Source organism: Henckelia pumila, chromosome 1 (assembly GCF_033568475.1).
Source record: "Henckelia pumila isolate YLH828 chromosome 1, ASM3356847v2, whole genome shotgun sequence".
In the NCBI taxonomy this organism is placed as follows: Eukaryota; Viridiplantae; Streptophyta; class Magnoliopsida; order Lamiales; family Gesneriaceae; genus Henckelia; species Henckelia pumila.
Window position 1 is genome coordinate 45,999,009 of NC_133120.1, and position 144,179 is coordinate 46,143,187.

General features: G+C 36.9%; 4 protein-coding genes and 1 long non-coding RNA gene across 6 annotated transcripts; 2 read left to right on the top strand and 3 right to left on the bottom strand.

Moving 5' to 3' along the window:
• The first annotated feature begins 18,697 nt into the window (after positions 1 to 18,697).
• On the top strand, positions 18,698 to 39,567 carry LOC140893026 (auxin-induced protein PCNT115-like). Of its 2 annotated transcripts, none has more exons than XM_073302106.1 (5): positions 18,698 to 19,120; positions 21,665 to 21,856; positions 22,478 to 22,650; positions 36,072 to 36,174; positions 38,934 to 39,567. In XM_073302106.1, the coding sequence occupies exons 1-5, from the start codon at positions 18,896 to 18,898 to the stop codon at positions 39,273 to 39,275; spliced, it is 1,035 nt and encodes a 344-aa protein (XP_073158207.1). In that variant the 5' UTR covers positions 18,698 to 18,895; the 3' UTR covers positions 39,276 to 39,567. The 2 variants fall into 2 exon arrangements, with proteins under 2 accessions (XP_073158207.1, XP_073158202.1); XM_073302101.1 differs by having other exon boundaries at positions 18,703 to 19,120; positions 21,665 to 21,862; positions 38,934 to 39,562.
• A 271-nt stretch (positions 39,568 to 39,838) lies between these two features.
• LOC140879158 (oil body-associated protein 1A-like) lies at positions 39,839 to 45,523 on the bottom strand. Its single transcript, XM_073282823.1, has 3 exons — positions 45,361 to 45,523; positions 44,161 to 44,564; positions 39,839 to 40,440 (listed from the first exon to the last, which is right to left on the bottom strand). Exons 1-3 carry the CDS (start codon positions 45,495 to 45,497, stop codon positions 40,259 to 40,261), a joined length of 723 nt encoding a protein of 240 aa, XP_073138924.1. The 5' UTR covers positions 45,498 to 45,523; the 3' UTR covers positions 39,839 to 40,258.
• Positions 45,524 to 46,424: 901 nt separating this feature from the next.
• On the bottom strand, positions 46,425 to 50,681 carry LOC140877815 (5-oxoprolinase 1). Its single transcript, XM_073281398.1, has one exon. It carries the CDS (start codon positions 50,480 to 50,482, stop codon positions 46,664 to 46,666), a length of 3,819 nt encoding a protein of 1,272 aa, XP_073137499.1. The 5' UTR covers positions 50,483 to 50,681; the 3' UTR covers positions 46,425 to 46,663.
• A 4,229-nt stretch (positions 50,682 to 54,910) lies between these two features.
• LOC140892419 (MACPF domain-containing protein At4g24290-like) lies at positions 54,911 to 59,232 on the top strand. The gene is made up of 7 exons (XM_073301300.1): positions 54,911 to 55,261; positions 56,277 to 56,515; positions 56,945 to 57,143; positions 57,261 to 57,338; positions 57,438 to 57,621; positions 57,754 to 57,920; positions 58,414 to 59,232. Exons 1-7 carry the CDS (start codon positions 54,986 to 54,988, stop codon positions 59,125 to 59,127), a joined length of 1,857 nt encoding a protein of 618 aa, XP_073157401.1. The 5' UTR covers positions 54,911 to 54,985; the 3' UTR covers positions 59,128 to 59,232.
• A 15,903-nt stretch (positions 59,233 to 75,135) lies between these two features.
• Positions 75,136 to 77,395, bottom strand: LOC140875911 (uncharacterized). Its single transcript, XR_012148609.1, has 5 exons — positions 77,029 to 77,395; positions 76,801 to 76,852; positions 76,344 to 76,417; positions 75,420 to 76,252; positions 75,136 to 75,305 (listed from the first exon to the last, which is right to left on the bottom strand). It is a non-coding gene; the product is annotated as an uncharacterized lncRNA (long non-coding RNA).
• Between the last annotated feature and the right edge of the window lie 66,784 nt (positions 77,396 to 144,179).

A 144,179-nucleotide genomic window follows, 5' to 3' on the forward strand; every position in this document is an offset into this window, starting at 1 on the left:
CCTGTGACCCCAGGTTTACTTCTAGATTCTGGGGGAGTGTTCAGCGTGCGATGGGTACTACTCTCAGTTTGAGTACTGCCTATCATCCGGAGACTGATGGTCAGTCAGAGCGCACTATCCGTACCTTGGAGGATATGCTTAGAGCGTGCATCATGGATTTTGGTTTAGCCTGGCAGGATCATTTGCCATTGATCGAGTTTGCGTACAACAACAGCTATCATAGTCGTATTGGGATGGCACCTTTTGAGGCGTTGTACGGGCGACGTTGTCGTACTCCACTCTTCTGGGAAGAATTGGGGGAGATACAGGCTGAGGGACCAGAGTTTATCCAACAGGCGATAGACATTGTTGATCAGATCAAAAAATGGATTAAGACTGCACAGGATCGTCAGGCCAGCTATGCTAATACCAAGCGTAGGCCTTTGCAGTTCGATATCGGGGAGAAAGTGTTTCTGAGAGTGTCACCTTTCCGCAAGATTCTCAGATTTGTCCTTAAGGGCAAGTTGTCTCCCAGGTTTATCGGTCCGTTTGAGATCTTGGAGAGCATTGGCGATTTGGCTTATCGACTAGCTTTTCCACCGCATCTTTCCAGTATTCACGACGTGTTCCACGTATCACTGTTGCGACGGTATGTGGCGGATGAGTCTCATATTCTGCAGCGGTCTAAGGTTCAAGTGAGCAAGGATTTGACTTATGTTAAGAAACCTATTCGTATCCTAGATTATAAGGATAAGGTTTTGCGGAACAAAGTCATTCCTCTGGTTTTAGTTCAGTGGCAGCGCCGAGGCACTGAGGAAGCTACTTGGGAACTTGAGGACAGGATGCGTGAAGACCATCATGAGTTATTTTGATTTCATTCCTAAGTTGTATTCAGTTGCAAACTCTGTAAACGTTTGATTTGAATAAAGAATGTTTTTGATTTCTGTATTATATTCAGTACTTAAGATCTGATTTTGAGGACGAAATATCTTAAGTGGGGGAGAATGTAGTTGCCCGTAACCAAAATCAGTGATTAAGGAATTAATTATAATTTCTTGAGAAGAGATCGGAAGCTCCGAAGGTGAGTTCGGAAGCTCCGAACAAGATCGGAAGCTCCGAAGGAATGATCGGAAGCTCCGATGGAATTACGTCATCCATGACGTGTGGTTGGATCGGAAGCTCCGATCAGGATCGGAAGCTCCGATCACCCCTATCCGAAGTCAACAAGTGATATTTTGACATGTGGCAGATCAGGATCTTCGGAAGCTCCGATGGCAGGATCGGACGTTCCGATTGAGGTTCGGACGTTCCGATCAAGGATCGGAGGCTCCGATCGTTGTCTATAAATAGAAGGCCGAGAATTCACTTTCAATTGCCAATTCCGGATTTCCTCTCTACTCTAGTTGTATTCGAGTTGTTCTAGCCTTCCTAGGCTTGACCCGGGTGTCATCGAGGCGTTTGATAGTCGTAGCGGAGTTGTGCCCAAGTTCTGGAGGCATCGACATCAAAGGGCTAACGACGGACGAAGGTATAGCTTTTGCTTCCTATAAATATTTAGGAGTATGCAATAGCTTAGTTAAGGCTTTTAGAGCACTTTAATGATAGTAGTATCATTTGGCAGTGTAGAGTAGACTATAGGCGTGGACCTAGAGTTGGTATAGCTTGCACTGATTTGAGGTACAGAAGTACTGTTCGAGATATCCTGACTGAGTATGCATGTATTATGTGACTGCATGGTTTATATGTCATTGATTTATGCTGCATTCATTTGCATACTGAGCTATCTCCTTCGAGATGTCTGTTAGTAGGGTTTTTTCCTATCCTGTTAGTGGTTGGACTTCCATCGATTTGGGTCCGGCATATCCACTGGTATTATGGTATGGGAGCCAACTCCTGAAGCGACGGCACAGCGTGCTACATACCAGGGCCCTGTCTGTCTCTGTTATCTGATCCTTAACCTCGAGTTTATAGGGAGTTCACTTTGCATGCATGTATACTCATACTCTCGTGCTGAGCATTTTATGCTCACGTCTCGTACTCTGTGTTTCTGGACACCCTATTCCATGGGACAGGTTTGCGATTGGACGAGGCGGATGGTTCCAAGAGGGGCTAGGCAGTGGTTGGCCAGCTGGAGCTTCGTCTAGGTTTATTTCTGTTGTTTTGGGTTGATACAGCATTCGATTTGGTTTTATAATCTATTTTAGATATTTACAGATTCCTTGCCTTGGGATTGTAATTTTTGTAATGTTTTCGCAGTTTATTCTGATATCTGTTTATTAAGTTAATTGCATGCCTAAGTTCTGTTTAGTAGGTGATCCGGGTAAGGGTCACTACACGTAGACCGTGTCTTCTAGATGCCAGTGCCGGCTAACCCATTGGTCGCGGGGCGCTCGACATCAACCGTCTGAACAGGGCTGAGCGGCCCTACATGGCTCATCTCAAAAGATGGAAAGACACAATATGATATGCACATGCTGCATAATAATATGACACACAAATGCAACATATAAGCATGCAAAACCCGTTGGCTATCTCAGTCAGTACTTACGTACCTTTCTACAGGAAGTTCCTAGCAGTCCCACTCTAGGTTCCAAGTCTATCATCAACTCTACAATGCAATTATCCATGCATCATTAATTAAGCTCTAAAAGCCTTAACTAAGCTATTTCATACTCCTAAATAATTTAAGGAGACCATAGCTATACCTGCGTCCGTCGTCAGCTCGCTGATGGCAATTGCCTCAAAACTAGGCCACAGCTCCGCTACGACGCCTGGATCGCTATGCCACTTCCGGATTCCCCATAGGATGCCTAGAACTCCATAGATCTGAGTTAGAAGGCCTAGGAATCGAGAGTTAAGAGAGGAAAGAGGTGCGAGAAATGAGTTCTCGGACCCTATATTTATAGACATGGAACGGAACGTCCGTTCTCCATCGTTGCGTCCATTCTGCCAAACGTTGCGTCCGTTCCTCTTCGTTGCTTCCGATGTCCCATCACGTGCATAATCAATGACGTTATCTTGTTGACGTCACGGATGACATCAGTAGGCCAGAACGTTGCTTTCGATCATGAACGTTGCTTCACTTTTCGGGTTATTTCTGATCATTCTGAATTCATTCCTGAAGTCCGTTAACCCATTTGAAATTTCCTTAAATCATGTTTTACTTAATCTAAACATAAATATACAATTAATATAGTCATTAATCGTTAATTACGGATACGGGTCACTACAACTCTGCTGTTGGAGGTACCATCTTTTCTAAGGACCCTGTACAGGCCTACGATATGCTGGAACAGATGACCATCAACAGTTTTCAATGACCATCGGAACGTATGGGAGTCAATAAGTGGTGTATGCAGTGGATCCTCTCACTTCTATAACTGCACAATTATCTGCACTGACTACACAAGTGGCCTCGTTGAATAAAGGAGGTGTAGCGGAACAAGAAGGTGTGTCAGGTGCTATGAAAGAATTTCACCATCCTGAACAAGTGTAGTACATAAATCAAAGAGGTTATGGAGGCTACAGAGGTAATCCTGTTCCCAATACTTATCACCCAGGTTTGAGAAATCATGAAAAATTTTCATATGCTAACAATAAAAATAAGGGTGAAGGTAAGCCTTCTTTGGAGGATGTTGTTAGTACTTTTGTGCAGGAATCAATTAAGAGGATAGCGAGGACTGAGTCTCGTCTTGACAGCTTGGAGATGCATGTGGCCAATATGGGCGTTGTGCTGCATTCTATGGAGACTAGTATTGGGCAGCTGGCGAATGCTTTGAAAGATAACAACAGAGGCCAGTTTTCAAGCAATACAGAGGTAAATCCGAAGGAGCAATGCAATGCTATCACTTTAAGGAGTGGGAAACAAGTAGGTAATGAAGAAGGCAACCGTGAGAGCAAGACATCTGATAGGACCGAAAAAACTGCTGTTGAAGAGAAGCAAGTTGAGGAGAAGGAGATTGAACCTGAGCCAAAACCGATGTACAAGCCTCCACTTCCATATCCCCAAAGGTTCAAGAAAAACACTCTTGATGAGCAGTTCTCAAAATTCTTGAAGATTTTTAAGAAGATTCATATCAACATTCCTTTTGCTGATGCTTTGGAGCAAATGCCGAACTACGCAAATTTTATCAAAGAGGTGATGTCCAAGAAAAGGAGTCTGCAAGAGAACGACGTGGTGAACTTAACTGAAGAGTGTTGTGCAGTGCTTCAAAAGAAGATGCCACAAAAGCTTAAGGATCCAGGGAGTTTTATTATCCCTTGTTCTATTGGTGGATCTTATTTTACTACTGTGTTATGTGATTTAGGGGCCAGTATTAATTTAATGTCATTTTCTGTTTATAGGGCCTTGGATCTAGGAGAGTTGAAACCGACATCAATCACACTGCAGTTGGCAGATAGAAGTATCAAATATCCACGTGGTGTTGTAGAAGATGTACTCATCAAGGTGGATAAGTTCATATTTTTGGCTGATTTTGTGATCCTGGATATGGAAGAAGATCATGTCACCCCATTGATTTTTGGAAGACCTTTTTTGGTCACTGCTGATGTCAAGATTGAGGTGAAGAGGGGTGAATTGTCGATGGGTGTGGAAGGCGAAAGAGTGCTCTTTAAAATACTTATGAAGGCACAAAACCCACCCATTGAGGAATTATGCATGATTGAGCGGGTAGTGAAGTTGGAGAGCTGTCAAAAAGCTGTTATTGCGGTTGAATCGCCAAAGGAGAAAGTGCCAAGTTTACCAAAGAAGAAAAATACAAAAAATAAGGAAAAATTTAAAAAGCGGTTTGTGGAATATATTTGGCGTGTGAAAGAGAAGGGAAAGACTCAAACTAATGCGAAAACCGCCTAATACCGGTGAAAGTCAAGCTAACGACTCTAAACCAAGCGTTTTTTGGGAGGCAACCCAAAATTTTTGTGTTATTTTATTTTTATTTCATTTTTATTTTTATTTTTATCTAATTTATGCTTTATTTTTCGTTCATTTTTGTTAATGAGGCTATTGGGAATTTTGAAGGCCTAATATTACAAATTTTTGAATTTTTTTCAGGTGTCCGAAGCATGTGCGATCCCGCACAAGTGTTAGAGCGCGCCTGCGCTAGATTTTGATATCAATTTCGTCACTCATGTGCACTCGCTCCTCACCTATTCCGCGCCCGCGCCCCCTCTACGCTTCACTGATACAAGTTAGTGCCTCACTTATGCGCAATTGCGCTTCCTAACTACGCTACACCATGCGCTAATGCGCTACTGAAGGGAGCCAAGTATTGCGCAATCGCGCGTCTGAACCACGCTACTGAACAGCGCAACACCGCAGCCCTCTAAGCCAGCACAACACTTTGAGCCATCTCCTCCACATTCGAAAGATCCTATGTCACTACCATTGCGTCCCGCCGTTGAACATTATGTACCTGAGGATTCAAGGGCTGTACTGTCTGAGATAAAGAAGCAGTGCAAGATGATGCGAGCACATATGGCATATATGCATGACTTCACTGCCACTCTCGCTCAAAATTATCCTCCCACGGTTGTGTCTTATCCACCTCCTTCACAATGGTCGCCTGATGATATTGTTGATGCTCAGTGTCTAAGGTATGAGTCTCTTGTTCTTTTTCTTGAATTCAATCATCGGGGACAATTATCGTATCTAAGTTTGGGGGTGAATAATCATTTCATATGTTTCTTGCATGCCTAAAGTTGAAGTTTTTGATGTTAGAAAGTGAATTTTTTTATGTTGAGGTGCACTTGATATGATATTTATGCACTGCTTGTGTTTTTCTTTTTGTTTCGTGTTTATGTTTTGTGTTCTTTTTAGAAAAAAAAAATTGAAAAATTAGAAAACAAAAAGAAAAATGGCCAATGATGATGAATGAGGAAGAAAAGAGATTTTTAAATCTAGTGTTGGTAAAATTTTTCTTGAGTTCTCACAAAATATGCACTATACCTTGATTGTCTAGACCCTAGTGATTAGAAAAGTTTTATGATTTTGTGAGTGAATTGGATGATTCAATTGTTAAATTTGGTGATTTATACTTGAAATCGGGGTAGACTTCTATGAGCTTAGAAATGATTTAGGCAATAAATTAGTAATAGATCCATCCGGGTCATTGACGAGAAATTGAAATCCTAATTTCCTTGTCTTTGGCTAAGTAAGCGAAAAAATGGGGTTGCAAATTTATGAAAAGTAAACATTTTAAATTTTTGAAAAAATTTTACAACTCCATCCGGGTTTGGAAAGGGATTGAAATCCTAATCATCAATCCATGGCTAAGTTTGCGGACAAAATGGGGTTGATGCTCCATCCGGACTATAGACTAGGGGATTGAAATTCGAATCCTATCTTTAGTTATAGCTAAGTTTGCGGGTAATTTATGAGGCTTAAAAATAAAAACTGGATGCAAAATCCGGTGATATTATAAAAAAAATGTGATATAATTTGAAAAATCCTTTTGATCTTAGTGAGTTGAAGTTGAATTTGGTGAAGAGTGTTTTGAAACTAGAGAGCGGAGTTGTTGATTCTATGCAACAAAACTTGTTGCATTAGTGTATCGAAAGCTAGTTGGATAGACAAGAGTGGTAATTCACACACGCACGAGAACTCTTGAAAAATTTAACTACACATAGATTAATTGTTGGATATCTGAGGCCGGTTGGTTTGCATAATTTATTTTATCTTTGCTTATGTATTGTTTAGTTGGTTGTTTGTTGTTTTATTTAGTTTGGCTCGAGACTAGAAAACATTTAAGTTTGGGAGAATTTGATAAGTGCATTTTAAGCTCTTAATTTGTTTATGATTTTAATTGCAAATTGCTTTGTTTCGAGCAGATTTATGCGTTGTTGTTGTTGTTTGTATTCATGTAGGAAAATCATTGAGTTGGTGAGAAAAAAGACAGAAGAAGCAGAAAAGAAGAAAAAGAAGTGAGTAGAGCCCCTCAGTAGAGCTGCTGATGAAGGGCTCTATCCAAGGGCTCTACTAAGAAAGAATAAAAGGAAAGAAATTATAGCGCTATTGTGGAGCGCTAAAGAAGAGATTGAAGCGCTATTGCGCTGTTTATTGCGAGCTTGGGAAATTAAGTAAGATAATAATGCGCGTCCGCCTATGGAGTATTGAGCGCCCACGCGATAGAGTTTTTAAATTCTCGGGAAGGAAACTTTCAGATTTTAATGTGCTTGTTATTGGGATTTGCGTGCAACATATAAAAGGAATGAGAGAGTCAGATTTGGGAGAGGCCGCTGCAATACATCAGAGAGCTAAACGTGATATTGGATCGTGAGATATCTGGGTGATTTCATCTGAAGAACTTGAAGAGCAGAGTTTGAAGATTGCGTTTTTCGGACACGGCATCGCATAATCGGCTTTGTTTTCTTTCTTTTATATTTATTAAATTCTGAATTGATATTTATTTTTCCGAATATGTTTTGGTTTTATCAGAATTTTATTATGAACTAAATTTTTAGAGTCTAGAGGTCGGATGGAGCCTGGTGTAGACACTTTTATGAATTTTTAATTTTATTGAATTGAATTCCCGTAGATTAATTATTTTTCTAGTATTGATTGTATTTTAAATTACTTGATCAATAATTGATTTGTCATATTTATTTCAAATCTGGCACTCGGCAGAAGGAATTTTGAATAGGACCAATAGAAATAACACTATTAATTGTTTATATAACTCGGAAGAGTATATAACTTTAATAGAGACTTAAGAAGAACATTGGTTTACATAGATCACTACAATTAGATTCTTAATAGGGATATTGGAATTGAACTGTAGTTAATACACTCTATTTAGCACTCGAGAGATGGAAATAGAATAATCTAAGTGTTCTTGGCTATTAATTAAATGATTTCATGAAAATAAATTAATTAGGAGTGATTGTTGTTGAAACCAGGTAAAATCTAAACCTCTAGACTATTTTTCATCTGATTGATATTTCTCTGAAAATTGTGTGCGTGCTATAAAAATTCATTTCTTATTTTTATTTTTCTGCAAATCTTCTAAATATTAATTTTTCTAGATAAAATTAGGACTATTTTAATTACAAGTACTGAATATTTTTAGTTTTCTCCTCGTGGGATCGACACTCTATTTATCACTATATTAAAACTTGACAATCGTACGCTTGCGAGCGTAAATTTTGCAACAAAGTCATCATTATCATCTTACTATATTATTATAGTAGAGACCATCAAATTAACTAACTTTCAATTTAATTGATGAAGTTTGATTTAAAATTATCAAACCTAACTTCATTTTCAATAAAACCAAAATTATTAGGCAAATTAGTCATTTGATGTGGCTTTCTATTTTTTAGGGGTTTTTTATATTTAATTTTAAAAAAAAATTAGTATTGAGGTTTTATCAGAATTTTATTAATAACTAAATTTTTAGAGTCTGGAGGTCGGATGGAGCCTGGTATAGACACTTTTATGAATTTTTAATTTTATTGAATTGAATTCCCGTAGATTAATTTTTTTTCTAGTATTGATTGTCTTTTCAATTACTTGATCAATAATTGATTTGTCATATTTATTTCAAATCTGGAACTCGGGAGAATGGATTTTGAATAGGACCAATAGAAATAACACTATTAATTGTTTATATAACTCGAAAGAGTATATAACTTTAATAGAGCCTTAAGAAGAACATTGTTTTACATAGATCACTGCAATTAGATTCTTAATAGGGATATTGGAATTGAACTGTAGTTGATACACTCTATTTAGCACTCGAGAGAGGAAAATAGAATAATCTAAGTGTTCTTGGTTATTAATTGAAAGGAATTCATGAAAATAAATTAATTAGGAGTGATTGTTGTTGAAACCAGGTGAAATCTAAACCTCTAGACTATTTTTTATCTGATTGATATTTTTCTGAAAATTGTGTGTGTGCTATAAAAATCCATTGCTTATTTTTATTTTTTTGGAAATCTTTTGAATATTAATTTTTCTAGATAAAATTAGGACTATTTTAATTACAAGTACTGAATATTTTTATTTTTTTCCTTCGTGGGATCGACACTCAATTTAACACTATATTAAGACTTGACAATCGTGCGCTTGCGAGCGTAAATTTCGCAACAAAGTCATCATCATCTTACTATATTATTATAGTAGAGACCCCCAAATTAACTAACTTTCAATTTAATTGATGAAGTTTGATTTAAAATTATAAATTTTAACTTTATTTTTAATAAAACCAAAATTATTAGGCAAATTAGTCATTTGATGTGGCTTTCTATTTTTTAGGGGTTTTTTTATATTTAATTTTAAAAGCATTTATTACAAAACTGCAAAACGCCTCTGCCAAGAGCGAACACTGGAATTTTAGTGTCCGCTCCTTTGAGCACCGGACGCTGCCACATAAGCAGTGTCTGCTGCTCACAGCAGCGGCCGCTGCTCATGATATGGGGAGTTGCAAGTCCCCATGTGCAATCCTTTTCTTTTTTTTAATTAATTAAGTAATTAATAATATTTTATAAAAATATTATTTATTTAGTATTAGTATCATAATTTTTTTCTCAAAAATCTAAATTTTGATTTTAATTTTCGAATTTGATGACCACGTTGAAAATTTAAAAAAAAAACAAAACAAAAAAATTACTGTTAAAAAAATTAGATTGATTAAATAAATTTATTTTAATCATATATATTTATAAAAATATTAGTTAACCTAAATAAAATATTTTAATTAAATTTATTTTATATTATATTTTTTAAATATAAATTTTATTTTTAACTTAATTTTAGTTAGCATAGTCATATATTTATTTTAATTTGTTTTGATTTGTGGAGGTTCCTCGGTTCTTTAGATAAACCTAAAAAAGTTAATTCAGATCTATTCGAACCGAAATGATGCAAAAAAACTATTAGAAAATTTATCAATCGAACTCGAGCCGAAACGATTTTATTTAATATCCGAATTAAAATATATCACTCTTAATAAAATAATGGTTTCAATTTATAATATATTCTTTTTTTCCTTCAAAAAATTTAACAAGTTTAATGTCTAAGTTTCGATTAACGTGAGAAGTAATATGAGAACCCTTGTGCCATCCATGACTAGTGTTATCAATTCGAATATATCACTGAAACGAGTACATTGCTACCATGCACTTGCTCTTGATAGCAAGAGTTCTTATTTGATTTAATCTATTCGAATATATATGAGAGTCGATTCGAGTTCACAATTTTTGAGATGATTTCGTTTCGGCTCGAGTTCAGTTGATAAATTTTTTTAAGCATTTTTGCATCAATTCAGCCCGAATAGATCTGAATTAACTCTTTTAGATTTATCCATAGAGCCGAGGAACCTCCAAAAATCCAAACGAATTAAAATAAATATATGACTCTGTTAACTAAAATTGAAGTTAAAAATAGAATTTATATTTAAAAAAATATAATATAAAATAAATTTAATGAAAATATGTTATTTAGGTTAAGTAATATTTTTATAAATATATCTGATCAAAATAAATTTATTGAATCAATCTAATTTTTTTAACTGTAAATTTTTTGTTTTGTTTTTAAAAAAAAAAAAATTCAACCTGATCATCAAATTTGAAAATTAAAATTAAAATTTAGATTTTTGAAAAAAAAAATTATCATACTAATACTAAATAAATAATACTTTTATAAAATATTATTAATTACATAATTAATTTTAAAAAAATAAAACAAAAGGATTGCACACAAGTCCCCATGTCATGAGCAGCGGCCGCTGCTCTTATGTGGCACCGTCCGCTGCTCAAAGGAGCGGACGCTGGAATTTTAAATTCCATCGTTCGCTCTTTGCAGGGGCGTTTTACATTATATTTGCAAGTGCCCCTTGTGAGGACCTCGTTTCTAATCATCTAATCTCGATTACAACAATCTAAAACTAAACAAGAGCCAAGAAGAAATAAATTTTTTTTTATAAAGATGGTGCGCTCGGGCGGTATATTCTACCGCCCGGGCGCGCGCAGTGCCAAAGCACACTGCCTCGCCCAAACGGCCAGCGCTCGGGCTGCAAAAATTGCAGCTCGGTTTCTGCGCCATTTTTCGCCTAATGCTCTTAAAAACAGGGACTGCGCTCGGGCTGCTCACCCCTGCAACTGAAAAAGTCCAGAAATCATCTCTAGTCATCCAAAACCAATTCAAATCAAATCACATGCATTAGTCCATACAACATGATAACAACAGTACTAGAGAATTCTAGAGTTATACATTTATTCCAAATTAGTAGTGCATGCTTCAGTTCTAGTTACACTCCAAAACAAGAGTTTGAAATATAATCAACTCCTAAAACCAACTCCAAGTCATCACTCTATCAACTCAACCACCTAGCCATGCGATCTCTGACTTGGTCCTGCCCCACCTGTCGCCAAGCACACATACAAAGACAAGACAACAGTCGGATAAACCGATGAGAATAATATTCCCAGTATAAACAACCAACATGATATATCAAATAATATATCAACACATGATATACATATCAACAATGCAATTCAAAGAAGAAACTAAAATGAAATGCATGTCTTTAAAATCCGGGATTATCAAGTCGGATAATCAAAAGGTAAATCGGTTCTTCTCTTCCTCTGTTGGGATCCCGAGAATGAAATATCACACCCATCACACCGAATCTCCCCTCGATGTGGACAATGCATATTTCAATACTCTAAACTCTGAAGCAACTATAGAGAGTTGATCGGCCATTGTAGTAATTCGCCTACTAATGTCACTCGACTATAATTCCCAGAACATCTAATTCAAAATGAAACGAATCATTTGGATCAATATGAATGCAATGCAAATCATAACTCATTCAACTAAATTCAAGTAAATCAATTAACATGCAAGTATGTGATTTTTTCGGAACACTCGAATCAAGTCGGATTCGAGTAACTCGTTCCATTCAAGTCTAAATTGTCTTATACCTTCTCGATGCTTCACAATCTTTGTAACGCCCTGTTTTTATATTAAATGAATTTATTTGAGTTAATCGGAGATTACAGAGTTCAAGAGCCGACTTGATTTTGATCATGGTCTATTTTGAAAAATTTGGATTTTTCAGGGACTAAAATGCAAATGTTGGATTTGTTATATTATTGGCTTGACTAAGTCTTCTCCCACTATTCCTCCTCCTCCTCCAAAATGTGTTCTCTCCATTAAAGCTTGGGAACGCCTCTTCCAAGCTTTGTGATTCCGGTTTCCGGTCGATCCGTCCGTTAGAAATTAATTATGAAGACAGATTAGCGATCACGGCAACGAGAGCTCCGTTATACCGTAAGTATTTCTCCGATCAGATACGTTTTGTTTTTTGGATGTTGTTAGAATCGTTTGAGATTCGATATGTTGTTCTTGGCGGAGTTCTGATGGTTTATTATCTGTCGGTTTTGAGTTTGAGCGTCGTTTGGAATTGTTATGATTTTCGGAAGCCTTGTTCGAAAATTTTGGTTTGAGATTTTTTGGGTTGAGCTTTTGTTGTGGTCATAGCAATGTTATTGAGTTGATATCGATATTGAAATGCTATCTTCGTTTTCGGTTTGTTCAGTTTATAGCCGTTATGCCGTCAGTTTGAGTTTCGAGATTTCGAACCGTTTTGAGTTGTTTAACATTGGCTTGTAAGTTTGATCGTTGTTGTTGATCATCTCTTGTATTCGTACAGATTCGTTGGAGTTTTTCGAGCCCTATGTTAGCAGCTTTTGGTCGTCGAGAGTTGGACGAAAAACGGTAAAAAGATTTCCTTGAACCGTAGTTGTTGTTTAGATTGTGTAGTATTTGATACAATCTTTTGTTGTAGCTAATCCAGAGTTGGAACTACTTCCATTGAAAGGTAAAAGTAGTCATCGTTAGCGGGAAAGCAAACTCGGGACAGTTGGTTCTCGAGTTTCCTTTAAAATCACATACTTGCATCAATACTTGTTCTAGCATGTGGAACTTGTATTTTGCTTATTGATTTAGCTTTTGTTATGTGGCTTATGTTTAATGTTTTGTTATGCATTCATCTTGAGCCAAATTTGATTTCAGCAGGCAGAACACCCCTTTTTGTTTAGACGTTTTGGGGGCTATACTGTGAGTGGCCTGGGTGTAGAGGTTCACCTAGTGTCAGCATACTCCTTATAGTTGCACCAAAGTCTAGGGGAGTGGGATACGTGGCACCACCTCGATTGGGAGAGTCGGTGAGTCGTTACGTGATCTCATCCTCGGGATCCCAAAAAGCATAGCAGCAATCCCTCATTTATCAGAATTGATATCCTGATTTAAAGACATGCATTTCATTACGTTGATATTGGTTACGTTTTTACCTTAAAAGCATGTTTGTTGTTTTATTACTTGTTATGTTACTTTTATTGGGATTATAATTCTCACCGGTTTATCTGGCTGTTGTTTTGTTTTGTATGTGTACTTGGCAACAGGTGGGGCAGGATCGAGTCAACGAAGACCTGGTTAACAGAAAGAGGGAGAGTTAGTAGTAGGACTCGGTTTAGAAGTCGAATCAGCATGTTTATCTAGTTTAAGATTGAAGCATGTTAGAACTCGAACTTGTTATGTTTGTTATTCGAATTTGTTTTGTATTCGGATTGTAATATAGAATCGAAGCATGTTGGCGTTGTATCGATTTACATCCTTGTTGATCTTAGGATTTATGAAAGCATGTTTGATTTTGAGTATTCTCTACACCCTGTTTCAGTGTATGTAATTGAATGCACGTCAGAAGCAAGCGCGGGATCTTTTTTTGTTAGCCTGAGCTTTCTGCCCAAGCCTTCCGCGCAAGAGCGAGGTGGTGGGGCCTCGGTTTTGTTGCCCCGCGCGCGCATGAGCTATGCATCTCACGCGCGCGCGAGATGGCTATCTCGCACGGGTGCGATGCGTTCCTTTAAAAAAAATACTTTTGACTTGCTTTTAATCTTGGGTTCTGGTTTGATTATTGTTGTTTAATCCAAGATTAATTGTTTAGAACCGAGGTCTCACATTAAGTGGTATCAGAGCGTTAAAATTCTTGGTTGAACTAGAGTGAGCGGGATAGTTCGAGTCCGCATGTATTGGCTCCTCGCATGTGTTTGAATTATTTAATTGTTTATTTAATTCCATGCGAGCATGCTTTATTATTTGAGAATTAATTGAATTACATTATTTTTTGATTTAATTTATAAAGCATGAACTACTTGAGATATAACTGTTTTTGTTATCGACGGGTATCCGGCATTCCAAGAGGTTGTAAGGGCACCGACGGACAGTTAGAGTGGTAGTGCTAGACTATCATCCTCAGACCGACGGACAGTTAGAGTGGACTATCCAAACGTTAGAGGATATGCTGCAAGTGGTAGTGCTAGACTTTGGCACTAGTTGGCAAGACTCTTTGACTCTCGTCGAGTTTTCTTACAACAACAGCTTCCAAGCGAGTATCGGTATGGCGCCTTTTGAGGCTTTGTACGATAAGAAATGCCGATCTTCGTTGTTTTAAGATGATTTGTCCGAGTCACCTGATTTGGGGCCGGATATGCTTCGAGATATGGCAGAACAAGTTAAAATCATTCAGACTAGAATGAAGTCAGCTCATGATAGACAGGCAAAGTATGCTAATGTCAGACGCAGACCTCTGAGTTTCGATCAGGGAGACCGCGTCTTTCTGAAAATTTCACCTTTCAGAGGCACGGTTAGATTTGGAAAGATAGGAAAGTTATCTCCGAGATTCATCGGGCCGTACGAGATTCTCGAGAAGATAGGCGATCTTGCCTACAGACTTGCACTTCCTCCTTCTTTATCTGGTATTCACGACGTTTTTCACGTCTCTATGCTACGGAAGTATCATCCAGACCTTTCTCATGTTCTTCAGCCTGACGAAGCCGAGTTAGATGAGACTCTGAGCTACTTTGAGCGACCGATTCAGATCCTTGATCGAAAGGAGAAGCAACTCAGAACCAAGTTGATTCCGTTGGTGAAAGTACAGTAGAGCCGTCACGGGGTCGAGGAAGCAAATTGGGAGACATAATCTGACATGAGACAGCAATTTTTGGAGTTATTCGGATGACGTGAGTTCTTCTTACTATCTTTAGTTCTTTATTCTATCTCATGAGTTGTGATTTCGTATTGATTTCGAGGACGAAATCTCTTCTTAGAGGGGGAGAATTGTAACGCCCTGTTTTTATCTTAAATGAGTTTATTTGAGTTAATCGGAGATTATAGAGTTCAAGAGCTGACTTGATTTTGATCAGGGTCTATTTTGCAAAATTTGGATTTTTCAGGGACTAAAACGCAAATTTTGGATTTGTTATATTATTGGCTTGACTAAGTCTTCTCCCACTATTCCTCCTCCTCCTCCAAAACGTGTTCTCTCCATTAAAGCTTAGGAACGCCTCTTCCAAGCTTTGTGATTCCGGTTTCCGGTCGATCCGTCCGTTAGAAATTAATTCTGAAGACAGATTAGCGATCACGGCAACGAGAGCTCCGTTATACCGTAAGTATTTCTCCAATCAGATACGTTTTGTTTTTTGGATGTTGTTAGAATCGTTTGACATTCGAGTATGTTGTTCTTGGCGGAGTTCTGATCGTTTATTATCTGTCGATTTTGAGTTTGAGCGTCGTTCGGAATTGTTATGATTTTCGGAAGCCTTGTTCGAAAATTTTGGTTTGAGATTTGTTGGGTTGAGCTTTTTTTGTGGTCATAGCAATGTTATTAAGTTGATATTGATATTGAAATGCTGTCTGCGTTTTCGGTTTGTTCAGTTTATAGCCGTTATGCCGTCAGTTTGAGTTTCGAGATTTCGAACCATTTTGAGTTGTTGAACTTTGGCTTGTAAGTTTGATCGTTGTTGTTGATCATCTCTTGTCTTCGTACAGATTCGTTGGAGTTTGTTGAGCCCTGTGTTAGCAAATTTTGGTCGTCGAGAGTTGGACAAAGAGCGGTAAAGAGATTTTCTTGAACCGTAGTTGTTGTTTAGATTGTGTAGTCTTTGATACAATCTTTTGTTGTAGCTTATCCAGAGTTTGAACTACTTGCATTGAAAGGTAAAAGCAATCATCGTTAGCGGGATAGCATAATCGGGACAGTTGGTTCTCGAGTTTCCCTTAAAATCACATACTTGCATCAATACTTGTTCTAGCATGTGGAACTTGTATTTTGCTTATTGATTGAGCTTTTGTTATGTGGCTTATGTTTTATGTTTTGTTATGCATTCATCTTGAGCCAACTTTGATTTCAGCGGGTAGAACAGCCCTTTTTGTTTAGATGTTTTGGGGGCTATACTGTGAGTGGCCTGGGTGTAGAGGTTCACCTAGTGTCAGCATACTCCTTATAGTTGCACCAAAGTCTAGGGGAGTGGGATACGTGGCACCACCTCGATTGGGAGAGTCGGTGAGTCGTTACGTGGTCTCATCCTCGGGATCCCAAAAATCACAGCAGCAATCCCTCGTTTATCAGAATTGATATCCCGATTTAAAGACATGCATTTCATTACGTTGATATTGGTTATGTTTTTACCTTGAAAGCATGTTTGTTGTTGTATTACTTGTTATGTTGCTTTTACTAGGATTATCATTCTCATCAGTTTATGTGTACTTGGTAACAGGTGGGGCAGGATCGAGTCAGCGAAGACCTGGTTAACAGCAAGAGGGAGAGTTAGTAGTGGGACTCGGTTTAAAAGTCGAATCAGCATGTTTATCTAGTTTAAGATTGAAGCATGTTAGAACTCGAACTTGTTATGTTTGTTATTCGAATTTGTTTTGTATTCGGATTGTAATCTAGAATCGAAGCATGTTGGCATTGTATCGATTTAGATCCTTGTTGATCTTAGGTTTTATGAAAGCATGTTTGATTTTGAGTATTCTTTACACTCTGTTTTAGTGTATGTAATTGAATGCACGTCAGAAGCAAGCGCGGGATCTTTTTTTTGTTAGCCTGAGCTTTCTGCCCAGGCCTTCCGCGCGCGAGCGAGGTGGTGCGAGGCATTCCAGGGGCCTCGATGGCTGTCTCGCGCGGGCGCGAGGCGTTCCTTTAAAAAAAAAAAAACTTTTTACTTGCTTATAATCTTGGGTTCTGGTTTGATTATTATTGTTTAATCCGAGATTAGTTGTTTAGAACCGAGTTCTCACAATCTTCAAATCTGTAAAGCAACAAATTCTCTTTCAAAACTCATTCAACTTCCTAAATCGCAAATAAAAAAATCGATACTATATCGGCTTCGATCTTCAAACGATACGAATTCTGTCAACTGCGAACTCCACGGCCTTCAAAACAATCTAAAACAAGTAACAAAGGCCCGGAATTAACAATCAAACCCAACTAAAAATGGTTCAACAATTCAATGAATCAAATTTCCAAAACTCAAAACGGCGGCATAATGGCTATATTCTGATCAAAGCGGAAACACAGACAGCAGTATAACATCGAAACCAACTCAAATCAATACCAAATCATCAATAAAGACTCAAACCCAACAAATCTCAAAACTCCAATTTTTGAATTATGCCTCAAAATCATAACATTTCTGAATGACGTTCTTTTTCTGATCTGACTGAGAATAAACGATAAGAACTAGTTCAAGAACATTATACCCAAAAGAAATCGAATTCCAACTACATCCGAAAAATAAAATATATCTGATCGAAGAAATACTTACGATAGAACGAAGCTCTCGCAACCGTGATCGCTAATCTGTCTTCAGATTTAAATTCTACCGGATGGGTCGAACAGAAACCGAAATCTAAAAGCTTGAAGCCACGTTTGGGGAAGCTTTAATGGAGGAGGCGGCATAGAGATGATGAAGGAGAAGGGAAAAAATGAGACTAAGTCAACCATCCAATCCAAGATGATATAAAAAAAATCCCAAATTTGTCCTTTAGTCCCTGAAAATTTCAAAAATTGCAAAATAGCCCCTGATCAAAATCAAATCGATCCTCGACTTCTAAAATATCTGATTATCTCAAATAAACTCAATTAAGATAAATTCGAGGTGTTACATCCTGATTCAAATTATTTTTGTAATTAAAATTTTTTTAAAAATTAAATATAAAAAAACCCATTTTTTATTCATTAGATGTTCTATTATTTATCAAAATAACACTCATTTGGTCTTTGATATTTTTTTATTTACAAAAATTTCACTCACTATATATCCTGCGTTTTTTGATTATTTTTTTAGAAATGCTATATTTTTTGTATTTTAAAATTTTACAATTTAAATTTTTTTTTTTGTTTTAGATTATACGAGCATGCAACGTGTGGCGTGGAATACTATTAATAATAATAATTGACTGGCCAGTAGACTTATCTAATTCTATAGACGCATAATGGTTTGAAAATAATTGATTTTAATTTTGACTCAATCCGATTTCAAACCAATCAAGTCTTAGATTTACAGTATCTGAACCGATTCAATCCGATTCAACCAGACAATACGATTAGGAATCGGTCAGATCCAGTGTACGAACTGTCCACACAAAGCCACTGGCAGACAAAATTGAAAAAAATAATAATAATAATAATAATAATTAATGAAAACATTATTGCCAAAATAATGCAAACCCAGTCTAGCTCGTATTCAATATTAATAGCAACTCACCATATAATATATTATAATATGTACAGATATTTTTTGAGTTAATAATATGTACACATATTGAACATGCATGCAAATATGAATTTCATATATATATATATATATATATATCCTCATTAAATTTTCATTCCGCAGACTGTTTTGGCCAAGCCGCCTGGTACCATATGGCATAATTTCCGTCAAAAATGAATTATTGAAGTTCACTGCACAACGCGGTTTCGGTTTCGAGCCGATAGATTCTGGCAAGCATTATATATATATGTATATATATATATATATATATATATATATATATATTCGTAGAAGCTGGGAGATGAGTTTGGTTTGATTATATTAGGAGGGGTTGGGTTGTAATTAAGAAAGATATAATATAATGGCTTTGCCCGTGGGCGTGCCGAGGATCCAATTAGGGTCGATTAATGGATTGGAGGTTTCGAAAATCGGGCTGGGCTGCGTGGGGATGTCTGCGACATATGGTCCACCCAAACCTGAGCCCGAAATGATCAAGCTCGTCCACCATGCCATTGATTCCGGCGTCACGTCTTTCGACACATCCGATTTCTATGGCCCGTACACCAACGAGACTCTCTTAGGCAAAGTAAGCTAGCTAGCCGCCCTTTTACTATTAATTTTCAGTTTCATTTTCTATTCTTCTCCTTATTTGTTGGTGGTTTTGTTTCAGTCTTGTTTACCACAACAAAATTATATATATAAATATAAATATAAATAAATACTTTTAGTTTAATTTACAATTTTTTTTAAAAAAAAAAATCATATTTGAAATCAAGTCAGTATATATTGAAAAACCCGTGCACGTATATTTGTATAAGAGTACTACACATAATTTTAGCCTCTCGAAAGCGTCCAAATTGATGATCAAATGTCAAAATTAAAGTTCAATTTTATCTATCAATAATTTCCTATACCAGCCTGTCATATAAAGTAATTTGTCTAATTCGATTTATGTTATTAACATAGTTCGCAGACTACTATGTTATTTGAGATTTTATTCATTCAATATGCATCAAATGATAAAATCTGTGAATTCCATCATCTTAAATTAAAAGATCAAATATATTTTTTTATAGGCTTCTGTTGATTTCCCTTTTTGGCAACAAATATATAAAATATTATTCCCCAATTTATTTTTATTTTTATTTTTTTTATTTGATATTCCCCCCAATTAAATGCGTTGATAATTCATAATTGATATCGTGGCCAGTAACCCGGCCCAAGCTAACAATTTGGTGGGTTCCGTTCTGATACAATTTTTATTTGGTCTTTTTATAGTCTCTGCAATTTTTATTTTTAAATATTTGTTAAAAAATAATAATTCATGGTTTATTATAAAGATTTATGAATTTTTTATTGGTAAAAAAAAAAAACATTCATGATTTTGAATTCATGACGTAGCTTACAATGCTATCTAAAGCCCCATTTGGATGGTCAAATAAGTGATTTAAAAGCACTTTTTAAATCAAAATTAGAGTTTTTTCAAAAGCCAAAAATTATAGTTTAAAAAAGCATTTTTTTAAAAAAAAATATCTACAAAATCCAAACAGGCTCTAATATTCAACTCGGAAACGCAATCCGATCCTGTCACCCGATTCTGATGTAAAGTGTAAACAAGCGTTTTTTTATTTTTATTTTTTTGTCTTTGTGTGTTTCCACTCATTTTTCTTAGATTTTTTGAGAAGCAACACGATATTCGGGTTACATTTCTGTTTGCGTTTTAAAAAATCGCATCTTCTATCTTTTCATATTAACTTTATCACGAAAACTCTCGTGAAATACTCACGTATCAATTTTATAAAACGGGATTCAGACTCATTCAAACATATAAAAAAAATATTATTTTTTACGTTAAAAAAATTAGTTTTCAGTTTAAGTATGAATCGAGCAAGTTTTACGGATATGGATTTATGAAATTGTCTCACTAGATACATACTCTAACTTTATATATCTTCCCTTCTTTGTTTATCTAAATTACTCTTATGTGATATAAATATTACACTTTTGTTTTTTTTGTTTTTTTTTAAATTTTGAAATTTCAAATTACAGTTTAATTTCTGATAATTTTTACAACTATGATATTACTCTTATTTTAATATAAACAAAATTAATTACAAAATATTATACATGCGTGCATCAATACACTAGTGTGTATATATATATATATATGTGTGTGTGTGTGTATGTAAGATTAATTATATTATCACAAAAACTCCTGTGAGGTTGTTTAACGGGTAAATTTTTTTTCTTGATTGAGTCACCTATGATAAAATATTACTTTTTATGCCAAAATTATTACTTTTATTGTAATAATGGATACTGTTGACTCGTCTATCCCGGAGAAAAATCTGTGAGACCATCTCACAAGATACGGGATACCTACTCATTATAATATATTTGGATTGAGTCATTTGAAACAATGAATTTTTAAAAACTCCTATAAGTTTGTCTCACTGGTCACTTTTTTACACACATTTTCGACCGGACTATACTAATAAAAATTATTAATTTTTATGTTAAAAATATTAATTTTCATTGCAAATATTGAGTGAGTGATATCTCAATGATGTAGATCCGTAAGACCATTTCACTAGAAACATAATCTTTGAATAAATTTAATGAGTGTTTTTTTATTCATTTAGTATTGATCATACATAGGATTTCAAATATACTCAATTTAATTGATATCATTTAAGATTCATACTCCACTTAGAATATGTAATTTACACATTTATGTGCAAAGATAGAGCTAGAACATTTTATTAGAGGAGATGAAATTTCATTATTGTTATTTTTCAAAACACGATTAAAATAAATGCTAATATTAAAAGAATTTTTATCGAATTGGATGGGCTGGACTAATAGTTTTTAAAAAATAATATCGATTTATTAAATTAAAAGGACTGAATTAAAAAATTAGTGAGGCTCTCAGGGTTTGACGAGTGGTAAAATTAATTTCTAAAAAAATAAATATTTCTTTAACGAAATGGATGCGAGTAGAAAAGCCTATTTGGCTGATCCGTCTCTGCACTTGTGTGTATAAATAATTTGCTTCGCATTTTCATTACATTTAATTTCTTATTCTGCAATTCTTTTTGTGACCATTGAAATATTCTTGAAATTTATTTAGGCTTTTAAAGGAGTGAGACAGAAAGTAGAGATATCTACTAAATTTGGGGTACGTTTGAAGGATGATAAATTAGAAATTCAAGGCCATCCCACATATGTAAGGGAAGCATGCGAGGCGAGCTTGAAACGACTGGATACCGATTGCATTGATCTCTATTATGTTCATCGGATCGATGTTCGAGTGCCAATCGAAGTTACGGTTCGTTGTTCGCCAACTCGAATCTATTCTTGTTTTTTCAACAATAAAATAAAATGGCTCTAAATTATAGCCAATGCCAAAATATTGCCGGTTTTTATTTACACAAAATAGTCTGAAAGTTTTATTCTATTTATTATATTATAATACATAAAATAATGGAACAATAAAAGATAAATTTATTTTAAAATTAATTAATAAACATACCGGAAAAAATAAAACTAAAGATTAGTCAAAATTGGAGACTTGTCATATTTGACTTTGGGTTGATCCCCTTTGTATCCATCAAAAAAGACTTGTTATGCACCCCAAGCCAAGAGATGTCTTAGTTGGTGAAATAAGTAAATATTTGATTAAAGATTAAGAGTTTTATTTTCTCTATCAATATTTTTTTTGACTAGCCTGTTGTAGAGGGTTTGTCTATTGTGGTTGCAAAATGTTGCGTTAATTTGAGGATTTATCCAGTTGCACCGAATGATAGCTGGTTCCCACATCATTAAAAAAAAAGAAAAAAAAAACTTGTTATGAAGAATCAATTTTGGTCGCTAAATATTGTGTAATATCCTGCTGATCATGCATGCTCATGACCTCTAAAGTGCGTGCTTTTAATTTTCCAAGATGTGGGAACTCAAGAAACTTGTTGAAGAGGGGAAAATTAAACACATAGGGTTATCAGAGGCGTCGGCTTCGACGATCAGAAGGGCTCATTCCGTTCATCCATTGACGGCTATTCAGACAGAGTGGTCCATATGGTCTAGAGATTTAGAAGAACAAGTTGTTCCCACTTGCAGGTACACAACATTATAAACAATATTAATCATGTGCCTCAATATATATATATATATGTGTGTGTGTGATAAGTTCCAATTGAAATGAAAACTATCAATGCAATTTAGGAGGATTAATCAATGAAAGGACGTCAATTCAAATCGAATTGATATAGATAAAGAATTCTCTATATTTCTTATATTCATGGACCCAATTCAATTCAGTGAAGTCTTTCATTCAAAAATTTTTCATAATTTATTTTATAATATTTGAGTGTTTTGTTGGGACTCGTGATTCTCGCATCCAAGAACGCAGCATAATTTAAATTTTTTAATAAATATTTATCATACAAATATATCTTGAATGTCATATAAATCTAATAATCAAATCATTCATAGGATTTTTAAAACTAAATTACCTTTAGCGATAAACGCTTGGCACCAACTATTCCGGATTTAAAGTGGATATAGTTTTTCTTGTATATCCTTACAAACAATCAACTGGATACGCCAAACTTTCAATCAATGAAGTCCACGATTGAGTTTCAAGTTCCTCCGATCCTCTTCATCGCATGCACTATAGAAACCAAAAAGATAATTTCGTCGAGATTAAGAAATCGTGCCGCAAAAAATTTCCTACACTAGGAATCAAAGTGGCCGAAATTTTGGCTTCAAAGTGGAGTAGTTTTCGAGTTACATGCTCCCACATATTTATAGATTGAATATTATCTTAGTGCTACTAAGAATCTTTTAAACCCTAATAAGCTTCCAACAATTTATTCTAGTCTAACTAGGATTAATTTTTTTCGAGAGGCAATTAGAATTAATTATGTTCTGATGGGCTTTGACTCAACTAGGATTAATTTTTTTTGAGAGGCAATTGAATTAATTATGTTCTGATGGGCTTTGACTCAATAAACCCACATACTTTTAAATCATAAATAAAATATCATCATAATCACGATCGAAAATTCAATATCACTGATGTGACGAGTTTAACATACTGGTTATTATGACACCAAATCCAAAATTTCGAAATCACTGATCCAGATAGGCGACTTTCTAATTTGATCATTTTCACTGAAAAATTTCAAAAATGATATTTACTTATAAACTCTTTTATATGTTTATTATATTTGATCCCATCAAAGTATTTTCACCAACTTTCAACTCCTTGAATTGACTATCTCAACTAGAACAAGAAAATCAATACTTCTGTCACACTCAATGGTTCAGGGATACCACTAGTCGTGGATTCACAAATCCTTGTGATTTAGGACATCGTCCTTTATGTGGGCTTACCATTATTAGCCTCAAACTATTAATAAACTCTTTAATCACAAAATGTCATAATTCATTTCTGTTTGAACACATTGAATCATGGTAAGAGTGCCTAGTAGCATCGCCCAATGATTACATAGGTATCACTAATAGTTTCTGCAAGAACCAATCGAATATGGTTACAATACAATATCGAATGTTCATTCATTGGTACATCGAGGCTTGATCGAGATTCGATAACCATGTGAAACGTATCAGATGATACATAGTGGCATCGCTTGTTCAACTAGAGAAACTTTTTTTTCCCTAAAACACATATCTTGCTTTGATCAGAGACTTCACACACTATTATCTCTTCAGATTATTGGATCTTGGTTCTCTCATGCCCGAAAACACAGCGGAAGTTTAAAATTTTATATAAAAACCGAGCACTTGTGTAAAATTCAAAAATATTAAACATCCATAGGGTGTTTAAGAAGTTTTTACTTATCAATCTTAAAAGATTAATGATGGCTCCAACCAAGTTATAAATAATTTGGCTCTTGAAAAGGTAGACAATATCTACAAGATTCAAATAGCACACCTTACTCAAATGGACTCAAGCTTCCAAAAGCACACCTTGCACAAAAACGGCTTCTCCTTCAAATTTGGTCCACGAATAGTCAAACTAGATCCACCCTAAATATGCACTAGAATATTTACAGTATTTTTTATTGGGAATTCCTTTGCCATAACCATACAAGGAAATGACAAAAATTGGCGAATATTGGATGGGGTTGGATGTCCATATGGGGTAAAGAAAAGTTTTTTTTTGGTTCTTGAAGTGTGTTATGACAAAAGTTAAAGCATGTATAGGAAAAGTTAAAGCATGCATAGAAAATTGTGCATCTTGTCTTGTAACCCTTCACCTCCTCTCTCTCGTGTATGATATGTATTTTTAGGTCAAACATATACATACATGACCCATTAACTTAACATTTAATTAATTATCAAGCTCAAACCCATTTAAAATCAATCAATTAATTAAATTCTACTTGAATTCATTCAAGCCTACTAGTAAAATAATTATTCAACAATATTTGCATTTGGGCTCTATAAGACCCAATAGTGTTCAACACTTGAATTAATTTAATTATTTGGACTCCACAAGGTCTATTATTTTTTAATTAATTCAACTCTTGAATTAATTTAATTAAGTTCATAATAATAGTTTTGAAAAACACCATTTTCAAAAACCAATTATTTATTCAAGTTAACTTTTAATCTTGAAAAACTTTCACAAATTAAAAGTTACTTTTTCCTTTACTCTTCTTTAGAATTCATACTTCTAATTTATCTCACTTATAAACTGCTTTATAAGCCGTTCAACTCATTGAAATAATTTTATTCTCAACGAGATCTAGAACGCAAGTACTTGTGTGACCCTCAATGGTTCAATGATACAACAAGCAGTGGGTTCATATTTCCATATGACTCGGGATCAATAAGTTTCTATGTGATCTTACCATATATAGCTTCATTCTTATTTATCAACTCCTTGATAATAAAAACGTCAGAAAACTCAAGTCTGATGGTACCCAACCAGTAATGTTAAACTTCTAGCAGCATCGCTTACATGACTTCCTAGGTATCAAATGATAGTGTCTGCAAGAACTATTCAATTATGGTTAGCGTACAGTGCGGTCCCTTCAGCTTATTTATCCCGGTCAATTCGAAAACCATTGGTATATCGAAAGTTGTCAAAGAATCGATAACTATGTGTCATACCGTAGTTGTATCGAATGTGTAATTAAAGAAAATCCTTTCTTAATTACCACCTACATTGATCAGAGTTTGAAATTACAAATACATTAGATCACATAGGATATCCATACCCGAAGGTAAGCGGTGAATCCCCGACTACAATGCATCGACTCCTACATATTTTGACAAAACACCAAACCTTGCCACCTGATGATCTTAGTGGAGTCGGTAAACAAGTCAAAGTGAAATGCTAGCATATAGAGTCTCCATGTTGTCTCGGGTCATAAGGACTAATGACTAGGATCTTTCCACTCGATAAGTGAGAATCACTTGGAAAGTCTTTTAAGGAGGGTTGTTCAGTGCACCCTACAAGGAGAACCTATTTGCATGCTTGGACATCACATATCCTCTACCAATGAAACGTGGTACTCATATCGCAAATACTAGTCTCAAGCTCGAATGACCTTTATCATTTTTTTTGGCGGCTGAATCTACTAGGAACAGTTTAGAATATACAGTATTCCAAATATGAGTTTCATGATAGTCATCACATGATCATCTCATATTATTTCTACTATTTGTATATTCAAGGGTGGTTTTATCTATGCAACACGGATAAATATGTGTCAAATTAAATAATTCAAATATTATTAAAATAAATATTGTTATACAATAGTTATTACAAGGACCCTCGACCAACACTTAGCTCAACGAGCACCTACTCTAACAATCTCCTGTTTGCACTAGAGCCAACTACCCATATACTTCAAACTCATTGATTCACGATGCTATTCAAATAATGGTCCAGGTAAAGGCTTAGCTATTGGATCAGTAACATTTTTTGTGGAGGCGACTTTGTCTAACGACATCTCTCATCTTTCCACAATCTCCCGAATCATGTGGTATTTTCTCAATACACGTTTGGATTTCTGATGAGACCTGGATAAACTCCATTAGGAATAAAGTCCAACACTTGGACAAAATTCCTTACCCAAACATTCTTCTTTGCCACATCTGATGCAGCAATGTAATCGGCCTCCGTGTTGGAATCCGTACTGTTTTCTTGTTTGAAACTCTTCCAACAGACAATAGAATCATTGAGCATGAATACAAACCCATAGGTTGACTTTGAATCATCGATATCGCTTTGAAAACTAAAGTCGGTATAGCCTTTCAATTTCAGTCCTCCACCCCCATATACCAAGAACACATTCTTAGATCTTCTCAAATACTTGAGGATGTCGTTCACAGATTTCAAGTGTGGAGACCGAGGTTCTATTGATATCTATTTGCAATACTCTGCGCAAATGTCACGTCCGAACATGTAGATATCATCACATACAAGATACTACCAATTGCAGATGCATATGGAATGCGTGTCATCGCCACTATCTCTACATCAATCTTGGGAGATAGGGACTTGGATAGGGACACGCCATGACACATTGGTAGATGTCCTCTCTTAAACACTTCCATCGAGAACTTCTTTATGATGATATTAATGTATGTGGACTGGGTGAGACCAAGAAATCTTTTAGATCTATCCCAATAGATCTGTATTCCTAATACAAAAGATGTTTCACCAAATTCCTGCATCGAGAACTTACTCGCTAACCATACTTTAGTTGATTGCAACATTCATACATCATTCCCAATGAGTAAAATGACATCAACATAAAGTACCAGGAATGACACATCACTCCTACTAACCTTCTTATACATGACCGCTTAATTCGGTATCAACTAGCAAGTGCACTAGGTCAAGTAATAGTAAAGTGGACAGAGAGTCCAAGTATCGATCTCACAGGGACTGTAGTCAATTCTCAAGAATTAATTATTTAGCTTAATCTAGACAAAAATAATAAATAGGAAGCAATAAATTAAAAAAAAATTAATTATTAAAAATAATAAAAAAAAATAAAATAGCTGAAAGATAAATTTAATTACATTGAGACAACCAAGACACACGAAGATATCGAACAATTTATGCAAACAAGTGGCAAATCTAAGATCCAGATTTAATCTTAAATCACGGCAAATTCTCCTAATTTATTTAATAGTCGATTTCTAGAACAGTTAAACCTATTAAAATATTGACGGATCAATCTTTCATAATTCAAATCAAATTCAAATGCATTTGGAATTGTGAGAATTCAGTTTTCACCTAAAGCTGCATACTAAAACCGAATACTATTTTTAGTCGGTTTAACCATATGTCAATTATTGGAGTGATCAAAATCAATTCCTAACCTTTCGACTCGGAATTAATTAACAAGCAAGTAAATAATTGATCAGGTTATTCACAAGACAGAATTTAAATCCAATAATCAATAATTTAAAAATAGATCTAAAATCCCAAATCAAAATCCACAGTTTAACAAAAATCTGTTCGGCCCAATCTCGTCGTCTTAGTTGAAGAAAAACTAATCAATAATTGAAAACAATATTCAAAAAAAAGTTTAATAATCTAAAGTAGAAAGGAAGAAAAACTTCAATGGAGCGTTTTTCAATCTTCAAGCCTTCTAGCCGCTGCCTCTCTGATGCGATTCGAACCCCCATCATCTGATATTTTATCTCTTATTTATATGTCTTTGAAAGCCCATAAAATAAAGCCCGGAAAGTTAAGAATTTTAATTTCTGAAATTTTATTTTTCTGATTCTGCGACATGAACGGACCCTGGATAAGGGTCCGTGCCCACCTCCGGGTGTCCTCTGCCTCAAATTATTTTTTTCCTCGCGACATGTCCGGACCCCGTGCCACCTCCGTTCATGGGTCCATGCATACATATGTGCCAGCGCGCAGTTTTCTTGAAAAAATCATATCTTGAGTTCTAGCCGTCGGATCAAGCCAAAATTTGGACAGCAGCTTTAAAACATCTTGAACTTTATTTTGAATGGAGAAGATCGGATTTAGGTATTTCTATCATTAAAAATGAATTTTTGACCATAGCTGCTCCGTAATTCATGCTTGTGGCTCTTCTCTTGCTCCAAAAATCATGATTTCTTCAATATTTCTACAAAAATCAACCCGGAGAGTGAAATGCACACATATGCAATAAATCATGAATAAAACTTATAAACAATATGAATGCATGCAAAATAAACATAAAAATAACACAAAATAATGGACACAAAATGCACTTATCAACTCCCCCATACTTAAATATTGCTCGCCCTCGAGCAAGACAAACAATGCAACAAGCACACCCCAAAAACAAGAGTAGGAAAAATTCATGGGAAGCTGCCTCAGAGAAGTCATATGTCAACTTAAAACACGAATGCTCTCAACCTTTTATAATACACCGTCGATTTAGCGTGAACGTGCGTGTGTGCTTTGTCATTCCAGTTTCATGAAACTCAAATAAAATCCGTTTACACGACTGCTTAGTGACCTATAAACATATCAGTGCAAGTTCCTTCTCATGTAACCATTCCTTCCAGATAACACTAAAATTTACACCTCCCTCAAGATTTTGAAATAGCAAAAAAAATAAGGGTTATTTTTATTTTTAATGCACCTCTACCCTATAAATTACTCGCATACTTTAGCTACAACTAAGATAGGATTATGATTTCAATCCCCTCGTCTATAGCCCGGATAGAGCTCCAACCTCATTTCATCCGCATACTTAGCCTTTGATTTAGGGATTAGGATTTCAATCCTCTTTTTTTCATGGCCCGGAAGGAGTTGTTTTTTTTTTTTGTTTTTTTTCAAAGTGCGTATACAAATCACTTAATTTTGAAGTTACAAAAAATAAATCCAAGATCATGAATGCACTTATTAGAGTATCACCAAAATTCACAGGAATACAATCGAGTTCCCTAATCACCTAGTGTCGTGCAATGGTCAAGCAGTAAAAAAAAAAATCATCAAATCCTTCGCTACAATTCACTGGTTTAACATGTGTGAGACCTCGTTTCTAATCAACTAAAATCAGACAACAAGCGATAAGTGATCAAGAACCCAATATTTTTATTTTTTTTTTAAAAGGGAGGCTCGCGCGCCCGCGCTAACATCAGCGCGCCCGCGCCTACGCCCCGCAAATCCCAGCGCGCCCGCGCTCATACCTCACAAAGAGGCCGCGCGCCCGCGCCGTCCCCTCGCCCAGAAAGGTTAAGGCACTGAAATAAACTCAATCAAAACCTAAGCACTTGCATTAAGAGTATTTGACATTCCAATAACAATACAAGAAAGGTTTAGGGAAGAGCAACATTCAATTCAATAGCACCTACATCGTTTCTTGCTTACAAAACATATACGAGAAGTTCGAATGACTAAACATGATCGCAAAACATAACTAGGTTGACATGCTGATTCGACTTCTAAACGAGTCTCACTTCTATCTCTTGCTCTGGACGCTAACCAGGTCTATGCTGACTTGATCCTGCCCTTCCTGTTGCCAAGTACACATACAAAACAAAGTAACAGCCGGATAACCGGTGAGAATGATAATCCCAGTAAAAGCAACATATCAAGTAATGAATATACAAACATGCTATCAAACCACATATTCAAGTCGAAGTTAATGATATGCATGTCTTTAAAAACCAGGATATCGATTCTGATAAACACGGGAGTATTGCTCTGCTTTTGGGATCCCGAGGATGAGATCACGTAACGACTCACCGACTCTCCCAATCGAGGTGGTGCCACGTATCCCACTCTTCTAGACTTTGAGCAACCATAATGAGTATGCTAGCACTAGGCGAAATACTACAACCTAGGCCACTCAATCATAGTTCCAAAACGTCTAACAAAAAGGGCGGTTCTGCCCGCTGAAATCAAAGTAGACTCAAGATGAATGCATAACAGAAACATAAATATAAGCCACATAACAAAAACTCAATCAATCAACAAATACAAGTTCCACGTGCTAGAACAAGTATCAATGCAATATGTGATTTAAAAAGGGGAAACTCGAGAACCAACAGTCCCGAGTATGCTATCCCGCTACGATGACTGCTTTTACCTTTCAATGCAGTAGTTCCAACTCTGGATAAGCTACAACAAAAGGTTTAATCAACAACTAAACAATCCAACAACAAAGGCAACGGTTCAAGGTAATCTCTTTACCGTTCTTCGTCCAATTCTCGACGACCAAATGCTGCTAACACAAGGCTTGACAACTCCAAACGAATCTGTTCAGATACAATCAAAGATCAATTACCATGATCGACTTACAAGCCAAGTTCAACAACTTCAAAAACGGTTCAAATCTCCAAAACTCAAACCGACGGCATAACGGCTATAACTGAACAAACCGACAATGCAGACAGCAGTTCAATAGAGATATAACCTCATAAAAATTCTAAGACAACCAAAACAAAGCAAACCCATCAATCTCAAAATCCACATTTTCGAAAATGGCTTCCAAAAATCATAACAAATCCGAACGTCGCTCTAATTCAAAACCGACAGATAATAAACGATCAGAACTCTGTCTAGAACAACATACTCGAATCTAGAACGATTCTAACAACATCCAAAAACTAGAATGTATCTGATCGTAGAAAAACTTACGATATAACAGAGCTCTCACTGCAGTGATCGATAATCTGCCTTCTGAAATAAATTCCAACGGCCGGATCGAGCTCGAACTGAAATCTGGAAGCTTGGAAAAGGTTGGAGGCGTCTTCAATGGAGCTCTCGGTTTTGAGGAGGAAGAAAAAGACTTTTTCAACCAATTTCTAAGAGTAGATAATATATAAAATCCATAATTTGCGTTTTAGTCCCTGAAAAATCCAATTTTTGCAAAAAGGACCCTGATCAAAATCGAGTCGGCTCGTGAACTCTGTAATCTCCGATTAACTCAAATAAACTCATTTAAGACAAAAATGGGGCGTTACAACATGAGTGCTTAAAAATATTCACGGTTCAACCTACAGTTTCTCATGTCAAATCATGAGCAAAACTAAAAATTTTTCACAAAAATCATAACTTCATATCATCATTGGCTCTCATTAATCATCCTACTCAACACAAATGCAAACAATGACTAAAACAAACTATATGCAAATAAACTAAACGATTACGAATGCAACACAAACATAACAAACAATGCAATAAACTAGTCTACCCCCCCCCCCCCAATACTTATCCAAAGCATTGCCCTCAATGCTTCAGAAACAATGAACGGAATGCATGAACAAACACACAAATGCAAGATGAACAAAAACATAATGAAACACTCCCCTGGTTTATGCTTCGTCCTCTTCCTCCATCTGTAAAACTCCAACGGCATCTTCTTAGCGGGGCCACATACTGCACATATAAAGGCGACGGGTAAGGCGGTGGATTAGCAAAAGATAATAAAAAAACAATAAAAAGTAAAGAAAAGAGAACACTTGGTTGCCTCCCAGTCAGCGCTAAAATTATAGTCTATAGCCCGGCTATACAGAAGCAGTCATTAAAGAGCGGCTGCCACCCATAGTAAGAATCATACGACTCTACGTATGGGTCTTGATTTTCTATGCCCTCAAGCTTGGCGTGATATATGCAGTTTAAGCTTTTTGGTCCAACAATACTCTTCATGAACTGATTATTTTGGAAGGAGACTCCGAATATATGCTGAAGCTCATCGAAAATGTAATAGTGTGGAGTTGGCGTCAATGGCTAGAACGAATCTTCTAATGGTGTGCATGTAAAGCCCATGGACGAGGTCATATATGTCTCCTTGTATGTTTTTTCCTCCTCCACTGTCACTTCTGGCTCTTCTTCGCATAAATATTCTTCAAAAAATATTTCCTCATAATCAGGCGCAATTACTTCATTCTTTTGACAGATCTCAGAAATTGGTTCTATAAAACGCTCAATCTGTTCATCCAAGCAACTCAAAGAATTGATGCGGCTTTCTAAGAACATATTTATCTCTTTCTGTTGTCGCACAATGTTCTCCAACTGAGCCACATAATCTTCAGAACGCCCTATACACTCTTCTTGATACTCAGGTGGTTGGTTTGAAAATTTTGTAGAGTTGATATCGGAGGATATTGGTGACTCCAACCCTGCAGTGAAGGATCACAATGCCAATGGTAGTCGAAATATGTCATATCATTTAACAAGTGCATCGCACTGTCGTAATCTCTATAAAACAAGTGACTGCTAGTGGCCAAAGCTCCATAATCTATCCAATGTCTTGTTGTCGCATCCAAACCACCATAAAAAATCTGAATTAGCGTGTAGTTTGAAAAGTCATGGTACCGAAATCTGTCTGCCAAATAATTGAATCTCCCCCAAGCAACATAGAATGGCTCCGAATATTGCTGTCCAAACCTTGTGAACACCTGTCGATGATCCATCTCCAAGTGTCTCACAAGTAAGAAACAACAAAATAATTAAAAATTAAAAATAAAAAAAGCAAGAAAAAAAGGTCTAGTCTCAAGCAAATAATCTATACTAATATTAACTGAACAGTCCCCGGCAACGGCGCCAAAAAACTTGACCGCTTAATTCGGTATCAAGTAGCAAGTGCACTGGGTCAAGTAATAGTAAAGTGGACAGAGAGTCCAAGTATCGATCCCACAGGGACTGTAGTCAATTCTCAAGAATTAATTATTTAGCTTAATCTAGACAAAAATAATAAATAGGAGGCAATAAATTAAATAAAAATTTAATTATTAAAAATAATAAGAAATAAAATAGCTGAAAGATAAATTTAATTAAATTGAGACAACCAAGACACACGAAGGTACCGAACAATTTATGCAAACAAGTGGCAAATCTAAGATCCAGATTTAATCTTAAATCATGGCGAATTCTCCTAATTTATTTAACAATCTATTTCTAGAACAGTTAAACCTATTCAAATATTGACGGATCAATCTTTCATAATTCAAATCAAATTCAAATGCATTTGGAATTGTGAGAATTCAGTTTTCACCTAAAGCCGCATACTGAAACCGAATACTATTTCTAGTCGGTTTAACCATATGCCAATTATTGGAGTGATCAAAATCAATTCCTAACCTTTCGACTCGGAATTAATTAACAAACAAGTAAATAATTGATCAGGTTATTCACAAGACAAAATTTAAATCCAATAATCAATAATTTGAAAAAAAGATCTAAAAATCCCAAATCAAAATCCAAAGTTTAACAAAAATTTGTTCGACCCAATCTCGCCGTCTTGGTTGAAGAAAAACTAATCAATAATTGAAAACAATATTCAAAAAAAGTTTAATAATCTAAAGAAGAAAGGAAGAAAAACTTCAATGGAGCGTTCTTCAATCTTCAAGACTTCTAGCTGCCGCCTCTCTGATGCGATTCGAACCCCCATCATCTGATATTTTATCTCTTATTTATTTGTCTTTGAAAGCCCATAAAATAAAGCCCGAAAAGTTAAGAATTTTAATTTCCAAAATTTTATTTTTCTGATTCTGCGACATGCACGGACCCTGGATAAGGGTTCGTTCCCACCTCCAGGTGCCCTCTGCCTCAAATTTTTTTTTTTTCTCGCGACATGTCTGGACCCCGTGCCACCTCCGTGCATGGGTCCGTACATACATATGTGCCAGCGCGCAGTTTTCTTGAAAAAAATCATATCTTGAGTTCTAGCCATCGGATCGAGCCGAAATTTGGACAGCAGCTTTAAAAATCTTGAAATTGATTTTGAACGGTGGAGATCGGATTTAGGTATTTATATCATTAAAAATGAATTTTTGACCATAGATGCTCCGTAATTCATGCTTGTGGCTCTTCTCTTGCTCCAAAAATCATTATTTCTTCAATATTTCTACAAAAATCAACCCGGAGAGTGAAATGCACACACATGCAATAAATTATGAATAAAACTTATAAACAATATGAATGCATGCAAAATAAACATAAAAATAACACAAATAATGTACACAAAATGCACTTATCAATACACACAGGGTTCATCAAGATTTTTAGTAAAACCAAACTCTTTGATTGTACCGTCAAATCTGAGGTTCCAGCTCCTAGATGTCTGCTTGAGACCATAAATAGATCTCTATAGTTTGCATACCTTATGCTCACTTCTGATGCATCAGATAACGCTTTCTTGAATGTCCTTGGATCACATCCATGGTCAGGCTCATCATGGCCCTCCTCAAGAAGCAGACCATACCTCATAGGTGGTCTCGAGACCCTCTCGGATCTCTTAAGAGCTTGTATCTCCTCTCTTGGTTGTTCGAGCATGGGCTCTACAATCGTGGGTGTTTCTCGAACCTCTTCGAGTTCTATCATCTCTCCTTTTCTATCCAATAGAAATTCTTTCTCCAAGAAAGTTGCATTCCTAGAAACAAACATCTTTCTTTCTTGGAGATGATAGAAATAATATTCAATCGAATTCCTTGGATATCCCATGAAGTAGCATAAAATTGATCGACTATCCAATTTATCTTTCACTGTCTACTTCACATAAGCAGGGCACCCATAGGCCATATATTCTAAGATAAGAATACTTAAGAGGCTTTTCCATCCACATCTGGTGTCTTATCAACTATCTTTGAATGAACATTGTTCAATAACAGTGCCGCTGCTAAAAGCGCATATCCCCAAATGCATGGCGGTTGTAAGAGAGAGAAACAATGATTTTGAGATTGCTTAAGTTCATTTCTACGTGATTGTCTCTTTGATGCATCATTTATATTTATAGTGACTTTTGCATGAGATAAATCAATGCTTATCTGTAGGCTCATTAATACAAAAGCACTGTTGTTGTCATCCTTTCTTGATATAGAGTAAACTTCAATAAATGCCAAATTTGGATCTTTCCTATTATGAGAGGCAACGGTCGCAGACAACTCTTGTGTGCATATGTAACAGTGAGCATTCGGGGAAAACATTATGATTTTCTGATGCATTGTTAGTTGTACGTGTCTTGACAACCAATTTTTTTTGATGGAGTGTGTTGAACACTTTGCAAGTTGTGAAGCTTGAATCAGAAGATAGCTTATGACCATTACAAAAAATCGGCAATTGAGTAACAGGTCGAGTGAGCCATCTACTATAGGGGCGGGCGAGTAGATCATGTGACTAGTCGATATATGTATTGTTTGAGTGCTTTGCTTCTTGGAACCGGGTGAGCACTTCTTACTACATGAGATCGGGCGAGTGCTCTTGAGGTCTTCAAAGAGAGCGATCGAGTAGCTGTATTACAAAACATGCATGACAACTGAATCTACTACAATGAATTATTGTTTTTTATTATCAAAACTAAGGAATATAACAAAATTTTAAACAAAATAATAAAAAAACCATAAAGAAACCAAAATATTATTAAGTAATTGTTTTGATAGTAAAAAAAATTCTTAACTTTGTATGCGTATTTACTCTTTATTAATTTATTGATTGAATTGTTGTAATTAAAATTACATTAAAAAAAAACCTTTTGTCGTGTTTAATATGTACGGAATCTACTGAAAACCTTGATATTTATTATGGATGGTTTTATTAGGGAGCTTGGTATTGGGATTGTGGCTTACAGTCCTCTTGGACGGGGTTTTTTGGCAGCTGGTCCTAGCTTCATTCAGAATTTGGCAGACACTGATTTTCGTAAGGTCTGTGAACTGTCTGATTTGGGTTATTTTATTTTATATAATCATTTTCCTAATATTACTTTACATGCTATTGTTATTTACATTTCATTTCATTTGTGGTTATATTTACTTAGTAGGATGAAATTACATGTAGATAAATTATATTATAATTACTATTAAAATGATTTGAATGATGTGGAATAATGACGGAAACAATAACATGTTTACTTTGAGTTATTAATTTTGAAATTAAAATAATAATTGAAGGACGAATTAGATTTTTATCATTCACTTATGATAAATAATCTTATGCATATAATTTGGATTATTGTTGAATATTATAAATTATTATCGATTCACATGTGAGTGCCGTTCTTCAAATTTGGCCGCCCACCGGATGACAAGTTTTGCTTCTTCTCCGTCGTCCGTTATTTGGATGAATGTAGAATTTCGTTTTTGGTTTGGTTTCATTTGTAATGAACGATTTATGAATAAAATTACAAGTTTTTCTTAAAAAAATTATTGGGTATAAAAATATGTATTTTTTAAAAATAAATAAAATTGATAAACCGAGTTATATATATATACAATTTTACTATTCTTCTCACCCACCGTGTCCGCTCAATGTGCCCACAATGAGATGACAGTCAATTATTGGATGTGATGAATTGTGCATCAAATAGTTGAGTATCATCTTATAATGAACACATTAGATGGTGACCGGATATATATATCAGTTTTGATCTCACGCACCCTAGGGTGCGGGTTCCACGTGTACTCGTGCCCAAAATAACTCCGATTGCCTTGAAATTTTCACTGTAGGGTCGTCTCGAAAATGCAAATCCAATGATGTATCATATGATATAAATTTCAATCTCGGTGGTCGGAGATTTGAAGATGACCGAAAATTAGGTGAAATATACAATTTCTGGCTATCTTCGCATTTCCGACCATCGAAATTGAAATTTGTATCATATGATATATCATTGGATTAGCATTTTCGAGACGACCCTATCATGAAATTTTAAGGCAATCGGAGTTGTTTTTGGCACGGATGCACGTGGATCCCTCGCACCTTAGGGTGCGTGCATGAGATCAAAACTTATATATATATAGATTAGGATTTCTGTGAATTTTTTTCCACAAATATTATTCAGGATATGTTATACTTTGTGTAATTAAGGATGATAAATCTCATGAAATTATAGTTGACTGGTCGGCCTTGAGATTTTAGGAGAATTGATTTTTTTTATAAGTAAACGATAGATGAGATTGTATTAATAAGATTACCCTATGGTTATTAAGCCATGTAAACACACCATATATATATATATATATATATAATTTATTTATACTTGTTGCGATGCCTATCCCACATGGAAAGAATTGAAGAGTTAAGAATGATTTATAATGGGTTTCTATATAGTACAATGCTATGTGTACATAGAATTGTACATAGAAGGTTACACGTCAATTAAATTAAGAAAGTATCTTAAATTTTTTTTTTCTCTTCAACCTACAATTTTTTGTCTTACTCTAAAAACCTTTCTCTAAAATATTATTATTTTTATTCTATTACTTACTTTTAGAATTAATTTACCGAGTTCAACAAAAATAATTATTTTATAAAATTTTAAAAATTAATTATGAAAATATATATAACTTTTTTACTGAGTTCAACAAAAATAATAATTGTTTATTTTTTTAGTAAATATATTTTATAATTTTTAAAATTTAACTTTCAAATTTAAATCATATATAAACGAGATTTTATTATTATGTATTTAAATTAAAATATATTTATTATTATTATGTGTAATAGTTAATATTTTGTTAAAAAAAAACAAAATCATGTAGGTTTGGGTTGATCGAGTTAGTCGAGTTCGGGTCGATCGCTATTGATTTATTCGGGTTTGGTTGAGAAATTTTTAAAAATTTTTTGTACTTACTTATAGATTAATTAAGAAATATTTACTATATTTTTATATATTATATGTTTGAAAAAAATTTATTGTATATTTTATCATAGATTTTCCACATGTAATAATTATTTTTTAAAACATTGATTTTTAAAAATAAATTTTATTTTGTGTAGTAAGTATATTTTAAATTTCGTACAATTAAACTTTCAATTTAAATTATATAAAACTATATAAGTGAGATTTTGTTATTATGTATTTAAATTAAAATATATTGATTATTATTATTATTATGTGTATTTAATTATTTTGTTAAAAATAAAAAAATCAAATATTTCAGGTCAACCCGAATCCCAAAACCTCAAAACCTTAATCCGATAATTTTCTGGTCAGCTCGGGTCGGGTTCAATTTTGACACCCCTAAAACTGCACAATAAATAATAAAAGAAAAAATAATAATATTTTCGTTAAAAGTTTTTTTTGAGCAAGACAAACTATTGAAAATAAAGATATTTAAAAAAAAAATTGATATACTTTCCTAATTTATAGGACGTGTAACTCTCTATGTACAACTCTATGTACACATAGCTTTATATTTTTAAAACCCAAGTAGGATACAAAGTAGATGTTATAGAGCCCATTGTGCAAATTCTTGGACTTGGACAAGAGTCGTGACATTTGTAGAGTCTATATCTTAGGTGTGACTATCAGTATGCCAAATAGGTTGAATTGTGACAAATAAAAGCTATCTTCAAAAGATTTGAGCTCACGAACATTCTTAATTAGATGTACAATTTATGTTGAGAAACGGTGGGGATAAAAAGAAGCTCATAATATTTTTTTTTCCCCCTCGATACTCAGAGATTTCCAAGATTCAAGCAGCAAAATCTGGAACAAAACAAGCACATATACGACAGCATTTGTGAAATGGCAGCAAGAAAAGGATGCACCACTGCTCAACTAGCATTGGCATGGGTTTTCCTACAAGGAGAGGATGTATGCCCCATTCCCGGCACCACCAAGATCGACAACTTCAACCAGAACATTGGGGCATTGATGGTGAGCTTGAACTCGGAAGAGAAAGCCGAGCTCGAGTCCTACGCCACGCTCGACGTCATTCACGGTGACAGGCACGCCTTCATGTCACAAACTTGGATGAACTCGGAGACGCCTACGTTGTCGCAGTGGACATCAATGAAATAAAGGCCCTGAGTTGTTAGTCGAGTCTAATCGAAGCAAATAAACGAAATTGTGCTCTTTAAGTTTCGTGGATAAACAATATACTTGACGGCATAGATATGGATTTTTGAAGATAATATAGGCATTGAATTTCAGTCAAATGAGTGAAATTGTGGGTATATGTAGTCTCTTTTGAGAGGAATTTCCGATTTCATTGTGTCACGTTCGAAACTATCGAGTTCGGCATGTTTAATTGTATCGAAATTCTGTTGCTATTGTGTTGGGATAATATGCCCTTTGGTTTTATTGCATTTAATTTTAAATATGTTTCAAGAAGGTTTTGTTTTTTTGTTCGTTTTGATATTACAAAAAATTTAGGACACAGTTATACACCCGTGTTACTTTTTACCATTTCAAAAATTATTACGGTTTGGTTCATGGATTAGAATGAATAATATAAAGATAATAAATCAATACACTTAAATTATATAATGGTGCGATTGATTAATGCACTAATGAAACTTAAACCAAATATTAGACAAAGCAAATATAAATAATCAATGACTTATCCTTAATTCACACCGCGATTAATGCACTAATGAAACGATTTTCCATTAAAATAATTTTGGCACATATGACCCTTAAATTGCTGCACGGAACAACTTTCCGCCATATTGTCTGAGAATTAAGTTGCTTCGAAAGCAAGCTCTTATCAAAGTTGACGGTCGGGACAGGTCGAACGGAGTCGCAAACTGGTCGTCTCGACCCAGAATACAAGCCTCAAAAGCTTGGACCGGTAATTCAACCTTCACTTGCATATCTTGTTCATAAATCAAGAAAAAACAATTACTTTGACACAAGCTTCCAGCATAATCTTTATTACTGTTGCTACACGTACATTGATTGTCAATTTCCCTATCGAGCAAGATATCTATGTACTAATTTACATACCGAAACAAGAGAAAAACGATGGCACACATACGTAGGGACCAAGAACATATGTAAACTCACACAAAGACCCTGGCTCCAGACCCAACTGCCGGAGCACCGCACTCGACCTCCTTGAGCACTGTCTGAAGCCCCCGTCCCCCACCGTTGGCCATCCGATCTATTCCGCCGTCGGGGCCCTTCATGTAGGCCCTATTCTCCCTCTCCATCGCAAATGATACATTGTAACGCTTCTCAACATCTGCATCAATGGGGTATGAGTTGCCCTCGTGCAACCACTTGAATAATCGAATTGCCCGAGTCAAAATGTATAAGAAGGCCAAATGTATTCAACGTGAAACTAATTAACAAAAGGTCGAGTTCAGAAGACCAGCCATCAGACATGTATCTTGAGGTGCATCTCAGGAGTGACTCGAAGCCCATACTCTCAACTCTCAAGAGGACTCAAGTTATATATATATACACCAAAAAATCAAATACCTTAAAAATATTTAACACCTCGGGTACAAAATGATATATAAACAAAAGTATAAAGAGAATAAAAAAGATTCTCTAAGCATTGACTTAATATTAAATGACCAAAAACATTGAGAAATCAAAACATGCTATATAATTGCAATATTTAATATTTAGATATAATAATATTTAAGTTAGCATTTATAATTAACAAATAACTAAATAACTAAAATTTCCACACCGCTAATTTGTGTCATATTAATTTATTATTTTATCTTATATTTGAATTTTCAAACTATTATCTAATATATATAATATTTTTGTAATAAGTTAAAGTACTATGATTTTAAGCTTATTATATGTTATTACTTCATCGTTTTTTATAAGAATTAGCCAGAACAGTAAAATACTTAAATATATTTAATATGTCTATTTATTAATTTATCGCACAATTTATTTGCAATAAAACCTTCAAAAATTATATCAAATTGAATTTTCATTAATTTTTTACAGTTAAACAATATTTTAAAAAAATAAATGTCAATTAATCCACTATAATAGTAACATGATATATATGATAACAAACAACGTTTTCCCATAAAAACTTTTAATGAAAAAATAATGACATAATAACAAATATCACTAAACTTACTATTATTGTTGTTATTATTATACGTAAAACAAATAAACGATTTTCATGTAAAGTAATGAATTAATAACAAAAATTCTAAATCCACTAAGTCTTATTATCATTATTTATTAATTTAATCTTTTTTTTATTTTTTAAATTTTGTGTAGGTCTCTCCTATTACATTTATTCGTAAGATGGGTCGACCTGATCTGTATATAGATTGAAATCAATACTTTGATATAACAAGTCATATTTGTTATGGGTTAGAACAAGATCTGTCGGACCGAACGCTTGCATTTTACCAAAACTATAGCTTATGATAATTGTGCAACTCAAATCTTTTAAACCGCACAACAGCCCAAACGTTATGGTTCAATCCTCTACCCAAGAAGAATAATTATTGTACCCCAACAATCTCCCCCCAATAATTGTAGTCTTTGTAATAAATGAAAATCGAACTAATTACCTTCACTTTAATACCAATTGTATAACCAAGTGTTTGTCGTTTTACCAAAAGCTATAACGGATGGTAATTGTACAACTCAAATATTTTAAACTCACAACAGCCCAAAAGTCGTGGTTCGATTGCTCTACCCAGCAAAGACAATTATTGTACCCCAACTAGATCATTCTCACCAAACAATATTCTATATAATTTTTGCTATAAGTATTTATTTATTTTTTAAAAATTTAATATAATTTGTCTGTTACAATATTAATCTATTCCTTGATTTAATATTATAACAAAATTTTATATTGGAATATTGAAAATAAATTAATGAAATGAAAAAAAATCATATAATAACAAATGAAATTTATGTATAACACATTTTGTGACAATTTGACACAATTAGTAGTATGGAGTAAAGTGAAAGTTATAAAATTAAATAAACTTCATTTAAATGAAAGTCATATATGATAAATTATTACACCTAATTGTTTTGTATGTTTTTTTTCCATTTGTCCCTTTCTTTTTCTTTTTTTAATTTATAATTTTACTTATATATATAACCCTCATTATTATTTCATTTATATAGAATAAAAATGTATACCTAGATAATATTGAGATAATTTTGGTACTGAGAATTCTTTTAAAATATTAATATAGTTTTGGTACTGAGAATTAGTAAAAGAAAGAATTTATTGTTTAACAAATAAATTTTTGTTTATGAACTTTCATTAATATTCTTATGCTTTCATGGATTATGTCCAATTCTACTTTTTGTTTACTTATCAGAATGCAAAGTCTCATGTTATTTTTAAGAAAATAACATAAATAATTTATGAATTGTTTATTTTATTGTCAATTTGACTAGTTTCGCTAATAAAATGAATACCAAATTATACAAAGGAAACATGCATATTAATTTACAAATGCAGTTCAAAATTTTAAATTATATATTTTATAGTTACAATATGTAGAAATAATTCTTTTTGGGTAGATATAGTCGATGATCAACTACAATAAGATATTTTTTGTAGAAAAAATGATAAAAGAAAACAAAGAAAAGCAAGATCAACTCAGAGTTGGACTTAATATATCAATAAATATTTTCGCAATAATAGTAATAAAATAATGATGAAAAAAACGAATAGAAATTTTACAGTCGTAACAAGAAAATAAAAAAATAATGGTAAAGAATTTGATTAACTATAAACGAACGATAATAAAAAGTTATTCAAGCTCCTATTACGAACAATAAACAAATTGAATAGAGAAAATAATTTTAATACTATCGAAGCTATTTAACATGAAAAAATGAGTTAAAAAAGTCGTGCACCTCCAAATATTCATGGCCACGTAATTCAAAAAAACTGGTAAAAATATTAGGACATTCTTAATTTAAAATGATTCACGGAGAGAGAGATGTTTTTGAAAACATTTTAAAAAAATGGTGACTTGTTATTTTGAAGGACCAAATTATTACTTCCGAAATCTCAGGTACAACAGACAACATTCATTAGTGCACCTCCAAATATTCATGGCCACATAATTAAAAAAAACCGTACTCCGATCCTAATTCCTAATTCGCGGGGTACTTAAAGTTAAAATTGGCCGACATGAATTGCAACAAAATTTACAATAAGAAGCCCACCAACAAAGAAAATGTCTCTCTCTCTCTTTTGCCAGCATGTCTCCACCTAAGAATGTGGTTTAGTACGAACTGGAAGCTAACTGATAACCGATGAAAGGGGGCATTATATATAAGTTAATTTCCAAGGCCTAAACGCAGAGAGGATGTAACTTACAATCAACCTAAAAAAAATACAATCTCTCATTTGATGGGGACCGGATTTCCTCAAAATAGATCCCACATAAAACATCATATTGAACTATACATATACCGTAAGAAATATTCCATTAAACAGAGTCACATACCATTGCATGTTTGTCCACATCTACGGACTACTCCATGTAGCTAGAGACAAACCGAGTGATTTAATTACATAAATTATCTTTTCGTGAAATCCCGAGATCACTCTAAACCCTAGTAACTATTAACTTTCCGCATTTTCACATGTTTAGCACCATACCCCTAATAACACAGCACAAATACAGAATATGATGTTTGCGTTCAAGTTTTGAACACATGACAATGTGTGATTAAGCATAAGACCTGAAAACCCACCCAAAGTTGATAATAAGGTGTTTCAAATAAAAAGAAAACCCAAAGTTAATACTATCTTTTTATAATTTTTTTAGGTGGAATGGTAGATGCCATTAATTAACCCTGACCAAATGACATTCGACATCATATATATATAGATCTATTTTATTTTTCAACTAACATATGATCGATCGATCTATCTTTGAAACATTTAATTAACATGGAACACACAATCAATCAACACAAAATGAAAACTTTACAATACCTTGGGCAAGGTTGTCATTAAGCTGGCCATCTCTAGTAAGAGCCATCATAATTTGCGGGATTCCGAGAGGCAGATTGTCACCTCTATCCACTTGCCAAAAGTGCATCACCTTCCCATAAGTCTTGCACACGTTTTCCAAGTCTTGCCGCTGAACCGGACCGGGTACTGTGGGCATGAAAAGCACGCCACTCTTGACCTCGTACTCGTGGGAGTGCCACAGCCTCTTCTCATCGTCGGGCAGAGTCGAGAAAAGCTCATTCGACACCACATACTCCACACCGATCAGGCGGGCCTCGTCGCCTTCCCCGTCGTATATCAGACACTGCCTCACTTCCTCATTCAGGTGCCCGCAGAAATGGTGCGCCTCCACTTGCCGGGTCATGTCGTGCCCATAGAAATGGAATCTGCATGCACAAGATAATTAGGAGTGTAATTAAATTTTTGAGAAAAGAAATTATCTAAGCATGAAACGACAATATATATATATACCATCTCAAGAAAACGGCATGAAATAGAAATACAACCATAATTGTTAAATTGGTTAAAAGGGTTGCAGCAAAACACTTGGTATGAAACAAATTTGACCTGAAATTTCATATTTCAGCATCACTTCCATTTTACAAATCCATGGATTTCGATTCTTTTAAATTGTTAAAAACGATTTATCAAATCATAAATCTATACACTACTTATTTACACATTATTTATATAAATATAAGGAATTTCAAATGAATCCATTATTGAGTTGACTTGAAATCTATCCTAAATATAACATGAAATATTATATAAACATGAAAAGGAGCAGATTCAAAATTTATGTTGCTACTTTTATATACAAAAAAAAAAAAAAAAAAATCATTTGAAAATATTTGAAATTCATGGATTTAAAATCCTTCTATCCAATTAGAACCTAAATGATTTGGAGTTTAGTCTTATAAAAATTACCACTTGAACACACGTGATTTAGAACGGAATAATAATGTGAATATCTAAAACAAAACAAATTAAAAGGGTGGGTTGCAGAAAAACATGAAAGAAATTTGACCTGAAATTTCATATTTCAGCAACACTTCCATTTTACTAAAATTCAGTAAATGATTTGGAGTTTAGTCTTATATATAAGAATTACCACAACGTACAGAATAATAATTATTAAATATAAAACAAATTAAGGCCGGATTTGAGTGGAGTGGGACTAACGCGCAGAGGTGCTGGTGGATTTTGTTGACGGGGCCAAAGCCTTGAATGGCGGCGGTGGCCTTCTCGAGAAGGGAAGTTGAAGTCTGCGTGGGCTCGCCGGGGACTTGGGGATGTGCGGAAATCTTCTCTCCTTCCATCTTTTAATTTGTTCTGTTCTATGATTAATTATGATCATTTTTTTTTTTATATAAGAAGATGATAAAATTCACAGACCAACTGACGCGTGGGGACACATGGCGGATGGGATTCTCGTGAGGTGTTTTTGTCCTATGACGACCGACTTTCTTTGAGGGGGTATTGCATTGCATTTTGTTACCGATAAATTTTATATTGTAGTATTATTTTTACCTGAAAAACAATACTTATGGTTATACCAAAAATTATGTGTAGAAAAAGTTTAATTAGCTATTCTTATGGTTATACCAAAAATTACGTGTAGAAAAAGTTTACATGAATACGAAGCTCACAAACTATTTCATATTCATTTCACCGTGAAACATTTAACCTCCCTCCTAATTAGAAGGGTCAAAATAAGATACATTTGTCAGGTTGGCTTATCCCGTCATACCCAGCTTCAACCCATCATATAAAATAAATGGATTGTACTGGTAATTTTCAATCTTACTAAACAGTGGACCGGCTCACCCCATCCCTCCTACCTGTGGATTGTGGCGGGTTTCGGGTTACCCGTCAAAACCCGTTAAATTACGCGTCAAATTATACATAAGCCCACTCCCGCCACCTAAAATAAGTGTGTTGAATTGGTGTTTTCAAAACCAACCTAAAAGGTAGGTCAGCCCCCGTTCCACCTAATGATGGGTTACAACGAATGGTGTCACTAACTTGTTTTGACAGGCTCCCAACTCAAGACACCCCCTACACACATACATACACATATATAAGAGGGACAGCTGCAGGTACACCAGTATACCTAGCCAAGCTGCACTATAAAAGGTTCAACAGAGGATTCAAAACCAGGGATATGAATTTTAAAAAATGCAGGACACATACAGATTTTCTTTGACAATGTAGGAAACAAAATAGATGAAGAAAGAAAAGAAGTGTTGATCACTAAAGTGCATAAAATGGTGGAAGAAAAACCAAATAATATATCTGTGTGTCGGAAACTCATTAGTCTTCAGAAATAAGATTTCTATGCTAAACTCGTCTTTATTTGAAGAAATATAACATTGTGTAAAGAGTAGTAAAATTAATATATTGTTCAATCCTTGCATGAAACAGACAGGGAAAGGGTAGCTAGAAGCCCACTTATTGGTATTCTTCAACTTCCTGCAAAAAGACTTTAAGAAACTGTCTCATAACAGCCCCAACCGCCACCACCAGGAGTTAAAATCTGGAGAATTTCCCCAGCTTGGACCTCAACTGTGTTTTTCCCTCCAAGATAAACCTTCCGCTTGTCTTTCGTGACAAGATAATTTGCCCCACGAGCTCCGTCTTTCCCTCCTTTCAGTCCCCTCGGGGCATGTACACGCCTTTCTGAAAGAATGCTCACAACAACGGAGCGTCGGAATTCTATCTCCCGAACAATTCCATCACCTCCTCGATGAAATCCTGCACCACCACTACCCTCCCTCAATCCAAATCTATGAAGTAAAACTGGATATCTTTGCTCAAAAATCTCCGGATCAGTCATACGAGTGTTAGTCATGTGGCACTGGACTCCACTGGTACCGTCCCACATTGGACCAGCCCCACTTCCACCACCAATAGTCTCGTAGTAGCCAAAAGTATTGTCCCCAAAGGTTAAGTTATTCATGCAACCCTGAGAGCAAGCACAAGCTTGAAAGGCAGTAAGAATCACATCGGTTATCCTTTGAGAAGTTAATACGTTACCTCCTACAACTGCTGCCTTATCACTTGGCGATAGAAAAGAACCAAGAGGAATGTATATCTTTACAGGAGCTAAGCACCCTTGATTGAGAGGGATATCAACATCCACCAAACTGCGTAGACAGTAAATGACAGCTGCAGTTGTTACCGCCTCCGGAGCATTCCAATTTCCATAAACTTCTGGGCTTGTCCCAGAGAAATCAAAACTCGCTTCTCCTTTCTTGGGATCAATCGTTAGTTTCAAATGTATGACAGATCCGTCATCCATTAAGTCCTCTTCTTCGATGATCACTGAATCACCATCTTGAACGTTGTCCGAGTTGGAGGAAACTCTAGCTGCAACAGACTTGAGCATTTCTCTGACTGCTCCTTCTGCATTAACCTGCACGTGGTTCATGTAAGACTGGACAGTTTCCAAACCATATTGCTGGATAAGCTCCTTAATAAGAGAAATCCCTCTTTGATTTGCAGCTACTTGCGCATGGAGATCTGATAGATTATCTTGAAGCCTCCGTGTTCCTGGGATATTATGAGCCGACTCACCGAAAGATGGAGATAGGAGAAGTTTACTAATCCCTTCTTCTTGAAAGCGTCCCTTTTCAACAAGCTTGAATGCTTTTATCGCAGCTCCTTCTTCCCATATCGATTTCGAGAATGGTGGCATACTTCCTGGTGTAATCCCTCCAATTTCAGCATGGTGCCCTCTACTTGCGACAAAAAAGACGAGCTTTCCCTTGTCAAATACGGGTGTAACAACAGTTATATCTGGCAGATGGCTACCACCAGCACAAGGGTGATTGGTAACCAAAACATCTCCTTCATTTAAATTGTTGCCCCAGTACTTCAGCTGCCACTTGACTGTGCTGGACATAGCTCCTAAATGAACAGGAACATGAGGAGCATTTGCTACTAACCCACTATCAGGACCAAACAAGGCACAAGAAAAATCCAGTCTTTCTTTAATATTAGTTGATATCGATGTTCTCTGCAGGGTGCGCCCCATTTGTTCAGCTATTCCCATGAATCGGTGATTGAAGATTGAGAGTTGGACAACATCAGCTACGTCTTTGGCTACCTCCACAACATTAGAAACTGACTCAATTTCAACCTTGATGTTACCGTATTCTGTGATAACAGCTTTGCAACCTGGTTCAACAATCACAGTGCTATTACCGTTCATGATTATTGCTGGACCAGGAATGACATGGCCAAATGCCAGGTCTTCCAGTCTGAATAGTGGTGTATTGTGCCAACCATTACCCAAGTAAACCTTGTAGTAAGCTTCTATTTTTGCGGCCCCTGAAGCAGGCTCTAGGGATTGGAGTTTAAGTATGTTAGTAACTCCAATACCACGAACTCTCACATCACATATCAGGATATTTCTGTTTTCAAGTTTAAATCCATATTCTTGTTGAAATAACTTCACAAATTCAACTGCATAATCTCCTCTAGAGCCATCTTCCTTTAACGGACTTTTCACCATAATAGCAGTGTCTGTTCCCTCATATCTTAGATTTAAATATGTTTCTGTAGTAATATTTTCCTGTCTAAAGCCTTGGATTTTCAGACTCTCCTTTACATGCTTCAACAGAGTTGCTTCTCTGTCAAACACAACTGACACTGACTCGGGACCATAAACAGCAGAATATGGCTCCTGTGCCTCTTCCACAACATCTGCCATTCCCATCCCATATGCACTTAAAATCCCACAAAATCTGTGAATTAGTACTTCTTTCATGCCCAATGATCTAGCAATAGCACAGGCATGTTGAGGGCCAGCACCTCCAAAGCATGCAAGTGCATGGTTCCTTGTCTCATGGCCCTTCATTTCAGTCAATTGTCGAATAGGACGACACATGGTCTCATTGGCAACATTTATAAATCCCTGGGCGATTTCTTCTACAGTCATATCTGTCGCTCCAGGATCTTGGCTTTGTCTGTAGGCATTGATTTGCTTTGAAAGTTTCTCAAATTCACATATAGTTGCGTTGAGGTCCAGAGGCTGATCTTCATTCGGGCCAAATATTGATGGGAAGTGATCTGGAATTACATATCCCAGGACAAGATTTGCATCAGTGACCGCCAGTTCCCCTCCCTTACGATAACAAACTGGTCCTGGATGGGCACCTACTGATTCTGGTCCCACCCTGAAAGCTCCAAATTGGAATTTTAACTTTGATCCACCGCCAGCAGCAACAGTGTTTATCTCAAGCTGAGGCGCTTGAATTATTGCACCTGCCAGTTGGGTTTCTATAACTTGTTCGTAGCTTCCAGCATACCGGCTCACATCAGTAGATGTACCACCCATATCAAAACCAATAAGGGGCTTACTTGTTTCAACCCCGAAAAGGGTTTGTGAATATCCAACAACCCCACCTGCAGGACCAGATAAAACTGCCTTGTGACCTGAAAATCTACTTTCTGGGGCCAGTCCGCCGTCTGATTGCATGAACAAGACATTTATTTTTTCTTGACCTTCATCAAACTTTGAAATAAATCCAGACAAATATTCTTTAATAACTGGAGTCAGGTAAGCGTCCACACATGCTGTGAAACCCCGAGGAACAACTCGAACCATAGGAGTCAAAGCCGATGACAGCGAAACATGCCTGAACCCCAAACTCATTGCCAATTTTTCGACAAATGTTTCATGGTGTGGATATGTGTATGAATGCATCAAAACCACTGCTAAGCAGCTAACACCTCTTTCTAGCAGACCTTTAAGCAAAGGCTTGACAACTTCCTCATCAGGGGGCTTCACAACCCTGAAAAGCTCACCAGAAACACCCTGAACAATTGATCCAGAAGAATCAGATTTTACTTTCTCCTCATCAAGAACAAGTTCGACTCTTTCATCAATTTCCAATACTTCTTCATAAAGATTTGATGGTTTTGATACAGTAAGATCGAAGATACTAGGCCTGGCCTGGTTGCCAATCTGCAGAAGATCCCTGAATCCCCGAGTCACACACAGTGCAATTCTTTCCCCTTTCCTCTCTAATAACGCATTTGTCGCCACAGTGGTTCCCATCCTTATCCATTCAATCTTATCAGTGGGGACTTTAGCACTTCGAGGTATTTTTTCTCCACTAAATTCTTCAAGAATCCTCCTAATTCCTTCCACTGGAGCATCATCATAATTAGCCGGATCTACAGATAACAGTTTCATGACTCGTCCTTCAGATTGACCAGGAATTTCAGCATAGACATCAGTGAAAGTGCCTCCTCTGTCGATGCAAAATCTAAGCTTTCCTTCATCAGTGCTTCCCATTAGTATCACCTAAGCTTGCCAAATGTTGTTTGTGAAATATAGTTCAGATATATCTCGGGAAGAATTTCGAATATTGAAACCTGTCAAAATATTGTAATTAGAAACAACGACGATGAGAATCCTAAGCCCAAAATAAACACTAGAAGGCACAAGCCCATTAAGAATGCACTTGGTATGAGGGAATATTATAGGGCAAGGAGTGAATGAGTTAGTTAGGAGTGATTTTGATATCATCGTGTTTATTTTTGTACTAGCATTGCTAGGCAATATTGAGAAAGTTCTCTGGGGATTTGATAGCAATATCAAGTATATTTCTCATTTTTCTTCCTTACTATTTTATTGTGTGTTTTTGGGAAGATACAATCTGTAAGACCCGAAAAGATTAAGTTATTTAATTATGAAATTTGAGATTTAAATTCTGTAATTGGGAAAATATGAATTGGAGTATTATAAAAATTAGAGATTTAATTTTTGAGTCGAAAATATTTAATTTGAGAATTTACGGATATTTGAGAATTAAATTCCGGGATTCTTAAATTAAAAGGATTAAATATTTGAATTGAATATTTGGGAATTTAAGATGGAAATTCCATGTTCCGGGAATTGAAGAGGATTTAATTCGGAGGTGAAACTCGAGCAGGACTGTTTTGCAAATATCGAAGTTTCGAGGGCTAAAATGCAATTTTTAATTTTAATCCGAGAATATCTAATTTGATAATTTTGAAGTTTAGATTTAAATTCTAATATTCTTAAATTATTTAGGATTGAAATTGAATTAAATAATTGACCGAGGACTAAATCGCAATTAATGAAGAGTTGAGGGACTAAAGTGTAATTTTCCTTGCAAGTGGGAAATCACACGTGTGTGATATACATATAATTGTGTAATTGAAGTATGAATCATCAGATTGCTGCAGCAAAAGTCGAGACCTTCGGCTCCAAAGTCCTCTTCTTCGTTTTTAAATTGTGATATCTTTTGATTCGGTCGTCCGATTTGAATTTCGAAGATAGTTCCGAAATCCTTGCGACGAGAGTTATGAATTGATGTAAGTATTTTGATGTTTACAGCATATTTCGACATTATAATGTTTGTGACATCAAAATTGAAGCATGAATTAGTGTTCTTGAGGTTATATGTGCTACCGTATCGAAGTCGAATTGAAGAAGGATATCGGCTTGAATGTTATATTATTTTCCAGCCTATGTTCGAAAATTTATGCTTCTGATATGCTGGTTTATTGATGATATATATACATGCTGATATGTGTGGGTTTAAGTGAAGAGGATTGATATATTTTGTTATATCGAAACCAGATCGAAGAACCAATGCCGTATGAACTTGTTATGAAATTTCAGAATTATTTTCGATCCTATACCTACTGATGTAGCTGGTATATGAAGTATTTTTGCTCGTTTGAGGTATATATGAAGTTTATTTGAATGATAGAGTTGATTGAAATGAGTTACGGTTGCCGAAGTTTAACCGATATGTCGTCGAGTCAAGAATTGGCAAGTGTTTGAGTATAGATTGATTGAGCTGGATATTATTTGAGTTCTTGCTGATATTCTTGGCTATATATGCTATGTTTTCAGATTGAAAACATGAGACTTCAAGTTAAGAAGACCAATGTCTAAACCGATTGACGAAAGAACAAGGGTTGTGAATTGTTAGCCTTGACGATTGAGTTGAAGTTTTGAATAGAAGTTTGATATGAGTTTGTTGTGTTGATTGTCCAGATTGGGAGCAACTCAATCACGACTGAACGACTAAGGTATAAGACGACATCGAGAGTTAGGGGTTTGAAACTCAAGGATGAAGCTCCTTGAGTTGTCCCGATAAACCACATACTTGTTGCTCTTTATTCTTGATTTAGAATTTAATGTTGTCGATCCATCTCAAATAATATTTTGAAAACTCATATGTATATTTAATGAGTAAGAGGTATTTTTTTAAAAAAATTTCTTATCATGATTTTCATCTACCAATTAAACGACACTAACAACATAATTATTGATAAAAAATATGCTACTTTTGGAATAATTTAACGTGAAGAATTCAGTATTATTCATTTTATTACACATAACTTTGAAATGTGAGTATAAATTTTGATAGACATCGTCATCTTGATCCAAATTCATATATATATATATATATATATATATATAAACACACACACACTTAATGAGTAAGGGTAACATTCGGTTAATTCGATCAAAAACCAAATCGAATTGACCGAAATCAAATTAACCGAATTATTATAGACTAACCCAATCGAACCGAATTTGTGCTAAAATCGATTTAATCGAACCAAATTAAAATCGATTAAATCGGTCGGTGACCGAATTAACCAATTTTTTTACATAATAAAATTAAAAATACAAAAAATTATAAAATTAATGATCGAAGTATGATATGTTAATCATAATAAAACACATTAAGCTTTAAAAAAAATTTAAATAACAAAACACATTTAAAAAATATTATAAATTATATGTGAAGCCTAATAAAAAAATTCCAAATTTAATAATTTTTAATTCCAAAATTTCCAAACACTATAACCGAATTCTCGAATTAACCGAACCGAATTTCCGAATTCCTTCGGTTATTTCGGTTTGACCGAAATAATGCTCACCCCTAAGTGAGGGATATGAAACAACTTTATACCAAAATTTTAATCTACCAATTAAACGACACTAACACAAATTCATTATTATTTTTTGACAGAAACAAAATTCATTATTATTCATTTTAAATTGGTACATAACCTGGATTTGAGTAAATGATACCAACAAAATCATTATAATTTCAGTATAATGTAAATGCAAATCAGTATTATTCGTTTTAAATTATGTATATAACAAGATTGGAGTATAAATTACGATGGACATCATACTTATTTTTATATTCGATGGGTTTGATTTCGTGCTATTTCTTTTGGATTTAATAAAGAGGAATCAATTTTTAAAATAATAGGAAATAATAGAAGAGAGAATAGAAATTAGATGGAAGAAAAAAACGAGGGGTTCATGTGCAATTCACATTGGTGGTCAAGGGCATTTGGGTCTTTTGACTAGATCATGGAGTTAATAAAAATAAATGGTCTCAATCAAGGAGTGGAAACAAATGTTTCATTACATGGGTACTTAACACCAATTTCAATTTACATTTAGGGATTTTTGAGCATTTTACTCTTCTTGTTATTTAGTATATCATAATCATATCACAATTCATCACAAATAAATTCAATAATATCGTCTTCCAAGTTCCAGTGATGTGTTACAACTTATACAATGAAATATTAATAAATTAATTTTGTTAAAAATCATTTTGATATATAAATTAAAATAAAGGAGTAAAAATTAATCTGATACACGAACTATTGGTTAAATGTTAAATTGGTCCATGAACATTTTTTAATGGCTTAATTAGTACATGTCCGCCAAATTTCGATCAATTTCCCGTGATATTTATGTAAAATGTCCAATTTGCCCTTTATTACAAAAAATACACATGCTAATTTTAATGTTAAATAGATATATTTGTATATTACATTTTAGATATAAAAATTGATTTGATTAAAATTTTTATTTGTAAATAATATTTATTATATTAGATATATTAAATAAATTATATATTTCAACGAAATGAATTAGATAAATTATATTAAGACATACAATATCTAAATAATTATAAATAAATAAATTGTTACCAAAGAAAATAAATTAATATTTTTTAACTAAAATTATGATTTTATATACATAATTTTCTCATTAATATTTTGAAAAAAATATTAAATAAATAGTGATTGTGATAAAATATTTTTGAATATTTTAACTATGTAAAAATTTATTAAATATATTATTTTAATAAAAATATTACGTAAAATATACTAAAAATTAATTTAATTTTTCAAATTATATTTATAATAAAAACTCTTCAAAACACCAATTAAACTCTATCATAACGTGCCACATGTTTTTTAATCAACAAAAAAATTGAAAGTTTATTTAAACAATAATTTTATTAGAGAACATGACTAAGAATAAATTGAAAATCGTTCTTGGTTTTTCTAACGAACAAAAACGATGAAGTTGATTTTAAAACAAAATAATATTATTGTTCTAATTAATTTGTATTATCAAAAGACAATTATACCATTTTCTTCATCATTATAATTTGGTCAAAATCCATTAGATATATACCAATTAAACCATTAACAAAAGTACGTGTATCAACTTGACATTTAACCAATAGTTTATTTATCAAATTAATTTTTATTCTAAAATAAAATAATTTCTTTATTTATACGGCATTGGAATTCAAAGATGCTATTTATGGTAAATCAAATCGAAATTATTATGATTAATAATTATTTTAATACTAATAAAATGTCAAAATCATCAGCCGAAAGACGGTAAAAGTTTCAAACTCAGTCTTAAAACATTGCCATCAACACACATCACCCCCTTCTCTCTCTCTCTCCCACCCCCAGCGACGCCACCATGTTCGAATCCGAGGAGTACGAGAATAAGCCCGTCGAGGTGCGGGCCACGGAGGCTTTGGGCCAGGGATTCGACCTCGCAAGTGACTTCAGACTCAAGTTTGTCAAACGGTGTCCCCAGGGTGGTAGATTGGTTGTTTTGGATGAAATGACGAGACGTGATGTCGTTGTGCCGGGACTCGGCGGCGGAGTCACGATTCCCGGAGTTTCGGAGTGCATCCGTGTCGATAAAGGAGATCACATAAGGTTTAAGTCTGATGTTCTCCAGTTTAATCAGGTTATTGGTTTTTCTGAATTTTATGCGTCTGTATGAGTTCGTGGGATTGCTTTTTCTTTTGTTTTTTTTTCCGGATAATCTTTTGCAATTTGCTGTGACTTTATTAGCTGCTTGAAAGAATCGATCGAATAATCTGTTAATTAACTGTTGGTGTTGGATAGGTGTTTTGATCCCACGTTTCGTCGTAGGGGCTGACTAATAAACGTGAGCAACTCTCTTGTGCTGAAAGGGAGGGTAGTCTTTGGGGTTGCTCTATTGACTATGTGCTCTTGTGTTGAAAGCTCAAGCAGCTAGACACCAAAACTGATATCTGATCAATATCAGTAATATGTTACATGTTTTTGTAACAGACTATATTTAATTACATATATCAAATACTAATAAGTTGGTGGAAGTCCTTTATCCGCTTCAAATTTGGTGTGTTGGAAGTGCTTTTTAAGGGTGAGAGTAGTAAATTTTGTAGCAGGGTGAAACCAGCTTGTGTGTGTATTTCGTAGTCCCTAGAAATGATTAATTTTCTTTTCACATACGAACACACACATATATATATGGTGTTACGAAGAATAGAGTGAACTAAATATTGGGCGTATGAGCGAGTCATCCAAACAAAAGTTGTATTGTCATATTTAGCTGGAGTTGTCGAAGAACAAATGGGCAAGGAAGTTCATTTAATAAATTTAAAATGTACAAGTGAAGGATGAGGCATCATTCTAATTCATCTTATGGTAAACAGATTAACACCCAACTGAATATGTAATCTCGGCATGAATAGATTCCACTGTCAAATACTTGAGCTAGTATAGGTTCACATGAGATTGATTAAGAAAGAATGAATTGTTTTCTGTGTGAGCCTGAATTCATTGATTTATAGATCAGTTGGCATGTAATGCCCCTGGAGAACAAAGGGGAAAAAAGAATCGCCACTGGAAGGGTTTTTTCTGACATATTATTTTCAGTTGTCTGTTTGTAAAGATTTTGAAGTCCTTTTAGCTAAGAAAAATTGTTTCTATTGAAGATGTCGGAGCTACTTAATCAGAAGTCGTCAGTCCAGGGAAAAGTTCCGTCCGGATATCTTAATTCTATTTTTGATTTAACCGGAGCCTGGTTGAATGATGCTGAGGATGCTAAATACCTAGCTTTTGATGGTTATTTCATTTCACTTTTCTGTTTGCACCTTAATGCAACCCAGTTAGTTCTTCACGACCATGTGAAGAAGTCCGTTCCATCTCACTGGAATCCAGCTGCATTATCCAGGTCAAGCTAACATTCTTCTCTCTTTTTGAAATGTTGAGGAATTTTAGGTTGATAGCCGGTATGAGCATGGGGTAGTTAACAATATTTCTTTTTCTTTTAAAAAATAAACCTCCCATGTGTATTTGAATACACTCAAATACACTTGGGGAGGTTATTTTTAAAAAATAAAGTTTGACGAAGGCTATTCCCCCTAAGTAGTGTTGTATTTTTCATGTAGAGTATGGCATGCTAAAATGAGTCTCCAGTGAAGGGATTTTTCTTGATATAGTTTTCTTTCTTCTTTACAACCCTCTCCCAGTGCTTCCCCTTGCATTCATGTTCTAGATTCAGTTAGGCGTATGTTTCCAACATTCCTAAGTGTCCCTGAGAACCATACCATCTATTGTCATATTCTATTTTGTATGATGCTGATTGATATTTATTGGCCAGATTTATTGAGACCTATGGAACACATATAGTTGTGGAATTGGCAGTCGGGGGCCAGGATTTACTTTGTGTTAAACAGAGGTCATCTTCTCTAATTCCTTCAGCTGAACTCAAAGGATATTTGGAGGAACTTGGCGATTGTCTGTTCTCTGATACTAATAGTCCTATTCTAGAGAGGAAGGCAAAGGATAACCCAAAGAAGGTTGGTACCTGTTTGCGTGTGCATACTCTTGTACATGTGCCCATTTGTATTCTTTTTGTTGATTCTCGTCAGACAATAATAAGACTATTGAGTTCTCGAAATGTTTATATTCTGGAGGTTCCGGAGGTATTTACTCGCATGCTACAGACACATACCATGCAGTTTACCAGCATTACAGAAACATCAAGCAAGGATGTAAGTTACCCTTATATTTACATATATTGATAAATAAATATTATTATTATAATTACTGTTGCCATTATGATAGTTGATTTGGAATTTAATTTGAATCAGGGACTCACACTTATATGGTCGAAAAGAGGTGGTGACATATTTGCTCAAAGTCATTCCCGGTGGCTCCAGACAATGGCAGCTAATCCAGAAGCCATTCTTTTCAAGTTTGTCCCCATTACCTCTCTACTGAATGGCATTCCTGGGAGTGGCTACCTTAGTCACGCCATTAACCTGTACTTACGATGTATGGTCTTCTGATTCTCTGATATATACATTTCTTTCTTTCATTATTACAAGGTTTTTATCAACACTTGTGCATCCATTTTTCCTCCGGCTTTAATTTTCATGGAAAACTGACGTTAATTTCTCTATGTAGACAAGCCAGCTATAGAAGATTTGCAGTATTTTTTGGAGTTTCAAGTCCCGAGACAGTGGGCACCTCTGTTCTGTGAGTTGCCCCTGAGGCATCAAAGAAGGAACACATCTATCCCTTCGTTGCAGTTCAGTTTCTTGGGTCCAAAGATTTATGTCAGCTCTACCCAGGTAGGTGTGAACTATAAATTTAAGAATAAAAATTTGGAGAAAGCAAATAATGTGATGTCTCACTGTTCTTGAGTTTAAATTTGGAGAAAGCGAATTATGTGATGTCATGAACTGAATTTACCTTGAGTAATGGCTCTTTTATATGAGAATCATGACTACTCTAATCTTCACATCCATGTTTCATTAATGGGTACCACTGTAACAGTATCGAAAGAAAGACGTGATAATGATACTTTAGCAGATGGTACGTATTTGCAGAAACTATGCTTTTTCACCTGGTTTTGTTATTTAGATGGTTGTTTTAATAAAATTGGTTATCGGAGGCAGGGGAGTGGCAGTCCTTAATGAACGAGATATTGTGATTTCATGTGAATCACGAGTTTTCTAAAAGTCACTGAACTGAATTTTTATATTCTCTATTAGTGATTGCAAAATCACACCTCTTGATAAAAAAAAAAAAAAAAAAAAAATCCTCATTTGAGCTCTATTGTAGGTTGAAAGTGAGAAAAAACCGGTGCTTGGCCTCCGCCTATACTTGGAAGGAAAGAAAAGCAATCGTCTGGCTGTTCATGTACAGCATCTTTCTAATCTTCCGGATATAATGACATTTGCCTCATCTACTTCGACCACACGGAAGCACCAGTGGCGAGGCTCTGATGACTATGAATTCTCCGACCAGTTCTTAGAACCAGTCCGGTGGAAGAAATTCTCAAATATATGCTCATCCATTGTTAAACACGATCCCACCTGGGCTCAGGGAGAATCCAGTGGCGTTTTCATCGTGACCGGAGCACAGCTCATAATAAAGGGCAAATGGCCTCGAAAAGTCCTCCACCTCCGTCTACTTTACACCCACTTACCAAACTGCACGATCCGTAAAACTGAGTGGGCATCGACACCCGAAGCATCTAGAAAGTCCAATTTCTTCACTAACCTGAGCACAACTTTCACATTCACTCAAAGGGCTGTGGCCGATGCCCCCAAGCAGCAAGCGGCAACCCTTAACTCCGGTGTCTACCCTGATGGTCCACCTGTGCCTATCCGATCCAGGAAACTGCTTAAATACGTCGATACCACCGAAGTTGCACGAGGCGCGTATGATGTCCCGGGACATTGGTTAGTGACTGCCGCTAAGTTGGTGGTTGAAGGTGGAAAAATAGGTTTGCATGTGAAGTTTGCTTTGTTAGATTACTTACAAGAACAGTAGTTTCCTTTTGTATGTGCCATTTCTTTTTAGGTATGTTCATATTATTTTTAAACCCACGTTTGTAAATCTTACGCTCGTTATGCTTTAAGGGAGTGTTTGCAATCACTAAAAAAAGTGATTGTTAGCTTTTTGCTTAAAAAAATCATTTTTGTGTGTTTCTTAAACCTAGATTGTGTGTTAGCTTATGCCTAACTTAATTGAAATCTAAAATCTAGTCATGTGGTGATTTTGATTCTCCAAAAGTGATTCTAATAAGAAGGTCATTATTAAAATCACTCTAATAACTTATTTATCAAATACTACCCAACTTTGATTTTTAGATTTTCAAATATGTTTTCAAACACTACCAACTTTTGATTTTTTTTAACTTTTTTATAATTTATGAATTAATCACATCCATAAAAAGCACAATCTATTGCAAACACTCTCTAAATGATTCCTTGAAGACGCGATTCTACACTTCAACGTAACTTTTAACATTAATATTTTGAGTCTCATCATACCAAGGGAAAAGAGACTCTATTTAATTATATCTATGATGTTTGTCTTCTCTAAAAAAAATTGATTTTTATAGACTTTTCATTTAGAGAAATCAAGTCCCAAATTTTGTTACTTCAATTAAAATCTGAAACCTAGTTTCATTTGATTTTAATTCTTAGAAATTGATTGTGAAATTTTGATAAATAAATGAAAATTCTTGTGAATATTTTTATTCTCGATATTTTTTTCTAATCTAAAATTATTATTTGCTTTTATCTGATGACAAATATATTCTCTCCGATAAAGGTGTTTTTGTTATTTATTAAAAATCTAATATGAGGATTAACTTATTAATCGATAATTTTCTTTTTTTTTTTCCTACTTTTCACAATGTATATCGAAAGGATATAAGACTTGTCTTGCAAGAAATAAATTTTTTGATATTATTTTCCTTTTTTGATAAGATTGTATGTATTTGTTGGCAAACTATTATATAAGACCGTTTCACGGTACAAAATTTGTGAAACGAACTTTAACCCACCCACAATAAGACCCTACCCGCCTATATTTTGAGCGTTAATTTTACGCTTCATTCCCAATCTATCAACTTATGCCCTAATTCTATCGCTCTTTTCGCAGATTCTCATCGGCTTCGAACATTCAGAAATCTCTGGCTAGGAACCATCTCGAATTGCTGTCATCCACTAAGATACCGTTTGGTATCATGGATGAGATGTACGATAGATGAATAAAAACATGATGAGATATGGATAAGCAAGACATAGTTATGAATAATATGTTGTTTTGTATGTTTTTTATTTTTTAGGATTATTGTGTTTATTCTTTTAATTGTCATTGTCAATTTCACATAATGTCACTTATATGACACTCATCATCCACTAATACCATGGATGGAGAGGTATTTGTCATCAAACCTATATCTAATCTCATACCGGGCCATGAGATATCATTAGGTTAACAAAAAATGAGAGAAAGATGAGATGAGTAAAAATTTGTGTCTCATGCCACTTTTATATCATGTACCAAACGGTAGCTAAGATCACCGCCGACATTGAAGAACGATGAGTAAGTATTGGGTGAAGGTCAGAATTTCTCTGGTTTTTTTTTTTCAAAAAAATCTGAAATTAACGAGATCTTTGTTGAATGTTGTTGCCATAAAGGAGCTTTCTCCTCCAGACGTCATTAAAGGTATATCTATATCTAGAATTCTAGACATTGCGATGAATGTAACAGCTTTAGGAATGTATGTATGCTGCCACAAATAAAATCTGGGGATTTGTTTCCCTGACTACGAAGCAAGAAGTACTGGTTCCCAAATAAGTTTTTTTCACTCAACGCCACTTCACTGACATTGCTGGTCGTGGCGATGAAGCTGCGTCTGGATCTTACTACACATATGTATGATGCCACAGATAGGTTAGCCAAGGTTAGCAGCTTGATTTTCTTGTCGACAGCTATGGGAAATGTCACGACTTTTTTGGGATCCATGGATAGACATTGCGATGAATGTAACGGCTTTAGGAATTCTTGTAATAACAGTGATAATGAATGTCTGCATTCAGATAATTCAAATGAGAGATTTTCTCAAGGGTAGAGAAATGTTTGGTGAAGAACTTGTAGTTGCTACTTGCATGCTTCTTTTGCTTGTTATGATTGTCTCTACTGCTGTAATGGTACTGACTACTAAACGATACCTAGAATTGAAATATCATGAGATGTTTAAAATGGTTTCTGATGAGGAAATTTTGGAGTCCGTGGAGGAGGGAAGTTTTGCCTACGATAAACTGAAACTCGTGATCCAGAAGTATTGGGTTATGGTAGAAACTAGTAGCTCCCACTTTGTTATTGCACATTCCGTGTCCTGCACTGCTTCGAGTGCCCTTTATATGCTAATTGCTTCAAATAATATGATCAGAATATAACTTAATGCACTACATTTTTGAAACGACCATAACTCTATAATAAATAAATATGCGGAAATTTTTTTTTTTTTTATATACTACTAAATAAATATATGTACATATATGCCCATACATATATGCACCAAATAAAATACTAAAAATAAATTCATGACTAAATAAATAAACAATTTAAATACTTAAATAAAATGCATTCTTTAAAAATAATTAAACATCTGAGTCAACTCTAGAATTAAAAATATACTGCATAAATAAAATAATTAAAATGTGTGCATGCACTAAAAATGTTTAATAAAATATTCATAACCCTCAACTCTTGAAAATAATAAAAATGTATCATAAGACATCAGCACGGTGACTCAGAAACTGTCACGGTCACGGGGCTACTGCAGCACGGCTCATACATCCTCACCACCGGTAGGAGTAACCTGCTCCTCTACGTACTCACCTGCACCATATCAGTGTAGTGAGCCTAGAGGCCCAACATGCATACTAACAAGGGTTTAAAATAATTTAAAACAATTTAATACTAATACATACATATACATGAATGAGCATGCTTAAAAATTTCATAACATAACTTACTTAAATAAACATAAATAACATAATACATAACATACATACTTGAGTTGTTGAGCATTTATTTTCTTAACATCGAATGGTTCTATCCGTAAGTGTGACCCATAGTGCGACTGATCAGTCTAAGAAACCATCGTACGAGGCTGGTGGCGAACCACCCATACATAAATGGCAGAAAACTGCCCATACATAAATGGCAGAAACTGCCCATACATAAATGGCCACACTACTTCAATTTCCACCTAAAATATTTTATTTTGCTCAACCATAGAAATTAAATCATAGCACAAAAATTGATTTCATGAATGCATGTACTTAAATAAATTGTGTGTCCTTCATATATATTTAATTTAATTTTCTTACTAACATATAAATATTAAAATAACTTAAATGCATAAAAATAATTAAATATATAATCAGGACACATGCAATTTTCTCATGGATGGTCCTAGACTGCTGGCCCTACACTCAAGCCCATTAACTTAAATCTGGCCCATTAACATACTTAAGCCCAATATCTTAAACTTTAAGCCCAATTAATTAATCTAAGCCCAATTAAATTAATTAAGCCCATTAAAATTACACTAAGCCCAATAACACTTAAACTGGCCCATTGGGCCCAAAAACCCAAAGCCTGGCCCATTAACTTTTATGGGCCCAAAAGCCCATAAAATTAATGGACTAACTTAATTAAAATTTTAAAAGTCCAAATAAAATTATTTGGGAGTCCAAATAATTTTATTTTAATTTAATTGACTCAATAACCCATTAATTCATAAAATATTTTAAAAATAAAAAGACTCAAGCCCGGCCCACAAAACCCGGACCCGAACCACCTGACCCGACCCTAGACCTATCCGACCCGACCCAAGCCCCATAACCCGACCCGGTACCCTGCAGAACCCTAGACCCGAACCCCTTCCTTTTCTTCGGCTGTGGCCGTGAGCAGCAGCCATTCCATGGCTGCTGCCGGCCGGCTCCGGCCGCCCCTGGCCGGAGCGCCGCCGCCCGGACGTAGCCCACGTCCGGGCGGACCTAACCTGAGCCTAGCCCCAGCCCCATGCACGCCCCAACCACCAAGCCGCAGCCTCTCATCCTAAACCCTAATCTGCGCCTACCTTGGAGCCGAAGTGGTGTAGATCGGTCCTGGCCTCATTCCAGCCATGTCCGACCCCACCCTTCGATCCTAGGGACCCCAAGGTACCCCTCTAACCGTGGACCAGCAGCCCACCTAGCCATGGACATGAAAACGTGAGCATGCAAACACCAATGTCAAAACCGAGAGCAATTTTGGAGGAAAAATCGAAAAGCTTGTTGTCAAAAATATCGATTCTGATGATACACACCCACACACATACATACACTGATATAGGTTTGAAAAGTGAAGAAAATCATGCCTTAATACCGTAGAAGACGATTAGCACACGCGTAGGACGTTTCCGGGACGACGGGGCGACGACGGGATGCCTTGGCTTGCTTGGAACCTTCGAAAAATGGCTATAGAGTCTTGAAGGTTGCTAGGTCGAAGATGATGAAGACTTTCTGTGAGAGTGGCGGCTGATGGGGGTGGGAAGATCGGCTAAGGGGTTTGGGTAGAATAGGTTTAAATTTTAGGTTAATTAGAATATAGGTTAAATAATTAAATAAAAAGGTTTTAAAATAATTAAAATACAACTTAACTCTTAAATAAACATTTAAAAATCTGATCACCTAAATAAAATCTCGAAATAATAATTTAGGGGAATTTTAAAAATACTAAAAAGTCAATATTTTGACTAATTTTGGATAAAAATGACCCCTAAAATTAAATAAAATTAAATACTTAAAATTTTGAGATAATAAAACTCAAAATAATATTTTAAGGCTCTAAAAAGACTCATAAAATAATTTGGCTAGAAAGTTGTCATCTCGTCCGTCCACGGTCCCGTCTACGCGATTAAATAATAAAAATACTAAAAATCATAAAAATCACTAATTATGGGTTAAATGCTTAAAAATAACTTAAATCATGCATAAATAATTCACATAATTATTTAACCCATAAATCATAAATTTAAATAATTAAATATCCTAATTATGCAGGCGGATTTATGTAATTAAAAATACCGGGTGTTACAATTCTCCCCCCCTTAAATTAAATTTCGTCCTCGAAATTAAAGTACTTACCCGAACATCTCCGGGTAGCGAGTCCTCATATCCTCCTCGGTCTCCCAAGTAGCTTCCTCCTCCGAGTGATTCAGCCACTGGACTCTGACCATCGGTATGACCCGCGTCCTAAGCCTCCGCTCCTCTCTAGCCAAGATCCGCACTGGTCTCTCCTCGTATACAAGATCTGGTGGCAACTGTAAGGGCTCGAAATCCAACACATGCGACGGGTTGGAGACATATCTCCGAAGCATGGATACATGGAAAACGTTGTGCACTGCCGCTAGCCCCGGTGGTAGAGCTAAACGGTAGGCCAATGTGCCAACTCTCTCCAAGATCTCGAATGGCCCTATATATCTCGGATTAAGCTTGCCTCTCCGTCCAAAACGCGCTACTCCCTTCATAGGTGACACCTTCAGAAATACGTGATCACCGACTGCGAACTCCAAATCGCGTCGTCTGGCATCTGCATAACTCTTCTGCCAACTCTGCGCTGTCCTCATCCTGTCTTGAATCTGCGTCACTATGTCAGCTGTCTGCTGCACAATCTCCGGACCCAACAAAATCCGCTCGCCAACCTCATCCCAATGCACCGGAGATCTGCATCTCCTCCCATAAAGTGCTGCATATGGAGCCATACCTATAGACGACTGAAAGCTGTTGTTATAGGTAAACTCCACTAATGGCAGTCTAGTCTCCCAAGATCCTCGAAAATCGATGACACAAGCTCTCAAAAGATCCTCGAGAACCTGGATCACTCTCTCGGACTGACCATCTGTCTGGGGATGAAATGCTGTACTGAACAAAAGTCTAGTCCCCAAAGCTGTGTGCAGACTCTTCCAAAACGCTGAGGTGAACCTCGGATCCCTGTCTGACACGATAGACACTGGTATGCCATGCAGTCTAACAATCTCTCTGACGTAAAGCTCTGCATACTGTGTCAAAGTGTAAGTAGTTCTTACCGGCAAGAAATGAGCTGACTTGGTGAGTCTATCCACAATCACCCAAATCGCTGTACACCCTCTGGTACTCCTCGGTAAGCCAACCACAAAGTCCATCGTAATATTCTCCCACTTCCATTCCGGAATAGGGAGAGGTCTAAGAAGTCCCGCTGGACGCTGATGCTCTGCTTTGACTTGCTGACAAGTCAAGCACTCTGACACCACTCTCCCGATGTCACTCTTCATCCCGGGCCACCAATACGATAACTGTAAGTCTCGGTACATCTTCGTACTTCCGGGGTGAATGGAGTACGGAGATGCATGAGCCTCTGCTAGAATCTCGGCTCTTAACTGATCAACGTTCGGTACCCACATCCTCCCACGGTACTGAACGATGCCATCCTCCACTGTATACAAGAGACTACCTCTGGCCTCATCTCTCTGTCTCCATCGCTGTAGCTCCTCATCAGTGGACTGTCCCTCTCTAATCCGATCTCGCAGAACTGGCTGCACCGTCAACACTGACAAGCTCGGTGCATGGCCACTCGGATAGCACTCCAAACCAAATCTCTGAATCTCGGTCTGTAGTGGTAACTGTACAGTCAAACATGATACCACTGACGACTTCCGACTCAAAGCATCTGCCACTACATTAGCCTTACCCGGATGGTAGCTAATGTCACAGTCATAGTCCTTAACAAGCTCAAGCCATCTGCGCTGCCTCATGTTCAACTCCTTCTGGGTGAAGAAGTACTTGAGGCTCTTGTGGTCGGTGAAAATCTTGCACTTCTCGCCGTAAAGATAGTGCCTCCAGATTTTCAACGCAAATACCACTGCTGCAAGCTCCAAATCATGCGTCGGATAGTTCTGCTCATGAATCTTCAACTGTCGCGACGCATATGCGATAACTCTGCCACTCTGCATAAGTACTGCGCCCAAACCAAGCTTGGACGCGTCGGTGTACACCACTAACTCCTCATGTGGCACTGTCATAGCTAACACAGGTGCTGAAGTAAGTGCATCCTTCAGCTGATCAAAACTCCTCTGACAATCTGGACTCCAACTATACTTCGCGTTCTTCTTGGTCAAGGAAGTCAAGGGTACTGCAATAGAGGAAAAACCCTTGATGAACTTCCTATAGTATCCTGCTAAACCCAAGAAGCTACGAATCTCCGAAGCATTCTTTGGAATCCCCCAATCCCTCACTGCCTGCACCTTGGACTGATCCACTGCAATCCCATCTCTAGAAATAATGTGGCCTAGAAACGCCACCTGCTCCAACCAAAACTCACACTTACTGAACTTTGCAAACAGTCGATGCTCCCTCAAAGTCTGCAAGGCTGTATGCAAATGCTGTGTATGCTCCTCAATGCTCCTCGAGTAGATCAATATGTCATCAATAAATACAATGACAAACTGATCTAGATACGGCTGGAAGACACGATGCATGAGATCCATAAAAACTGCTGGAGCATTGGTCAACCCAAAGGGCATCACCAAAAACTCATAGTGTCCATACCATGTCCTAAAGGCAGTCTTAGACACGTCTGAATCTCTGACTCTCAGCTGATGGTAACCAGATCGCAGATCGATCTTGGAGAATACCGAAGCTCCCTGCAACTGATCGAATAAATCCTCTATCCTCGGTAGTGGATACTTATTCTTCACTGTGACTCTGTTGAGCTCTCGGTAGTCAATGCACAATCTCATGCTGCCGTCCTTCTTCTTCACAAACAACACTGGAGCTCCCCATGGAGAAAAGCTAGGACGAACAAAGCCCTTCTCCAACAACTCCTGAATCTGCTCCTTCAACTCTCTCATCTCTGTAGGAGCAAGTCGATACGGTGCCTTAGAGATAGGCACAATATCCGGCAACAACTCAATACTGAACTCCACCTCCCTCACTGGTGGAACTCCTGCAACATCGCCAGGAAAAACATCTGGAAAGTCACGTACCACCTCTATATCTGATAACGATCTGCTAGAAACATCTGAGGTAGTGACCACACTAGCCAGAAAACCCTGACATCCACTGCGCAACAGTTTCCTCGCACGGACAAGTGATATCATCTGAGGAATACTGCTAGACTGAGATGCAAAGAAAGTAAACATCTCACCTCCTGCTGGCTTCACTGATACTGTCCTACGTCGGAAATCAATCGAAGCTCCATTAACTGATAGCCAGTCCATACCCAAAATCAAGTCAAACCCAGTCAATGGAAGAACCACTAGATCTGCTCGAATGGAATGTCCCTGCAACTCCAATGCCAGATCCCTGATGACCCTAGTGGTAGTGATAATCTGTCCGGATGGCATGGTAACATCGTAACCACTGTCTACAACCTCCGGTGAAATGCCTATCCGTCTGATAAAATCTCAGGAGATAAACGAATGCGTGGCTCCTGAATCTAGCAACGCAAACGTGGAGTTGCCTCCAACTAGAATTCTCCCTGCACGCAGAAGATTCCCAACAATTCATACCACTATGCTCCCAAGGTTAAAACACTTAAATCCTTAATTCTAATCACAAAGAAACAAAATTCTTATTCTAGCATGCTGATAATTAAACTCATGCAACAGGCATTCAGATATAATCATCATAAACAAAAGCAAAGTATTGAAAAAGTTCTAGGGGTTAGGTATACCGGTGATCAAGGAGGTATCTGGGTCTGCCTCTTCTGCCTGCATCACATATACTCGCCCACTGACATTCTGCCTCTGCGGGCAGTTGGCAATCTGATGCCCTGGCTCCTTGCAGCGATAGCAGACTCCTGCTCCCAATAGACACTGTCCGGAATGCATCTTCTGGCACTTCGGACACACTGGATATCTCCCTGGAGTAGGGGCCCCGCCCCTAGTCTGCTGCTGTGGCTTCCCCTGAGGCCTCTGCTGATTCGGGCCCTTAGATGGCCCTGTAGACTGTTTCTTCGCAGGTGGCTGCGAAGATGGTCGCTGATACCCTGTCTGCACAAACTGCCTCTTACCCTGCTGCTCTCTCTGTATCTCCCTCCGTCCCTCCTCGGAACGCAAGGCCCTGCTGACTGCAGACTCATATGTAAAGACGTCTGCCATACGTACGTCATGCCTGATCTCAGCCCTCAAGCCCTCAACAAACTGTCGCAGCTTCTCCTGCGGACTATCAGCAATCATGGGCACAAAATGACAGCCCCTCTCATACTGGCTCACGTACTCCACCACAGATCTGTCCCCCTGACGGAGACTCATGAACTCTCGGATCATGCGACTGCGCACATCCTCAGTGAAATATTTGGCGTAGAAGATACGCCTGAACTCAGCCCACGTCAGTGTAGGTAAATGGACCCCTCTAACTGCACCCTCCCACCAAAGGGCTGCATCGCCTCGCATCATGTACGTAGCACAGCTCACCCTGTCGGCGTCTGTGATCCCCATATAGTCGAAGATGGACTCAAGAGAGCGAATCCATCCCTCAGCCACCAACGGATCGGTGGTCCCCACAAACTCCTTAGGCCCCTTCTTCTGGAACCTCTCTGCGACGTCCTCCTCGTGGGACAGTCTGGGACGGGCAGCCTGCTGCTCCAGCAAGGCAGTAATACCCGCCATCATCGTGGCACTGGCCTGCTCCAGTGCTGTCATGGGGTGCTGCTGAGGTGGCGGTGGAGGTGGAGGTCTCCCACGTCGGTTCACTTGTCTGGGAGGCATTCTGCACCACCACATATTTATTTACGTAAATCGCCATGCATAACTAAGTGTTTAAAATTAAGGCTAACTTTAAATTCTAGAAATTAAATCATACTATAAACATTAAAACTTACAGACCGGTAGCGTGGATTTCTGAGCTAGCATAGCAGTAGTGACCCCTCCAAGGACCGTGCTTTGATACCAACTGAAACGACCCTAACTCTATAATAAATAAATATGCGGAAATTTTTTTTTTTTTATATACTACTAAATAAATATATGTACATATATGCCCATACATATATGCACCAAATAAAATACTAAAAATAAATTCATGACTAAATAAATAAACAATTTAAATACTTAAATAAAATGCATTCTTTAAAAATAATTAAACATCTGAGTCAACTCTAGAAATAAAAATATACTGCATAAATAAAATAATTAAAATGTGTGCATGCACTAAAAATGTTTAATAAAATATTCATAACCCTCAACTCTTGAAAATAATAAAAATGTATCATAAGACATCAGCACGGTGACTCAGAAGCTGTCACGGTCACGGGGCTACTGCAGCACGGCTCATACATCCTCACCACCGGTAGGAGTAACCTGCTCCTCTACGTACTCACCTGCACCATATCAGTGTAGTGAGCCTAGAGGCCCAACATGCATACTAACAAGGATTTAAAATAATTTAAAACAATTTAATACTAATACATACATATACATGAATGAGCATGCTTAAAAATTTCATAACATAACTTACTTAAATAAACATAAATAACATAATACATAACATACATACTTGAGTTGTTGAGCATTTATTTTCTTAACATCTAATGGTTCTATCCGTAAGTGTGACCCATAGTGCGACTGATCAGTCTAAGAAACCATCGTACGAGGCTGGTGGCGAACCACCCATACATAAATGGCAGAAAACTGCCCATACATAAATGGCAGAAACTGCCCATACATAAATGGCCACACTACTTCAATTTCCACCTAAAATATTTTATTTTGCTCAACCATAGAAATTAAATCATAGCATAAAAATTGATTTATGAATGCATGTACTTAAATAAATTGTGTGTCCTTCATATATATTTAATTTAATTTTCTTACTAACATATAAATATTAAAATAACTTAAATGCATAAAAATAATTAAATATATAATCAGGACACATGCAATTTTCTCATGGATGGTCCTAGACTGCTGGCCCTACACTCAAGCCCATTAACTTAAATCTGGCCCATTAACATACTTAAGCCCAATATCTTAAACTTTAAGCCCAATTAATTAATCTAAGCTCAATTAAATTAATTAAGCCCATTAAAATTACACTAAGCCCAATAACACTTAAACTGGCCCATTGGGCCCAAAAACCCAAAGCCTTGCCCATTAAATTTTATGGGCCCAAAAGCCCATAAAATTAATGGACTAACTTAATTAAAATTTTAAAAGTCCAAATAAAATTATTTGGGAGTCCAAATAATTTTATTTTAATTTAATTGACTCAATAACCCATTAATTCATAAAATATTTTAAAAATAAAAAGACTCAAGCCCGGCCCACCAAACCCAGACCCGAACCACCTGACCCGACCCTAGACCTATCCGACCCGACCCAAGCCCCATAACCCGACCCGGTACCCTGCAGAACCCTAGACCCGAACCCCTTCCTTTTCTTCGGCTGTGGCCGTGAGCAGCAGCCATTCCATGGCTGCTGCCGGCCGGCTCCGGCCGCCCCTGGCCGGAGCGCCGCCGCCCGGACGTAGCCCACGTCCGGGCGGACCTAACCTGAGCCTAGCCCCAGCCCCATGCACGCCCCAACCACCAAGCCGCAGCCTCTCATCCTAAACCCTAATCTGCGCCTACCTTGGAGCCGAAGTGGTGTAGATCGGTCCTGGCCTCATTCCAGCCATGTCCGACCCCACCCTTCGATCCTAGGGACCCCAAGGTACCCCTCTAACCGTGGACCAGCAGCCCACCTAGCCATGGACATGAAAACGTGAGCATGCAAACACCAATGTCAAAACCGAGAGCAATTTTGGAGGAAAAATCGAAAAGCTTGTTGTCAAAAATATCGATTCTGATGATACACACCCACACACATACATACACTGATATAGGTTTGAAAAGTGAAGAAAATCATGCCTTAATACCGTAGAAGACGATTAGCACACGCGTAGGACGTTTTCGGGACGACGGGGCGACGACGGGATGCCTTGGCTTGCTTGGAACCTTCGAAAAATGGATATGGAGTCTTGAAGGTTGCTAGGTCGAAGATGATGAAGACTTCTGTGAGAGTGGCGGCTGATGGGGGTGGGAAGATCGGCTAAGGGGTTTGGGTAGAATAGGTTTAAATTTTAGGTTAATTAGAATATAGGTTAAATAATTAAATAAAAAGGTTTTAAAATAATTAAAATACAACTTAACTCTTAAATAAACATTTAAAAATCTGATCACCTAAATAAAATCTCGAAATAATAATTTAGGGGAATTTTAAAAATACTAAAAAGTCAATATTTTGACTAATTTTGGATAAAAATGACCCCTAAAATTAAATAAAATTAAATACTTAAAATTTTGAGATAATAAAACTCAAAATAATATTTTAAGGCTCTAAAAAGACTCATAAAATAATTTGGCTAGAAAGTTGTCATCTCGTCCGTCCACGGTCCCGTCTACGCGATTAAATAATAAAAATACTAAAAATCATAAAAATCACTAATTATGGGTTAAATGCTTAAAAATAACTTAAATCATGCATAAATAATTCACATAATTATTTAACCCATAAATCATAAATTTAAATAATTAAATATCCTAATTATGCAGGCGGATTTATGTAATTAAAAATACCGAGTGTTACAATTTTACTTCTTGCCAACTGTATGAGTGTCAATTGAAACTACTTTTAGTCATTTTTTGGATCAGAATTTCCAATTATGATCTATCTTGTTGTTGAGAACCACTTTATTAACTTTGCTTTGAGCAATAAATTGGTACATCATCAATCAGGGCAAACTTGTTTAAGCTTAATCATTCATCTCAATATAATGATTATTGCATTATGAATTTTGTTTTCTTGTTTCTCTGTGAAACCATAATATCTTCATTCTTGATCTATTGTCTGCAGTTTAGGCATATTCTTTAGTTTCTTCTGCTTCAGTTTCCATGTTTTGCCCAACTATATTTATTTTGTTCTTGAGATACACACATATATAAGTATGTGCAGCATACATATGCATAACTCCGTCTTTAAGACATGTAGAGTGATTTTACGTTAAAAAGATTCTTTTTCATCGCTTTTTAAAATGCAGTGGCTGGACACTCTATCGGCATCAACATATCTGCAGTATTTGTTTCCAAAATTTCTGGAGAAACATTGAGAGATTATGCTAATACCCTGATATGGAGTTGTGGATAGTCCCGAGCTTTCAAAACTCAACGTGGTCTGTCATGGGTATTTCCTTCATTTCACTGCTTGCCATGTATGCCGTGATAGTTTCTTGTTTCTTCGTCCGAAGGCACCGCATTAGAAGACGAGAGAGGCCTCGAGCTCCATGTGTACAAGAATTCCATGGGATGAGCAGCCGATTGGTGAATGCCATGCCAAGTGTATTGCAGGATGGATGTTACAGAGTAGGAAGGATTGAACACATTCATAAAGAAGAATCCTCTCTTGGGATCGGTTAACTCGTGCCCGGAAACGCAGCGGAATTTCAAAATTTTATAGTAAACACCGAGCACTTGTGTAGCATTCAAAATCATCAAACATCCATAGGGTGTTTCAGAAGATTTTACCTATCAATCTCAAAAGATTGATTTATGGTTTCAACCAAGTTGTGAACAACTTAGCTCTTGAAATGGTAGACACTATCTACAAGCTTCCAAGAACACACATTGCTCAAATGGATTCAAGCCTTCAAGAATATATCTTCTTCGAAATAGATCCTCCTTCGAATTAGGTACACGACTACACAATCTAGATCCACTCTAAATATGCACTAGAATATTTAGAGCATGTTTCATTGAGATGTTTCTTGCCTTTTTTTTCAAAAATCAAAAGACAAATTGGATAATTAATTTTGGAAGTGCACGACCATATATATGTAAAATGGAGAAGGAATATATAATATAATAATGTCATGGTCAAAGATAAACAATTAATCATGCATGAAAAGATGAAAAGTATGCATGGGAAATTGTGTCCATTCTTTTAACCCTTCACGTTCCCTCTAACATATAATATATAAATATATATGTCAAACATATATATATACACATGACCCTTGAATTTAATATTTAATTAATTATTAAATTCAAACTCATTTAAGTTTAATCAATTAATTAAATCCAACTTGAACTCACTCAAGCCCACTATTAAAATAATTATACAACACTATTTTATTTTGAGCTCTACTAGACTCAATAGTGTTTAATTAATCCAACACTTGAATTAATATAATTATTTAAACTTTACAAAGTCTACTAGTGTAAAATTAATTCAACACTTGAATTAATTAATTAAGTTCAAAATAATAGTTTTGAAAATCACCATTTTCAAAAACTAATTATTTATTCAAGTCAACTTTTAATCTTTGAACATATTCGTAAAATAAAAGTTACTTTCTCATTTATTCTCCATTAGGAGTCAAACTTCTAATTTAATTTTACTTATAAACTCCTTTATAAGTTGTTCAATACATTGAACTAATTTTAATCTCAACGGGATCTAGAAAACTAGTACTTGTGTGACCCTCAATGGTTCATTGATACAACTAGCAGTGGGTTCACATCTCCATGTGATTCGAGATCAACAAGTACCTTATGTGAGCATACCATATATATCTCCATTTTTATTAATCAACCCTTTGATAATAAGAACGCCAGAAAACTCAAGTCTGATAGTGCCCAACCAGTCATGTTAAACGTCTAGCAGCATCGCTTACATGACTTACTAGGTATCAAATGATAGTGCCTGCAAGAACCAATCAATTATGGTTAGCGTACAGTACGGTCCCTTCAACTCATATATCCCGACTGATTCGACAACCATTGGTTTATCGAGAATTGTCAATGAATCGATAACTATGTGTCATGCCGTAGTTGCATCGAAGGTGTAATTCAAGAAACCCTTTCTACCACCTACTCTGATCAGAGATTTCAAGCTACATATGCTTGAAAACACATAGGATATCCATACCCGTAGGTAAGCGGTGAATCCCCGACTACAATGCATCTACTTCTATATGTTTCGACACAACACCCAACATTGCCACCTGATAACCCCAGTTGAGTCGGTAAACAAGTCAAAGTGAAGCTCTAGTATATAGAGTCTCCATGTTGTCCCAGGTCGTAAGAACTAATGGTGTACAACCATAAACTATGACTTCTCCACTCGATAAGTGATAACAACTTGAAAAGTCCTTTAGGGAGGGTTGTTCAGTGCACTCTACAAGGAGCACCTATTTACATGCTTGGACATCATCATGTCCCCTACCAATGAAACGTGGTATTAATTTTTTGGTTAACGGTATTAAATATTTATTTTTAATTAAAAAATATTAGTTTTCATTTTAAAAGTATTTGTTTGTCTGTAAAAATTATTAAATCTAATGTATGCTAATTTGACATAAAAATATTATTTTTTAAATAGAAAATTATTAGTTTTTCTGTTGATAGTATTAGTTTTTTTGTCAAAAATATTACTTTGGAATGTTTGTTAGTTTGACAAAAAAAATTAAGATTTCTTTGGTTAAAAGTAATTTTTTTCAAAAATATTAGTTTTCATATAAAAAAATATTATATCATAAGTATTTCTCTAATGTATTCCTGTCTTATTTTTTTTTTTTTAATCACTCTAATGTATTCTTATTTAGCATATAAAGTATTATTTTTTTGGTCAAATGTATTATATTTTAAACTAAAAATATTAATTTTTATATCAAACGTATTATTTCTAACGTATTCGTATTTTTCATATAAACTATTATTTTGGTCATAAAATATTAATTTAAATTTTACGCTAAAAGTATTGGTTTTATGTCAAAAATTTTAATTTTAATATATGCTTATTACTTCTTATGTTATAAGGATTATGTCAATTACCAATAACAAATGTAGCTATTCTAGATTAAAAACAATTACCAAGAAGTGGATTAATGTTTTTTTAATTAATATTGAAATATCACGAGACTGTAATTTTCTTGTGCTATGATCTCTAAAAAATATTTAAATTCTTGTGCTATAAATTTGATTGATTACTAATTTTTTGGTTCCAAGTTAACAAATTTGTAATATAGATAATCGACAAACAATCTCGTTGTAGCAACTCTTATCCAATTGATCTTCAGTTCTTTATCGACGAACAAGCTTGTAGTATCAACTCTTCTCCAATTGATCTTCACTTCTTCGTCTTCTACCTGCAAGGAAATAAATGAGTTATTGCTATTCAGAGGTGTGAAAATAATGATGTGAATTTTCATTATAAACTTTTGACAATGTTATATTCACACAAATAAATCATGTTGTCTTACAGTGTCTCCTTTGTCTACATGGTGCTTAATTTTGCGCTCTAGTATGTCTGGGAACAAACTGACATCCTTTAAAAGATAGGTATCCATATTTATAATCTGTGACGTGGCAAAATCACCCTTATCATAAATTTTAATTCCAACATCAGCTGAAGCATAAAAGAGCGCCTCCTTTCTTGCTGAAGAACTCTCAGCATCTTCTTCCACTATCTATGAATATATTGATCAACCTGTTTTTTTTTTATTCAAAAAGAGGGACCTAGTGAATATGTACATGTAAATATGATTCACCTACAAACACAACATCGGTATTAGGAGCATGAGGTTCTTAAGTATCGAAGAGCCTAGGCCCATTGAAGCTCAAAGGTATTTTTTTTTGAGAATTCACAGGTATTGAATGGACAGGGAGCAAAGCAAAGGGAAGGTACCCTTGGGTGAACTCGAGAGGCACCCTTTTGCATATTATGCATTATGCTAGACTAGATTCTAAAAATTTGCATAAATTTTGGTCATATATAAAAAAAATCCAATATATATTTTCCTAATCAACAGATTTATTATTCTTAAAGTTAGGGTGTGCTCAAAAGTTGACTTGGGCCTTTACAGGGCATAGATGCACCATAGCTTTGTGTTGAGAAGCGTGATACATAAACTATATGAATTCTTCAGCCCCTATCCAATAATATAAATTGCAGTTTACTCACGACATCTTCATCCTGTGTAAATTGATGGATCAATTAACGTACATAGAATTCCCAAGAACTCTTTCTATGGCATAATGAAACTAGATTACCCAGCAGGAGCAGTTGGCCATCGCAACAATGCCGTTACAGATCCTAATATCAGTAAAATCCAGGTGCAGATGGTAAGAATGATTCCAACAATAAAAAGTATCCAACTCAGTCCAAAGTTCCAAACTTCAGCTACCTGATTTTTTTTCGATAAAAAGGATCGCAAGAGGAAGCAAACCTTGCTTTGCTCTAGAGAAATAATTTGTTCACCTGTCATATGAATAAAAGCACAACTTTTATGATTACCGAACCGAAACGATATATTCAGATGTAATAAACATACTTAACAAATGGGAATATGGGATACTAGATCGGTAGCTTTGCTCACCATTCTGTCGTTTCCAAAGCAATATTCGGGAAAGAAAACATTTCTTTTTTTTATCACATTTGATAGATACAATATAACCTCAAATTTCAATTTATGAAAACCAGAGAAATCTTAATGAGAAGTTCCACTTGGGTTTCAGATTCTCAACTACTATCGACTAAAAGCATGACAATTTTAGTAATTTTTTTAGTCATTGGTGTGCATTAAAAATCCAAAATTCAGTGTAAGCTTTTAGGCTTATAAAGATGCAACACAAACAATATACCTGCAAATATTTGGTTTGAGGTAGCCTAAACTGGAAATTTTGTTCTCAAATTCTGCAAACAACAAAAAAATCGAACCTTAAGCTCTCATTTTAGCACAATATTAGAAATAGACCGTGGCCAGTGTTAGTGAAATTAAGGAAAAGATTTGAAACCAGCAAGTTTAAGTAGGAGAATTAAAATAACTAAAAAAAATGAATGGATAACGATTTGCAGAATTGGGTAAATACCTGGAGTAATCGGAGGAATCGTTCACGCAGAGGACACTGGACATGGCGTTTTTCTCGATGGTGAACTGGGTGCTGTTTGATAATTCTCACAGATTCTATTGTGTTTTCGTTGGGAAGATAAATATACTCGTCGATGTCGAAATAGAAGGTCCAATTGGCAGCGTGATGATACCTGTGGACACAATCGTTCACCACCAAGAATTGGTTGCAATAGTATCCATCATACTCTGCTTGGGCCCTGATACGATCCTCGTACGAGGATAATGATCGAAATCAAACAAAACCAGGTATAACCCACGGTGAGATACTCATATCGCCGTACCTCTGGATTGAAATTGGGTTTGAATTGGGTGAGAATTAAAGAAAAATCAAAGAAGAATTATGCTTTTGTCTGCGTCAAAAAAGGCGCGAAAGTGGGCAGATTTTAACCTAAGATCCGATCGTTTTATGGGTCAGCCCGTCACACAAATATAGATCCGTGAAACAATTTCACAAGAGTGTGACTTTTATTTGTTTTGTCTTTCTAGACTTGTGATTGATTTTAATTAAAAAGATCTAATTCCTTTTATTTAATAAAGTTTATTTTCTAATGGACCTTGTTTTCTTAATTGTGTATGAATCTAATTAAGAAATTCTATCTAGACATGAAGACTTCTCTATTTATAGGATTGCTGCACGCAGAATACACACTTTGAAGAAATTCAGAATCAGAGGGAGCATCGCACATTGTGACATAAAATTGGAGGTATTTTCTGAAGATTTTCTTGTAGCAGATCTTTGCTACTTTAGTTGTGTTGCCTTGTGTGTTAAAGATATCAGACACAACATCGTGCAAAAGTGTTGTTTGAAGATCTTTTTGTTGCTCTCGTTTTGGCACACTAGATTCACATTCTTTGATTTTGGTTATTTTTTAAGATGCAATTTGTTTTCTCAACTTGTTGAGAAAACTGATTTTTTTCGTATAAATCACTGGTATTGATTTTGTAAACTGATTTATGTTTTTAGTGATTATTTGACCCTGAGGCACCGCACAAGTATTCATAATTATGCATAATTATCTCTGATTTTTATTTATTTATTTATTCGCGTTTTTCTAATTTCGCTGCATGTTGTCCTTGGTGTTGGCATCACCATAGATAACACTAACTCTTACACGAATTTAAAGATAAACCTGTCAAGGCAATTATCCCTTTCAAGTGAGATCATAGACAAGTCTTGACTTTACTAAGTGATATTTTGGTCATTTGTGTAGGTTTATCATGGACGTACAGTTTGCTAATGTTGCACTCCAACCACCTGTTTTGGATGGAACCAACTATTCTCTTTGGAAAGTGAAATACGAGTCTATATCAAATCAATAGATGAAAGGGCATGACAACGAGTTGATGTGGTCATTGATAGCTCCCAAATGTATCAAGTTTCTAAGAAGACACGAGATCCGCTAGAGTTGACACCAGGACCGATAACGAGGGGGCGAAGCAAAAAAATTAGGGAAGCGCTTCAAGAACTCGTGATGAACTATCAAGAATTAACACCTGCAAGAATGATTGCAAAACTCGAAGGGTTTGGAGAGCATGTCGTAGGGTTTTGTCATCTCAATAGGAATTAATTACTGTAAATTTTCGAGTAAATGTTGTTTCTCAGTGTTGTCAACACTTCAAGACAACACACAACGGAATAAATAAACTTAAATAGTAAATAACACAAAAATAATTATGCACATGTATCCAATACTTGTGCGGTGCCTCAAGGCAAAATAATCACTAGAAAAATATTCAGTTTACAAAAATCAATACTAGTGATTATCTATGAAAAACAACTTTTCTCAACAAAGTGAGAAAATAAATAACACCCTAAAAACAAATAAAAACAAAACAGAAAAACCAACAGGGTGTTAATTCTGAGTACCGAAATATGATAATCAACAAGGAACTGCTATTTGAAAAACACTTAACTCGTGTGATCTTCAAGTGTTTCCCAACACACGACGGCAGCACAGAAATACAGCAACGACCGACTGTAAAACTTCTTCAAAAAATCTTGATCAACCTCTCAATTTGTTCTGCACTCTTTTCTCTGTTGATCCCTCTTCTAATATGCGTGCAATAGTCCTTATATAGATAGGTCTTCAAGCCTTAATAGGATTTCTTAATTAAAGTTCTACACAATAAGGAAACCAAGTTCATTAGGAAATAAGTTTTTTTTTAAAATATAAAGGAATCATATCTCGATAATTAAATAAAATAACCGATCATAACTTATTAATCAAGGATAATTATAAATCTAGATAATAACAAGTCTAGAAAGGTAAAACTCATAAATAAAATCTCATTAAAATTAAGAAAATATCATTAAAGAATTTATGTCTTGCAACACAAGTCATATTCCTTTTAATCTCCATTTCTTTGCCTTTTTGGACAAAACACGCACAAACGAGTTCCAGTAAACTTCCCTTGAGTTTAAAACCATTTTTTCCCTTGAATAAGTAAGTCTCCCCCTGAATTTAAAAATACACAAAGTGTTGTCACTCGTGTTAGCAACACGAGAGATAACATATGTATCAAAGCAACATATTAAATCTATATCAGAGCAATATGATAAACAGAGTAAAAGTATATAAGAGCATAGAAAATCAGAGCATTGAGACTAAGGATACTGCTTCTTCTTCTTGAGAATTTCCTTCTTCGGTCCAACATCCAAAGTTTGTGCCACTATCTCCCCTTTTTTGACCAGAAACATCCAATTCAAGAATCAATCTATACTTGGCCAATAAGCCTCATATTACACAATGCATTCTTTGTCTTCTTCACTGCATGATCCATCTGAGCTTGCATAGAGGCATGAAAGATCTGCATAAAATCAGTTGTGGGAGTAGTGTTGCGCGGAGCTTCAACCGTGTTGGCATATCGTGTTGGCAACACACGACTCAACATCAGATTCAGACCAAGGTAGGTCTATCTACTTATTTCCTTTCAGCAAGGCAAAATCAATCTTCAATTCTTCACCAACCAGAGACAAAGATTCATAATGTCTCGGATAAAACCATGTGATTCCAAAATCCCATAGACGAGGGATGGAAAATGAAATTTTGTAATCTTCAGACCACGATCAGCAAATTGGAGTATGGACTTGAATATCAACTGTCCAAAATTGAAAGTGCGTCAAATTCCAATTTTTCAAAATGGTCAGAATTTGCATCAATAAAATCTCCTTTCATCAAAACACGTGAGTTAGTATGTCATGAGAGTCAAAACATTTTTCTGCCATTTATGAAGTTTAACATAGTAAGTGAAATAGAAATATTAAGCAGGGAGCTAGAGAGCAAATTGAGCAACGCAAAACAATGAATGTGAAGTTAATCAAATTTGTACAAAATATAGGGTAAACAAATCATCCATTGAACAAAAAAAAAAAAACTATCAACACTTCATCTTCCAAAAGACCCATGCACAAACACTTACCAACGAGAAAAAATCCAGTGGGTAAACTTTTGAATTTAAGGAAATAAAATACAATCAAATTATGACAATAATCAGAGATTCAAAGCATACAAAAAATTCTCATAAATAAAATCCACATTCGCTCAATCCACTAAACCATTTTCAATCACAAAAGATTAATTTTTAGCAAATAGGGTATTTCACCACACTTTGTTCATTTAGAACGTCCAACCTTGAAAAAAAATAATATTCACAATTTATGTTATATGCATGACCTAATTTATGCCTAAAACAGAATGAAATTCAATTATATTAATAACAAAATGCATGTTCTATGTATGCAAAGTATGAAAGAGTGGATGCCCGGTTAGCCAACTTGTGGCTAAGGGCTTTTATGACTCTATGTAAAACAATCTTTTTTTTAATATAATTTACACTTTTATAATGACATTGACTTTATCTTTCTTCATATTGTTATATTATGATATACTATTGTTGTTTTGATAAAGACCTTGAATATACTATAGTGTATGTAAGATGTGGTAGCACATGGGGATGACTATCATGAAACACATCTTATAGTCACTATATATTCTAAACTGTTTCTAGTCAATTGAGCCGTCCGCAAATAAGGATAAGGATCGCTCGAGATTGAGACTAGCATTTGCGATGCCGAGTACCACGTTTCATTGGTATGGAACATAGAGATGTTCAAAGCATGCAAATGGATATTCATATGATGAATGATCGAACTACCCTATTCGGACTTTCCAAGTGGTTATCACTTATCGAGTGGATAAAGTCCGCGGTTTTGGTTGTACACCATTAGTCCTTATTACTTGAAACATCATTGAGACTCTATATGCTAGTTGTAGGTGATCGGTTAACTCGTGCCCGGAAACGCAGCGGAAATATAAAAATTTTTAATAAAAGAAATCCGAGCACTTGTAGTATTCAAAAACTCAAACAACCATAGGGTGTTTAGAATTTTACCTATCAATCTCAAAGATTGATTTATGGCTCCAACCAAGTTGATAAACAACTAGGCTCTTGAAAAATGGTAGACTCAATCTACAAGCTTTCAAGAGCACTCCTTGCTCAAAATGGATTCAACACTTCAAGCCTCCGAATTAGGTCCACGACTAGATGATCTAAATTCGTTCTAAATATGCACTAGAATATTTAGAGAATTTTTCATTGAGATATCCTTTTCTTTCTTCCTCAAAAATTGAAAGAAAAAAATTGGAGAATTCTTTTGAGAGTGTTCGACCACTTCAAGTATTTTTGGAGTGGATTGTGTGTGTGTATATATTATTCCAAATAATATATTAAAGGAGAGGGATTAATGAGTACAATTAAGCCATGCATGGAAAATTGCAAGACATGCATGGAAAATTGCAAACCATCTTTCAACCCTTCAAATTCCATACACACATATATATATCATATATATATATATATATACACGCCAATATATATATACATATATAAATATATATATTCAAAAGTCATTTGAACTTATTTTTAATTAATTATTAAACCTAAACCCATTTAATTTTAATCAATTAATTAAATTTAACTTGAACCCATTCAAGTCCACTAGTATCAATAATTATACAACACTATATTAATTTGAGCTCTACTAGACTCAATAGTGTTTAATTAATTCAACACTTGAATTAATCTAATTATTTGTACATTAAAATGTCTACTAGTGTTAAATTAATTCAACACTTGAATTAATTAACTAAGTTCAAAATAATAGTTTAGAAAATCACCATTTTCATAAACTAATTATTTTAAGTCAACTTTTAATCTTGGAACACATTCACAAATTAAAAGTTACTTATTCCATTCATTCTTCAATTTAGAAGTCAAACTTCTAATTTATTTTACTTATAAACTTCTTTATAAGTTGTTCAACACAATGAACTAATTTTAATCTCAATGAGATCTAGAAAGCTAGTACTTGTGTGACCCTCAATGGTTCACTGATACAACTAGAAGTGGGTTCACATCTCCATGTGATTCGGGATCAACAAGTCCCTTATATGAGCATACCCTATATAGCTCCATTCTTATTAATCAACACATTGATAATAAGAACGTCAGAAAACTCAAGTCTGATAGTACCCAACCAGTCATGTAAACATCTAGCAGCATTGCTTACATGACTCCCTAGGTATCAAATGATAGTGCCTGCAAGAACCAATCAATTATGGTTAGCGTACAGTACGGTCCCTTCAACTCATATATCCCGACCGATTCGACAACCATTGGTTTATCGAGAGTTGTCATTGAATCAATAACTATGTGTCATGCCGTAGTTGCATCGAAAATGTAATTCAAGAAACTCCTTTCTTAATTACACTTACTCTGATCAGAGATTTCAAGCTACGTATGCATGATATAACATAGGATATCCATACCCGTAGGTAAGCGGTGAATCCCCAACTACAATGCATTGACTCCTATATGTTTCGTCACAACACCCAACATTGCCACCTGATGACCCCAGATGAGTCGGTAAACAAGTCAAAGTGAAGCACTAGCATATAGAGTCTCCATGTTGTCCCGGGTTATAGGACTAATGGTGTACAACCATAAACTAGGACTTCTCCACTCGATAAGTGAGAACCACTTGGAAAATCCTTTAGGGAGGGTTGTTCAGTGCAATCTACAAGGAGCACCTATTTGCATGCTTGGACATCTCCATGTCCCCTACCAATGAAACATAGTACTCACATCGCAAATACTAGTCTCAAGCTCGAGCGGCCTTTATCCTTCTTTATGGCGGCTGAATCGACTAGGAACAGTTTAGAATATATAGTATTCCAAATATGAGTTTCATGATAGTCATCACATGACCATCTCATATTCTTTCTACTATTTGTATATTCAAGGGCTTTATCTATGCAGCTTGCATGTGTATAAAGATAAAGATGTGCCAAATTAAATAATGTCAAATATTATTAAAATAAAGATTGTCATACAAGAGTTCTCTCAAGGACCATCGGCCAACACATTGGCTCGACGGGCACCTACTCTAACAATCTCCCACTTGCACTAGAGCCAACTACCCATATTCTTCAAACCCATTGATTCGCGATGCTTTTCGAACAATGGTCCTGGTAAAGGCTTAGTTAGTGGATCAGCAACATTATCTGCGGAGGCGACTCTGTCTAACAAGACATCTCCTCGTTCCACAATTTCCCGGATGATGTGGTATTTTCTCAGTACATGTTTGGATTTCTGATGAGACCTTGGTTCTTTTGCCTGAGCAACGGCACCAGTGTTGTCGCAGTACACCGGGACTGGATCAACTCCATTAGGAATAACGCCCAACTCTTGGACGAAATTCCTAATCCAAACAGCTTCCTTTGCAGCATCGGATGCAACAATATATTCTGCCTCAGTGGTTGAATCCGCAGTGCTGTTTTGCTTGGAACTCTTCCAACAAACATCAGCACCATTGAGAATGAATATAAAACCGGAAGTTGACTTCGAATCATCAACATCGCTTTGGAAGTTAGAGTCGGTATAGCCTTCCAATTTTAGTTCTCCACCCCCATAAACCAAGAACATATTCTTAGTCTTTCTCAAATACTTGAGAATGTCTTTCACAGCTTTCCAGTGTGGAAGACCAGGGTTCGATTGATATCTACTTGTAACACTAAGTGCAAAGGCCACGTCAGGACGTGTAGATATCATCGCATACATGATACTACCAATTGCAGATGCATATGGAATGCGTGTCATCGTCTCTATTTCTGCATCATTCTTGGGAGACATGGATTTGGATAGAGACACACCATGACACATTGGTAGATGTCCTCTCTTAGACTCATCCATCGAGAACCTCTTCACGATGGTATCAATGTATGTGGACTGGGTGAGACCAAGCAATCTTTTCGATCTATCCCGATAGATTTGTATTCCCAATACAAAAGATGCTTCACCCAAGTCCTTCATCGAGAACTTACTCGATAACCATACTTTAGTTGATTGCAACATTCCTACATCATTCCCAATGAGTAGAATGTCATCAACATAAAGTACCAGGAATGTCACAGCACTCCCACTGACCTTCTTATACACACATGGTTCCTCAGGATTCTTAGTAAACCCAAACTCTTTGATTGTACCATCAAATCTGAGGTTCCAGCTCCTAGATGCCTGTTTGAGACCATAGATAGATCTCTGAAGTTTGCATACTTTATGCTCACTTCCAATAGATGTGAACCCTTCAGGTTGAGACATGTAAATTTCTTCCTTAATATCCCCATTAAGAAAAGCTGTCTTCACATCCATCTGCCATATTTCATAGTCATACCATGCGGCAATGGCAAGCAATATCCTTATGGACTTGAACATTGCGACTGGAGAAAAAGTTTCTTCAAAGTCAACTCCTTGCCTTTGAGTATAACCTTTTGCCACTAATCGAGCCTTGAAGGTCAGAACCTTCCCATCCGTCCCAAGCTTCCTCTTGTAAATTCATTTACACCCTCTAGGAACAATTCCTTCAGGTGGATCCACAAGATTCCACACTTGGTTCGAATACATGGAATTCATCTCAGATTCCATAGCTTCAAGCCACTTGGATGAATCGGCATCAGACAATGCTTCCTTGAAGGTCCTTGGATCACATCCATGGTCAGGCTCATCTTGGTCCTCTTCAAGAAGCAGACCATACCTCATAGGTGGTCTTGAGATCCTCTCGGATCTTCTAGGAGCTTGTATCTCCTCTCTTGGCTGTTCGGGTATGGGTTCCACAATCGTGGGTGTTTCTCGAACTTCTTCGAGTTCTATCATCTCCCATTTTCTATCCAATAGAAATTCCTTCTCCAAGAAGGTTGCATTCCTAGAAACAAACACCTTTGTTTCTTTGGGATGATAGAAATAATATCCAACCGAATTCCTTGGATATCCCACGAAGTAGCATAAAATGGATCGAGCATCCAATTTATCTCCCACTATCTGCTTCACATAAGCAGGGCATCCCCATATTCTTAGATAAGAATACTTTGGAGATTTTCCCATCCATATCTCATATGGTGTCTTATCAACTGCCTTTGAATGGACATTGTTCAACAACAGTGCCGCTGTCTCAAGTGCATATCCCCAAAAGGATGGCGGCAACTCCGTGAACCCCATCATAGACCGAACCATGTCCATCAAAGTTTGATTACGACGTTCTGAAATACCATTCAACTGAGGTGTACCAGGAGGAGTCCACTGTGAGAGAATCCCATTCTCCCTAAGATACTCTTGGAATTCAGTACTCAAGTACTCACCACCTCGATCCGATCGAAGTGCCTTGATGCTTCGTCCCAATTGTTTTTCTACTTCATTTCTGAATTCTTTGAACTTTTCAAAAGCTTCAGATTTGTATTTCATCAAATACACATACCCATACCTAGAGAAGTCATCGGTAAAGGTAATGAAGTAAGAATGTCCGTGCTTAGTGGTGATGCTAAGTGGACCACACACATCTGTATGGATCAAATCCAATAGTCCCTTGGCTCGCTCCACATGGCCCTTAAAGGGAATTTTGGTCATCTTTCCTTTTAGACAGGGTTCACAAGTAGTAAGAGAATTAATATCAGACATATCAAACATGCCTTCTCCCACTAGCTTGTTCATCCTTTTAAAAGATATATGACCTAATCGAGCATGCCATAAGTGTGCTGGATTTAGAGTATCTTGTTTTCTTTTGGATGTTGTTGATATCTCTTGGACATTATACATAGGAATATCTTTCAATTTTAAATTATAGAGATCATTTTGCAATTGTCCTGTACCAATTAAACATTCATTCTTGTAAATATTGCAAACACCTTTGCCAAATAAACAAGAATATCCATCTTTATCAAGCATAGAAATGGAAACAATGTTTTTCACCAAATCTGGTACAAACAAAACATCTCTCAAACATAATTTAAAATCATTGTCCAACAATAAGTAAACATCTCCAATAGCTTTGGCTGCAACTCTTGCCCCATTGCCCATCCTCAAGAAGGTCTCACCATCTCTGAGTCTCCTACTTCTTGCCATCACCTGCAAATCATTACAGAGATGTGAGCCACAGCCGGTATCCAATACCCAAGAAGAAGAGTTAAGTGAAATGTTTACTTCAATGTAGAACATACCTTTTCCAGAACCATTCTGGTCAAGATATTCCTTGCAATTACGTTTTCAATGTCCAGGTTTCTTACAGTGATGACAGACGTCATTAGTCTTGTTAGCCTTAACTGGTGTGGCTACCACAACGGGACTCGGAGCTTGCCTCTTCAAGGGCACGTTCTTTTTGGGAGCATGGAAGGAACGCTTCTTTCCCTTCCCATGTGGTCTATTCTTTGAACCAGATGAAGATCCCACATAAAGAACCGGCTTCTCTTTCTTGATTGTGGATTCAAACGTAACAAGCATGTTAACCAACTCCTCAAGGGTTGGATCTAACCTGTTCATGTTGAAATTCACCACAAAAGGATCAAATGAGCTAGGCAGTGACAAGAGCAACACGTCTGTGGTCAACTCAGTTGGTAGCACAAGATCCATGCTAACGAGTTTCTCCACGAGCCCAATCAACTTCAGGCCATGCTCATGGACCGAAGCCCCATCTCGCATGCGCAAAGTGATTAGCTCCTTGACAATCGCATGTCGAAGTGGGCGTGTTTGTTCACCAAAGAGTTCTTTGAGATGCAAATGAATGTCAGCAGCATGCTTTGCACTCTCAAAACGTCGCTGAAGCTCATCATTCATAGAAGCCTGCATATAACACTTGGCTTTCAAGTCATGGTCACACCAATCCTTGTAAGTCTGTAATCCTCAGGGCTACAATCAGTCGGAGCCATATCAGGGGGCGACTCATCAAGTGTGTATGCAATCCTTTCCGAGTTCAAGATGATTTTTAGATTTCTTAGCCAATCAAGGTAATTTGGACCGGTCAGTAAATGTTTGTCGAGTATTGCAGACAACGGATTGCGAATTGATGACATTTTCAAAAACTTGTACTGAAAAATAATAACAGATAAATGTCAATGACTATTTTAAAATATTTAATAAGATATAAAGTATGGACTTTAACTTTATAAATATTTACTCCCACTGTTTTGACATTTTTACTACCCTCTAGTAAAAACGGGAAACTCCTTTCCTTAGTAGGTACATAAGGTCCAATTAGCCAATTACGATCCCGAATAATATCAGCCAATCATAATTTCTAAAAGGTAGTTTCCAATTGCATCTCCATGCAACCCTTACGTAAACTTTTGTCTCACGCTTGATTAGGACCCAATAATATGACGTCGTTCATCTTTACGTGTCAAGCCTTACCCATCGATATCGAACCTTAATGGACGGTCGCCATGAGTTCCCCCAATAATATGAGCCGAAGTCATGGGAGTTCCACGTAGTTCGCATCATCATGTCAATGGATGTCACAGCTTTCCGGCATCCAAGCCCCCCCAATAATATTATCCGAGCATTGAATACGGGTAGCGTTCGTCATGCATCCATTGTCGATGGAAGACATGGAAATTATAAACAAATTTATAATTCCCCTTTTCGGGCTTGATATAAATTTTGAATCTAATTCAAAATGAGGGTTTTTAATTTTGAAAAAGTCTCATCATTAATTTTAAAGATCGCCATGTTTGATCGTATGTTTGCCGGATTCATGCAACTTTGTTATTATAAAATAATAACGCACATACTAATTAATAAGGATGATCAATCGCCCCAAAAACTATTTGGCCCGTGTGAGCCAAACACGGGCCTAGGTCCAATTCCTAGGGAATGCATGGGATGCAAATGCAACAATTACATAAGCTTCCAATATTTACATGTCTTGGATCTTCATAATTCATCATGGCCCACCATCTTCCAATCTTGAACTTCCGCTATCAAATATTTTACATGAAAATATCCATGGCAAATAGGGATACATCTCATGGGATGGGAACGGGCCATAAACCAAGCCCACTTTGTAATTTGATAATTATTACAACCATTCAACACAAAATATCCTAGCATACACCTAGCAAATTGGTCTTGGGCTTTTAATCATCCTTCATGCACAATATCACATATCATACACCATCAATTAATTATCTCAATAATCAACTGATCAAATATTATATATCTTGGTCCAATCACTAACCACCACAATTATAAAATAAATTAACAAAATAAACAAACACCTTTGTTTACTTTCAAATTAATTTATTTATAATTGAATTTCTTATAAATCACAATTTACTATAAATAATCAAAGTCACACTTTAACTATTTATTTTATGAGAAAAATCACATATTATAAAGTTTAATTTTTCATAAAAATCAACTATAATATATTTAACAATTTAGGGCCTATGACACATGATATTCCAAAACACCTTTTGAAAAACTCAAGTCGTCATAGTCGTCACCGAAACTCCGTCGCCGGATTCCGGCCAAATTTTTTTTTTTTTTTATTAAAAGAATGGGGCAGCCCACGGCTGCCCCTAGGACACCTTCGGGCAGCCCAAGGGCTGCTCGAAAATAAAAAAAAAATAATTTTTATAAAATTTTCCCTAAAAGTTAAAATATTGATTTTCTCATGCGGTTAGAAATTGACCTCAACATAATATCCAACAAATACTACACAAAAGAGTAACCTAGGCTCTGATACCACTGTAGGTGATCGGTTAACTCGTGCCCAAAAACGGAGCGGAAATATAAAAATTTTTAATAAAAGAAATCCGAGCACTTGTGTAGTATTCAAAAACTCAAACAACCATAGGGTGTTTAGAATTTTACCTATCAATCTCAAAGATTGATTTATGGCTCCAACCAAGTTGATAAACAACTAGGCTCTTGAAAAATGGTAGACTCAATCTACAAGCTTCCAAGAGCACTCCTTGCTCAAAATGGATTCAACACTTCAAGCCTCCGAATTAGGTCCACGACTAGATGATCTAAATCCGCTCTAAATATGCACTAGAATATTTAGAGAATTTTTCATTGAGATATCCTTTTCTTTCTTCCTCAAAAATTGAAAGAAAAAAATTAGAGAATTCTTTTGAGAGTGTTCGGCCACTTCAAGTATTTTTGGAGTGGATTGTGTGTGTGTATATATTATTCCAAATAATATATTAAAGGAGAGGGATTAATGAGTACAATTAAGCCATGCATGGAAAATTGCAAGACATGCATGGAAAATTGCAAACCATCTTTCAACCCTTCAAATTCCATACACACACATATATATATCATATATATATATATATATATATACACACGCCAATATATATATACATATATAAATATATATATTCAAAAGTCATTTGAACTTATTTTTAATTAATTATTAAACCTAAACCCATTTAATTTTAATCAATTAATAAAATTTAACTTGAACCCATTCAAGTCCACTAGTATCAATAAATATACAACACTATATTAATTTGAGCTCTACTAGACTCAATAGTGTTTAATTAATTCAACACTTGAATTAATCTAATTATTTGTACATTAAAATGTCTACTAGTGTTAAATTAATTCAACACTTGAATTAATTAACTAAGTTCAAAATAATAGTTTAGAAAATCACCATTTTCATAAACTAATTATTTTAAGTCAACTTTTAATCTTGGAACACATTCACAAATTAAAAGTTACTTATTCCATTCATTCTCCAATTTAGAAGTCAAACTTCTAATTTATTTTACTTATAAAATCCTTTATAAGTTGTTCAACACAATGAACTAATTTTAATCTCAACGGGATCTAGAAAGCTAGTACTTGTGTGACCCTCAATGGTTCACTGATACAACTAGCAGTGGGTTCACATCTCCATGTGATTCGGGATCAACAAGTCCCTTATATGAGCATACCCTATATAGCTCCATTCTTATTAATCAACACATTGATAATAAGAACGTCAGAAAACTCAAGTCTGATAGTACCCAACCAGTCATGTAAACATCTAGCAGCATTGCTTACATGACTCCCTAGGTATCAAATGATAGTGCCTGCAAGAACCAATCAATTATGGTAAGCGTACAGTACGGTCCCTTCAACTCATATATCCCGACCGATTCGATAACCATTGGTTTATCGAGAGTTGTCATTGAATCAATAACTATGTGTCATGCCGTAGTTGCATCGAAAATGTAATTCAAGAAACTCCTTTCTTAATTACACTTACTCTGATCAGAGATTTCAAGCTACGTATGCATGATATAACATAGGATATCCATACCCGTAGGTAAGCGGTGAATCCCCGACTACAATGCATTGACTCCTATATGTTTCGTCACAACACCCAACATTGCCACCTGATGACCCCAGATGAGTCGGTAAACAAGTCAAAGTGAAGCACTAGCATATAGAGTCTCCATGTTTGTAAGAGTGGGTGCCCAGTGAGCCAACTGTGTGGCTATGGGCTTTGTTGACTCTTTGTATAAACAATCTTTTGTTTAATATGATTTACACTTTTATGGCAATGACTTTATATTACTTCATATTGTTATATTGTGATATACTATTGTTGTTTTGATAAAGACCTTGAATATACTATAGTGTATGTAAGATGTGGTAGAACATGGAGATGTCTATCATGAAATACATCTTATAGTCACTGTATATTCTAAAACCGTTCCTAGTCGATTGAGCCGTCCGATAATAAGGATAAGGATCGCTCGAGTTTGAGACTAGCATTTGCGATGCGGAGTACCACGTTTCATTGGTAGGGAACATGGAGATGTTCGAAGCATGCAAATGGATATTCATAGGATGAATAGTCGAACTACCCTATCCGGACTTTCCAAGTGGTTATCACTTATCGAGTGGATAAAGTCCGCGGTTTTGGTTGTACACCATTAGTCCTTACGACTTGAAACATCATGGAGACTCTATATGCTAGTACTGTGCTTTGACTCGTTTACCGACTCTGAGGGGGTCATCAGGTGTCGAGATTGGGTACAGTTACGACACATATAGGAGTCAATGCATTGTTGTCAAGGATTCACCACATACTTGCGAGTGTGGATATCCTATGCGATCTGAGGAGATATTAGTGTGACAAATCTCTGGCCAGAGTACTTGATGTGATTTAAGAAATGGTTTCTTAGTAGCACATGCGATGTCACTAATTTGATCTTCAAGATGTATTGCATAGTTATCGAATCTTGAGCGACTCTCGATATACCAATGGTTGTTGATTCGATCGGGATATATGGATGAAGGGACCGTACTGTACGTTAACCAAAATCTACTGGTTCTTGTAGGCACTATCAGTGATACCTAGGGAATCATGGGGCGATGTTGCTAGGCGCTTTACCATGATTCGTTGGGCAAGTCGGAAAGTGTTGTTCCGAGTCACAAGGAGTTGTGAGCCCACGGCTAGCTGTATCCCTGAACCATTGAGGGTCACACAGTGTAATGGAGTTTTAATCCCCGTTGAGAAAGTTAAATTTAAAGAGTTAAATTTAATGAACTAAGGAGTTGGACTTCTTAAATAAGAGTAAGGGAGTAGGATTTCCTAAAATGACATAGGGATGGACATTTTTGGAAACCACTGAATTCGGATTCAGGAAAATTTATTTTGACTTTAAAACGTGCAGAAATGGTTTCTGTGCACATTGGTGAAATCGTTTCATCAATCGGAGTCACGATGAATTTTATATTAATTTCTGAACGAGCGGGCTTTGCTTGTCGGGCCCCAGCTTATGACTAATGGGCCCTAAGGTGTTAGTGGCCTGCATTATAAATAAGTTATTTCAGTACAGAAATTACACACAACAGGTCATTATTTTGAGAGCAATAATTTCGAAACCCTAGCCCCTCTCTCAAGCTTGGCCGTCGCCCCCCTCCCTCTCTGTCCGAGAAATTCCGGTCTGTGATTTTGAATCGCAGTAAGGAATAACGAATCAAATTCGTGTATTCTCTTCGCAGAAAACTTCTGATAGATTTTCTAGTGCAATCTATCAGAGGGATTAAACCTCTGTTCGTGGACCTGATTGAAGGCGTTCATCGGTTCCAGGGAGAGACAACAAGAGCAGAACTGTTCTGTTGGTGTCCATTAATCTCGTTGCGAGATTTGAGGTAAAATTTATTTAATTGTTATTTAAATTTTACACACACGTAATTCAATCGATGAACGGTTGATACCCATACCATGGAAACGTTCCATGAAAAATTTTTAAACTTCCGCTGCACCGGGTATCAATCATAATTGGTCTGGGAACTCGCCAGTTTTCCAACAGTGGTATCAGAGCCAGGTTGCTCAGATCAATCGATTGAATTAATCAATTGTACAAAATTTTTGAGTCTCGGTTTTTGAAACAAAATAAATATTTTTAATAAAAAAAAAAATTTTTTTTTCGGGGGCGAAACCCGGGCAGCGATTGGATCGCTGCCCGGAGGGGGCAGCGATGGTCGCTGCCCCCAGGGGCGGCGCACGGCGCCGCCCAAAGGGGGCGCACGGCGCCGCCCAGGGCGGCGCACGGCGCTGCCCAGGGCAGCGCTGTGCGCTGCCCAGCGCAGCGCTGGGCGCTGCGCAGGGCAGCGCTCGGCGCTGCCCAGCCAACCCGGGAGTGTCCCGGGTGGCCCGCGGGAAAAATTAATATTTTATTAAAAATTAATTTTAATATGTTAAAATTTTATTTTTGGTCCGGTCAAAAATTGTTTTTGATTGGTTCACGAGATTTCGGATCGAATTGTTCGAGTCCGTAAATTTTAAAATTGATTTTGGATAAATTTGAATTTTTGGAAAATTTTAATATTTTATCCGTAAATTGAATTTTGAAATCAATTATTTTGGTACAATTGATGATAAGATATGATCTTATGATATATTAGATAAAATATGATTTTATTTGTAAAATTGGATTTTATAGATAAAATATGATTTTATTTGATATGGAGATAAAATATGATTTTATATGTGAAATGTGATTTTATATATAAAATATGATTTTATCTTGTTTAAATTTGAATTGCCACAGCATGTTATCCAATAAATTAATTTTGAATTAAATGTTATTGGATAAGGATGATCGATTGCCATGACCAATTTTGTAGGTGTATGTTAGGAATTTACATTTTGTCTTTATTGTTGTTGGTTTTATTAATGGGCCTGGTTTATGGCCCGATATGAATGTCATATGTAATAAAAGTGGGCTTGGTTTATAGCCCGTTCTCACCCCCTAAAAATGTATCCCCTACTTGTCATTGTTATTTAATTGTAAATACATTAGATTTAGTGGGAGATCAAGATTTGAAGATGGTGGGCCCAGCAGACAATGAAGACTGAAGAAATGTAAATTGGAAGCATATGTAATAGGATTGCATTTGCATACTGCATATTACCTAGGATTGGACTAAGACCCGTGATTGGCAACCACGGGTCAATTAGAAATGGAATCGATCATCCTATATAATATGTGATATTATGATTGTATGCATGTTTAGACATAAATTGCGTGAATCCGGCAATGCATGCAATAAATTAAATATGATGAGACAAATATTTTTATAAATAAAATCCCTCATTTTAAATATGATTTAAAATTTATATCAAGGTAAATAAAGGAAATTTAAATATTGTTTAAATGTTCCTACCTTCCATCAACGGTCAATGTATGTGATGCTACCCGCGGATACGGTCCGGCTCATATTATTGGGGGGGCCCGTCCGTCGGAAAGCTGTACATTGGATCGACAAATGTTGTAAGTTGGGTGGAACTCCCATGGGATCGGCTCATATTATTGGGGGATCCACATGGCGACCGTCCATCACAACTTAATATTGATGGGTCATCTTGACATGTCACTTTAAACGGCGTCATATTATTGGGCCCTTATTGGACATGAGGTAAATACATGGGGGTTGCTTTGGAAGCAATTGGGCTCTACCTTTTGAGAATTATGGTTGGCTGATATTATTCGGGACCATAAGTTTGTCAATTGGACTCCATGTTCTCACTAAGGAAAAAGTTTCCCGTTTTCACTAGAGGGTGGTGAAATCGTTAAAATAGTGGGAGTGAGATTCATAAAATTAAATTCGCCTATTTTATGTCTTAGTAAATTGTTAAACAATCATTGATATATGTCTGTTTTTCCTTTTCAGTATTTCATACAATGAATTCGCGAAATCCTTTATTCTCGATCCTCGAACAAAACAAGCTGACTGGCGCCAACTATACGGAATGGTTCCGGAAGTTGAAGATTGTCTTAACTTCGGAGAAAATGCTCTACGTGTTAGAGAAAGCACCTCCGAAGGAAGCACCAGCTGACATAAGTCCGGAGGAATTGGCCAAACTTGATGCATGGTGTGACCATGACATCAAGACCAAATGCTATATGCAAGCCTCGATGTCTGATGAACTCCAGAGGCGATTTGAGGACACGGTGAATGCTGCTGACATTCACACGCAACTCAAGGAACTTTTTGGGGCTCAGTCGAGGGCTGAAAGGTTCTCTACTGTTAAGGAGTTGATGACGTGCCGCATGCGTGAAGGGACTTCGGTCCGTGATCATGGGGTACGAGTGATTTGGCTCATACAGAAGTTAGCGACCCTTGATTTGGTGTTGGAGCATGAACTCAATGTGGACTTGCTGCTTCTATCTCTTCCTTCTTCATTTGATGGATTCGTGATAAATTTTAATATGAACAAGATAGAGGCCACCCTTGAAGAGATGGTCAATATGCTCGTTACATATGAATCCACACTTAAGAAGGATAAGCCAGCTTTCTTGGTGGGCTCCTCATCTTCTGCTAAGAAGGGGCCAAGTATGAAGGGCAAGAAACGTTCTGCCCCACCCAAGAAAGTGGAACCCGAGAAGAAGCAAAAGACAAAGGCTTCAAACGATGGAAAATCCAAGGATGTTTGCCATTACTGCAAGAAGCCGGGTCATTGGAAGCGCAACTGCAAGGAGTATCTTGAGCAGTTGGGAACTGCAAAGGGTATGTTCTATATCGAAATAAACATGTCACTTAATACAACTTCTTGGGTATTGGATACCGGATGTGGTTCTCACATTTGCAATGATTTGCAGGTGATGACAAGAAGTCGCAGGCTTAGAATGGGTGAGACCCAGCTGAAGCTCGGAAATGGTTCCAGAGTTGAAGCTACGGCCATTGGAGATGTTTGTTTGATTTTGCAGAATGGTTTTAAATTATTGTTGAGAGATGTTTTATTTGTGCCAGATTTAATTAAAAACATTATTTCTATTTCTATGCTTGATAGAGATGGTTATTCTTGTAATTTTGTAAATGGGATTTGCAGTATTTACAAGAATGAATGTTTAATTGGAAATGGACAACTTGAAAACGATCTATATAATTTAAAACTAAAAGACGTTCCAGTGAATTGTATTGACAAACCGGCAACAACAAACAAAAGGAAAATCGATAGTCAAAACCCGGCAAACCTTTGGCACGCTAGACTAGGTCATATTTCCTCAAGGAGGATGAACAAGCTAGTGGGAGAGGGCATGTTTGATATGTCTGATATTAACTCTCTACCTACTTGTGAATCCTGCCTAAAAGGGAAAATGACTAAATCTCCTTTTAAGGGGAAGCCTGAACGTAGTCAAAATCTGTTGGATTTGATCCATACAGATGTTTGTGGTCCATTTAGAGTAGGGACTCAACATGGCCACACCTACTTCATTACCTTTACTGATGATTATTCTAGGTATGGGTATTTATATTTAATGAAATATAAGTCTGAAGCATTTGAAAAGTTCAAAGAATTCAAGGCTGAAGTAGAAAACAAGCTAGGTAAAAGTATTAAAGCACTTCGATCGGATCGAGGTGGAGAATACTTGAGTACCGAGTTTTTGGACTATCTGAAAGAGAATGGGATTCTCTCTCAGTGGACTCCTCCTATGACACCACAGCTTAATGGTGTATCGGAGCGTCGTAATCGAACTTTGTTGGACATGGTTCGATCTATGATGAGCTTCACTGAGCTTCCACCTTCGTTTTGGGGCTATGCGCTTGAAACGGCGGTATTGTTGTTGAATAACGTCCACACTAAAGCAGTGGACAAAACACCATACGAGTTATGGAATGACAAAGCTCCTAAGTATTCATACTTGAGGATTTGGGGATGTCCTGCTTACGTGAAGCGGACAGTGGGAGATAAGTTGGATAGTCGATCCAGCTTGTGTTATTTTGTGGGGTATCCGAAGAATTCAATCGGATATTATTTCTATTATCCTGCTGAAACAAAGGTGTTTGTTTCACGGAATGCCACCTTCTTGGAGAAGGAGTTCTTATTGGATAAGAAAGGCGAGATGATGGAACTCGAAGAAGTTCGAGAAGAACCCGAAATACAAAATAACGATCCTACACCTCAGGAACCATTGCTGGACACGCCTGCACCTAGAAGATCCGAGAGGACTTCTAGACCTCCAGTTCGATATGGTCTTCTTCTTGAAGAGGGTCAAGATGAACCCGACATTGGATGTGATCCAAGAAGCTTCAAGGAAGCAATTTCTGATGCGGATTCGAATTTATGGCTTGAAGCTATGCAGTCTGAATTGGATTCGATGCATACTAACCAAGTCTGGTCTTTAGTGGATCCTCCCGATGGAATTGTTCCAATAGGGTGTAAATGGATCTACAAAAGAAAGCTTGGGCCTGATGGTAAGGTATTGACCTACAAGGCGCGATTGGTGGCTAAAGGTTATACTCAAAGGCAAGGAGTTGACTATGACGAAACCTTTTCACCAGTTGCAATGTTCAAGTCCATAAGAATCCTTATTGCCATAGCTGCATGGTATGACTATGAGATATGGCAAATGGATGTGAAGACTGCTTTTCTTAATGGAGACATTAAGGAAGAAATCTATATGAAGCAGCCTGAGGGGTACACATCCATGGGAAGCGAGCATAAGGTATGCAAGCTTCAGAGATCAATTTATGGTCTAAAACAAGCATCAAGAAGTTGGAACCAGAAATTTGATGAAACAATTAAAGACTTTGGTTTCATCAAGAACCCGGAGGAACCTTGCGTGTACAAGAAAGTAGTTAAGGATGCGGTGACATTCTTAGTACTTTATGTTGATGACATCCTACTCATTGGGAATGATGTAGGGATGTTGCAGTCAACTAAGATATGGTTATCAGGTAGATTTTCGATGAAGGATTTGGGTGAGGCATCCTACATTCTTGGGATACAGATCTATAGGGATAGATCTAAGAGAATGATAGGACTCACTCAATCAACCTACATCGATACCATATTGAAACGGTTTTCAATGGATGGGTCCAAGAGAGGACATCTACCCATGTGTCATGGAGTTTCTCTATCCAAGTCTATGTGTCCCAAGACTGATGCAGAGATAGAGAATATGACACATGTACCATATGCGTCAGCTATAGGTAGTATCATGTATGGGATGATATCTACCAGACCGGATGTAGCATTTGCTCTGAGTGTCACGAGCAGATATCAGTCTAATCCTGGTCAGATGCATTGGAAAGCCGTGAAGGACATTCTTAAGTACTTGCGAAGGACTAAGAATATGTTCATGGTTTATGGAGGACGAGAACTCAAACTGGAAGGCTATACCGACTCTAGCTTCCAAAGTGATGTGGATGACTCGAAGTCAACCTCTGGATTTGTGTTCATGCTCAATGGCGGTGCTGTCTCTTGGAAGAGTTCCAAGCAGGACACCACAGCGGATTCCACCACTGAGGCTGAATACATTGCAGCATCAGCTGCTGCTAAAGAGGCCGTTTGGATGAGGAATTTCGTCCAAGAGTTGGGCGTCATTCCTGAATTTGTTGGTCCAGTCCCGGTGTACTGCGACAACACGGGTGCCGTTGCTCAAGCAAAGGAACCAAGGTCTCATCAAAGATCCAAACACGTACTGAGGAAATACCACATAATCCGGGAGATTGTGGAAAGAGGAGACATCAGTGTCGAACGAGTGGCCTCTGCAGACAATATCGCTGATCCACTTACTAAGCCTTTGCCAGGACCATTGTTTGACAAACATCGCGAAGCAATGGGTCTACGTAGTATGACTAGTTGGCTATAGGGCAAGTGGGATATTGTAAGAGTGGGTGCCCAGTGAGCCAACTGTGTGGCTATGGGCTTTGTTGACTCTTTGTATAAACAATCTTTTGTTTAATATGATTTACACTTTTATGGCAATGACTTTATATTACTTCATATTGTTATATTGTGATATACTATTGTTGTTTTGATAAAGACCTTGAATATACTATAGTGTATGTAAGATGTGGTAGAACATGGAGATGTCTATCATGAAATACATCTTATAGTCACTGTATATTCTAAAACCGTTCCTAGTCGATTGAGCCGTCCGATAATAAGGATAAGGATCGCTCGAGTTTGAGACTAGCATTTGCGATGCGGAGTACCACGTTTCATTGGTAGGGAACATGGAGATGTTCGAAGCATGCAAATGGATATTCATAGGATGAATAGTCGAACTACCCTATCCGGACTTTCCAAGTGGTTATCACTTATCGAGTGGATAAAGTCCGCGGTTTTGGTTGTACACCATTAGTCCTTACGACTTGAAACATCATGGAGACTCTATATGCTAGTACTGTGCTTTGACTCGTTTACCGACTCTGAGGGGGTCATCAGGTGTCGAGATTGGGTACAGTTACGACACATATAGGAGTCAATGCATTGTTGTCAAGGATTCACCACATACTTGCGAGTGTGGATATCCTATGCGATCTGAGGAGATATTAGTGTGACAAATCTCTGGCCAGAGTACTTGATGTGATTTAAGAAATGGTTTCTTAGTAGCACATGCGATGTCACTAATTTGATCTTCAAGATGTATTGCATAGTTATCGAATCTTGAGCGACTCTCGATATACCAATGGTTGTTGATTCGATCGGGATATATGGATGAAGGGACCGTACTGTACGTTAACCAAAATCTACTGGTTCTTGTAGGCACTATCAGTGATACCTAGGGAATCATGGGGCGATGTTGCTAGGCGCTTTACCATGATTCGTTGGGCAAGTCGGAAAGTGTTGTTCCGAGTCACAAGGAGTTGTGAGCCCACGGCTAGCTGTATCCCTGAACCATTGAGGGTCACACAGTGTAATGGAGTTTTAATCCCCGTTGAGAAAGTTAAATTTAAAGAGTTAAATTTAATGAACTAAGGAGTTGGACTTCTTAAATAAGAGTAAGGGAGTAGGATTTCCTAAAATGACATAGGGATGGACATTTTTGGAAACCACTGAATTCGGATTCAGGAAAATTTATTTTGACTTTAAAACGTGCAGAAATGGTTTCTGTGCACATTGGTGAAATCGTTTCATCAATCGGAGTCACGATGAATTTTATATTAATTTCTGAACGAGCGGGCTTTGCTTGTCGGGCCCCAGCTTATGACTAATGGGCCCTAAGGTGTTAGTGGCCTGCATTATAAATAAGTTATTTCAGTACAGAAATTACACACAACAGGTCATTATTTTGAGAGCAATAATTTCGAAACCCTAGCCCCTCTCTCAAGCTTGGCCGTCGCCCCCCTCCCTCTCTGTCCGAGAAATTCCGGTCTGTGATTTTGAATCGCAGTAAGGAATAACGAATCAAATTCGTGTATTCTCTTCGCAGAAAACTTCTGATAGATTTTCTAGTGCAATCTATCAGAGGGATTAAACCTCTGTTCGTGGACCTGATTGAAGGCGTTCATCGGTTCCAGGGAGAGACAACAAGAGCAGAATTGTTCTGTTGGTGTCCATTAATCTCGTTGCGAGATTTGAGGTAAAATTTATTTAATTGTTATTTAAATTTTACACACACGTAATTCAATCGATGAACGGTTGATACCCATACCATGGAAACGTTCCATGAAAAATTTTTAAACTTCCGCTGCACCGGGTATCAATCATAATTGGTCTGGGAACTCGCCAGTTTTCCAACAATGTTGTCCCGGGTTATAGGACTAATGGTGTACAACTATAAACTAGGACTTCTCCACTCGATAAGTGAGAACCACTTGGAAAATCCTTTAGGGAGGGTTGTTCAGTGCACTCTACAAGGAGCACCTATTTGCATGCTTGGACATCTCCATGTCCCCTACCAATGAAACATAGTACTCACATCGCAAATACTAGTCTCAAGCTCGAGCGGCCTTTATCCTTCTTTATGGCGGCTGAATCGACTAGGAACAGTTTAGAATATACAGTATTCTAAATATGAGTTTCATGATAGTCATCACATGACCATCTCATATTCTTTCTACTATTTGTATATTCAAGGGCTTTATCTATGCAGCTTGCATGAGTATAAAGATAAAGATGTGCCAAATTAAATAATGTCAAATATTATTAAAATAAAGATTGCCATACAAGAGTTCTCTCAAGGACCATCGGCCAACACATTGGCTCGACGGGCACCTACTCTAACACTAGTACTGTACTTTGACTCGTTTACCGACTCTATTGGGGTCATCAGGTGTCGGGATTGGGTACAGTTACGACACATATAGGAGTCGATGCTTTGTTGTCAAGGATTCACCACATACTTGCGAGTGTGGATATCCTATGCGATCTGAGGAGATATTAGTGTGACGAATCTCTGGCCAGAGTACATGATGTGTTTTAGGTTACTTGGTGTTCCTAGTAACACATGCGATGTCACTAATAGATCTCCAAGATATAATGCATAGTTATTGAATCTCGAACGATTCTCGATGCACCAATGGTTGTTGATTCGATCGGGATATTTGGTTGAAGGGACCATACTGTACGCTAACCAAAATCTACTGGTTCTTGCAGGTACTATCAGTAATACCTAGGGAATCATAGGGCGATGTTGCTAGGCGCTCTTACCATGATTCGATGGGTAAGTCGGAAATTGTTGTTCCGAGTCACAAGGAGTTGTGAGCCCACGACTAGCTGTATTCCTGAACCATTGAGGGTTACACAAGTAATGGATTACTAAAACCCCGTAGAGATAGTTAAATTTAAAGAGTTAAATTTAATGAAAGAGAAGTTGGACTTCTTAACTAAAGGGAGTGGGATTTCCTAAAATGACATAGGGATGGACATTTTTGGAAATCACTGAATTCGTATTCAGAAAAATTATCTTGACTCTAAAAGATGCAGAAATGGTTTTTGTGCACATTGGTGAAATCAGTTTATCAATCGGAGTCACGATGAATTTTATATTAATTTCTATAACAACAGGCTTGGCTTGTTGGGCTTAAGTTATGGGTTGTGAGCTTTAAGGAGTTAGAGTCCTGATACAATTATAACTAGAAATTATCTATAAATAGAGGTGTTGGGTTCGAAAATTACACACATTGAATACTGCAATTTTTGAAATTCACTCTATACTATTCAAGAGGATTTTTCGAAAATTCCTCTGTCCCTTTGGAGAAAATTCGGCTTGTGATTTTTGTGAAAAATTACAAATCGAATTAACAGATCATATCTGTTTATTCTCTACGTAAAACTTCTGATTGATTTCTAGTGCAGTCAATCAGAGGGTTTCTGTTTTTCATTAGTGGACCTAATTCTGGAGTTAGATCGTGACTGTCATCGATTTCCGGGATTTACAAGAAGAGCAGATTAAATTCTGTTGGAGTCCACGATCAAGCCTTTGCTTGACGAGGTAAAAATTTAACTGTGTTTTATTTTTACTTGAACGAATTTAATCGTAAAAGTTTTGATACCCATATATGGAATCGTTCCATATAATAAAATAAAAATTTTAAACTTCCCTTGCACCGAGTATCAATTCTTAATTGATCTGAACACGTTTTCCAACAGTGGTATCAGAGCCAGGTTGCTCAGATCAAACGATTAAATTAATCGATTGTACAAAAATTTTTAAGCCTCGGTTTTTGAAACAAAACGAAAATTTAAAATTGAATTTTAATGGGCATATCGGGCAGCGATTGGATCGCTGCCCAAGGGGTAGCGACGGGCTGCCGGGCTGGGCCCCTTTTTGGGGCGCGGGCTGCCCGGGATTGTCCCGGGCAGCCCGAAAAAATTATTTTTTAATTTTTAATTAAAATTTTAATTTTTTGAAATTCTAGTTTTTGATCCGATCGAAAATTGTTTTTGATTGGTTCACGAGGCATCGAATCGAATTGTTCGAGTCCGAAAATTTTAAAATTGATTTTTGGATAAATTTGAATTTTTGGAAAATTTATAAATTTTATCCGTTAAATTAAATTTTATAAAATTAATTATTTTGGTACAATTGATGATAAGATATGATCTTATGAATGGATAAGATAAAATATGATTTTATCTTTTAAATTATGATGCCTTTGCATGTTTATTCAATTATTTAATTATTGAATTAATTAATGGATAAAGGATGATCGATTTCCATGACCAATATTTTAGGTGTATGCTAGGTGATTTACATTTGTCTTATTGTTGTTGGTGTTTATTAATGGGCTTGGTTTATAGCCCAATATGATTGTCATATATAATAAAAGTGGGCCTGGTTTATGGCCCGTTCCCACCCCTAAAAATGTATCCCATATTTGTCATCGAAATTTATTGTAAATTTATTAGACTTAGTGGGAGACAAAGATTTGAAAAAATGGTGGGCCCAGCAGACAATGAAGACCGAAGAAATATAAATTGGAAGCACAATGTAATAGGATTGCATTGCATACTTGCATATCACCTAGGATTGGACTTAGACTCGTGATTGGCAACCACGGGTCGATTAGTTAATGAGATCGATCATCCTTAAATAATATATGATATTATTGATGTATGCATGTTTAGACTAAATTGTATGAATCCCGCAAGCATACATAAATTGCATGATGAGACAAATTTTCAAAATTAAAATCCCTCATTTTAAATATGATTTAAAATTGATATCAAGATTAATAAAATGGAATTTAAATATTGTTTAAATATTCCTACCTTCCATCAACGATCAATGTATGAGATGCTACCCGCGGATACGGTCCGACTCATATTATTGAGGGGGCCCGTTCGTCGGAAAGCTGTACATTGGATCGACACATGTTGTAAGTTGGGTGGAACTCCCATGGGATTGGCTCATATTATTGGGGATCCACATGGCGACCGTCCATCACAACTTAATATTGATGGGTTATCTTGACATGTCACAATAAACGGCGTCATATTATTGGGCCCTTATTGGACATGAGGTAAAAACATGGGGGTTACTTTGGAAGTAATTGGGCTCTACCTTTTGAAAATTATGGTTGGCTGATATTATTCGGGATCATGATTTGTCAATTGGACTCCATGTTCTCACTAAGGAAAACAGTTTTCCGTTTTCACTAGAGGGTAGTGAAATCGTTAAAATAGTGGGAGTGTAATTCATAAAATTAAAATTCGCCATATTTTATGTCTTAGTAAATTAATTAAACAATCATTGATTATTGTCTGTTTCCTTTTCAGTATACTATTATAATGACTTCTCGCAATCCACTGTTTTCAATTCTCGAACAAAACAAATTGACTGGCGCAAACTATACGGAATGGTTCCGTAAGTTGAAAATTATTCTTACTTCGGAAAAAGCTTTCTACGTGTTAGAGAAGCCGCCTCCGAAGGGAGCCCCGGCTAATACAAGTCCGGAAGAGTTGGCCAAACTTGATTTATGGTGGGACCATGATATCAAGGCCAAATGCTACATGCAGGCTTCGATGTCTGATGAGCTTCAAAGGAGATTCGAGGATACCGTGAATGCTACTGACATTCACAAGAACCTCAAGAAACTCTTTGGAGCTCAGTCAAGGTCGGAGAGGTATGCCACCGTTAGAGAGCTCATGACGAGCCGCATGCGAGATGGGACTTCGGTCCGTGAGCATGGGGTGCGCATGATTGGGCTCATTGAAAAGTTGATAACACTCGACTTGACTTTGGAGCATGAACTTAGCGCGGACTTGTTGCTTCTATCACTTCCTTCATCGTTTGACAGTTTTGTGATGAACTTCAATATGAACAAGATAGAGGCCACCCTTGAAGAGATGGTCAATATTTTTGTCACATATGAAGCCACACTAAAGAAGGATAAACCGGTACTCTTGGTTGGCTCCTCTTCTAACTCTAAGAAAGGACCAAGTGGAAAGGGTAAGAAACGTTCTGCCCCGCCCAAGAAGACTGTACCAAATAAGAAGGGAAAGGCCAAGGCTTCAATTGAGATAAAAGATGAAAACGTTTGCCATTACTGCAAGAAACCCGGTCATTGGAAACGTAACTGCAAGGAATACCTCGAACAGTTGCGAACTGCAAAGGGTATGTTTTACATTGAAATAAATGTTTCGCTTAATACTTCTTCTTGGGTATTGGATACCGGATGTGGATCTCACATTTGCAATGATTTGCAGGTGATGACAAGAAGTCGTAAGCTAACGATGGGTGAGACCCAGCTAAGGCTCGGGAATGGTTCTAGAGTCGAAGCCAAAGCTATAGGAGACATTTATTTAGTTTTGCAAAACAATTTTAAGTTATTTTTGAGAGATGTTTTATATGTTCCGGATTTGGTCAAAAACATTATATCTATTTCTATGCTTGATAGAGATGGGTTTTCTTGCAATTTTGTGAATGAGATTTGTAATATTTACAAGAATGAATGTTTGATTGAAAATGGACAACTTGAAAACGATCTATATAGCTTAAAATTAAAAGATGTTCCAATTAATTATGTTGATAAACCGGTAACAACAATTAAAAGGAAGGACGATAGTCAAAACCCGACAAACCTTTGGCATGCTAGGCTAGGTCATATTTCCTCAAGGAGGATGAACAAGCTAGTGGGAGAGGGCATGTTTGATATGTCTGATATTAACTCTCTGCCTACTTGTGAGTCATGCCTAAAGGGAAAAATGACTAAATCTTCTTTCAAAGGGAAACCTGAGCGTAGTCAAAATCTGTTGGATTTGATCCATACAGATGTTTGCGGTCCATTTAGGATTGGTACTAAATGTGGCAACACCTACTTCATTACCTTTACTGATGATCATTCTAGGTATGGGTATTTATATTTAATGAAATATAAGTCTGAAGCATTTGAAAGGTTCAAAGAATTCAAGGCTGAAGTAGAAAACAAACTAGGTAAAAGTATTAAGGCACTTCGATCGGATCGAGGTGGAGAATACTTAAGTACCGAGTTTTTGGACTATCTAAAAGAGAATGGGATTCTCTCTCAGTGGACTCCTCCTATGACACCTCAGCTTAATGGTGTTTCAGAGCGTCGCAATCGAACTTTGTTGGACATGGTTCGATCCATGATGAGCTTCACTGAGCTCCCACCTTCGTTTTGGGGCTACGCGCTTGAAACGGCGGTATTGTTGTTAAACAACATCCACACTAAAGCAGTAAATAAAACACCATACGAGTTATGGAATGGCAAAGCTCCTAAGTATTCGTACTTGAGGATTTGGGGATGTTCTGCTTACGTGAAGCAGACAGTGGGAGATAAGTTGGATAGTCGATCCACCTTATGTTATTTTGTAGGGTATCCAAAGAATTCAATCGGATATTATTTCTATCATCCTGCTGAAACAAAAGTGTTTGTTTCAAGGAATGCCACCTTCTTGGAGAAGGAGTTCTTATTGGATAAGAAAGGCAAGATGATGGAACTCGAAGAAATTCGAGAAGAACCCGAGATACAAAATAGCGATCCTACACCTCAAGAATCATCACAAGAAACGCCTATTACTAGGAGATCCGAGAGGACTTCTAGGTCTCCTATTAGATATGGTCTTCTTCTTGAAGGGGATCAAAGTGAACCCGACATTAGATGTGATCCAAGAAACTTCAAGGAAGCAATTTCTGATGCGGATTCGAATTTATGGCTTGAAGCTATGCAATCGGAAATAGACTCGATGCATTCTAACCAAGTTTGGTCTTTAGTAGATCCTCCCGATGGAATTGTTCCAATTGGGTGCAAATGGATCTACAAGAGAAAGCTTGGGTCTGATGGAAAGGTATTGACCTACAAGGCACGATTGGTGGCAAAAGGTTATACTCAAAGACAAGGAGTTGACTATGATGAAACCTTTTCACCAGTCGCAATGTTCAAGTCCATAAGAATCCTTATTGCCATAGCAGCATGGTATGACTATGAGATATGGCAAATGGATGCAAAGACTGCATTTCTTAATGGAAACATTAAGGAAGAGATCTATATGATGCAGCCTGAGGGATACACATCCATGGGAAGCGAGCATATGGTATGCAAGCTTTTGAGATCAATCTATGGTCTCAAACAAGCATCAAGAAGTTGGAACCAGAAATTTGATGAAATGATAAAGGATTTTGGTTTTATCAAGAACCCGGAGGAACCATGCATGTACAAGAAAGTAGTTAAGAATGCGATAAAATTCTTAGTACTTTATGTTGATGACATCCTACTCATGGGGAATGATGTAGGGATGTTGCAGTCAACAAAGATATGGTTATCAGGTAGATTCTCGATGAAGGATTTAGGTGAGGCATCCTATATTCTAGGAATTCAGATCTATAGAGATAGATCTAAAAGAATGATAGGACTCACTCAATCAACCTACATCGACACCATATTGAAAAGGTTTTCAATGGATGAGCTTAAGAGAGGACATCTACCTATGTGTTATGGAGTTTCTCTATCCAAGTCTATGTGTCCCAAGACTGAAGAAGAGATAGAGAAGATGACACACGTGCCATATGCGTCAGCCATAGGTAGTATCATGTATGGGTAGATATCTACCAGACCGGATGTGGCCTATGCTCTGAGCTTCACGAGCAGATACCAAGCCAATCCCGGTCAAATGCATTGGAAAGCCGTGAAGGATATTCTTAAGTACTTGCGAAGGACTAAGAATTTATTCATGGTTTATGGAGGGAGAGAATTGAAGTTGGAAGGCTATACCGACTCTAGCTTCCAATGTGACGTGGATGACTCGAAATCAACCTCTGGATTTGTATTCGTGCTCAATGGTGGTGCTGTCTCTTGGAAGAGTTCCAAGCAGGACACCACAGCGGATTCCACTACTGAGGCAGAATACATTGCAGCATCAGCTGCTGCTAAAGAGGCGGTTTGGATAAGGAAATTCATCCAAGAGTTGGGTGTAATTCCTGAAGCTGTTGGTCCACTCCCGGTGTACTGTGACAACACGGGTGCCGTTGCTCAGACAAAGGAACCAAGGTCTCATCAGAAGTCCAAACACGTACTGAGGAAATACCACATCATCCGGGAGATCGTGGAAAGAGGAGACATCAGTGTCGAGAGAGTGGCCTCTACGGACAATATCGCTGATCCGCTTACTAAGCCCTTGCCAGGACCATTGTTTGACAAACATCGCGAAGCAATGGGATTACGTAGTATGACTAGTTGGCTTTAGGGCAAGTGGGAGATTGAAAGAGTGGGTGCCCGGTTAGCCAACTTGTGGCTAAGGGCTTTTATGACTCTATGTAAAACAATCTTTTGTTTAATATAATTTACACTTTTATAATGGCATTGACTTTATCTTTCTTCATATTGTTATATTATGATATACTATTGTTGTTTTGATAAAGACCTTGAATATACTATAGTGTATGTAAGATGTGGTAGCACATGGGGATGGCTATCATGAAACACATCTTATAGTCACTGTATATTCTAAACTGTTCCTAGTCAATTGAGCCGTCCGCAAATAAGGATAAGGATCGCTCGAGATTGAGACTAGCATTTGCGATGCCGAGTACCACGTTTCATTGGTATGGAACATAGAGATGTTCAAAGCATGCAAATGGATATTCATATGATGAATGATCGAACTACCCTATTCGGACTTTCCAAGTGGTTATCACTTATTGAGTGGATAAAGTCCGCGGTTTTGGTTGTACACCATTAGTCCTTATTACTTGAAATATCATTGAGACTCTATATGCTAGTACTGTACTTTGACTCGTTTACCGACTCTATTGGGGTCATCAGGTGTCGGGATTGGATACAGTTACGACACATATAGGAGTCGATGCTTTGTTGTCAAGGATTCACCACATACTTGCGAGTGTGGATATCCTATGCGATCTGAGGAGATATTAGTGTGACGAATCTCTGGCCAGAGTACATGATGTGTTTTAGGTTACTTGGTGTTCCTAGTAACACATGCGATGTCACTAATAGATCTCCAAGATGTAATGCATAGTTATCGAATCTCGAACGATTCTCGATGCACCAATGGTTGTTGATTTGATCGGGATATTTGGTTGAAGGGACCGTACTGTACGCTAACCAAAATCTACTGGTTCTTGCAGGCACTATCAGTAATACCTAGGGAATCATGGGGCGATGTTGCTAGGCGCTCTTACCATGATTCGATGGGTAAGTCGGAAATTATTGTTCCGAGTCACAAGGAGTTGTGAGCCCATGGCTAGCTGTATTCCTGAACCATTGAGGGTTACACAAGTAATGGATTACTAAAACCCCGTAGAGATAGTTAAATTTAAAGAGTTAAATTTAATGAAAGAGAAGTTGGACTTCTTAACTAAAGGGAGTGAGATTTCCTAAAATGACATAGGGATGAGCATTTTTGGAAATCACTGATGCAGAAATGGTTTCTGTGCACATTGGTGAAATCAGTTTATCAATCGGAGTCACGATGAATTTTATATTGATTTCTATAACAACAGGCTTGACTTGTTGGGCTTAAGTTATGGGTTGTGGGCTTTAAGGAGTTAGAGTCCTGATACAATTATAACTAGAAATTATCTATAAATAGAGGTGTTGGGTTCGAAAATTACACACATTGAATACTGCAATTTTTGAAATTCACTCTATACTATTCAAGAGGATTTTTCGAAAATTCCTCTGTCCCTTTGGAGAAAATTCGGCTTGTGATTTTTGTGAAAAATTAAAAATCAAATTAACAGATCATATCTGTTTATTCTCTACGTAAAACTTCTGATTGATTTCTAGTGCAGTCAATCAGAGGGTTTCTGTTTTTCATTCGTGGACCTAATTCTGGAGTTAGATCGTGACTGTCATCGGTTCCCGGGATTTACAAGAAGAGCAGATTAAATTCTGTTGGAGTCCACGATCAAGCCTTTGCTTGACGAGGTAAAAATTTAACTGTGTTTTATTTTTACTTGAACGAATTTAATCATAAAAGTTTTGATACCCATATATGAAATCGTTCCATATAATAAAATAAAAATTTTAAACTTCCGCTGTACCGGGTATCAATTCTTAATTGATCTGAACACGTTTTCCAACAAAGTACGTGTTAAGCACTGGTGTTGGCAACATCTTCCAGCAACACTGTAGTCTCAAAAAATATTTTGATGAATTTTCACACTTACAGAGCCATGCACCATTAATTAATTTTTTTATTAGTTAAGAAGTGATAGTCTGCACAATAAAAGAACGGTCTTCCTCGGACTCCTTTAGGTAGCTTTTTCCAATTTTCTTCTGATTTTTTTTTGAGTTTGATTTTCATGAAAAAATTGGTCAGTGAAATTTTATCAAACCATACTCTAAATTTGCAAAACCACATTTCACTTGGGACAAGATCATGAAATACACGAACATCACTCAACTACTTTGTAGTTTAGTTAGAGCAAAGTACCATGGAAAGTGTGTTGCTAAATAATCTTTTGCACAAAACTACAGTATTCTAGTGATAACTGCGTTTTATGTGCATATTTTGGTGCTATTTTTATATTTATTTTGCATGCATTCATATTGTTTTATAAATTTTATTTATGATTTATTGCATGTGTGTGAATTTCACTCCATGGGTTTCTTTTTGTAGGAATTTGGAATTTTGAAGAAATTTCGGGCAGAAAGTTTCTCGCTCGAGCGCAACTTCTTGCCGCTCGAGCGAGATTGGTGGAAAAAAAAAAAATGGTCAGAATGGTTCTCGCTCGAGCGCAACTTCTTGCCGCTCGAGCACGAACGCATACAAAATTCTATTCTGGGAAGACTCCTTGTGCCGAAGAAAATTTATTATTTTGTGGATTTTGGACATATAAAAAGGAGATTTAACATATTTTGATGGGTTTCAGTTCCAGAAATACAGAGAAGGCGGCTACATCACGCTTTGGAGTGAAGATTTCTCCCATCTTCTTCCTTTCTTTGAGTTTTTATTTTTTATTTGTAATTTTTGTTGAAAAAACTTTAGTTGGGAATTATGTTTATTTTTGAGTAGTCGTTTCTCTTTGATTGAGGTCGCGAGATTGAGCCAAGCAGATTATTGTTGAATACTTGAATGTTTAATTGAGATTTTTGATTTCTATAAAAATTGTTGATTGTTGGATTTATGTTTTATTCTTGTGAATGATCTGCCAATTGTTTACTTGATTGTTTATTGATTATGAGTTGAAAGATTAGGAATTAATTGTGTTCACTCAAACAAAGACACTAAGTTAAATCGATTAAAAATAATATTCGATTTCATTGTGCGGCTTTAGGTGAAAACTGAATTTTTATAGCTTTTAATGCGTTTGAGTTTGATTAGAATTAACTAGAAATAGTTGATCCGTCAGATTTGAATAGGTTAAAAAATTCTAGAAATAAACTGTTAAACAAATTAGGACTGTAGTGACCCTTACCGAGATCACCTACTAATCAGAAACTTAAGCATGTAATTAAAACATAAATTCAGAATAAACTGCGGAATCAAAAAACATTAAACAATCCCAAGAAAAGGAATCTGATAATGCCCAAATAGTTTATACAACCATATCGAATAATGGTATTAATCCAAATACATCAGAAATACAACCCTAGATAGAAACCCTGCTGACAACCACCGCCTAGTCCTTCCTGGATCCACCCGCCTCGCCCAATCACAAACTTGCCCCATAAAATAGGGTGTCCAGATACACAAAGTATGAGACGTGAGCATAAAACGCTCAGCACGAGAGTATGTGTATACCGTATTATATAGATGCATGAATGCAAGTGTACCGTGGTAACGCTAAGTCGTGTCACGCCCAAATTACCCAACTCAAATCAGATAACAAAATATGCAGTAGTGCGAGTAGAGATCATTCCCACGAGGAAAGTGAAATTTAAATAGTGTTCTTAAAATACTCAAAATAATAAAAGGAGATTTTTTTTTTAATTTTACTAACTACTATGCAAGAATTAAAATAATAAAGATCAATAAATTAACGAGACTTGGTATCAGTCGACTACACCCTTGAAATTATTCATTCGATCATCGATTCCCTAAAAATAATTAATTCACATTGAATATTCATCATTGGAAATTAAATTCCTGTTTTTACCTTAATCTTAGTAAATTAGACACCAGCGTTCTAGATTAATACTTACCAATAAATTAATCCGGATTCCAGCGATCTAGATTTAAATTTAAGGTAGCATTCAAATGAGTAAAACTGACGAATCTAGACAACACAAATACCAGCGATTGTATTTAATCTAGTCAAGAGTTGTTCCTACGATTTAACAAATTCAACAGCAGAAAATATTAAACGCAGTTGCTTCGCAAATTATTTTATTCAAACAATTACGGATTTGAATTCTAATTTAGCATTAGTTTGTATAATGAAATCTTAGGGTGATCAATTCAAAAATCTCATAAACAATCATAACAATCGATTCCAAACAACTCTCGATACTCAAACAAAATCAAACAATGAAAATCAAAATCTTCCAAATAAATAAATTCAAGGGTTCGTCTTCCTCAACCAAGTTCTAAAACTTAGCCACAAATATTCATGATTTTTCTAGAAAAATTCATGAAATAAAATTAAATCTAAGAAAAGAGAGAAGAAACCTAGCCGCCAAGATGCTCTCCACGTTTGAAGCCGCCCAAAATATATTCAGAATGATTTTTAGACTCTAAAATTCGAGATATATATTTTAATTAAGGCTAGAGTCATTAAAAATAAAAATTCCTAAATTACAGATTTTTTTCCGAACAGCCCGTCTCGCTCGATCGGTAGAAGTTGACCGATGGAGCGAGCGTGTTTTTCCAATCCTACTGTTTTCCAATTCCTTGGCACCGCTAGATCGGTAAAGATTGACCGATCAAGCGGGCATCTTTTCTTGAAAATCTGTACGCAAACAGCATCAGTGCAAACAACAATCTTCCCGAGCGCAAACGCGCATCACTTCCTCAACTGCGCTTGACTTGCGCAGATTACATCTCCTCCATAGCGCAAACGCGCAACTTCCATCTTCAATAGCGCTTCACTTGTGCAAACAAGTAGTGCGTTTGCACAAGGAGTAGTGCAAAAAAGTAGTGCGTTTGCACAAGAAGTAGTGCAAACAATAAGAATTAAGCGCAAACAAGTAGTGCAAACGCTCAACACACTCTTCAATAGCGCTCCATCAATCTTTTTATCATCTTTTTCCTATGTTCCTAAATTAAATCAAAGACAATGATTAGGAACTATACAATGATTTTAATTAATGCAAACTCTTCTAATCACACCAATTAACACACATAAAATGTCAAAAAATGTCATCACATCATACCGCCTACTGAAACTAGAGGCCAAGGATCAGATAACAAAGACAGACCGGGCCCTGGTATGTAGCATGTTGTGCCGTCATTTCAGGAGGTGGCTCCAATACCGAATACCAGTGGATACTCCGGACCCTAATCGATGGAAGTCCATCAACTAACAGGATATGGTAAAACCCTATAATATCCCAAGATATAGCTCGAAATGTAATATATATGCAGCATACAGTCATGTCATAAAATATGCACATAAAATCATGGAAGCACATAATACATGCATACTCAGTCAGGATATCTCGAACAGTAATTTTGTACCTCAACTATTAGGCAAGCTCTACCAGCTCTAGGTCCACGCCTATAGTTCGCACTACACTACGAAACGATACTAATATCATTATATTACTCCAAAAGCCTTAACTAAGCTATTGCATACTCCTAAATATTTTTAGGAAGCAAAAGTAATACCTGCGTCCATCGTCAGCCCGTTGCTGTCGCTTGCCTCAAAACTAGGCCACAGCTCCGCTACGATGCCTGGACCGCACTGCCGCTTCTGAATTTCCCAAAGGAAGCCTATAATTCCCTAGATCAAAGCTAGAAGGCTAAGGAATCGAGAGAAGAGAGGTGATTGGTGCACCTGAAAATGAATCTCGACACCTTTATTTATAGACGGAGTTCGGATTGTCCGAACCCCACTACGGAGCCTCCGAACACGTTCGGACCGTCCGAAATCATCTTTGGAGCGTCCGAAGTCCCATCAATATGTCAGCCATGACGTCATCTTGCTGACGTAATCAATGATGTAATACCTGATCACGATCGGACTGTCCAATCCTTGCCGACGGACCGTCCGAACCCGTTCGGAGCCTCCGAAGCCTCATCGGATCGTTCGAACTCCGTTCGGACCGTCCGATCTCCTTCTTTGAGTCATCCAAACTTAGGCTGTTTAAATTGTGATTAGTCTCTTAATCACCTTACTTGGTTACGGGCTACTACATTCACCCCCACTTAGGATATTTCGTCCTTGAAATCAGATCTTAAGTATTGAAAGTTAAAACAACATGTAGAAACATCTTTTATTCAAATGCGAACATTTTACAAGGTACAACATAGTACAATATTGAAATAAAGTCAAAATAACTCAGGATGTTCTGAACGCATCCCGCAGTCAAGCTCCCAAGTGGCTTCTTCAGTGCCTCGACACTGCCACTGAACTCTACTAGAGGAATAACTTTATTCCGCAATACCTTATCCTTATGATCCAGTATACAAATCGGTCTCTCTAAATAAGTCAAATCAGTATCCACCTAAACTTCATATGGCTTCCGTAACGCCCCGATTTTATCTTAAATGAGCTTATTTGAGTTGATCGGAGATTACAGAGTTCAAGAGCCGACTTGATTTTGATCAGAGTCTATTTTACAAATTTTAGAAATTTCAGGGACTAAAGTGCAAAATTGGAGTTTAATATATTATCTTAGCTTGTTGACTTATCTTCTTCATTTCCATTCCTCCCCTTGCACGCCTCCTCCTCCATTTTTAACGCCTCCAACCTTTTCAAGCTTTCAGATTTCAGTCCGAGCTCGATCTGTCCGTTGGAATTTATTTCTGAGGGCAGATTAGCGATCACTGCAACAAGAGCTTCGTTATATCGTAAGTTTTTCTACGATCAGATACATTTTATTTTCGGATGTTAGATTCGATTGAGTTTCGAGTATGTTGTTCTTGGCAGAGTTCTGATCGTTTATTCTCTGTCGGTTTTGAAATAGAGCGACGTTCGGATTTGTTATGATTTTTGGAAGCCTATTTTTGAAAATCTAGTTTTGAGATTGGTTGGGTTTGAGCCTTTATTGTTGTTTTAGCATTGATATGAGTTGATATCAATATTGTACTGCTGGCTGCATTTCTGGTTTGTTCAGTTTATAGCCGTTATGCTGCCGGTTTGAGTTTTGAGATGTTGAACCGTTTTTGAGTTGTAGAACTTTGGAATTGAGTTTTGATCGTCGTTGTTGATCTTCTTTTCCTCCGTACAGATTCGTTTGGAGTTTGTCAAGCCCTGTGTTAGCAGCATTTGATTGTCGAAGAGTTGGACGAAGAACGGTAAAGAGATTACCTTGAGCAGTTGTTGTTGTTTAGGTTGCATAGATTTTGATATAACATTTTGTTGTAACTTATCCAGAGTTGGAGCTACTTTCATTGAAAGATACAAGCAGTCATCGTTAGCGGGATAGCATACTCGGGACAGTTGGTTCTCGAGTTTCCCTTAAAATCACGTACTTGCATCAATACTTGTTCTAGCATGTGGAACTTGTATTTTGTTGTGGATTGAGCTTTTATTATGTGGCTTAATGTTTTATGTTTCTTATGCATTCATATTGAGCCAAACCTTTGATTTCAGCGGGCAGAACAGTCCTTTTTGTGTAGACGTTTGGGGGCTATACTATGAGTAGCCTAGGTGTAGAAGTTCACCTAGTGTTAGCATACTCCTTATAGTCGCACCAAAGTCTAGAGGATTGGGATACATGACACCACCTCGATTGAGAGAGTCGATGAGTTATTACGTGATCTCATCCTCGGGATCCCAAAAGCAGAGCAGCAACCCCTTGTTTATCAGAGTTGATATCCCTATTTTAAAGGCATGCATATCATTCGTTTTGATTTGATTATGTTGTCTTGAAAGCATGTTGTTGTTATATTACATGTATTGCTTGTTATGTTGCTTTGACTGGGAATATCATTCTCACCGGAGTTATCCGGCTGTTGCTTTGTTTTGTATGTGTACTTGGAAACACGTGGGGCATGATCATGTAAGCGAAGACCTGGTTAGCATCAAGAGGGAGAGTTAGTAGTGGGACTCGGTTTAGAAGTCGAATCAGCATGTTTATCTAGTTTAAGATTGAAGCATGTTAGAACTCGAACTTGTTATGTTTTGTACTCGGATTGTAATAGCTAGAACCGATGCATGTTCTGAAAGAGTGGGTGCCCGGTGAGCCAACTTGTGCCTAAGGGCTTTGATGACTCTTTGTATAAACAATCTTTTGTTTTATATAATTTACACTTTTATTAATGGCAATGACTTTATCTTTCTTCATATTGTTATATTGTGATATACTATTGTTGTTTTGGTAAAGACCTTGAATATACTATAGTGTATGTAAGATGTGGTAGAACATGGGGATGTCTATCATGAAACACATCTTATAGTCACTGTATATTCTAAACTGTTCCTAGTCGATTGAGCCGTCCGATAATAAGGATAAGGATCGCTCGAGTTTGAGACTAGCATTTGCGATGCAGAGTACCACGTTTCATTGGTAGGGAACATAGAGATGTTCGAAGCATGCAAATGGATATTCATATGATGAATGATCGAACTACCCTATCCGAACTTTCCAAGTGGTTATCACTTATCGAGTGGATAAAGTCCGCGGTTTTGGTTGTACACCATTAGTCCTTACTACTTGAAACATCATTGAGACTCTATATGCTAGTACTGTGTTTTGACTCGTTTACCGACTCTATTGGGGTCATCAGGTGTCGGGATTGGGTACAGTTACAACACATATAGGAGTCGATACTTTGTTGTCAAGGATTCACCACATACTTGCGAGTGTGGATATCCTATGCGATCTGAGGAGATATTAGTGTGACGAATCTCTGGCCAGAGTACATGATGTGTTTTAAGAAATGGTTTCTTAGTAGCACATGCGATGTCACTATTTGATCTTCAAGATGTATTGCATAGTTATCGAATCTCGAACGACTCTCGATTTACCAATGGTTGTTGATTCGATCGGGATATATGGATGAAGGGACCGTACTGTACGCTAACCAAAATCTATTGGTTCTTGCAGGCACTATCAGTGATACCTAGGGAATCATGGGGCGATGTTGCTAGGCGCTCTTACCATGATTCGATGGGCAAGTCGGAAATTGTTGTTCCGAGTCACAAGGAGTTGTGAGCCCACGGCTAGCTGTATCCCTGAACCATTGAGGGTCACACAGAGCAATGGAATTTTAATCCCCGTTGAGATAGTTAAATTTAAAGAGTTAAATTTAATGAACAAAGAAGTTGGACTTCTTATTTAAGAGTAGAGGAGTAAGATTTCCTAAAATGACATAGGGATGGGCATTTTTGGAAATCACTGAATTCGGATTCAGAAAAATTTATCTTGATTTTAAAAGGTGCAGAAATGGTTTCTGTGCACATTGGTGAAATCGGTTTATCAATCGGAGTCATGATGAATTTTATATTAATTTCTGAACATGCGGGCTTTGCTTGTCGGGCTTGAACTTATGACTAATGGGCCCTAAGCTGTTAGCGGCCTATATTATAAATAAGTTATTGCAGTACATAAATTACACACAACAGGTCACAAAATTATTTTCGAAAAACCCTATTTTTCTAAGTGTGGCCGCCGCCCCCCCTCCCCTCTGCTCGGAAAAATCCAGTCTGTGAATTTTGAATTACAGTCTGGTTTAACGGATCAAATTCGTTAATTCTCTTCGTAGAAACTTCTGATAGATTTTCTAGTGCAATCTATCAGAGGGATTAAATATCCGTTCGTGGACCTGATTGAAGAACAGTTCGTCCATCAGTTCCAGGGATATACAACAAGAGCAGAGTAATCTGTTGGTGTCCAAAATCTCGATTCGAGATTGGAGGTAAAAATTTATAATTGTTATTTAATTTTTACACACACAATTTAATCGTAAAGTTTTGATACCCAATATGGAATCGTTCCATATAAAAATTTTAAACTTCCGCTGCACCGGGTATCAATTCTGATTGATCTGATCGCCGTTCTCCAACAGTGGTATCAGAGACAGGTTGCTCAGATCAAGCGATTAAATTAATCGATTGTACAAAAATTTTTAAGCCTCGGTTTTTGAAAAAAATAAATATTTTAAAAATAAAAATTTTTTTTTCGGGCAAAACCCGGGCAACGATTGGATCGCTGCCCGGGGGGGGGGGGGCAGCGATGGTCGCTGCCCCGGGCAGCGCACGGCGCTGCGCAGGGCGGCGCACGGCGCTGCCCAGGGCAGCGATCGTCACTGCCCGGCCCGAGCCCCTTTGGGGCGCGGGCAGCCCGGGAGTGTACCAGGCGGCCCGCGAAAAATTATTTTTATTTTTTAAATTAAAATTTTAATATGTTAAAATTCTATTTTTGGTCCGATCGAAAATTGTTTTTGATTGGTCCACGAGGCGTCGGATCAAATTGTTCGAGTCCGAAAATTTTAAAATTGATTTTTGGATAAATTTGAATTTTTGGAAAATTTAAATATTTTATCCGTTAAATTGAATTTTGAAATTAATTATTTTTGGTACAATTGATGATAAGATATGATCTTATGGATATATTGAGTAAAATATGATTTTATGTATAAAATTGGATTTTATAGATAAAATATGATTTTATTTGATAAAAAAGATAAAATATGATTTTGTATGTAAAATAAGATTTTATATATGGAATATGATTTTATCCTTTTAAATTTAAATTGCAGTTGCATGTTATCCAATAAATTAATTTTGAATTAAATGTTATTGGATAAGGATGATCGATTGCCATGACCAATTTTATAGGTGTATGTTAGGAATTTACATTTGTTTTTATTGTTGTTGGATTTATTAATGGGCCTGGTTTATGGCCCAATATGAATTGTCATATGTAATAAAAGTGGGCTTGGTTTATGGCCCGTTCCCACCCCTTAAAAATGTATCCCCTACTTGTCATTGTTATTTATTGTAAATGCATTAGACTTAGTGGGAGATGAAGATTTGAAGATGGAGGTGGGCCCAGCAGACAATAAAGACAGAAGAAATGTAAATTGGAAGCTCAATGTAATAGGATTGCATTGCATACTGCATATTACCTAGGATTGGACTAAGACTCGTGATTGGCAACCACGGGTCGATTAGAAATGGAATCGATCATCCTATATAATATGTGATATTATTGTTGTATGCATGTTTTAGACAAAATTGTGTGAATCCGGCAAGCATACAAAATTTTTAAAATGATGAGACAAATTTTCAAAATTAAAATCCCTCATTTTAAATATGATTTAAAATTGATATCAAGATAAATAAAGGAAATTTAAAATTGTTTAAATGTTCCTACCTTCCATCAACGATCAATGTATGAGATGCTACCCGCGGATACGGTCCGGCTCATATTATTGGGGGGCCCGTTCGTCGGAAAGCTGTACATTGGATCGACACATGTTGTAAGTTGGGTGGAACTCCCATGGGATCGGCTCATATTATTGGGGGATCCACATGGCGATCGTCCATCACAACTTAATATTGATGAGTCATCTTGACATGTCACAATAAACGGCGTCATATTATTGGGCCCTTATTGGACATGAGGTAAAAACGTGGAGGTTGCTTTGGAAGCAATTGGGCTCTACCTTTTGAAAATTATGGTTGGCTGATATTATTCGGGACCATAGTTTGTCAATTGAACTCCATGTTCTCACTAAGGAAAACAGTTTCCCGTTTTCACTAGAGGGTAGTGAAATCGTTAAAATAGTGGGAGTGAGATTCATAAAATAAATTTCGCCTATTTTATGTCTTAGTAAATTAATTAAACAATCACTGATATTTGTCTGTTTCTTTTCAGTATTTCATAAATATGAATTTGCGTAATCCACTTTTCTCGATCCTCGAACAAAATAAATTGACTGGCGCAAACTATATGGAATGGTTCCGTAAGTTGAAGATTGTCTTGACTTTGGAGAAGATGCTCTACGTGTTAGAAAAATCTCCTCCGAAGGAAGCACCAGCTGACATAAGTCCAGAAGAGTTAGCCAAACTTGATACATGGTGGGACCATGATATCAAGGCCAAATGCTATATGCAAGCCTCGATGTCTGATGAACTCCATAGGCGATTTGAGGACACCGTGAATGCTGCTGACATTCACGTACAACTCAAGGAACTTTTTGGGGCTCAATCGAGAGTTGAAAGGTTCGCTACTGTAAAGGAGCTAATGACGTGTCGCATGCATGAAGGGACTTCGGTCCGTGATCATGGGGTACGAGTGATTTGGCTCATACAGAAGTTGGTAACGCTTGATTTGGTGTTGGAGCATGAACTCAACGTGGACTTATTACTTCTATCTCTTCCTTCTTCGTTTGATGGATTTGTGGTGAATTTCAATATGAACAAGATAGAGGCCTCCCTTGAAGAGATGGTCAATATGCTTGTGACATATGAATCCACATTAAAGAAGGATAAACCGGCTTTCTTGGTCGGCTCCTCTTCTTCTGCTAAGAAGGGGCCAAGTACAAAGGGTAAGAAACGTTCTGCCCCACCCAAGAAAATCGAACCCGAGAAGAAGTACAAGACAAAGGCTTCAAACATGGAAAAGTCCAAGGATGTTTGCCATTACTGCAAGAAGCCCGGTCATTGGAAGCGTAACTGCAAGGAATATCTAGAGCAGTTGCGAACTCCGAAGGGTATGTTCTATATTGAAATAAATGTTTCACTTAATACTACTTCTTGGGTATTGGATACCGGATGTGGATCTCACATTTGCAATGATTTGCAGGTGATGACAAGAAGTCGCAGGCTTAGAATGGGTGAGACCCAGCTGAGGCTCGGAAATGGTTCCAGAGTTGAAGCTAAAGCTGTGGGAGATATTTATTTAATTTTGCAGAACGGTTTTAAGTTACTTTTGAGAGATGTTTTATTTGTTCCAGATTTGATTAAAAACATTATTTCTGTTTCTATGCTTGAGATGGTTATTCTTGCAATTTTGTGAATGGGATTTGCAATATTTACAAGAATGAATGTGTGATTGGAAATGGACAACTTGAAAACGATCTATACAACTTAAAACTAAAAGACGTTCCAATAAATTATGTTGATAAACCGGCAACAACAAACAAAAGGAAAATCGATAGTCAAAACCCGGCAAACCTTTGGCATGCTAGACTAGGTCATATTTCCTCAAGGAGGATGAACAAGCTAGTGGGAGAGGGCATGTTTGATATGTCTGATATTAACTCTCTACCTACTTGTGAATCCTGCCTGAAAGGAAAAATGACTAAATCTCCTTTTAAGGGGAAACCTGAGCGTAGTCAAAATCTGTTGGATTTGATCCATACAGACGTTTGTGGTCCATTTAGAATTGGTACTCAATATGGACACACCTACTTCATTACCTTTACTGATGATTATTCAAGGTATGAGTATTTATATTTAATGAAATATAAGTCTGTAGCATTTGAAAAGTTCAAAGAATTCAAGGCTGAAGTAGAAAACAAGCTAGGTAAAAGTATTAAAGCACTTCGATCGGATCGAGGTGGAGAATACTTAAGTACCGAGTTTTTGGACTATCTGAAAGAGAATGGGATTCTCTCTCAGTGGACTCCTCCTATGACACCTCAGCTGAATGGTGTATCGGAGCGTCGTAATCGAACTTTGTTGGACATGGTTCTATCCATGATGAGCTTCACTGAGCTTCCACCTTCGTTTTGGGGCTACGCGCTCGAAACGGCGGTGTTGTTGTTGAACAACGTCCACACTAAAGCAGTGGACAAAACACCATACGAGTTATGGAATGGCAAAGCTCCTAAGTATTCGTACTTGAGGATTTGGGGATGTCCTGCTTACGTGAAGCGGACAGTGGGAGTTAAGTTGGATAGTCGATCCACCTTATGTTATTTTGTAGGGTATCCGAAGAATTCAATCGGATATTATTTCTATCATCCTGCTGAAACAAAGGTGTTTGTTTCGAGGAATGCCACCTTCTTGGAGAAGGAGTTCTTATCGGATAAGAAAGGCGAGATGATGGAACTCGAAGAAATTCGAGAAGAACCCGAAATATAAAATAATGATCCTACACCTCAGGAACCATTGATGGACACGCCTATACCTAGAAGATCCGAGAGGACTTCTAGACCTCCTATTCGATATGGTCTTCTTCTTGAAGGGGATCAAGATGAACTCGATGTTGGATGTGATCCAAGAAACTTCAAAGAAGCAATTTCTGATGCGCATTCAAATTTATGGCTTGAAGCTTTGCAGTCGGAAATAGATTCGATGCATACAAACCAAGTATGGTCTTTAGTAGATCCTCCCGATGGAATTGTTCCAATAAGGTGTAAATGGATCTACAAGAGAAAGCTTGGGCCTGATGGTAAGATATTGACCTACAAGGCGCGATTGGTGGCGAAAGATTATACTCAAAGACAAGGAGTTGACTATGATGAAATCTTTTCACCAGTTTCAATGTTCAAGTCCATAAGAATCCTTATTGCCATAGCTGCTTGGTATGACTATGAGATATGACAAATAGATGTGAAGACTGCATTTCTTAATGGAAACATTAAGGAAGAGATCTATATGACGCAGCCTGAGGGATACACATCCATGGGAAGCGAGCATAAGGTATGAAAGCTTCAGAGATCAATCTATGGTCTAAAACAAGCATCAAGAAGTTGGAACCAGAAATTTGATGAAACAATAAAGGATTTTGGTTTCATCAAGAACCCGGAGGAACCATGCGTGTACAAGAAAGTAGTTAAGGATGCTGTGACATTCTTAGTACTTTATGTTGATGACATCCTACTCATTGGGAATGATGTAGGGATGTTGCAGTCAACAAAGATATGGTTATCAGGTAGATTCTCGATGAAGGATTTGGGTGAGGCATCCTATATTCTAGGGATACAGATCTATAGAGATAGATCTAAGAGAATGATAGGACTCACTCAATCTACCTACATCGACACCATATTGAAACGGTTTTCAATGGATGGGTCCAAGAGAGGACATCTACCCATGTGTCACGGAGTTTCTCTATCCAAGTCTATGTGTCCCAAGACTGATGCAGAGATAGAAAAAATGACACATGTACCATATGCGTCAGCCATAGGTAGTATCATGTATGAGATGATATCTACCAGACCGGATGTAGCATTTGCTCTGAGTGTCACGAGCAGATATCAAGCTAATCCAGGTCAAATGCATTGGAAAGCCGTGAAGGACATTCTTAAGTACTTACGAAGGACTAAGAATATGTTCATGGTATATGGAGGAAGAGAACTAAAATTGGAAGGCTATACCGACTCTAGCTTCCAAAGTGATGTGGATGACTCGAAGTCAACCTCTGGATTTGTGTTCATGCTCAATGGTGGTGCTGTCTCTTGGAAGAGTTCCAAGCAGGACACCACAGCGGATTCCACCACTGAGGCAGAATACATTGCAGCATCAGCTGCTGCTAAAGAGGCCGTTTGGATGAGGAATTTCGTCCAAGAGTTGGGCGTCATTCCTGAAGTTGTTGGTCCAGTCCCGGTGTACTGTGACAACACGGGTGCCGTTGCTCAGGCAAAGGAACCAAGGTCTCATCAAAGATCCAAACACGTACTGAGGAAATACCACATCATCTGGGAGATTGTGGAAAGAGGAGACATCACTGTCGAAAGAGTGGCCTCTGCAGACAATATCGCTGATCCACTTACTAAGCCCTTGCCAGGACCATTATTTGACAAACATCGCGAAGCAATGGGTCTACGTAGTATGACTAGTTGGCTTTAGGGCAAGTGGGAGATTGAAAGAGTGGGTGCCCGGTGAGCCAACTTGTGGCTAAGGGCTTTGATGACTCTTTGTATAAACAATCTTTTGTTTTATATAATTTACACTTTTATTAATGGCAATGACTTTATCTTTCTTCATATTGTTATATTGTGATATACTATTGTTGTTTTGATAAAGACCTTGAATATACTATAGTGTATGTAAGATGTGGTAGAACATGGAGATGTCTATCATGAAACACATCATATAGTCACTGTATATTCTAAACTGTTCCTAGTCGATTGAGCCGTCCGATAATAAGGATAAGGATCGCTCGAGTTTGAGACTAGCATTTGCGATGCAGAGTACCACGTTTCATTGGTAGGGAATATAGAGATGTTCGAAGCATGCAAATGGATATTCATATGATGAATGATCGAACTACCCTATCCGGACTTTCCAAGTGGTTATCACTTATCGAGTGGATAAAGTCCGCGGTTTTGGTTGTACACCATTAGTCCTTACTACTTGAAACATCATTGAGACTCTATATGCTAGTACTGTGTTTTGACTCATTTACCGACTCTATTGGGGTCATCAGGTGTCGGGATTGGGTACAGTTACAACACATATAGGAGTCGATGCTTTGTTGTCAAGGATTCACCACATACTTGCGAGTGTGGATATCCTACGCGATCTGAGGAGATATTAGTGTGACGAATATCTGGCCAGAGTACATGATGTGTTTTAAGAAATGGTTTCTTAGTAGCACATGCGATGTCATTATTTGATCTTCAAGATGTATTGCATAGTTATCGAATCTCGAACGACTCTCGATTTACCAAAGGTTGTTGATTCGATCGGGATATATGGATGAAGGGACCGTACTGTACGCTAACCAAAATCTATTGGTTCTTGCAGGCACTATCAGTGATACCTAGGGAATCATGGGGCGATGTTGCTAGGCGCTCTTACCATGATTCGATGGGCAAGTCGGAAATTGTTGTTCCGAGTCACAAGGAGTTGTGAGCCCACGGCTAGCTGTATCCCTGAACCATTGAGGGTCACACAGAGCAATGGAATTTTAATCCCCGTTGAGATAGTTAAATTAAAGAGTTAAATTTAATGAACAAAGAAGTTGGATTTCTTATTTAAGAGTAGAGGAGTAAGATTTCCTAAAATGACATAGGGATGGGCATTTTTGGAAATCACTGAATTCGGATTCAGAAAAATTTATCTTGATTTTAAAAGGTGCAGAAATGGTTTCTGTGCACATTGGTGAAATCGGTTTATCAATCGGAGTCATGATGAATTTTATATTAATTTCTGAACATGCGGGCTTTGCTTGTCGGGCTTGAACTTATGACTAATGGGCCCTAAGCTGTTAGCGGCCTACATTATAAATAAGTTATTGCAGTACAGAAATTACACACAATAGGTCACAAAATTATTTTCGAAAAACCCTATTTTTCTAAGTGTGGCCGCCCCCCCCCTCCCCTCTGCTCGGAAAAATCCAGTCTGCGAATTTTGAATTACAGTCTGGTGTAACGGATCAAATTCGTTAATTCTCTTCGTAGAAACTTCTGATAGATTTTCTAGTACAATCTATCAGAGGGATTAAATATCCGTTCGTGGACCTGATTGAAGAACAGTTCGTCCATCAGTTCCAAGGATATACAACAAGAGCAGAGCAATCTGTTGGTGTCCAAAATCTCGATTCGAGATTGGAGGTAAAAATTTATAATTGTTATTTAATTTTTACACACACAATTTAATCGTAAAGTTTTGATACCCAATATGGAATCGTTCCATATAAAAATTTTAAACTTCCGCTGCACCGGGTATCAATTCTGATTGATCTGATCGCCGTTCTCCAACATGTTCTATATTTATGGGCGGTTGAGCAACTCTAGAACATCATGTATCATTTGGAAAGATTGTGATTGCAATGCATGATTATGTTTGAATGTATTGGACTTGAGATTCTAGCAAGTTTTTGCTGACTTTTGCTTCAGTACTGTCACCGCTCGATCGGTGAGATTTAACCAATCGACCGATGGTCATTTTTTTGAGTTTCTGTTTTTCTTTTTGGTGGCCGCTCGATTGGTTAGATCTTACCGATCGAGCGAGGCCTTATTTCAATTTTTTTTTTATTCCTTGCTTTTAATTCTTGGATCTTGTTCGCTTAATCGTTGTTTAATCCGAGATTAGTGATTTAGAACCGAGGTCTCATAGCTGCAAAATATGAGACTGATCTGCCACATACCCTCGCAATAGGGATACGTGGAACACGTCATGGATACTGGACAAATACGGTGGAAAGGCTAACCGATAAGCCAATTCACCAATGCTCTCCAAGATCTCAAACGGACCAATGTATCTGAGAGACAGCTTACCCTTGAGACCAAATCTGAGAATCCCACGGAAAGGTGAAACTCTCAGAAATACTTTCTCCCCAACATCGAATTGCTGAGGTCTACGCTTAGTATTAGCATAGCTGTCCTGACGATCATGTGCAATCTTAATCCATTTCTTGATCTGATCAACAATATCTGCTGCCTGCTGAACTAATTCTGGTCCCTCAGCCTGTCTCTCCCCCACTTCTTCCCCTAAGATTGGAGTGCGACAATGTCGTCCGTACAAAGCCTCAAAAGGTGCCATCCCAATGCTACGATGGTAACTGTTGTTGTACGCGAACTCAATCATTGGCAAATAATCATGCCAGGTTGAACCAAAATTCATAGCACACGCCCGAAGAATATCCTCTAAGGTACGGATAGTGCGCTCTGTCTGTCCATCAGTCTCTGGGTGATAGGCAGTACTCAAACTAAGATTAGTGCCCATCGCACGCTGAACACTCCCCCAGAATCTGGAAGTAAACCTGGGGTCTCGATCGCTGACAATGCTCACAGGAACTCCATGAAATCAAACGATCTCCTGGATGTACAACCGAGCCATACGGTCAACAGTGTACTCTCGGCTATAAGGAATGAAATGTGCTGACTTGGTGAGTCGGTCCACCACAACCCAAATGGCGTCAAAATTCATCGAGGATACCGGCAAATGGGTCACAAAATTCATCGTGATAAGCTCCCATTTCCACTCAGGAATATGCAGACTGTGAAGCAAACATCCAGGTCGTCGGTGCTCTGCCTTGACCTGCTGACACACCAAACATTTTGAAACATACTGATACACGCTGCATTTCATTCCTTTCCACCAAAACCGAGTACGCAGATCCTTGTATATCTTGTTGCTCTCTGGATGAATACTCAACTTAGTATGATGAGTCTGAGACAAAATCTCCCCCCAAAGATCCTCATCCTCCGGGATCACAAGTCGACCCGACAAACACAGAAAACCATCTGGTTGATAGTGAAATCCAGACATACTACCCTCGTTGGCTAGACGAGCCAAACGCTGGGTCTTTGAATCAGACATCTGAGCATCCCGAATCCGCGAATACAAAGCTGGCTCAGATAATATAGAAAACATCTGGATGACCTGCATACCTTTCTTGTGCTTGAAGGTATACCCTGAAGAACAACAATCCCCAATCTCATGAGACATCGAGCAAATATGAAGTGTGGATAATCGCACCTTGCGACTCAAGGCATCAGTAGTGAGATTAGCAGCCCCCGGATGATACTTAATCTCACAATCATAATCCTTCAGCAAGTTCATCCAAAGTCTCTGTATCATGTTCAAATCCGCCTGAGTGAACAAATACTTGAGACTCTTATGGTCTGTGAAGATCTCAAATCTCTCGCCATAGAGATAATGATGCGAGATCTTCAAAGCAAACAAAATAGCTGCCAACTCCAAATCATGCACTGGATAATTGTCCTCGTGGACCTTCAACTTTCTAGAAGAGTATGAAATCACATGTCCGTTCTGAGTCAGAAACACCCTAGCCCCTGAAGAGAAGCATCTGTGTAGATCACATACCCTCCAGATCTTGACAGTAATGCCAACACAGGCGCAGAAGTCAACCATCATCAAAGCTCACAAAAGCTCTCCTCACACTCTGAGAACCACTCAAAATTAACACTCTTTCGAGTGAGCTGAGTCAAAGGTCGAGCTAGCTGAGAAAAATTCGCAATGAAGCGATGATAATATCCTGCTAGACCCAAAAAACTGCGGATCTCAGCAACCGTCATCGGCCGTGACCAATTAAGCACAACCTCAATCTTGCTTGGATCGACAGAAATTCCATCCCTGGATATGATATGTCCAAGAAAAACTACTCGATCCATCCAGAACTCACACTTACTCAATTTGGCGTACAACTGCTCATCTCGAAGAGTTTGTAGCACCAACCGCAAGTGAGAAACATGCTCATCCGCATCACGCGAATACACCAAAATGTCGTCAATGAAAACCACGACAAATTTATCCAAAAATTCAGACACGGTTCATCATATCCATAAATATAGCCGGCACATTAGTCAACCCTAACGACATCACTAGAAACTCGTAATGCTCATAGCGAGTATGGAATGCCGTCTTGGATATATCCTGATCTGGAACTCTCATTTGGTGGTACCCAGATCTCAAGTCAATCTTGGAGTAAACCGAAGTACCTTGAAACTGATCAAAAAAGTCATCAATATGAGGCAAAGGATACTTTTTCTTTACAGTAACTCGATTCAGCTGCCGATAGTCAATGCACAGCCGCATCGACCCATCCTTCTTTTTCACAAAGAGAACAGGAGCTCCCCAAGGAGATACGCTAGGATGAATGTACCCCTTGTCCAATAGATCCTGTAACTGATTCTTCAATTCACGCATCTTTGACGGAGCCAGACGATACGGTGCTCGAGAAATAGGTGAAGTACCCGACATCAACTCCATGCCAAACTCGAAATCCCTAATAGGTGGAAAACACGGAATCTAATTAGGAAATACATCTGGGACAACTGGAATACTCTCAATACCAACACTATCAGCGGACGAATCAACTGCATAGATGAGGTAGCCTTCCCCGTCAGACTCTAGAGCTTGACAGGCTCTCAAAGCTGAAAGCAACGGCATCGGAGGTCGCGCTCCCTCACCATAGAAAAACCAGCTATCACTTCTAACCGGATGAAAGCGTACCAACCTCTGATAGCAGTTCACTGAATCTCGGTAGGTAGTCAATATATCAATCCCCAGAATACAATCAAAATCCTCCATCGCAAGAACCATGAGATTCGATATCAGAATGTTCCCTTCAAACTCTAAAGGGCAACCCATCACTAGACGTTTAGCCAATGCAGATTGGCCCGTCGGAGTAGAAACATAAATCACTACGTCTAGTGCAATGCATGACAACTTATGTTTCTTAACAAAACGTGCAGAGATAAAGGAATGAGATGCAGCAGTGTCAATGAGTACAAAAGCAGGCATGCCATATAACAAAAATGTACCTGCGATGACCCTCTCATTCTCCTCCACTGTCTGATCATGCCTCAAGGCAAACACCTGACTAGATGTCAGCGGCATCAGATGAGAACTCCCAGCAGACTGTCCCTGTGATCTCTGCTGAATGGTAGTATGAGAACCCGATCCTGAACCAGAACCAGAACCGCCTCCTCCAGCTAGTGGACAGTCCCTCCGGAGATGATCGACTTCTCCATATCGAAAGCACGCTCCAGAAGCTTTACGACATTTGTTCGTCGGATGATTCTTCCCACAATGGTCGCACTTCTCTTTCTTCCCAAAGCGTACCATGCCACCGGAACCAGAGGAAGAAGAAGTAGATCCAGACTTCTTAAAATACTGCACACGGGGACCCAAGGAACTCGCAGGCCTAGACTGAGAGAAATACCTGTTACGCCGAATGCTATCCTGCGCCTGGTGACATCGACTCACCAATCCCTCATAAGTCATATCATCACCAACCACTACCTGGTCATGAATATCTGGATTAAGGCCTTGAATAAATAGATTATACTTCATCTCGGAGCTATCAGCAATCTCAGGGCAATAGGATAACAAATCGAAGAATTTCTGCTGGTACTCGTCAATCGACATAGCTCCCTGACATAAACTCAAAAACTCACTCGCCTTTGTCTGACGAAGTGCAGGAGGAAAATATAGCTTCTGAAAAGCTGTGCGGAACTCGGCCCAAGTAGCAACTCCTCTCGCCGCAATGAATGGTGCAGAAGTGGACCTCCACCACTTACTGGCTCGTCCCTCCAAGAGATAACCAAGCTTCTCTATATTCTGCTCCTAGGTATAGTGGTATGTCTGAAAACAACTCTCCATGCGCTTTAACCAGTTCTCAGCATCCTCAGGAGTATTGCCTCCAACCAAGGGCTTATGACCCATCTGCATGAATCGATGCATACCGAAACGATGGTGATCATCACGATGACGATGATGGCTCTCCCGACGACGATAACGATCATCATCTCCCCAGCGTCCACCTCCACTACCATGGCTACTCTGGTCATCGTAATTCACCTTCTACAAAATTACCTCACGGTTATCTTATGCAAAATCTAAATCCCAAGATTACTATTCATGCTCTGATACAAAAAATGTAGTAACTCTTACCGAGATCACCTACCAATCAGAAACTTAAGCATGCAATTAAAACAGACATTCAGAATAAACTGCGGAAGCAATAAACATTAAACAATCCCAAGGAAAGGAATCTGATAATGCCCATAAAACCATATCGAATAATGTATTAATCCAAATACATCAAAAATACAACCCTAGGCAGAAACCCTCCTGACAACCACCGCCTAGTCCTTTCTGGATCCACCCACCTCGTCCAATCGAAAAACTGCCCCATGGAATAGGGTGTCCAGATACACAAAGTACGATACGTGAGCATAAAACGCTCAACACGAGAGTATGAGTATACCGTATTATATAGAAGCATGAATGCAAGTGTACCACCTACTGAAACTAGAGGCCAAAGATCAGATAACAAAGACAGACCGGGCCCTGGTATGTAGCACGCTATGCCCTCGCTTCAGGAGGAGGCTCCCATACTGAATACTAGTGGATACTCCGGACCCAAATCGATGGAAGTCCATCCACTAACAAGATAGAGTAAAACCCTATAATATCCCAAGATATATCTCGAAATATAATATGTATGTAGCATACATTCATGTCATAAAATATGCACATAAAATCATGCAAGCACATAATACATGAATACTCAGTCAGGATATCTCGAACAGTACTTTCGTACCTCAACTACTAGGCAAGCTCTACAAGCTCTAGGTCCACGCCTATAGTCCGCACTACACTGCGAAATGATACTAATACCATTATATTACTCCAAAAGCCTTAACTAAGATATTGCATACTCCTAAATATTTTTAGGAAGCAAAATCTATACCTGTATCCGTCGTCAGCCCGTTCCTGTCTCTTGCCTCAAAACTAAGCCACAGCTCCGCTACGACACCTAGACCGCGCTGCCGCTTTCGGATTTCCCAAAGGAAGCCTAGAATTCCCTATATCTAATCAATGACATAATACCTGATCCGATCGGACCGTTGCCGACGAACCGTCCGAACCCGTTCGGAGCCTCCGAAGCCTCATCGGATCGTCCGAACTCCCTTCAGACCGTCCGAACTTAGGCTGTTTAAATTGTGATTAGTCTCTTAATCACCTTACTTGGTTACGGACTACTACAAGGACAATTCGCCGTAATTTAAGATTAAATCTCTGAAAGAGTGGGTGCCCGGTGAGCCAACTTGTGGCTAAGGGCTTTGATGACTCTTTGTATAAACAATCTTTTGTTTAATATTATTTACACTTTTATTAATGGCAATGACTTTATCTTTCTTCATATTGTCATATTGTGATATACTATTGTTGTTTTGATAAAGACCTTGAATATACTATAGTGTATGTAAGATGTGGTAGAACATGGAGATGTCTATCATGAAACACATCTTATAGTCACTGTATATTCTAAAATGTTCCTAGTCGATTGAGCCGTCCGATAATAAGGATAAGGATCGCTCGAGTTTGAGACTAGCATTTGCGATGCAGAGTATCACGTTTCATTGGTAAGGAACATAGAGATGTTCGAAGCATGCAAATGGATATTCATATGATGAATGATCGAACTACCCTATCCGGACTTTCCAAGTGGTTATCACTTATCGAGTGGATAAAGTCCGCGGTTTTGGTTGTACACCATTAGTCCTTACTACTTGAAACATCATTGAGACTCTATATGCTAGTACTGTGCTTTGACTCGTTTACCGACTCTATTGGGGTCATCAGGTGTCGGGATTGGGTACAGTTACAACACATATAGGAGTCGATGCTTTGTTGTCAAGGATTCACCACATACTTGCGAGTGTGGATATCCTATGCGATCTGAGGAGATATTAGTGTGACGAATCTCTGGCCAGAATACATGATGTGTTTTAAGAAATGGTTTCTTAGTAACACATGCGATGTCACTATTTGATCTTCAAGATGTATTGCATAGTTATCGAATCTCGAACGACTCTCGATATACCAATGGTTGTTGATTCGATCGGGATATATGGATGAAGGGACCGTACTGTACGCTAACCAAAATCTATTGGTTCTTGCAGGCACTATCAGTGATACCTAGGGAATCATGGGGCGATGTTGCTAGGCGCTCATACCATGATTCGATGGGCAAGTCGGAAATTGTTGTTCCGAGTCACAAGTGTTGGAAAACTGGCGTTCAGATCAATCACGATTGATACCCGGTGCAACGGAAGTTTAAAAATTTTATTATGGAACAATTCCATAGTGTGGGTATCAACCGTTTAACGATTAAATTATTAGTGTGTGTAAAATTAAATAACAATTATTAAATTTTACCTTCAATCTCGAAGCGAGATTATTGGACACCACACAGATTTCTCTGCGCTTCTTGTATCTCCCAGGAACTGATGAACTCCTTCTATCAGGTCCACGAACGGAGGTTTAATCCCTCTGATAGATTGCACTAGAAAATCTATCAGAAGTTTTCTACGAAGAGAATAAACGAATTTGATTCGCTATTCCAGACTGCAATTCAAAATCACAGACCGGAATTTCTCACGCAGAGAAGGGAGGGGGGCGGCCGAATTGTTATGAGAGAGAGCTAGGGTTTTTCGATTTCTGTCTCTCAAATTAATGACCAGTTGTTTCTAATTTCTGTACTGCAATAACTTATTTATAATGCAGGCCACTAACAGCTTAGGGCCCATTAGTCATAAGTTGAGGCCCGACAAGCAAAGCCCGCACGTTCAGAAATTAATATAAAATTCATCGTGACTCCGATTGATAAACCGATTTTACCAATGCGCACAGAAACCATTTCTGCACATTTTAAAGTCTAGATAAATTTTCCTGAATCCGAATTCAGTGGTTTCCAAAAATGTCCATCCCTATGTCATTTTAGGAAATCCTACTCCCTTACTCTTATTTAAGAAGTCCAACTTCTTTGTTCATTAAATTTAACTCTTTAAATTTAACTATCTCAACGGGGATTAAAACTCCATTACACTGTGTGACCCTCAATGGTTCAGGGATACAGCTAGCCGTGGGCTCACAACTCCTTGTGACTCGGAACAACGATTTCCGACTTGCCCAACGAATCATGGTAAAGCGCCTAGCAACATCGCCCCATGATTCCCTAGGTATCACTGATAGTGCCTACAAGAACCAGTAGATTTTGGTTAGCGTACAGTACGGTCCCTTCATCCATATATCCCGATCGAATCAACAACCATTGGTATATCGAGAGTCGCTCAAGATTCGATAACTATGCAATACATCTTGAAGATCAAATTAGTGACATCGCATGTGCTACTAAGAAACCATTTCTTAAATCACATCAAGTACTCTGGCCAGAGATTCGTCACACTAATATCTCCTCAGATCGCATAGGATATCCACACTCGCAAGTATGTGGTGAATCCTTGACAACAATGCATCGACTCCTATATGTGTTGTAACTGTACCCAATCCCGACACCTGATGACCCCCATAGAGTCGGTAAACGAGTCAAAGCACAGTACTAGCATATAGAGTCTCCATGATGTTTCAAGTAGTAAGGACTAATGGTGTACAACCAAAACCGCGGACTTTATCCACTCGATAAGTGATAACCACTTGGAAAGTCCAGATAGGGTAGTTCGATTATTCATCCTATGAATATCCATTTGCATGCTTCGAACATCTCCATGTTCCCTACCAATGAAACGTGGTACTCCGCATCGCAAATGCTAGTCTCAAACTCGAGCGATCCTTATCCTTATTATCGGACGGCTCAATCGACTAGGAACAGTTTAGAATATACAGTGACTATAAGATGTATTTCATGATAGACATCCCCATGTTCTACCACATCTTACATACACTATAGTATATTCAAGGTCTTTATCAAAACAACAACAGTATATCATAATATAACAATATGAAGAAAGATAAAGTCATTGCCATTAATAAAAGTGTAAATTACATTAAACAAAAGATCGTTTGTACAAAGAGTCATCAAAGCCCATAGCCACAAGTTGGCTCACTGGGCACCCACTCTTTCAATAAGGAGTTGTGAGCCCACGGCTAGCTGTATCCCTGAATCATTGAGGGTCACACAGAGTAATGGATTTTTAATCCCCATTGAGATAGTTAAATTTAAAGAATTAAATTTAATGAACAAAGTAGTTGGACTTCTTAATTATGAGTAGAGGAGTAAGATTTCCTAAAATGACATAGGGATGGGCATTTTTGGAAATCACTGAATTCGGATTCAGAAAAATTTATCTTGACTTTAAAAGGTGCAGAAATGGTTTCTGTGCACATTGGTGAAATCGGTTTATCAATCGGAGTCACGATGAATTTTATATTAATTTCTGAACATGCGGGCTTTGCTTGTTGGGCTTGAACTTATGAATAATGGGCCCTAAGCTGTTAGTGGCCTACATTATAAATAAGTTATTGCAGTACAGAAATTACACACAACAGGTCACAAAATTTTTGAAAAACCCTAGTCTTTTTCCTCTGAAGTGGCCGACCCCCTCTCCCCTCTGCTCGGTAAAATCCAGTCTGTGAATTTTGAATTACAGTCTGGTTTAACGGATCAAATTCGTTAATCTCTTCGTAGAAACTTCTGATAGATTTTCTAGTGCAATCTATAAGAGGGATTAAATATCCGTTCGTGGACCTGATTGAAGAACAGTTCGTCCATCAGTTCCAGGGATATACAACAAGAGCAGAGCAATCTGTTGGTGTCCAAAATCTCGATTCGAGATTGAAGGTAAAAATTTATAATTGTTATTTAATTTTTACACACACAATTTAATCATAAGGTTTTGATACCCACTATGGAATCGTTCCATATAAAATTTTTAAACTTCCGCTGCACCGGGTATCAATCCTGATTGATCTGATCGCCGCGGTCTCCAACAATCTCAATTTTAGATTTTGCCAAGTATTTGCATGATTTTGTTCGGTATATGCGTGTGTCTTGATCCAAATCTCTCTTTAGTGAATTTAATACTCAAATCATTGCTGCGCTCTTATTTGAATTTATTTTATTAGAAATTTATTTGTTAATTTTAGTTTTGATCAAATCTATTAAATCAACTTTTATTGCTTTGTCTAGATTAAGTGAAAATAATTATATTTTGGTAATCCTAAATTAAGTCTCTGAGGGATCTATATCTGGACTCTTGTCCACTTAATATTACTTGACCTAGTGCGTTTGCTAGTAATTTATTTAATACCGAATCGATCGGTCAAGTTTTTGATACCGTTTCCAGGGATTTATATTGATATCAAAATTTTTATTTTACTTGAGACTAGACCTTTATGTTACGCATTTAGTTTTTGAATTCTAAACTTTTCTTTTGTCTTTGATTTTCAGGTACTTTATGCTCGTGTACACATATCACTCGACCATCCAAGGATCTAGTACCACTTGACTTGGAGATCGAATGCACTGTAGTGCCTAAAATTCAATCTACTAAATCGCATGCATTAAATTAAAAATAATATTATGATTATTATTTTTAAGTTTAATTGATTTAAATCTTTTAATTGATTATGAGTTAATAAAAATATTAATTATTTATTTAAATAATTTTATTTTACTAACTATTTAATTAATACCTTAATTGTTTAAGTTTATTTTTTAAATGATTTTATTGTGCAACTTAATCTTTTTAAAGATTTTAAAGGTATAAGCTTGCTTATTTAAATGGTTTTAATTGTCCAACTTATTTATTTAAAAATAACTTAACTTTAGCGGTTAGTTATTTAAATTATTTTAAATGTCTAGCTTATTTATTTAAAATTTTTTGATTGTCCAATTTTTTTAAAGATTTTTAATTCCACTGGTGTATTTATTTAAAGGACTTTTTAGATGTTCAGTTATTTTATTTAAATTATTTGAAACACTCCGATTATTATTTAAATATTTTACTTATCACTGTGACATCAGAATATTTAAGTATTGATTTTAATTTCTAAGTTAGTGTTTAAATTCTTTCAGATATTTATTTGTTTAATTATTAAGTTAATTATTCATGAGATTTTTGAGTTCAGTGGCTTCCTATTTCGGCATGAGGTGACGGTGTATTTTGGCGGTAATCCTTAGATTTTGTAGATATGAAATTTGTGAGGATTTGAGGAGAATAAATCAAGTTTTTATTTTTTTAGAATTTTTCGGGTTATCAAGATTGCCTTTAATGCATTTTTGATCTTATTTTAGAATTCCAAAATGTTGGAATTTTCAAACCCGGACTAGTAAAATTCAATTTAATATTTAATTTTGAGATTTTTAAACTTAGGAATTTTAATTGGTGTGAAGTTTAGATGTGTTAAAGTTGTAAAATAAGAATAACACTTTTATATGTGTGAGCAACACTTTTAAATCCTACACACACATATTTATACATACATAGACATATACATACACACACTTATATTCCCACACTTAATTTCGAAATTCGCAAGTTTGGGTAGCTAGGGTTTCGGTTTTCACAAAATTTCAGCAAGGTTTCATGTGCTATTTTCGAAATTCTTCATGTATTTGGTGCTAAATGAGTTGTATGATGGAATTTGAGTTGAGACTTGAAGGATTATGGTGTATTTCGAAAATTCAGAAATTTTCAGTAGAGTGTTTGGCCTATAATTCGAATATATATGTATTGTTGGAGTTGAAATGAGCTACATTATAAGTGAATGTCGATTCTTAAAGTGTTTGTTGGTGTTCGAATTTTCCAGCTTGTGTTTGTGCGTTGTTTGAGCTCGATTTCTAAAAATTCGATCGATTGGTGTTAGTGGCTGCCTAAGTTGGATGAAATGGGATTTAAATGATGTATTGAGTGAGGTTTAGATTGGTTTGAAGTGTTGGATGTGAAGGATAATAAGCTGAAGTTGATGGCAATGCGTATGGAGTAATCGGGTTGAGGAGATGCATAGAATGGGACTTGAGCTAGGTACAGGTGTGATGGCTTAGCTCGAGATTGTATTAGGGTCTAAAAGGTGGTAATGAAGTTGTTATATAGGCTGGAAAGGTTTAGGTTTAAGGTAAGAGGGTCATAGAGTTGAAGTTGGAAGTGTAGGTTGGCCTTGTTAGATAGTTTATTGCGCATGGTTGCTGGTGTTGGGTACAGGGGGTGGAATTGGGAGGTTTGGTCTGGGATTGGCTTGGTTCTAGGTCAATTTTAAGATGTCTTGGTCGTGTCGGTTCAAATTGGTATTAATTCGGTTAAATTTTGGATAGGATAAGAGTGATTTAAGTTAAGGTGGTTGGTGCAGAATTGGAGAAGGTTTAGGGGCTGTTCGGAAATCCATTTTGTTCGGGTTGCTCGGGTTGATTTTGGAGGCTGTAACCTGGTCCTTGGGTTAGTTTAAAGTGTGTAGAGAGTGTCGGTTCAAGCGGGATTTAATTCTGTTAAGGTAAGGTCAAGCTATGAGTTTTTAGGTTGGATCGCAGGAGATAAGTCATGTTTAAGGAAAAAGGGAGTCTTGTTTGGGTAGCCAACCTAGGGGCATCCACTTACTCACCAATCTTTCTTGTTTTTAAGCTGGGTTTTCATCCACTAAGGTTGCATATTCGCGCGTGTGTGCTCTCATCCTACGAGTTGAATAAAGTTTTAAGCAAGTTGATATATTCCTTTGCGTTTTCGAGTTAAGTAAAAGTTTGAAGTTGATAAAAGTAAAGTTTTTGAAGGAAGTAAGTTAATTGTGACAATACACGGGTTTGGACGGGCTGAGAGAAATCTTTGCTTTCCTTACCAGCAGACGGTCTTGGATGGGCTGGGAGAAATATTAGCTTCCCTTACCAGTGAAGGGGCAATGTGGGGTCGGGAGAAATCTTGGCTTTCTTTCCGGCATAGTATATTAGCCATTGATCGATCGAAACAAAAGAGAAGGTCACAATCGAGGATCTAAATTCTCAAAAAAAAGTTAAAGTTAAAGTTTATTAAAGTTACAGAGGAAAGTTTCAAGTTAAAGTGTGAGTTTCAGTTTATGTTTGGAAGCGTGATTAAAGTTAAAGTTTAAAGTGTGAGTTTCAGTTAATGTTTAAAAGCGCGAGTTTGAGTTAAAGTTGCGTGAGTTCTTTGTATGTGATCTCTTTACAGTTCCAAGTCTCACTTCCTTTCCCTTTAAAACTTTTCCAAGTAAGTTTCAAGGTATTATAAGTACTAGTATTTTGAGTATTATGCATGTATTTTTAAACCCGCGTTATTTCATGGTTTATACTTGTTGGCCCTTTAGGCTCACTAACTTTGCTTGGGCATGTTAGATTTTTGTTGAGATCGAGGGACATGACTCTCGAGTGGACTGCGATGCAGGCACAACACATCCCTCCGACCTATGCTCGTCTTCCTCAGAAGTTATTTAAGTTAAATGTTTTGAAGTCTATTATTCTGTTTATTGGGTAGATGTAAATGTAATAACTTCTAGATTTTTTTGTTGGCATGTAAATATCAAATTGTTAAACTTTGGATGTTTGTGACGTCGAACCTCTTTCTTTAGGTTCTCGTTCATTTTCTCGGTCCACTTTATCTGTGTTGTTGGTTGCATTGATTGTGAGACCCTTTCCCACATGGAAAAAATGAAATGTTTAAAATGAGTTTAAAATGGGCTACATTGAACTTCTATAACAACTTGGGTTAATCATTTTCGTAAAGCGAGGACGAATACAAAGTAGTTGCTATAGGGGCCCTTTGTGTGTAGTCGCGCAGGTGCAGCTGGGCCCGAGACGTGACAAGTGCACTCTACAAGGAGCACCTATTTTCATGCTTGAACATCATTATGCCCCCTGCCAATGAAACATGGTACTCACATAAAAAATACTAGTCTCAAGCTCGAGCGGCCTTTATCCTTTTTTTTTGCGGCTGAATCGACTAGGAACAATTTAGAATATACAGTATTTCAAATATGAGTTTCATTATACTCATCACATGACCATCTCATATTCTTTCTACTATTTGTATATTCAAGAGATTTATCTATGAAACTAGCATGAGTATACAGATAAAGATGTGCCAAATTAATAAATTCAAATATTATTAAAATAAATATTGTTATATAAGAGTTATAACAAGGACCTCGGCCAACACTTGGCTCGACAGTCACCTACCCTAACAATCTCCCACTTGCACTAGAGCTAACTACCCATATACTTAAAATCTGTTGATTTTCAATGCTATTCGAATAATGTTCCAGGTAAAGGCTTAGATAGTGGATCAGTAACTTTATCTGTAGAGGCGACTTTGTCTAACGACATTTCTCTTCTTTCCACAATTTCTCGGATGATGTGGTATTTTCTCAGTACACGTTTGGATTGCTGATTGGACCTCGAAAAACTCCAATAGGAATAACATCCAAATCTTGGACGAAATTTCTTATCCAAAAAGCCTCATTTGCTGCATCTGATGCAGCAATGTATTCTACCTAAGTGGTGGAATCCACGGTGCTGTCTTGCTTGGAACTCTTCCAAGAGTCAGCAGCACCATGAGCATGAATACAAACCCGAAGTTTGACTTTGAATCATCGATATCGCTTTGGAAGCTAGAGTCGGTATAACCTTCCAATTTCAGTTCTCCACCGCCATAGACCAAGAACACATTCTTAGTACTTCCCAAGTACTTGAGGATGTCTTTCACAACTTTCCAGTGTGGAAGATCGGGGTTCGATTGATATCTACTTGCAATACATAGTGTAAATACCACATCAGGATGTGTAGATATCATCTCATACATGATACTACCAATTGCAAATGCATATGGAATGCATGTCATCGCCACTATCTCTGCATCATTCTTGGTAGACATGGACTTAGATAGGGACACGCCATGACACATTGGTAGATGTCCTCTCTTGGAATCTTCCATCGAGAACCTCTTCACGATGATATCAATGTATGTGGACTGTAGTAAACCTTACCCAAGTTACCTACTAATCAGAGTCAAAGCTTAATTAAGCATGCAATTAACATAATCAGAGATAAATTGCGGAAAAACAAATAAATGCTGGACCGGAGGAATAACACCGGTTAAAGAATTCCAAATAATACAACTCAATCGAAAGAAACTTAATAAAATAAAACCTAAGTGTTGATCATGTGGTCAAGCCCTGGTCACAAACTACTCCAAGTCTTTGGGTGAACTACCTGCAACTGCCCGTCGAATGGGTTGTCTAGACAAACTCAGAAAACAATGGATGTGAGCATGAACTACAAATATAACCTCAATTGTTTTATGATGATATGTAGTAAAGTGGAATTTGATTTTAAAATAGGTTGATATGAATCTTATTAGGCATTAATAACAAATAAAATTATGATTAAATCGTAGAATCAATTCAATAACACAAGAAGATTCTAGTTGTTGTCCTGATCTTTGAAACAATTAAAAATTTTGGACATTCACCTCTAGTTTACAAAACAAGTAGCAATAAATATCACGATAAACAATTGTTATTCAAGGGAATCTTCAAAGAACTTGTCTTTGAAAATACACGATGAAGAAAAATTTACGAACGCCAAAAAATTATTAAACTTTGATAAGTTTGATTTGAAAAAAAAACCAATACAAAGCTTTGGGAAAAATTCTAAAGAGAATTTTTTGGTAGAAAATATCAAATCTGAATATCAATAATGATTGTGTCTTCTAATGTTGTTACAACTTTAAATAAACTAAAAATAATGCAAGATATCAGTGAATATCATGGAATTAAGTTTTCTAATAATCTAAAACTCTTAAAAAGTAAAATATTGAAGAATCTGAGTAGAAATAAGTTTTCTTATCGCGAACACGCTCGAGCGGACAAAAGTTCCCGCTGGAGCGCGAAACTTTCTTTCCCACAGCTTCAAAATCACATACTCGCGCTCGAGCGGTAAAAAGTTGCGGCTCGAGTGCAAAAGATTATGTTCAATTTTTTAGTTTGCTCTAGAGCGTTTTTTTAAATCTCTTTTTATTCTAATACTTCAGTCACATGGTATGTTCATGAACTTGATTTTCATGCTCCCCAAGGAATTCAAACATACTTGTAAACATTCCTTGAAGCGCCTTCTTGAATCATTTGCTTCTAACTCTTGTTATTGGTCTTTCCAGCAACTCCAACAAATTCATAGCTCTCTTAGCAACTTCATTACTTAGAGGGCTATCCATTATCGCATCATACTCTCATTTTTAAAAAGATTTTTCCTCAAATCTTACTTGTCACCTACATCTGTAGTAGCCCGGTTCCATTTTACAAAATTAATTAAGTAAAAATGGCTAATTATGGAATAGGGACTTAATTTGGAATTCATTGGACAAATTTCTGAATTTTTATCAAGTTGAGTTCGGAGCGTCCGAACTAAGATTTGAGGATCCGAACCCTTCGGAGGCTTGAGATAGGGATCGGACCGTCCGAACTCAGATCGGACCGTCCGAACTCAGATCGGACCGTCCGAACCCAGTTAGGCCATGTAATGGTTGAGGTGTCAAAACTAACCAACACATAGAAAGTTCGGAGCGTCCGAAGGCAGGATCAGACCGTCTGAAATGTACAAGCAGTGACGTGATATTGGTAACGCTTAGTCGTGTCGCGCCCAAATTAACCCAACTCAACTCAAACAAATAAATATGTAGTAGCGAGAGTAGGGACTATTTTCACGAGGAAAGAGAAATTTATTTGTGTTCTTAAAAATACTAAAGATAAATAAATGGGGGTTTTGAGTTTTGAAATTAACTAATTAAAATTAAAAGGAATTAAAATTAAATCTATCAACTAGCATGCAGAATTAAAATTATGGAAAAGTAATTAATTAACAAACCTTGGTATCGGTCGACTACACCCTTGAAGTTATTCACTTGATCATCAATTTCCTAAAAATAATTAATTCTCATTGAATATTCATCATTGGAAATTTAATTCCTATCTCACATTAATTTTAATTAATTAGACACAAACGTTCTAAATTAATCCTTACCAATGAATTAACCCAATACAAGCGATTAGATTTAAATCCACGATAGCATGCAAACTAGTGAAACTGATGAATCTAGACAACACATACACAAGCGGATGTATTTAATCTAATCAATTGTTGTCCCTAAAATTTAATAGATTCTCAAACGGAAAATATCAATCATAGTTTCTTCACAAATTAGATGGATCAAACAATTACGGATTTGATTTCTAATTTAGAAGTAGATTGTATGAGAAAATCATCAGGTGATAAATCCAATAATCAAACACATAAGCATGACAATCAATTCCAAACAACTCTTGATACTCAAATAAAATTCAAACAATGAAAATCAAAATCTCACGAAATAAATAAACTTCAAAAGAGTTGTCTTCCTCTACCAAGGATTAAAACTTAGAAAAATTGAAGAAGAGATTGAATCTAAGAACAAGGAAGATAAAACCTAGCCGCCAGATGTCTTCTCATGTCTTTTACCATTTAAAAATGATGATTTTCGAGTTCTAGATGATATTTAAAGTATAGAGTCCTTTTCAAGCAAGTTTCCTATTTAAAATAAAATTTCCCGTCTTTTCGCCTCGCTCGATCGGTCAAAGGTTACCGATCAAGCGAGAAACTTTCTATCCCAATTTTTTCCCGCAGCACAGGTCCCGCTCGATCGGTAAAACATTACGGATCGAGCGAGCAAGCTTTTTTTAGCGCGCATCGTCTTTAAAAAATTCATATCCGGAGTTCTAGCCATCGGATCGAGCCGAAATTTGGACAGCAGCTTCAAAATATCTTGAACTTCAATGTGAATAGTGAAGATCGGATTTGAATCTATCAAACATTAAAAATTAATTTTTGACCATTGCTGCTCCGTAATTCATTCTTGCTCAATAACTTTTCCATATTTTCCTCTCAAATTCATCTACCTTTTTCTCATTCTCCTTCTTCTCCTAAATCAAACCAAAAACAATAATTAGAAACTATAAAATGCATTTAATCAATGTAAATTATCCTAATAATACAAATAACTTAAATAAATATAGGATAATATCACCACATCAAACCCCCTCATACTTAAACATTTCTCGCCCTCGAGCAACACAAAACCAAAATAAGTTTGAGCTCATAATCTATAACAAAAATAACCATGATCTACACATGTGTGCCTCATAAATTAACTCAATGCATGATCAAGAAAGGCTCTAAAATGCTAACAACGGAACAAGTTCAATATCCTGACATTTCAACTAAAGATATAGATGCCAAACGTGTGTGTGTGTAAGGTCATTAACAAGTGTCATGCACACTCCACAGATCCATTCAATATAAAATCCCACAATAGCTCAAGTTGCACACCAATAAATCAAATTAAACCATTGAGAAGTTTTATAGTCTTTTCACCTGTTCGAGTAATTGCACCCGGTTCAACTCCATACATTCTTCTCCATATTTAGCTCTTGGAATTTGTAGGACTAGAATTTCAATCCTCATTCCAATGCCTCTCCTCTCCTCACCTTACTAACTCCATTCTTTTCTTTCTTTTTTTTTTTTTTCTATTAAGCTCAAAAGGGAGGTTGAAAGGCTAGCGACTTCCTAAGACTATCACAAGGTTCACACGACCACAATTCACAAGCCATGACTCATACGTGCTAAAAAATATTCAACAACCATATCAAATTCTAATTTGCATTGGAGATCAACGTGTTCCAAGGTTAGAAAATCATCTATTTTCAAAAGCATGCATGTCATCAATTAGATATCATCATAGGCTAGTGAATTTCAACAGTCAAATTCATCAATAACTATGAGCTCTTAAATTTTTTTTTTCCATATAAAACGGCTAAATTCTCTCAATGACTAGCTAATGATTGGCTAACTCCTCTCCCCCATACTTAATATCTTACATTGTCCCCAATTTAAGTAAAAATAACACAAAAAAACAAATAAAATAAAATATATGGAAGAAAATACTCCCTTTGGGTTGCCTCCCAAGCAGCGCTTGATTTTTAGTCTCCAGCTTGACCCTCATAAGCACTCCTCAAAGAGCGATTGACGCCCAAAATAAGTGTCATATGACACCACAAATGGGTCTTTGTTCCATGTGCCCTCAAGCTTGGCTAGATGTATACAGATTAAGCTCGTCACCTCAATAACACTCCATAACAACTGGTAAACATGGGAAGAGAACATCTCTGTTGGCCCTTGGAAACCAAAATCTTTTGAAATTGGTATTGATGGAAAGGAAGGATCTTGGGGGTGTGTGTATGATAATGCTATCGATGATCTCAAATCGATAGACTTTTGAACTCCGTCATCCTCAAACTTGAGTGGCAACATATCTCCATCATACCCTATTTCTTCCAGAACATCTTCCGACTGAGG

Excerpts from the sequence above, each read along its gene's own strand:
- LOC140893026 (XM_073302101.1), top strand. The coding sequence starts at position 18,896 with ATGGCTTTGCCCGTGGGCGTGCCGAGGATCCAATTAGGGTCGATTAAT. Across the intron at positions 21,863-22,477 it reads GAGTGCCAATCGAAGTTACG|ATGTGGGAACTCAAGAAACT; the intron begins GTTCGTTGTTCG and ends TAATTTTCCAAG. Across the intron at positions 36,175-38,933 it reads CAGACACTGATTTTCGTAAG|AGATTTCCAAGATTCAAGCA; the intron begins GTCTGTGAACTG and ends CTCGATACTCAG.
- LOC140879158 (XM_073282823.1), bottom strand. The coding sequence starts at position 45,497 with ATGGAAGGAGAGAAGATTTCCGCACATCCCCAAGTCCCCGGCGAGCCC. Across the intron at positions 44,565-45,360 it reads ATCCACCAGCACCTCTGCGC|ATTCCATTTCTATGGGCACG; the intron begins GTTAGTCCCACT and ends TTGTGCATGCAG. Across the intron at positions 40,441-44,160 it reads TAATGACAACCTTGCCCAAG|ATGTTGAGAAGCGTTACAAT; the intron begins GTATTGTAAAGT and ends CCATTGATGCAG.
- LOC140877815 (XM_073281398.1), bottom strand. The coding sequence starts at position 50,482 with ATGGGAAGCACTGATGAAGGAAAGCTTAGATTTTGCATCGACAGAGGA.
- LOC140892419 (XM_073301300.1), top strand. The coding sequence starts at position 54,986 with ATGTTCGAATCCGAGGAGTACGAGAATAAGCCCGTCGAGGTGCGGGCC. Across the intron at positions 55,262-56,276 it reads ATGTTCTCCAGTTTAATCAG|ATGTCGGAGCTACTTAATCA; the intron begins GTTATTGGTTTT and ends TTTCTATTGAAG. Across the intron at positions 56,516-56,944 it reads AATCCAGCTGCATTATCCAG|ATTTATTGAGACCTATGGAA; the intron begins GTCAAGCTAACA and ends TTTATTGGCCAG.